Source organism: Pristiophorus japonicus, chromosome 3, assembly GCF_044704955.1.
Source record: "Pristiophorus japonicus isolate sPriJap1 chromosome 3, sPriJap1.hap1, whole genome shotgun sequence".
Classification (NCBI taxonomy): Eukaryota; Metazoa; Chordata; class Chondrichthyes; family Pristiophoridae; genus Pristiophorus; species Pristiophorus japonicus.
In genome coordinates this window covers 178,012,792-178,156,970 of record NC_091979.1, presented here as the reverse complement: position 1 = coordinate 178,156,970, position 144,179 = coordinate 178,012,792, and the positions used below count along the sequence as shown (strand labels likewise).

The following is a 144,179-nucleotide window of genomic DNA, read 5'->3' as shown; positions in this document are numbered from 1 at the left end:
ATAGGGTGGAGTGTAGAATGTTTTAGTATAAGGGGTGTCGCGGTTGTGGTGAGGCAGATTGGTTGGGCTGGGTGCTCTTTGCCTTTCTGTCATTGTTCATAGGTTTATATGTAACCTTTAGGGCTGCTGATCAAGGGCCGTGCAGCTCTTTGTCGGCTGATGTGGACACGATGGGCCGAAATGACCTCCTTCTGCGCTGTAAATTTCTATGTTTCTATGTTTCTATATATTAAATATATTATATAATAACACAGTTGAATAATAACACAGATAAATAGTAAAGATCTTGGGCCCAAATTTGGCTAGGAGTTGCTCTGTTTTTTTGGAGCAACTTGATTTTTCTGGATTATCTTAAAAATCCCCATTTTGCACATTCAATTTGCGCCAGTGTAAGTGAGTTAGTTAGGATTTTTTTAGTTTAGTTTAGTTTTGTTCAAAAGGGGGTGTTACCAGCTACCTATGCCCATTTTGGCCATTTAAGCCAGTTTGGACAGCTAATAGTTGCTCCAAGCTAACTTAGGCCAGCGTATGTGACCACTTGTGGCCGCACAGAAAACCCTTGCGGAGAGTTAAGAAATCAGCGCAGGTAGGTACTTAATGACTTGACTAAAGAATGTGAATAGGATCAAACAGCTATACAGGACATATGACAAGCTTCACAAAGTTAATTTACTATACAACAGAAGCATTCATGGAAGCTTAAACTACAAAAATAAAAGAAGTAAAGAGACAAAATATATTTACATAATTCTTTCAAAATATCCAAATAAAAAATAGAAATACCTCCTGCTCGTAATTCTTATGTTCTTATGTAGGAAAGTATTTTCATCAACAGGGTTAAGGAAAGTCTTGAGTAAGCTCATTAAAATTACTGGCTACATAGTTATCACCCCCTCCCCCCCCGCCCCGATCAAAACTCCCCCCCCACCACATCAAAACTCTCTCCCCCCCCGGATCAAAACTCTTCCCTGCCCCCCCACCCCCTTCAAAACTCCTTCTCCTCCACCCATCAAAACTCTCCTCACTAAACAAAGCACAACCATCAATAATAAATAAAAAATAAAACTTAAGTCCTACCTTCCTAACTCGGCCGGGAAGTCAGGGGGCCGGCCGGTGCGGGAGGCCACTCAGCTGAGGATAGGTGCGGGACTCTCTCTATGATGTGCAGCAGCCCGGCGCATGTCGTGAGGCCACTCGGCCTGGGATGGGGTGGGACATGGGGTCCCACACTACAGAGGAACTACTGCGCATGAGCGAAACCTCCAGTGCGCATGCGTTGAGCTGCTGGCACTCTTTTAAGCGCAGGGCCCTAGCTCCGCCCCTAATTGAATTGCCACGCCGCGTCAAGCCATAGGAGAGGCCACAGAGCGGCCAGAATCCGGGGACATCTTTTTGGTGCCGTTTTTATCCTTGGAAATCGTCGCATCTCACTTGAGTGTGCCAAAAACATGGGTGAGCCAAATTTGGCACATGGTCTCTGCAAAAATAGGTATGTATACGTTAGGCCAATAAACAATATTTTCCTCGGACTTGTTTCTCCTCTCTTATTGTCGATTCTATTCAGCCTATTTGGGAGGCCTTATATTTTTTTCCTATATTTATTTAGTGGGCCTATGTTCTTTGGTGGACCTGGGGCTGCAGCCTCATCTGCCCCATGGTTAGTCCGCACCAGGGAGGGAGGGAATGTTTAAGGTGGTGGATAGGGTGCCAATCAAGCGGGCTGCTTTGTCCTGGATGGTTAAACGGGGATGTGTATTGTCACTAAATCCAAATTATTATGGAAGATATATGCAAGCTTAGCAGGGCCTCTGCTGTTTCCTTCTTAGGATATTTTATATGTTTTAAGATAAAAAGATCATTGGTAAGTTGAACCTGTCGTTTTGTGTACCGCCTCTGCTGCGATACAATGATGTCACACTCTGAGGACATGATCAAGGGGAGATGCTGCCTATATCCCCACACTCATTATTCATGATGGTATCACAGCAAGGGCAGCTCGACACAACTTGTCTGCTCCCAGTCTGTCTGCAATTTTAAATAATAAACACTGTAACAGCGAACATCGAAGACACAGGTCACTGTCTGGGTAAACTGGTTTGATGGAGCGGGACATTTGTTATCACTCAGGCACTGCCATTTTCAAAGCCTCTGGGATTTTTTGTGTAAATGCAGGGAACTTGAGTGGCAAGTCGAACTACACAGTAAAAACAGAGACATGCACTTGGTATGTTGCAGGGTGTCATGCCAAATTAAACAATCTACCCCAATCATTAGAACGTGTTGTCTATCTTCTTGGCCCCTCTCGGGCTCTTTTCTCCTTTCCTATCCCAGATATGCCTCCTATAATTTCTCTCCTCTGGAGTATTTACTCCCACCCTCACCCCCAATCCCTACCTCAACCCATCACTACTCCTCAGCCTTTCTATACTCCTGCTACCATCCAGGCTTAAATTCCCCTTTGATGTGCACATGGATATCAAATTGTGGGGTATAGATAACACTGAGGAAGACTGCTACAAAATATAAGAAAGTAATAAACTTGCAAATGGGCATGTAATTGACAAATGAATTTCAATATAAATAAGTGTGATGTAGTGCATTTTGGTCAGAAGAATAAGGAGGCCACAGACTGTTTGGAACATACATGTCTAAATGGGGTACAGGAAAAGAGGGACACATAGAATCATAGAATGGTTAGAGCACGGAAGAAGACAAGAGCACTGCAGCTAGTCTCACTCCCCCGCCCTTTCCCTGTAGCCCTGCATTTTTTTTCCTTCAGTTACTTATCCAATTCCTCTTTTGAAAGCCACGATTGAATCTGCCTTCACCACCCTTTCAGGGAGTGCATTCCAGATCATAACCACTTTCTGCGTAAAACAGATTTTCTCATGTCACCTTTAGTTCTTCTGTCAATCGCCTTAAATCTGTGTCCTCTGATTCTCGACCTTCCTGCCAATGGGAATAGTTTCTCCCTAACTGTCCAGACCATCATAATCTTGAACACCTCTAACAAATCTCCTCTTGACCTTCTCTGCTCGAAGGAGATCTGCTCTACCACATATCCTTGGCATTACCAAAACCACCTATTTCCACCTCCGTAACATTGCCCGTCTCCGCCCCTGCCTCAGCTCATCTGCTGCTAAAACCCCCATTCATGCCTTTGTTACCTCTAGACTTGACTACTCCAATGCAGTCCTGGCTGGCCTTCCACATTCTACTCTCCGTAAACTTGATGTCATCCAAAACTCAGAAGTCCGTGTCCTAACTCATACCAAGTCCCGCTCACCCATCACCCCTGTGCTCGCTGACCTACATTGGCTCTCGGTTAAGAAACGCCTCGAATTAAAAATTTTCATCCTTGTTTACAAATCCCTCCATGGCATCGCCCCTCCCTATCTCTGTAATCTCCTCCAGTCTCACAAGCCCCGCTTCCTCCCCCCTCAAGCCCCCGCCCCCATACCCCCTCCCCCCCTGCCCCCACCCCCCCCCCCCCCCCCGCGAGATGTCTGCGCTCCTCAAATTCTGCCCTCTTGAGCATCCCTGATTATAACTGCTCAACCATTGGTGGCCGGGCCTCCAGCTGCCTAGGCCCCAAGCTCTGGAACTCTGTGCCTAAACATCTCCACCTCATACCTCGCTTTCTTCCTTTAAGTCGCTCCTTAAGATCTACTTCTTTGACCAAGCTTTCGGTCATCTGCTGTAATTTCTTCTTACGTGGCTCAGTGTCAAATTTATTTGTTTTGTCTTAAAACACTCCTGTGAAGCCCCTGAGGATGTTTTACTACGTTAAAGGCGCTATATGAATGCAAGTTGTTATTGTTGTTATTGTAAGGAGAACAACCTCGGTTTCTCCAGTCTATCCATGTAATTGAAGTTGCTCATCCCTAGAACCATTCTTGAAAATCTTTTCGACGCTCTTTCTACATCCTTTACATCATTCCTAAAGTGCAGTGCCCAGAATTGGACACAATACTCCAGATGAGGTCGGACCAGTGTTTTATAAAGGTTCACCATAACTTCCTTGCTTTTGTACTCTATTCCTCTATTTATAAAGCCCAGGATCCCGTAAGCTTTTTTGACCGCTTTCTCAACCTGCCCTGCCACCTTCACCGATTGGTCTCTCTGTTCATGCACCCTTTTAGGATTGTACCCTTTAGTTTACATTGCCTCCCTACCAAAATGTATCAACTCACACTTTTCTGTGTCAAATTTCATCGGACACATGTCCACCCTTTCCACCAGCCTGTCTATGTTCTCTTGAAGTCTGTTACTATCCTCCACACTGTTCACTACACTTCCAAGTTTTGTGTCATCTGCAAATTTTGCAATTGTGCCCTGTACACCCATGTCCAAGTCATTAATATATATCAAGAAAAGCAGTAGTCTTAGTAACAACCCCCGGGGAACACCACCGTGCACCTTCCTCCAGTCCAAAAAACAACCATACACCGCTACTCTCTATTTCCTGTCATTTAGCCAATTTAGTATCCAAGCTGCCACTGTCCCTTTTAGTGCATGGGCTTCAACTTTGCAGGCAAGTCTTGTTGTTAATGCAACCCTATGTAACCAGCTTCTACTGCCACCAGAGGAAATATCTGTTGGCGTCCCAAGGGATCCCAGCATCCCTTGGGAGCACTGTATATAAGCAGGTCTCCCACTCTGGAGTTAGAATAAAGAGACTAAGGTCACATTACTCACGTCTACAGTACTCAATCACATTAGTTTATTCTGGACATAAAAACTGGCGATGAGATAACAAACCATCACGCAAAAATGCAGAGAACTGTTGGTATCTGTGATATATTCACAGAGCACAGCACACACAGCTCCTATCATGGCAGGCAGCTCTTTCGGAAGCCTCGGGAAATGTCTGGTTCTGTTTATTATTGACCCTGCACTTGCAGTACACAATACGTCTACATCCACAGTGTGGCGCGACAAACATTACAAGCTTACAGACATTACACTTCTCCCTCCTTAATGAAGAAGCCATCATAAAAACCATCATACATAACTTTCATGTTTATACATTACACAGGATATAAACTTATTTTTTTCCATATTTACAAATTTAACTTTACCACTTGTTTTCTGTTTCGAAGAGGATACCTTTGCTCTTGAACAGAACCTTCCAAACATGGTGTCGATTTCACACTCATTCGAGGCTCATCCTGAGGAATGTTTTCCTCCACGGAATTGCCTTGATTTTCATTTGAACTCACTCTAACTTCAGGATCTTTATTTTCCTGACTCGGACTCAGACTTTCATTCTGATTCTCTCCTGGATTTGTTTCCAGTACATTGGATTTAGGATTTGCTACTGGTGTATCAAAACTAACTGATGAGTCAGAAATAATTGAATCATTCCCACCTTCAACTCCTTCCATGTCTGTAGCTAAAATATGATCAATATGAACAAAGCTAACCTGTTCATTATCAAACAACTTTATCAAATATGTAACCACTTTAACCATTTATGGTGATGGTTCTTCACTTTCACCATCTGGTTTAATTTCACACTTCTCTCTTTTACTCTATTTCTATTATGATTCTCTTTCTGTCTTAATTGTGTCTCTTCTACAGACTGTGCCAAATTTGGCTTTAACAACGAGAATCTGGTTCGTGGCTGTCGTTTGAGAAACAACTCTACTGGTGTTCTACCAGTAGTTGTATGAGGAGTATTTCGATATGTAATCAAAAAATTAGCCAATTTGTGATCCAATGACAACTGCCGTTTCCTTGGATTTGGATCTAACATTTGTTTTATGAGGGTACGTTTTACAATTTGTACAGTGCTCTCTGCTGCACCATTCGAAGCAGGATGGTATGGTGGAACCTTGGTATGTTTCACACCATTTTTGCTCGTGAATTGTGCAAATTCCTCTGAATGAAATTGTGGTCTATTATCCGAAACAATCTCTTCAGGGAGGTCAAATGAAGAAAATAATTTTCGTAAAATGTCCAATGTTTTACTTGTTGTTATTTTCCACATTGGAAACACCTCAACCCACTTCGAATGGCTATCAATCACAATGAACAATTGTTGTCCTTCTAACTCAGCAAAATCAATATGTAGCCTTTGCCCTGGGAGGCCATTTCCATGGCTGTAATGGTACTGGTGGTGGTTGCTTGCTTATCAATTGACATGTCGTACACTGACTCAGGATGTACTCTATATCTTTATCAAGACCTGGCCACCATAAATAACTGCGTGCAAAACTCTTGGTCAAGCACATTCCCAGCTGCTGGTCATGGAGGTCTCCTAATAATTTGGACCTGAATTTATTTGGTATAACCACTCTTGCACCCCACATGATACAATCTTTAACGACTGATAATTCATTCCTATGAATGAAGAATGGATGTGTATCTTTGTCTGTTACCTGGTTTGACCATCCATTTGCAATATACTCATACACCTTTGACATCACTGAGTCACGTTTGGTTGCTCTACCAATCTCTTCAGCTGTGACTGGCAGTTCATCAATGTATGAAAAATAAAACACTTCTTCCCTATCAGGTGTAACTTGTGATGGGGAAGGCAATCTAGACATTGCATCAGCATTACTGTGGTCAGCTGATCGTCTGTATTCAATATCATATATATATATGCTGACAAAATCAAAGCCCATCTCTGCATTCGGGCTGCAGCTAATGTTGGAACTGGGGACTTTGGATGGAGGATTGCTGTTCGGGGCTTGTGGTCCGTAACGATGGTAAACTTACAACTATACAAGTATTTGTGAAACTTCTTGACCCCAAAAATTAATGCCAAAGTTTCCCTTTCAATTTGAACATAACTACTCTCACTGGCACTGAGAGTGCGTGAAGCAAAAGCAATTGGTCTCTCCTCCCCACTACTTAATACATGAGAGATTACTGCCCCAACTCCATATGGAGAGGCATCACATGCTAGCTTAATCTCCTTAGATATGTCATAGTGAACTAACATGCTGCTCTCTACCAATTTGCTTTTACACTCCTTGAATGCTGTATCGCATTTGTTTGACCACTTCCAATGGACCTGTTTTTTCAATAGTTCATTCAGTGGATGTAATACAGTAGCCAAATTTGGTAGGAACTTCACATAATAGTTCAAAAGACCCAAGAATGAACAAAGTTCAGTGACATTCCTGGGAGTGGGTGGATTTTTAATTGCAACCAATTTTTCCATGATTGGATGTAAACCATCTTTGTCTACTCTGTACCCTAAGTACTCCACTGAGTTTTTAAATAACTCACACTTACGAGCAGACACTCGTACTCTGTGCTTCTCTAGCCGTTTGAGGACTTCATTCAATATGTTATTATGAATTTGCCTATTTGGTGCTGAAATTAGTATGTCATCCAAATAACATACTGCTCCTTTAATACCTTGCAAAATCTGGTTCATCACCCCTTGGAATATGGCAGGGACGGAAGACACTCCAAACGGTAGCCTATTAACTTGATATAGGCCTAGAGTATTTATAGTCAAACATGACTTGGACTCCTCATCTAGTTCAAGCTGTAAGTAGGCATTCGTAAGATCCAGTTTTAAGTAGATCTGACCACCTGTTAGTGTTGTGAACATATCTTCTATATTCAGCAATGTATTGGAGACATTACCCTTTAGAACCTGGTTTATGGTTACTTTTTAATCACCACACAATCTTTCCTTACCATCGGACTTAGGTACAACAATGGGTGTAGCCCAATTACATCGATCTATCTTACAAATAATGTTCTCAGTCTCTAGTCTTTTGAGTTCTTGCTCAACTTTCTCCTTGAGTGCATATGGTACAGAACGTGGCTTGTAGTAAACCGATCTAGTGTCCTTCTATACCCTGACACTCGCCTTGAAGCCTTGGATCGGACTGCCCATTTCGCAGAACACCTTTGGATACTTCTTGATAACCTCATCCGTTGATGAAAATCTCGCTTCCTCACAGAAAATCTTACTCCAATCCAGCTTCAGTGAGCTCAACCAATTTCTTCCTAGTAAGGCAGACTTGCCTCCTTTCACTACTATTAGAGGCAAGTTCTGAAATTAATCTTTATATTTCACCGGTATGGTGATACGACCTACCACAGGAATTTTCTCTCCCAAGTAGCCTTGCAGCTCTATCTTGGATTTCTCTAGTTGGAAATCACGCAATTTGTCGAGGTACAGTGACTCCGGTACTACACTCACGGATGCACCCGTGTCAATTTCCATTGGTATCTTGAATCCCGCAACATCTATGTGGATTTTGATGATTTCCGAATCGCTGTCCGTTAACCTCATGCTCCTGATGACGTGTAACTCTAACATCTCCTCGTCCTGTTGTTGTTCTTTCATGCTATGTAGTCTCTTGGGATTTCTACTCATAGCTTTGAACGCTGGATTAATAGCTTTGAAAGCTGGTTTACCCTTCAGTTGGCATGCCTTCGCAAGATGCCCAGTCTTCCTGCAGAAGAAACACTCTGCCTTCACGTATGGACAACTTTGAGCAATGTGTTGTCCCAGGCACCTATAGCATGACTTCGACGCTCTGTTAGAATTTCCAGTTTCTGAGACTTTAGGCCCCCACCATCTTTTACTTTGAACCTGCTGGTGATTTACCTCGGTTGACTGATGACCGTAATCATTATTTAATTCTCGGGAATATTGTTCGGCCATGCCCATCAATCTCGCTGTCTGACAAGCAATCTCAAAAGTTAAGTCATCCGTCGTCAATAACTTCCTTCTGATCACATCATTTTTCACCCCACAAACAAAACGATCCCATAATGCTCGGTTTGAAAGTTTCCAAAATTACAGTGCATCGATAGCTTTTTTAATGCTATGGTGTAATCACTGATGCTTACATCAGCCTTTTGATTCCGAATCCCGAAACGATAGCTTTCAGCAATTTCTAACGGTTTGGGGTTATAGTGCTGCTCCAGCTTCATTAAAATCTCTTTAAGTGTTGTGTCCTTTGGCTCGTCAGGCACAAGCAGATTTACAAGGGTTTCGTATAATGTCGGACCTGCCTCCGATAAGAGGATCACTTTCTTACGTTCCAACACAGCCCGGTTCTGGACTGCATTGTCTGGAACTTCATTTATGTTATTTCTAGCTGATCCACATACGCTTTAAAACATTCCCGGTCGTGTCTATATTCATCCAAATGTCCCATTACACCTGCCATTTTAATCTCTAGCTGTTCACACTGTGTGCTCTACTTTACCTCAGATTTTGTAGCTTTTTCCAAAGACAGAAACTTCCAAAGTCTCTCTGTCGGCTGGCTGAATCCTTCACCAACAAAATTTAAGCTTTAAATCATCCGAAAAATCCCATCCTCGTCGCCAAATGTGATATATTCACAGGACACAGCACACACAGCTCCTAACATGGCAGGCAGCTCTCTTGGAAGCCTCCAGAAATCTGCCTGGTTCTGTTTATTATTAACCCTGCAATTGCAGTACACAATACGTCCACATCCACAGTGTGGAGCTACAAACATTACAAGCTTACAGACATTACAGTATCCTGGAGAAATTCTCAGAAGGGGATGATTGGGTGGCCTTCGTGGGGCGACTCGACCAATACTTCATGGCCAATGAGCTGGAAGGGAGTGCAAACGCTGCCAAATGAAGAGTGATCCTCCTCACCGTCTGCGGGGCAACTATCTATGGCCTCATGAAGAATCTTCTTTCTCCGGTGAAACCAACAACCAAATCTTATGAAGAACTGTGTATGCTGGTCCGGGAGCACCTAAACCCAAGGAGAGCATTCTGATGGCAAGGTATCGATTTTACACATGTCAACGGTCTGAAGGCCAGGAAGTGGCGAGCTACATCGCCGAACTAAGGCGCTTGGCAGGACATTGCGAATTTGATGAATTCCTGGAGCAAATGCTAAGAGACTTTTTTGTGCTTGGCATTGGCCATGAGGTTATCCTTCGCAAACTATTGACTGTTGAAACACCGAACCTGAGCAAAGCCATAACGATAGCCCAGGCATTTATGTCCACCAGCGATAACACCAAACAAATCTCACAGTATAAAGATGTTTCGGCAAGTACTGTACACAAAGTAACGTTGTTTTCAGGCAGGAATGCACATGGCAGAACGTACACGCCTGCAGCTGCACGACCTCAGATGACTCAGAGTCCGCCATCAAGCGTTAATGCGAGGCAGTTAACACCTTGTTGGCACTGGGGAGGTGATCATCAAGCCCATCAATGCCGCTTCAAACACTATGCGTGCAAAGGCTGTGGAACAATGGGACACCTCCAGCAAATGTGCAGACGAGCTGCAAACCTGCAAACCACCACATTGCAGAGGAGGATCGATCCATGGTGGATCAAATTGAACTAGAGACTCAAACTGAGGAGGCAGAAGTGTACGGGGTACACACCTTCACCACTAAATGTCCACCGATCATGTTAAAAGTTGAACTGAATGGAATTCCAGTATCCATGGAATTGGACATGGGTACGAGTCAGTCCATCATGAGCAAAAAGGCCTTCGACAGGCTGTGGTGCAACAAGACACACAGGCCCAAGCTGAGCCCCATTCACACCAAGCTAAGGACTTATACCAAAGAACTGATTCCTGTAGTTGGCAGCGCAGCAATAAAAGTCTCCTATGATGGAGCAGCGCACGAACTACCACTATGGATTGTACCAGGAGATGGCCCCAAACTGTTCGGCAGAAGCTGGCTGGGTAAAATCCGCTGGAACTGGGACGACATCCGAGCGCTTTCGTCCGTCGACGACGCATCATGTGTCTAGGTTCTGAGCAAGTTTCCATTGTTGTTTAAGCCAGGCATCAGAAGTTTCTCGGGGGCGAAGGTGCAGATCCACAAGGCAGGGGCAGTGCCATATATGATACGAGAGAAAGTGGAGATCGAGCTAGACAAGAAGAGGGCATCATCACGCCGGTGGAGTTCAACGAGTGGGCCAGTCCGATTGTTCTGGTTCTCAAGGGCAATGGCACGGTCAGAATTTGCAGGGACTATAAATTAACAATTAACCGTTTTTCACTGCAGGACCAGTACCTGCTACCCAAGGCAGACGACCTATTTGCGACGCTGGCAGGAGGAAAGACTTTCACCAAGTTGGACCTGACCTCGGCCTACATGACACAGGAGCTGGCAGAATCTTCGAAAGGCCTCACCTGCATCAACGTGCTCAAAGGTCTGTTCATCTACAATAGATGCCGTTTGGGATTCGATCGGATGTGGCTATTTTTCAAAGGAACATGGAGAGTCTGCTAAAGTCAGTTCTGCGCACTGTGGTTTTCCAGGACGACATACTGGTCACAGGTCGGGACACCATTGAACACTTGCAGAACCTGGAAGAGGTCTAAGTTGGCTAGATCGTGTGGGACTCAGGTTGAAACGTTCGGTTTGTTTTCCTGGTGCCAGGGGTCGAGTTCTTAGGGAGAAGAATCGCAGCAGATGGCATCAGACCCACCGACACCAAGATGGAGGCCATCAAGAACGCGCTGAGACCATAGAATGTGACAGAGCTGCGGTCGTTCCTGGGACTCCTCAATTATTTTGGCAATTTCCTACCTGGGTTAAGCACCTTGCTACATGTGTTGCTACGCAAGGGAGATGACTGGATATGGGGGAAATCACAAGAGACAGCTTTTGAGAAACCCCGAAATCTGTTATGTTCCAACAAACTTCTTGTCCTGTACGATCCTTGTAAATGTTTAGTGCTAGCTTGCGATGCATCTTCATACGGGGTCAGGTGTGTGTTACAACAAACAAACGAATCGCGGACATTGCAACCGGTTGCCTATGCATACAGAAGCTTGTCCAAGGCCAAAAGGGCCTTCAGCATGATTGAAAAGGAAGCTCTGGCATATGTTTACGGGGTAAAAAAAATGCATCAGTATCTGTTTAGGCTTAAGTTCGAGTTAGAAACTGACCATAAGCCGCTCATATCGCGATTCTCAGACAGCAAAGGTATCAATATTAATGCTTCTGCTCGCATCCAAAGATGGGTGCTCACGCTGTCTGCATATAACTATGTAATTCACCACAGGCCAGACACAGAGAACTGTGCTCATGCCCTCAGTCGGCTACCATTGCCCACCACCGGGGTGGAAATGGCACAGCCTGCAGACTTGCTCTTGGTGAGGATGCATTTGAAAATGAAAAGTCACTCGTTACAGCCCGCCAGATCAGGACCTGGACCAGCCAGGATCCTTTACTGTGCCTTGTAAAAAACTGTATCCTCCATGGAAGCTGGTCCAGCGTCCCAGCGGAGATGCATGAAGAGATCAAACCGTTCCAGCGGCATAAAGACTAAATGTCCATTCAGGCGGACTATCTTTTATGGGGCAATCGCGTGGTTTTGCCCAAGAAAGGCAGGGAAACGTTCATACGCGACCTACACAGTACCCATCCAGGCATAGTAATGATGAAAGCTATAGCCAGATCCCATGTGTGGTGGCCCGGCATTGACTCAGATTTGGAGTCTTGCGTGCGTCAATGTAACACTTGTTCTCAACTGAGCAATGCACCCAGGGAGGCACCGCTAAGTTTGTGGTCATGGCCCTCCAAACCGTGGTCTAGGATCCACGTTGACTTCACTGGCCCGTTTCTAGGCAAAATGTTCTTGGTTGTTGTGGATGCTTATTCAAAGTGGATTGAGTGTGTAATAATGTCTGAAAGCACATCCACTGCCACCATCGAAAACCTACGAGCCATGTTTGCCATGCACGGCCTGTTTGCAAGAGCTGTGGAACAATGGGACATCTTCAACGAGCTTGCAGATGAGCTGCAAGCTCTGCAAAATCTGCTAACCACCACGTGGCAGAGGAAGATCGGTTCATGGTGGATCAAAACAATTCCGAGCCTCAGAGAGAGGAGGCAGATGCTGAAGTACATGGGGTGCACACATTTTCGACAAAATGTCCACCTATAATGCTATATGTAAAATTGAATGGCTTACCCGTAGCCATGGAACTGGACACTGGTGCTAGCCAATCCAACATGAGCAAAAAGAAGTTTGAGAGACTGTGGTGCAACAAGGCACTCAGACCAGCCCTGAGCCCCATCCACACGAAACTGAGAACGTACACCAAAGAGCTCATCACTGTCCTGGGCAGCGCCATGGTCAAGGTCGCCTACGAGGGCACGGTGCACGAACTGCCACTCTGGATTATCCCGGGCAATGGCCCCACACTGCTTGGAAGGAGCTGGCTGGGCAAAAGCCGCTGGAACAGCGATGGCATCCAAGCACTATCACATGTCGATGAGGCCTCATGTACCCGGGTTCTTAACAAACCCCGCCTGTCCCGAGTACTGCTCTGCTACCGCACGAGACCCCACTCGCTCACAGGGGTGCCTCCGGCTGAGCTACTCATGAAAAGGACACTTAAAACCAGACTCTCGCTGGTTCACCCCAACCTGCATGATCAGGTAGAGAGCAGGCGGCAGCAACAAAATGTAAACGATGGTCGCGCCACTGTGTCACGGGAAATTAATCTGAATGACCCTGTGTATGTGCTAAACTATGGACATGGTCCCAAGTGGATCGCGGGCACGGTGATAGCTAAAGAAGGGAGTGAGGTGTTTGTAGTCAAACTAGACAATGGACAAATTTGCAGAAAGCACCTGGACCAAACGAGGCTGCGGTTCACAGACTGCCCTGAACAACCGACAGCAGACACCACCTCTTTTGAGCCCACAACACACACCCAAAGGATCAAAGACACCATCCCGGACCAGGAAATTGAACCCATCATGCCCAACAGCCCAGCAAGGTCAGGCTCACCCAGCAGCCTTGCAGGGTCAACAACACGCCAGCCCAGCGAGGGCACAGCCAACACACCAGAACAGACATTTGTACCGAGGTGGTCCACCAGGGAAAGAAAGGCTCCCGACCGCCTCACCTTGTAAATAGTTTTCACTTTGACTTTGCAGGGGGAGAGTGATGTTGTGTATCTGTAAAGCATGCACTCCCATGTTCCGCCACCAGGGAGTGCACCTCCTGAAGTCCCAAGGGATCCCAGCATCCCTTGGGAGCACTGTATATAAACCGGCCCCTAAGGCCTGTTCCTCACTCTGGAGTGTCTTAATAAAGACTGAGGTCATTGTTACTTTAACCTCCCTGTGTGCAGTCTCATCTGTGTTAGGAACACAATAATTATAGCCAACACCTCTGCAATTTCCACCTTTAATTCACTCAGCATCCTACAGATACACAAATTACTAAAGTAACGACGCAGGTTAATAAGCCCATTAAAAAAAGGAAACAAAGCCCTGGGGTTCATTTCTAAAGGGATATAATTGAAAAGTTATGTTAAACTTGTACAGAACCTTGGTTAGAGTGCTGTTCAGTTATTAGGGGAGAAATTCGGGGAATTTGCGCCTCCCATTAATGGAGCGCAAACAACTCTTTGCCCAGGTACGGCGCCGCTACCGACTCCCACGAAATTCTGTGGGAGTTTATGGTGGCGGTAACTGCTCTGACGCCATCACCCATTTTCGCACCCATTTTTGCCGTGGGCGATGCCTGCAACAGCTTCAGGGGATGCATGCCAGGCTGTAGGCCGCTCGTGGGGTGATAATTAAAGAGGAGGTGGGGAACGTAAAATATAATGACCGACTTACTGGTCGCAGCACCTTGCTCGTCAATCGCGAGGGTTTGTCTGCGATCTTGCAGCTGGGCACTTCGCTTGTGTGTCGGGCTGCTGGCATGGCACCCCACTCCCTGGTGGTCCAGGAATGGCCCCGTTTCCCACCTGCAGAGTCGGCAGCTTGGCTCTCCCCTTTAATGAAAGGAAGGGCCCTGTCTACGCAACAGCGCTACACATCCCACCGCATAGCGCTGTGCACTTCACAGAGTTTTTCCGACCCGCTCCCGCTCCACTGAGCAAGTGGAGTGCGATATTTTGTGCTCCACATCGTCTCGGGAGCGGTGAGCAGAATATAGGTTGCAGAGCGGAACTTCGCGCCTGGCGCAGGAACTCCCACCTCTCGACTGTCACCGCCCTCGAACGGAGTGATATGAAATTTTGAGGCCAATGTCTCCATATCAGTGATATCAAGAAATGGCTGAGCGCACTGGATACAGCAAAGGCCATGGGCCCAGACAACATCCCGGCTGTCATGCTGAAGACTTGTGCTCCATAACTAGCCACACCTCTAACCAAATTGTTCCAGTACAGCTATAACACTGGCATCTACCCGACTATGTGGAAAACTGCCCAGGTATGTCCTGCCCACAGAAAGCAGGACAAATCCAATCCAGCCAATTACCGCCCCATCAGTCTACTCTCAATCATCAGCAAAGTGATGGAAGGTATTGTCGACAGTGCCAACAAGTGGCATTTACTCACTAATAATCTGCTCACCCAGTTTGGGTTCAGCCAGGACCACTCGGCTCCAGACCTCACTGCAGCCTTGGTCCAAATATGGACAAAAGAGCTGAATTCCAGAGGTAAGGTGAGAGTGACTGCCCTTGACATCAAGGCAGCATTTGACCGAGTGTGGCTTCAAGGAGCTGATGTAAAACTGAAGTCAATGGGAATCAGGGGGAAAACTCTCCAGTGGCTGGAGGCATACCTAGCACAAAGGAAAATGGTTGTGGTTGTTGGAGGTCAATCATCCCAGCCCCAGGACATCGCTGCAAGAGTTCCTCAGGGCAGTGTCCTTGGCCCAACCATCTTCAGCTGCTTCATCAATGACCTTCCCTCCATCATAAGGTCAGAAGTGGGGATGTTCGCCGATGATTGCACAGTGTTCAGTTCCATTCGCAACTCCTCAGAAAATGATGCAGTCCATGCCAGCATGCAACAAGACCTGGATGACATTCAGGCTTGGGTTGATAAGTGGCAAGTATAATTCACGTCACACAAGTGGCAGGCAATGACCATCTCCAACAAGCGAGAATCTAATCACCGCCCCTTGATATTCAACGGCATTACTATCGGCGAATACCACACCATCAACATCCTGGGGGGGTTACCATTGACAAGAAGCCTAACTGGACCAGGCACACAAATACTGTGGCAACAAGAGGAGGTCAGAGGCTGGATATTCTGCAGCGAGTGTCTGACCTCCTGACTCCCTAAAGCCTCTCCACCGTCTACAAGGCACAAGTCAGGAGTGTGATGGAATACTCTCCACTTGCCTGGATGAGTGCAGCTCCAACAACACTCAAGAAGCTTGACACCATCCAGGACAAAACAGCCCACTTAGTTGGCACCCCATCCACAACCTTCAACGTTCACTCCCTCCATCACCAGCGCACCGTGGCTGCAGTGTGTACCATCTACAAGAATCACTGCAGCAACTTGCCATGGCTTCTTCGACAGCATCTCAAAAACTGTGACCTCTACCACCTAGAAGAACAAGCTGCATGGGAACACCATCACCTCCAAGTTCCCCTCTAAGTCACACATCATGCTGATGTGGAAATATATTGTCATTCCTATATCGTCACTGGCTCAAAATCCTGGAACTCCCTCCCTAACAACACTGTGGGAGTACCTTCACCACACGGACTGCAGCGGTTCAAGAAGGCGGCTCACCACCACCTTTTCAAGGACAATTAAGGATGGACAATAAATGCTGGGCTTGCCAGTGATGCCCACATCCTGGAACAAATAAAAAAAACATATAAAAAAGGATATAGAGGCACTGGAGAAGGTGCAAAAAAGATTTACAAGGATGATAACAGAACTGAGAGGTTATAATTATCAGGAATGATTGAACAGGCTGAGACAATTTTCTCTGTAAAAAAAGGTCACCTGATAGAGGTCTTTACGATTATGAAAGAGTTTGACTGGGTTGACGTAGAGAAGATATTTCCACTTGTGGGGAGACCAAAACTTGGAGCCATCAATATAAGATGGTCACTAATAAATCAAGAGGGAATTCAGGAGAAATCTTTGTCCAGAGAGTGGTTAGAATGTGGAACTTGCTACCACAAGGAGTAGTGAATAGTATAGATGCATTTAAGGGGAAGCTAGATAAACATATGAAGAGGAGTAGAAGTAGAAGGAAGATAGATTTAGATGAAGGTGGACAGGGGCTCATGTGGAGCATAAATACCGGCAGAGCAGTTGGGCTGATTGGCCAGTTCCTGTGCTGTACCTTCGATGTAATGTAAGCTACCCATTATGCCTCTCTTAGCATTCTTCGAGGAGGCCATTGAGACACCCATCACTGCTCCTTACGAACAGCAATCCTCCTCTCTCGCTGAACTTAGCACCAGTGCACCCATTGGAAGATAACCTCACCAAGTTCCTTCACATTGTTCAGCCCATTCACCACTGCCTGCTTAGACACTGTCAACAATCACCTCCAATCTCTGTCCTTGCAATCCACAACCTTATTGTCTATGACTGCATTGACATCCTGAGCTTTGACTGAAATGTGGCTCATGGTTGGCGATTCCTTGCTCCGTACTGAAGCCTCTCAGCCTGGATATAGTTTCCACCACCAATTCCTCCCAAGGAGTGGGTATGTGCCCTTTCTCACCAAGCCATAAAACAATCCTACCCATATTCAGTCATCCCCTTAACCTTGCCATCTCACGTGGCCTCTCTACTCCATGCAGTCTTAATCAGAGACAAGGCGATCTCTAGCCACTCCTTTGTAAAGAAAGACATGCATTTATATCTTCATCTTAGGTGGTCCCTTGTATCGAGAATGACTTGCTTCCACACGAAAAGGGGATGAGTTCACAAGTGTATCGATAAAGGACCTGATATTCCAAATCCCGAACTACATGTTGAAGGGTGGAAGATGCCTGTGCGTGGATTTTTCTAACATGTGGTGGCCGTTGCACACCAGCCACCACACGGGCTTGACAGAGCTAGGTCTGGTCCAGTGGCAAAGATTAACCGAGACGACTGGAGACCAGCTCTTCTGCACGGACCTAGTGCACACGCATATCGCAGTGTGGGCTGGCCCGTGCTGCCCCAAGGGCCCTCGCCTCTGTTGGCCCCGAACTCATGCCTCTCCTGGGTCCTGATTACATCGCTCCACGATCACTTGCCGCTCCTTTGGTACCTGCCCACGCTCCAATCACCGACCTGGATCTTGGTGACGTCCAATCCAGTTGCCCCCTTCAGTGTCGTCGCCCTCTTTCACCAGCTCACACTGCTCCCTGAAGTGGTACACCACCATGCTGCTCCAGGGACCGCTCGCCGCTCGCCTTTTATGGCCCCGACCTGCTGCTGGTGTTTCCTTGCAGGTCAGGGCCGCCATTTATATAATGCATTTATATAGTGCCTTTCACGACCACCGGATGTCCCAAAGTGCTTTACAGCCAATTAAGTACTTTTTGAAGTGTAGTCACTGTGGTAATGTAGGAAATGCAGCAGCCAATTTACGCACAGCAAGCTCTCGCAAACAACAATGTGATGACCAGATAATCTGTTTTACATGTTGATTGAGGGACAAATATTGGCTAGAAAACAACTTCTTTGAAAGAGTGCCATGAGAGAGCAGGCGTCGGTTTACCGTGACATCCGAAAGACGGCACCACCGACAGTGCAGCGCACCCTCAGTACTGCACTGGATTGTCAGCCTAGATTGGAGTCTCTGGAGTGAGACTTGAACCCACAACCTTCTGACTCAGAGGCGAGAGTGTTACCAACTGAGCCACAGCTGACACTGTGTATATCCCTCACCACCCATATACCCCTACCACCTTCCAACCCCATTTCTTTCTGTATCCATTCCTGGAAAAAACTCTTCCTCAAATCATTTACAACTGCAATTTCAAATTCCCAATTGTCTAGCATTTGGCCCTCCATTTGCCACAATATTTCTGCAGCTGTCAGTCAACTCCACCACTTCACCTGTACCTTTGATGCCCTTGTCCCAGAAAAATCTTCACCCTGTCCCCAGAAAAATCTTCACTCTCTCCCATCCTGGTCATTCAACCTGGTGTGGACCCCTACCTCGATCCCTCAAGTCCATGGAATGCAGACTTGCACATCTGACGCACAACTGGTTTAACCATCCATCACCAGATCTGGCTGAACCATCTCTGATACAATCAGGCCTCACTCTCCTCTGCCAAAACCACCGTAAAAAGCAAAGATAATCCCGGGCTTCTTTTCTCTACTACCAAACTGCTCCCGAAAAACCCCTCTCCTGCCCTCTCCAGCCTCAAATCCAGCAACTGCGAGGACCTTGTGGACTTCTTCCTCACTTAGATTGAGACTATACAGTCAGCTGCCTCTGCTCCTGTCTTAACTTCTCATTGCCTATCAAATCAAACGCCCCTCCCCCACCCTAGCTCTGAAACCACATCTTTCTCTAGTTTCCCAGTTACTCTCTGTCCTTGCAAACTATTACCTATCTCCAACCTAAAACCCTGAATGTGTTGTTGCCTCCTAAATGTTTGTCCACCTTTCTTGCAACTTCTTGCTTCGATCTCTCTCAAACAGTTTCCATTGATGCTACAGAATCAAAATGACTTCTTTTGTGATTATGACCATGATGTATTATCCCTTCTCGGTCTTTGACACCATTAACCACATCCTCCTTCTCCAAGGACTCTCTTGCACTGTCCAGTTAAATTTGGCTGCTATTGTTTTCTTCCAGTCTGATCTATCTGACCATAGGTAGAGGATCTCTAGCAATGGCTGCTCTTCCTATCTCCTCACCATTACTTTCGGAGTCCCCCAGGATCCATCCTTGACCCCTTCCTCATATCATTGCTACCCTTTGGCAACATTGTCCACAGCTTCCACAAATACACTGATAACATCCAGCTTTACTGCTCCACTACCTGCTTTGCCCCCTCCCCTCCCTCTTTACTTTCATATATTTTGTCTGATATCCAGTCTTGAATAAGCCACAATTTCCTCACATTGGGAAAGCCGAGGCAATCATCTTCAGTCGCACTGCAAACTCTACTTTTGCCACCATTGCATAGCCTGCTTCAGACAGGAGTAAAGGATGCCTTGTTTGTCCTTTCCCAATATGGCAGAGGGCATATTTCCTGTCGGAAGTGTGTGCGCGCTTCCTGCTCACCATTTTGGGGCCTTAGGAGGCCACATGGCACCTGAAAAACAGGTGCTATGTGGCCCAATTTAACCTTCCCATGACTCTTGCAAAGATAGTGCGACAGGTACTAGCTATGTGAGCCTAAAATGTCAGCAGGTTATTTGATTGGTTGAGGGAGAAAGCATGGCGGTCCTTGGTTAGGTTCTTTGAGAGTCTACTTCAAGGACTGATTTTTATGTCTAAATTAAGGTTAGCCTTGCTTGCACAAGCAAATCATTGTGAAAGAAACCCAACACTGCAATTGCTTTCCTTACAATCTCTAGATGCTCTCTTTCAATGTGAACCCTAAATTGTTCCATATCTGTTGTTTCACGAACTTGACTTGCAAAGTATTGCGTACAACAATATTAATCACTCCTATTAGAATAACACATGGGATGTTTTGCAACCATCTCAATAGATAGACAGGGGGCTTCAGTTTAACAAAGGATCGCACCTTCAAAAATGCAGCACCCTCTCAATACTGCACCGAGTGTCTCTGTCCTGCAGGGGGCTTGATCGTCAATCGCCCACAATCAATACAAGTTGATACACATTCTGGCATCACATCAAGTTTCAAGTTCCACTCTGTCTCTCTAAAACCTCACTAGATGCTATTTTCAAGGTTTATAATCTCAATTTAGTTCCAATGTTTTTATTAAAAGTGAAAATCTACATTCAACTAAAATCTTTACAAGCAAGCTTTACTCAATAACTTAATGAATAAAACACAGGAACATTAGGCCATTTAACCCCTCAAGCTTGTTTCACCATTCAATGAGATCATGGCTGATTTGCGACCTAACTCTATTTACTCGCCTTTGCCTCGTATCCCTTAATACCTTTGGTTAACAGAAATCTATCAATCTCAGATTTAAAATTAACAATTGAGCCAGCATCAACTGCCATTTGCAGAAAAGAGTTCCAAACGTCTACCATCCTTTGTGTGTAGGAATGTTTTCTAGCTTCACTCCTGAAGGGTCTGACTCTAATTTTTAGACTATGCCTCCGGTCCTAGAAACCCCAACCAGCAGAAATAGTTCAAAAGCAAAGTACTGCGAATGCTGCAAATCTGAATTAAAAACAGAAAATGCAGGAAATACTCAGCAGGTCAGGCAGCATCTGTGGAGAGAGAAACAGAGTTAATGCTTCAGGTTGATGACCTTTTGTTGGAACTGGGATGTTGTGTATGGAGAAAGAGTCAGACTGAACACTGCGAGCTCAAAGTAAAGTGTGACCTTAGACTTTTATTGCAGGTCTCCAGAGTGCCTCTCCAACCTGTAAAGCCTCCTTAAATACCTGTGCTCCCAAGGGATTATGGGATCCCTTGGGACTCCAGCTGGCTGTACAGAGTAAATACAAGTCCACATATATAACAACACTCCCCCCCAAAGTCAATAGTGTAACTATTTACAATGTGAGTCGATCTGGGGCCCTTCTTGCCCTGTTGATCGTCTCGGCGTGAAAGTTGGTGTTGTTGAATCATTTGTTGGGCCCTCGCTAGGCTGCTGTGCAGCTGGCCTTGCTGGGCTGCCTGGTGTGTTGGGTCCTGCTGGGCTGCTGTGGATGATGGGTTCTGCTTCGTGGTCAACTGTGGTGCCGGTTGCCACTGGTGTGTATGTTGGGGGATCAAAAAAGGTAGGGTCCAAGGTGGGTTGCTTAGGATAGTCCGCGAATCTGAGTTTGATTTGGTCCAAGTGTTTCCGGTGAATGAGTCCATTTGAAAGTTTGACCCGAAACACCCTACTCCCCTCTTTGGCCATGACAGTGCCGGGAAGCCACTTGGGACCTTGTCCATAATTTAATACAAATACAGGATCATTGATTTCAATCTCGTGTGACACATTTGCGCTATCATGGTATGCACTTTGTTGAAGCCCCCTGCTCTCTACCTGTTCATGTAGATCAGGGTGAACTAACGAGAGCCTTGTCTTAAATGCTCTTTTCATGAGCAGTTCAGCAGGTGGGATCCCAGTGAGTGAGTGGGGTCTCGTGTGGTAGCTAAGCAGGACTCGGGATAGGCAAGTCTGCAAAGAGTCTTCAGTTACCCTCTTCAAGCCTTGCTTGATGGTTTGCACTGCTCTCTCTACCTGACCATTGGATGCTGGTTTAAACGGGGTAGATGTGACATGTTTGATCCCGTTACGGGGCATGAATTCTTTGAACTCAGCACTGGTAAAACATGGCCCGTTGTCACTCACCAGGACATCGGGTAAGCCATGTGTGGCAAACATGGCCTGCAGGCTTTCAGCAATGGCAGCGGACATGCTAGCCGACATTATCTCACATTCAATTCACTTGGAGTATGCATCTACAACCACAAGGAACATTTTACTCAACAACGGGCCTGCATAGTCGACGTGTACCCTAGACCACAGTTTGGAGGGCCAAGACCATAAACTTAGCGGTGCCTCCCTGGGTACATTGCTTAACTGCGAGCATGTGTTACATCTGTGAAGGCAGGACTCGGGATAGGCGATTCTGCATCGATACCGGGCCACCACACGTGGGATCTGGCTATCGCTTTCATCATTACGATGCCGAGGTGGGTACTGTGGAGGTCATTGATGAAAGTGTCTCTGCCCTTCTTGGGGACCACTATTCAATTGCCCCACAGAAGGCACTCTGCCTGGATAGACATTTCATCTTTGCGCTGCTGGAACGGCTTTATCTGTTACTGCATTTCCACTGGGACACATACCAGCTCCCGTGAAACACACAGCTTTTGACTAGGGATAATAAGGGGTCCTGGCACATCCAGGTTTTGATCTGCCGGGCAGTGACGGGTGATTGCTCACTCTCAAATGCTTCCATAACCATGGCTAGATCTGCGGGCTGCACCATTTCCACCCCTGTGGTGGCAATGGCAGCCTACTGAGAGCATCGGCACAGTTTTCTGTGCCTGGCCTGTGGCGGACGGCATAGTTGTATGCGGACAACGTGAGCGTCCATCTCTGGATGCGGGCCGATGCATTGGTATTTATCACTTTACTCTCGGAAAACAGGGATATAAGTGGCTTATGGTCAGTTCCCAAATTCGAATTTTAGCCCAAACAGATATTGATGCATTCTCTTTACCCCATATACACACGCTAACGCTTCTTTTTCAATCAGGCTCTCTCAGCCTTAGACAGGCTCCTGGATGCATAAGCAACCGGTTGCAGTTTCCCAAAATCATTAGCTTGTGGCAATACACACTCGACGCCATATGACCAAACGCTTACATGGATCATACAACGCAAGCAATTTGTTTGAGCATAACAATTTTCTAACTTTTACAAAGGCATTTTCTTGGCTTTTGCCCCAAACCCTCTTTTCGTAGTAAGACATGTAGTGGTTCTAGCAGGGTGCTGAGACCCGGTAAGAAGTTACCAAATTAGTTCAAGAGGCCCAGAAACGACCGCAGCTCCCTCACATTCTGTGGCCTTGGTGTGTTCTCAATTGCCTCCGTCTTCACGTTGGTGGGCCTGATGCTGTCTGCCGCAATCCTCCTTCCCAAGAACTCCACTTCAGGCGCCAAGAAAACGCACTTCGAGCGTTTTAACCTGAGCCGCATGCGGTTGAGTCGACTGAGAACCTCCTCCAGGTTCTGCAGGTGTTCAACTCTATTCCGACCTGTGACCAAGATGTCATCCTGGAAGACCACGGTGTGCGGGACCGACTTCAGTAAACTTTCCATGTTTCTCTGGAATATCGCCGCCGCTGATCGGATTCCAAATGGGCAAATGTTATAAACAAAATGACCTTTGTGCAGGTGAGGGCCTTCGATGATTCCTCCAGTTCCTGCAGGCTGAAGTCAGATCCAGCTTCATGAACATCTTTCCTCCCGCCAGCGTTGCAAAGAGGTCGTCGGCCTTTGGTAGTGGGTATTGGTCCTGCAGGGAGAAACGATTGATCGTTACTTTGTAATCGCCACAGATTCTGACAGTGCCGTCTCCCTTGAGGACTGGGACAATAGGACTGGCCCACTCGCTGAACTCGATCGGTGAAGTGAAGCCCGTTTGTTGCAGCCGGTCTAGCTCGATCTCTACTCTTTCTCTCATCATGTATGGTACTGCTCTCGCCTAGTGATGGATGGGTCGCGCCCCCGGAATTAGGTGGATCTGCACTTTTGCTCCTTGGAATTTCCCGATTCGAACAGCGAAGGAAATTTGTTTAAGACTTGGGCACACGAATTGTCGTCAGTGGGCGATAGCGCTCGGATGTCGTCCCAATTCCTGCGTAACTTTCCCAGCCAGCTCCTGCCGAACAGCGTGGGACCATCACCCGGTACCACCCAGAGTAGTAGCTTGTGCACCGCTCCATCGTTGGAGACCTTTACGGTAGCACTGCCGATTACAGGAATCAGTTCTTTTGTGTAAGTTCCTAGTTTCGTACGAACTGGAGTTAAGGCTGGCCTTGACAACTTTCGAAAGTCTTTTTGCCCATGACGGACTGGCTCACACCTGTGTCCAGATCCATTGACACCGGGAGTCCATTTAGTTCAACATTCAGCATTATCGGGGGACAATTCGTGGTGAATGTGTGCACCCCATGTACCTCTGCTTCCTTTATCTGAGGCTCTAGTTCATCGTGATCCTCCGTGGATCTGTTCTCCTCTGCAACATAGTGGTTTGCAGGTTTAACAGGCTTTGCAGCTTGCCTGCACACTCGTTGGAGGTGTCCCATTGTTCCACAGCCCTTGCAAACGTACTCTTTGAATCTGCATGAATGGAAATGATGATCACCCCCGCAGCGCCAACAAGTGTTAATGGCCTAGCATTCATCACCGTTGATGGTGGACTCTGAGTCATCTGTGGATGTACAGCTGCAGGTATGTGTGACATGCCCTGTATGTTACGATTCGAAAACAACATCATTTTGCTCACAGTACTTGTAGCAGCACTTGTGTGCTGAGAGATTTGCTTTGTATTGTCACTAGTGGCAATAAATGCATGGGCTATCACTATGGCCTTACTCAAGGTTGGGGTCTCTATAGTCAAAAGTTTGCGAAGTATGGTTTCATGGCCAATGCCAAGTACAAAAAAGTCTCTGAGCATGTATGCCAAATGTCCTTCAAATTCATAATGTCCTGCAAGGCACCTTAGCTCGGCGACATAACTCACCACTTCCTGCCCTTTTGTAGGTGTAGAACCGGTACCTCGCCATCAGAACGTTTTCCTTCGGGTTCAAATGCTCTCGGACCAGTGTGCACAAATCGTCGTATGATTTCTCTGTGGGTTTCGCTGGAGTGAGCAGATTCTTCATGAGGCCATACGTTGGTGCCCCACAGACGGTGAGGAGGATCGCCCTTCGTTTGGCAGTGCTCTCTTCCCCATCTAGCTCGTTGGCCACAAAGTATTGGTCGAGTCGCTCCGCAAAATTTTCCCAATCATTTCCCTCTGAGAATTTCTCAAGGACGCCCACTGTTCTCTGCATCTTTGGGTCCACTATCTGAATCTCGTCGCCAGTTGTTGTGTATGGAGAAAGAGTCAGACTGAACACTGTGAGCTCAAAGTAAAGTGTGACAGTCTTTTATTGCAGGTCTCCAGAGTGCCTCTCCAACCTGTGAAGCCTCCTTAAATACCTGTGCTCCCAAGGGATTATCGGATCCCTTGGGACTCCAGGGGATGAGCCCTCTGGTAGCTGTACAGAGTAAATACAAGTCCACAAATACAACATGGGAAAAGTTAGAGATGTCACAGATTTTATGCAAATGCAGGAGCAGGGAAAGGGGAGGAAAGATCAAAAGGGAGGGTCTGTGATAGGATGGAAGGCAGGAGTGTTTAAAAGACAAAAGAAATGATGGTGCAAAGCAAAAGGTAATGGGGCAAGTTGAGAAACAAAAGATGAGTCGAGATGAGGTGTAAAAGGAATGGCAGAATCATCAACAGCTGTCATGTGAAAAATAGGGGCAGAGGTTATGGTCTGAAATTGTTGAACTCGATGTTGAATCCAGAAGGCTGTAAAGTGCCTAATCAAATGCTGTTCCTCATGCTTACTTTGAGCTTCGTTGGAACAGTTTAAGAGTCCAGAGGTCAGAGTGGAAGTGGCGCAGAAAATTAAAATGACAAGCGGCCAAAAGCTCAGGGTCACGCAATCGGACTGAACGGGGATGTTCCTCAAAACGGTCACCCAATCTGCATTTGGTCTCCCCAATGTAGAGACCATCGCATCATGAGCAGTGAATACAAAATACTAAATTGCAAGTACAAGTCGCTGTGTCACCTGGAAGGAGTGTTTGGGGCCCTGGATCTCCTTGCAGGGGAAAGTGCCGTGGCAGGGGGTGTTGGGGGTAATTGAGGAGTGAACCAGGGTGTCACGGAGCGAGTGGTCCCTTCGGAATGCTGACAGTGGAGGGGAGGGGATGATGTGTTTGGTGGTGGGATCACACTGGAGGTGCCGGAAATGGTGGAGATTGAATGTGGAGGCTGATGGGGTGAAAGATGAGGTCAAGGGGAACCTTATCGTGGTTCTGGGAGGAAGGAGTGAGAGTATAAGTGCAGAAAATAGAACTGGCATGGTCAATGGCCATGTCAAACACGTTAGAGGGGAATCCTTGGTTGAGGAAAAAGGAAGACATATCGGAAGCAATAGTATGGAAGCATCGTCAGAGCAGATGTGACGGAAACAGAGCAACTGGGAGAATGGAATTGAGTCCTTACAGGAAGCAGGGTGGAAGTTTAGACAAGGTAGCTGTGGGAGTCAGTGGGCTGAGTGGATGTTTGTCGATAGTCTGTGACATCTAACTTTTTTCAGTTCTGATGAAAGGTCATCGACCTGAAATGTTAACTCTGTATCTCTCCACAGATGCAGCAGAAATAGTTTGTAAACTTCAATCTAATTACCCCTTAAACTTCTAAATTCCAGAAATACAACCCTAGTTTGTACAATCACTCCTCGTAATTTAACCCTTGGAGTCCACCTAACATTCAAGTAAATCTACATGGTACTCCCTCCAGTATATCCTTACTAAGGTGTGGTGCCCTGAACTGAACATAGTACTCCAGGTGTGGTCTAACCAGTGCTTTGTACAGTTGCAGCATGACTTCTAACCCCTTGTATTCAAGTCCTCTAGATATATAGGCCAGTATTCCATTAGCCTTTTTGATTATTTTTGTACCTGTCCATAACATTTTAATGATCTACGTGCATGGAACCTGTTATGTATGTAAACTTGTAAATATCATGTCTAACCGTCAGAGGGCTTATCCCCTGGAGTCTCAAGGGATCCCACAATCCCTTGGGAGCACTTGTATATAAGTAGGCTTCCCCGGCTGGAGAGGCACTTTAAGATCTGTAATAAAGGACTATGGTCATACTTACTTTGAGCTTGCAGTATCTAGTCTGACTCTTTATTCAAGACATAGCAACTGCCGATGAGATACAAATGATGAACCCCACCGCAACAATACAGAGAACCGTGGGCATTCTGGAGAAATTTTTGGAGGGAGATGATTGGGAAACCTTCGTGGAACGACTCGACCAATACTTCATGGCCAACAAGCTGGAAGGAGAAGCGAACGCTGCCAAACGAATTGTGAGCATTCTCACTATTTGCGGGGCATCAACGTATGGCCTCATGAAAAAACTGCTCGCTCTAGCGAAACCCACATACAAGTCATATGATGAGTTGTGCACACTGGTCCGGGAGCATGTAAACCCGAAGGAAAGTGTTCTGATGACGAGGTATCGGTTCTACACGTACAAGAGGTCTGAAGGCCAGAAAGTGGTGAGCTACGTTGCCTAGCTAAGGTGCCTTGCAGGACATTGCGAATTTGAAGGACACTTGGAGCACATGCTCAAGGACTTCTTTGTACTTGGCATTGGTCATGAAGTAATACTTTGCAAACTTTTGACTGTAGAGACCCCAACCTTGAGTAAAGCCATAGCGATAGCTCAGACGTTTATTGCCACCAGTGACAATACCAAACAAATTTCTCAGCACACGAGTGCTACTGCAAGTACTGTGACCAAGTAACGTTGTTTTCGAATCAAAATGTACAGGGCAGGACTTACATGCCTGCAGCTGCACGTTCGCAGATGATCCAGAGTCCACCATCAAGGGTGGTGGATACAAGGCCATTAACACCTTGTTGGTACTACGGGGGTGATCATCATTTCCATTCATGCCGCTTCAAAGGATACGTTTGCAAGGGCTGTGGAACAATGGGACATCTCCAACGTATGTGCAGGCGAACTGCAAACCCTGCTAATCCTGCAAACCACCATGTTGCAGAGGAGGGCAGATCCACAATGGATCACAACGAACCAGAGCCTCAGACCGAGGAGGCAGAGGTATATGGGGTGCACACATTTACCACAAAGTGTCCCCCGATAATGCTGAAGGTTGAATTAAATGGACTCTAGGTGTCCATGGAGCTGGACACGGGCACAAGCCAGTCCATAATGAGCAAAAAGACTCGATAAATTATGGTGCAGCAAGGGCTCAAGGCCAGTCCTGACTCCCATTTGTACTAAACTGAGAACGTACACAAAGGAACTGATTCCCGTAATCAGCAGTGCTACCGTAAAGGTCTCCTACGATGGAGCGGTGCACGAGTTACCACTCTAGATGGTACCGGGCGATGGCCTCATGCTGTTCGGCAGGAGCTGGCTGGGAAAGATACGCTGGAACTGAGACGACGTCCCAGCACTTCCGTCTGTCGATGATACCTCATGTGCCCAGGTCCTAAACAAGTTCCCCTCGCTGTTCGAACCAGGCATTGGGAAGTTCCAAGGAGCAAAAGTGCAGATCCATTTGATTCCGGGGGCGCGACCCATCCATCACAAGGCGAGAGCAGTACCGTACATGATGAGAGAGAGAGTGGAGATCGAACTGGACAGGCTGCAATGAGAAGGCATCATTTCGCTGATCGAATTCAACGATTGTTCCAGTCCTCAAGGGAGATGGCACCGTCAGAATCTGTGGTGAATATAAAGTAACTATCAATCGTTTCTCACTGCAGGATCAATACCCGCTACCGAAGGCAGACGACCTATTTGCGACGCTGGCAGGAGGGAAAACATTCACGAAGCTGGACTTGACCTCGGTCAACATGACACAGGAGCTGGAGGAATCATCGAAGGGCCTCACCTGCATCAACACGCACAAAGGTCTCTTCATTTACAACAGATGCCCGTTTGGAATTCGATCGGCCGTGGTGATATTCCAAAGGAACATGGAAAGCTTGCTGAAGTCGGCCTCGCGCACCATGATCTTCCAGGATGACATCTTGGTTACAGGTCGGGACACCGTCGAGCACCTGCAGAACTTGGAGGAGGTTCTTAGTCGGCTTAATCGTGTGGGGCTCAGGCTAAAATGCTCGAAGTGTGTTTTCCTGGCGCCTGAAGTGGAGTTCCTGGAGAGAAGAATCGTGGCGGACAGCATCAGGCCCACCGATTCAACGACGGAGGCAATCAAGAACGCACCGAGACCACAGAATGTGACGGAGCTGCGGTCGTTTCTAGGACTCCTGAACTATTTTGGTAACTTCTTACCCGGTTTTAGCACATTGTTACTGCGTAAAGGAGATGAATGGGTATGGGGTAAAAGCCAAGAAAATGCCTTTGAAAAAGCTTGGAACCTGTTTCCCGGGATGGCAGGACTGACATATGAGGAGAGACTGGATCGACTGGGCCTGTATTCACTGGAGTTTAGAAGAATGAGAGGGGATCTCTCAGAAATCCTGACAGGACTGGACAGGTTAGATGCAGGAAGAATGTTCCCGATGTTGGGTCACAGTCTAAGGATAAGGAGTAAGCCATTTATGACCGAGATGAGGAGAAACTTCTTCACTCAGAGAGTTGTTAGCCTGTGGAATTCTCCACCGCAGAGTTGTTGATGCCAGTTCAAGAGGGAGTTAGATATGGCCCTTACGACTAAAGGGATCAAGGGGTATAGAGAGAAAGCAGAAAAGGGGTACTGAGGTGAATGATCAGCCATGATCTTATTGAATGGTGGTGCAGTCTCGAAGAGCTGAATGGCCTACTCCTGCACCTATTTTCTATGTTATGTTCAAACAAATTGCTTGTGTTGTACGATCCATGTAAACGTTTGGTACTAGCATGTGATGTGTCGTCGTATGGGGTTGGGTGAAGTATTGCAACAAGCTAATGAATTTGGGAAATTGCAACCGGTTGCTTATGCATCCAGAAGTCTATCTCAGGCCGAGAGAGCCTACAGTATGATCCAAAAAGAAGCGTTAGCGTGTGTTTATGGGGTAAAGAAAATGCATCAATGTCTGTTCGGGCTCAAATTTGAATTGGAAACCGACCATAAGCCGCTTATATCCCTCCTTTCTGAAAGCAAGGGGATAAATACGAATTCATCGGCCCGCATCCAGAGATGGGCGCTCACGTTGTCTGCATACAACTACGCCATTCACCACAGGCCAGGCAGAGAAAACTGTGCCGATGCTCTCAGTAGGCTGCCATTGTCCACCACAGGGGTGGAGATGGTACAGCCCGCAGATTTAGTCATGGTAATGGAAGCATTCGAGAGTGAGCAATCACCTGTTACCGCCCGACAGATTAGAACCTGGACGAGCCAGGCCCCCTTACTGTCCTTAGTAAAAAAAAACTGTGTGCTGCACGGGAGTTGCTCTAGTGTCCCATTAGAGATGCAGGAGGAAATAAAGCCGTACCAGCGGCGCAAAGATGAAATGTCTATACAGACAGACTGCCTCCTATGGGGTAATCAGGTACCAGTGCCAAAAAAGGACAGGGACACTTTCATCAGTGACCTCCACAGTACCCACCCAGGCATCGTAATGATGAAAGCAATAGCCAGATCCCACCTGTGGTGGCCCGGTATCGATGCAGACTTAGAGTCCTGCATGCACAAATGTAATACATGCTTGCAGTTAAGCAATGCACCCAGGGAGGCGTCACTAAGTTTATGGTCCTGACCCTCCAAACCGTGGTCCAGGGTCCATGTCGACAATGCAGGCCCATTCTTGGGAAAAATGTTCTTAGTGGTTGTAGATGCGTACTCCAAATGGATTGAATGTGTGATAATGTCGGCAAGCATGACTGCTGCCATGTCCTTGTAAGTGACAATGGGCCGTGCTTTACCAGTGCCGAGTTCAAAGAGTTCATGACCCGCAATGGAATCAAACATGTCACACCTGCCCCGTTTAAACCAGCGTCCAACAGTCAGGCAGAACAAGCAGTTCAAACAATCAAGCAGAGCTTGAAAAGGGTAACTGAAGGCTCACTGTAGACTCGCTTATCCTGAGTCCTTCTTAAGTTACCGCACAAGACCCCACTCGCTCACTGGGGTCCCTCCCACTGAACTGCTCATGAAAAGGGCACTTAAGGCAAGGCTCTTGTTAGTCCACCCTGATCCACATGAACAGGTAGAGAGCAGGCGGCTTCAACAGAATACATATGATCGCGCAAATGTGTCACGTGAAATTGAGATAAATGATCCTGTATTTGTGTTGAACTATGGACAAGGTCCCCCAAGTGGCTTCCTGGCTCTGTTTTGGCCAAAGAGGGGAATAGGGTGTTTGTGGTCAAACTCTCAAATGGACTCACCTGCAGGAAACACTTGGACCAAACCAAACTCAGATTTACAGACTATCCAGAACAACCCACAATAGACTCCACCTTTTTCGACCCAGCGGTTGACCATGAAGCAGAACCCATCACCCACAGCAACCCAGCAGGATTCGCCACCCCCAGCAGCCCAGCGAGGGCCCAATAAACGGCTCACCAAAACCAGCATTTGCACCGAGACGATCAAGCAGGGAAAGGAAGGCCCCAGATCGACTCACATTGTAAATAGTTACACTATTTGACCTTGGGTTGGGGGGGGGGGGGGGGGAGAAGGGGCAGGGGAGTGTTGTTATGTATGTAAACCTGTAAATACCATGTCTAACCACCAGTGGGCTTATCCCCTGGAGTCGCAAGGGATCCCACAATCCCTTGGGAGCACCTGTATATGTAAAGAGGCCTCACAGACTGGAGAGGCACTCTGAAATCTGTAATAAAGGACTACGGTCAGACTTACTTTGAGCTTGCAGTATCTAGTCTGACTCTTTAGTCAAGACTTAACAAAACCCAGTCTCCTTGGACTTCGATACTGCTTCTAGCTTTTCACCATTCTCCGATTTATCCTTTTTAGGTCCAAAGTGGATGACTCCACACTTACCCATATTGAAATCCATTTCCCATTCACTTAATCTATTAATATCTCTTTGATACTTTATTTTAAAACCATTACCCAGTGTGACACTAAATCAGATTGACCAAAGTCCCAGTGTTTGATCGATCTCTAATGTGGGCTCTGAAAAAGCGAGAAAATAGGGAGAAAGAACATTAAAAATTTGACATAAGTGACCATTCCTTAGAACAGCAGATCAAAGGAACAGGAGTGCCCTGGAGAGTTACCTTTTATCCACATCATCAACACTACCTACCATCAGAAGCCTACCCAATTGAGCAAAACTAATTTCTGTATTTGCCATTCGCACTTCTTCCCTGGTCTTCAACTGACTATAAACAAAAATGTCCATATCCACATTGTGTTCATATTTTGTGGTTCGAGAATTTTGAATTTAATAGTGAAATTAATATCCTACAAAAGTGGTGGCAGGCTATAATTTCCTGTATTTTGTTGCCTGAAGGGATGCATTATTGTACAGTGAACCTTTTTTTCCAACTTCAATAAAATAAATTTGAATCACAAAGAAAGAATCTCTTTTACAGGTCTTTTTCAGGGAAGGGAGAATTTTTGGATTGGTGAAAAACACACCGATCGAATGCTCACGTTTCCAGGACCTGGAGTGACTGACCAGCAATTCAAATATTTATATCTCCAGTTCCTTTCACAGGGATTTCAGCTGTATGGCGAATCTTTATTAAACTTGCAGGTGCCAGATTTGATCCTTGGACTGTGATGATTTGGCTGGGCAGCAGTTGGGAGACTACAATTGGCCTCAAAACCCCTTTGCTTGGGTGGTTGAAGAAAATTAGATTTTTTTCTCTTCACTGCTGTTCACTGTATTTATATAGCATCTTTAACATAGTAAAATGCCACAAGGCGCTTCACAAGAGTGTTGACAAACAAAAATTGACACCGAGCCAAAGGAGACATTAGGACAGGTGACCAAAAACTTGGTCAAAGAGGTAGGTTTTAAGCAGCATCTTAAAAGGAGAGGCAAAGAGGCTTAGGGAAGGAATTCCAGAGCTTAGGACGCAAGACAACTGAAGATATGGCCGCCAACGGTGGGGCGCAGGAAGTGGGGAGATGCACAAGTGGTCAGAGTTTGGGAACATGGAAATCTGGAAAATTCCTCTCCCACCCACTTAGGTGATCAAAACTAGTCCAGGAGACTACACTGGCCCCAATTAATGTTATATAGTACCGACCTTTTATACAAGGTGATCTCCGCCCCAGCCAGAGAGATCCAGCTCTCGCATTAAGGAATTTAGCAAATCAGCATCCACTATCCTCTGGGGAACGAACCAGCTCCTGACATCCAACCTAGTTCTCGACCTACGTAACTTGAGTTTCCCCTCATACCCCCCAGCCTATTTAATTAAAACAAACTGTCTACACAAACGCAATCTATTTCCTGCATTATCTCCTCAACCAAATCTCACGTCTCTCAAGTGTAGTTTCCCAGCTCTTTAAGCCTATCTCAGTAACTAAGATGCTTTAAACTAGCAAATCATTTTATGGCCCTCTGCTGCACCCTTTCCAAGCCTCAATTTCACCCACCATATGAGGAGACCAAAACTGGACACGGTATTCTAAAGGAGGCCTAAACATAGTCAAGTCTGGAAGTAACAAATGCATGGATGAGGGTTGCAGCAGTAGATTAGCTGAGACGGGCAGAGATCGGTAATATTCCGGAAGTGGGCGTTTTAGAGGACCGAGAGGATATGGGGTCGGAAGATCAGCTCAGGGTCAAATATGACGGCGACATTGTGAACAGTCTGATTCAGCCCGAGACAGTGGCCAGGGAAGCGGATGGAATTGTTGGCTAGGTAACAGAGTTTGTGGTAGGAACTGAAGACAATGGCTTTAGTCTTTCCAGTGTTCAATTAGAGGAAATTTTAGCTTATGCTGAACTAGATGTCAGACAAGCAGCCTGACAACAGAAGCAGTGGAGGGGTCGTGGAGGTGGTGGTGGTGAGGTAGAGCTGGGTGTTGTCAATGTACATGTGTTTTTGGATGATGATACCTGCTAGATAGTACAAGTGTGTGAATGTCTGGTGAGGACAGGATCAGGTAGCAGAGGCATGTCCCCCTGGGGAAAGGGAAGACTGCAAGGAGTCAAGTCATTGCTGGACTACCACTGAATTCAATCCAAGCTCAGCATTCAGTAAAGTGCTGGTGTAACGACCATCCATATTTGGAATGTTTGCCTAAGTCTGCAACATGTCATCACACTTTATTTCATTTAAATCACCAGGACACAGTGAGTTCAATGTCAAGTTTTATTAGATACCTACTGTCAATTAATAAGGTGCTCAAAATTCTGCACAAGCTAAGGGTAACTGCAGATAGATTGCTGTGCTGAGCTCAGCGGGATGCCAGCCATTTCACCTCTCCTCACCACATTCGTTTCCTCTCAAATTAATTTCAGTTGTTCTTCTGGAAGCCACACAGTTATTTTAACCAGATCCACTTATCCCCAACGTCGGCATTGAAACCTTTCTCATACTTTCGACCCGGGAGCTGAAATGAGAGAGAAAACACAGAGCCACGATGAAAATGTTTTGTACAGGTTGCAAGAAAACCACTCTTTTATGTTGCTTGGCATCAGCACACAGTAAAGTTCCAGTTAACGAGCACACAGATAATTGATATTCGTTAACGACTGTACACATCATATGGTTTTCGTTAGAACAGTTTTTTAAAAATTGAATCTTGTAAAGATCTTCCACTAAGATATAATACATTGAATCGTAATTTTGAAATCGGATTACCAATTTACATTTACATTGTGTTTTGCACATAACTATAAGTCCCAAGGAATTTTGTAGGATAGGACCATGGAAACTGAGCAGGAAATGGTGGGAAAAGATCAGCGAAGGTGACTGGAAGCATGACCACACAGATAAGTTTTAAGGATGCTTAAGCAGGGAGAGGTAGTGAGGCGAAGAGGTTTAGGAAGGGAGTGGAGCAGGATGCAGCAAAAGAAGCTGATGTCTACTTCGTCATAGCCAATACGTCCCCCAAAGCGTTACCTCCTCAATGGTCAACTTTGTTCTGTTGTCCACAATCTTTATAAGTTGTCAAGTTTTGTCCCTCAGAGCACCACTAATCGGCCACCAGGCCCATCAGATAATCCAGACAGCTCTTCCCCTCCATCTTTTTGCAAAGGATGCCAGTGCTAGGAAAAGGTTTATTTTCCATTTTGGGCACCAAATATTAGCACCCAGGTCCAGTATAACATGCTTATCTGTAAAGCGAAGCTCCCTTTACTATTCTCCAATAAGGTGTCTCGGTCCAAACTTCAAAAGTACAACTATTCTCTCTCATTACCCTCACCAGCCATCAGATAGCCTATAAACAAAATCACGTATCACAATGTGCAGTGCTCCGTGCCCACCAGAACTAGTCTGAGACTGCAAATACATTTCATATAGCACCTTTAGTCATCAGGGACATTAAAAACTTATTTTGCACAAAGTTTTATTATGATGGAGTCCTGATAATAATACCACAAGGTGGGAGGGAGAAAAGAGTGAGAAGAAAGCGAGTTCTTCAAGCATATGTTGAAAGCAGTGGGATCAGAGCACCCTTTATTAACTTGCCAAGTTTTTAGTAGAACAAGTATTGATTTTCCCAGACTAAGAGTCTTGTGCACATCTGAGGTATGTCTCATCATTATTCAATGGGACAGTTGAGAGGTAAGCCCCATTTGCTGTCATGACACATCAGATGACAGGAGCTTACAAAATGCAACAAGTCCCTCTGCTGTTTTACTTTACAACAGCCATCTTCTGTTAATCCCAGTTCCGTCTCCCAAAGTAGAGACTTTAGCCAAGTCAGGTCACAAGCTGGAGAAACCAAATCCATACAAGACAGTTCAAGCCAAAGCCAGGTATGGCTGGATTTGAACTGTAACAATGTCTAAATAATCAGGCGTCCTTTACATAGCCTTTATCTTCTTTAACAAAAAACACCCAGACCCAAACATCTTACTTCAATATTAAGAGCAGGACACAGATAAATATAATGCCTCTTCAAAATGTAAATAAAGGAAGCATGACGAGACTTCCTGATGAAGTGCATTTTGTGGCTTTTGCTTCATCTTTATATTTGATTGCTCAGTCCTGCATTGCTTTCCACGGACTCATTAACCCCAAACAATCTCCTAGCATTATATTTTCCTCTTTCTTCCACTGAAACTACTCAGCTTGTGGTCGAGACTAAAAATAGCAGGCTTTGAACCATGCTGCCAAAATGCCTTGCTTGAACATGAGAGGCTGCATGAAACAGTTCTGGTTTGCTGCCACAATTGAAAGGTGCACAGATTACGCACTGGACACTGTGATCAGCTTGTATCATTTTTCCCACAGCAGGTTTTTCATGACACCCATCCTGAAAACTCATAAGAACATAAGAAATAGGAGCAGGAGTAGGCCATTTGTCCCTCGAGTCTGCTCTGCCATTCAATAAGATCATGGCTGATCTGATCATGGACTCAGCTCCACTTCCCTGCCCGCTCCCCATAACCGTTTATTCCCTTATTGCTCAAAAAACTGTCTATCTCCGCCTTAAATATATTCAATGACCCAGCCTCCACAGCTCTCTGGGGCAGAGAATTCCATAGATTTACAGCCCCGAGAATAAATTTCCCCTCATCTCAGTTTTAAATGGGCGGCCCCTTATTCTGAGACTATGTCCCCTAGTTTTAGTTTCCCCCAAGAATGGAAATATCCTCTCTGCATCCATCTTGTCGAGCCCCCTCATTATCTTATATGTTTCAATAAGATCACCCCTCATTCTTCTGAACTCCAATATGTATAGGCCCAACCTACTCAACCTATCTTCATAAGTCAACCCCTCATCTCCAGAATCACCCTAGTGAACCTTCTCTGAACAGCCTCCAATGCAAGTATATCCTTCCTTAAATACGGAGACTAATACTGTGCGTAGTACTCTAGGTGTGGCCTTACCAATACCCTGTACAATTGTAGCAGAACTTCTCTGCTTCTCAGTTTTGATCGAACCTGCTGGGTCACCACTCATTGCGCTGACCCAATATATTTTTGACAGTGAATCTTTCAGCTGAAGGGTGTATAGCAGGTTCAGGATACATTTTTACTTGAGAGCAATTTATATCTGTAATTTGAACAATTTATCTTTTAATGATAATTTTGCATGTGGCAAAGGGCAGGTGATGCATCAAGCAATGTCCTTTTAGCTCTGGGACCTGTTGTTAAACCCAGCCCAGACTGATAATCAGAAAGAGAGAGAACCTTCATTCTGTCATTATTCTAAGAAGGACAGTTTTAATCCAGTTTGCTGATGGCCACCAGCCCACAACACAAAAGTGTCAATGGCCAAGCACTAATTTGGCAATATTACTCGAAATTAAATGGCTGGATTGGGAATTGGAAGTGTTACATTAACGTTGGTGGTCTGCATGGAATGGTCTTAAATGGAGTGCTTCTAAAGAGGGTGTTAAAGTTGGGAATTTGGAGACATTGGGAATTCGGAGTACAGGGAGAAGGAGGTGTTGCTTTTTGCTTCCAATACTTGTGGTTTGTGTTACAGATAAATATTTAATTTAGTCTATCTATAATTTAAACTAGATCAAGTAATTAGTTAAAAAACTAAACTATACACCAAGTTAATTAAATACACAAACACTAATTAATTAAATAAATAAAACAAGGTTATATAGGGATGTCAATACAGGTGATGTGCTGCAACTGCAGCATGTGGGAGTTTGTGGAGAGCATCGCGATCCTGGACAACCATGTCTGCAAGTGTATGTCTGCATCTCAAGGAACTTCAGCTCAAAGTTGACCGAGGTGCAAACATTGCCGGGCATCGGGAGAGGGAGTGTTACCTGGACACGTTGATCCAGTAGGCAGTCACACCCCTTAGGTTAGGTAGTAGTACAGGTCTGGTTAGTGGTCAGGACAGGAGAGTGTGATTGCATATTAGGCAGGTAAGGGGATCCCAGGTGCAGTGCTGGAAGAGAGACAGCTTTTTCCCTTATCCAACAGGTATGAGTTTCTTGCTGCCTGTTTGGATGAGTACAGAGTCTGCAGGATGGATGAGAAAACTGACCACGACACTCTGGGATAGGAAGCCATCGAAGTGGGGGGAGTGAAAAAGAATGAGGTAGTGGTATGTGACAGTATAGTCAGGGGACAGATACTGTTCTCTGCAGCCACAACCAGGGGTTCAGAAGGCTTTGTTGTCTGCCCAGTGCCAGAATTAAGGATATCTCCTCGCGGCTGGAGAAGAGTGGGAGTGGGAGGATCCAGTTGTAGTGGTCCACGTAGGAACCAACAACATAGGTAGAGCAAGAAATGAGGTTCTGCTGAGAGAGTTTGAGGAATTAGGGTCCAAATTAAAATGCAGAATCTCAAAAGGTAATAATCTTGGGATTGTTACCTGAATCACATGCAAATTGGCATAAATTAGAGCGTTAAATGCGTGACTCAAAGAGAGGTGGGGGAGGAAATGGTTTTGATTCATGGGGCACTGGCACCACTACTGGGGAAACAGGCAGCCGTTCCGTTGCGATGGGCTCCACTTAAATCCTAAACACAGAGTTAGCATGTTAATATATAGTAAGCAATAGGAAGACAAATAGAATGTTGATCTTTATTGCAAGGGGGTTGGAGTATAAGAGTAAGGAAGTCTTGCTATAAATGGTACAGGGCTTTGGTGAGACCACACCTGAAGTACTGTGCACAGTTTTGGTCTCCTTATCTGAGGAAGGATATACTTGGCTAGAGGTTGTGCAACAAAGGTTCACTAGATTGATACCTGGGATGAGGAGCGATCGAGTAGATTAGGCCTATACTCTCTGGAGTTTAGAAGAATGAGAGGTGATCTCATTGAAACTTAGAGTAGATGCTGGAGAGTCCAGAACTAGGGGGCATATTGTCAGGATAAGGGGTCGGCCATTTAAGACTGAGACGAGGAGGAATTTCTTCATTCAGGGTTGTGAATCTTTGGAATTCTCTATCCCAAAGAGATGTGGTGCCCAATAGTTGAGTATATTTAAGGCTGAAATCGTAGATTTTTGGACTTCAGGGGGATTCACGGATATGGGAATAGGGCAGGAAAGTGGAGATTAGGTCGAAGATCAGCCATGATCTTATTGAATGGCAGAGCAAGCTCGAGGGACTGTATGGCCTACTCCTGCTCCTAAGAATGTAAGAAATAAGAGGAGTATGCAATTTGGTCCCTCGAGCCTGCTCCGTCATTCAGCAAGATCATGGCTGATCTTATCATAGACTCAGGTCTACTTCCCTGCCCGCTCCCCATAACCCTTTACTCCCTTATCGTTCAAAAATCTGTCTATCGCCGCCTTAAATATACTCAATGACCCAGCCTCCACAGTTCTCTGGAGCAAAGAATTCCACAGATTTACAATCCTCAAAGAAGAAATTCCTCCTCATCTCAGTTTTAAATGGGCGACCCCTTATTCTGAAAGTATGCCCCCTAGTACTAGATTACCCCACGAGTGGAAACATCCTCTCTGCAACTACCTTGTCGAGTCCCCTCATTATCTTATATGTTGCTGGAGTTCTTTGAGGATGTAATGAGCAGAGTGGATAAGGGGGAACCAGTGGATGTGGTGTATTTGGATTTCCTGAAGGCATTTGATAAGATGCCACATAAAGCCATTTTGGAGTGTGGGCAGGATCATCGGCGGAGCCCAGGTACAGAGGAGCGGCGAGAGATCCTGGCGCAGGAGCGGTGAGAGATCGTGGCGCAGGAGCGGCGAGAGATCGTGGTGGAGGTGCGGCGAATGAGGGTACGGGGCCCAGAACAGCAGAGGGACCAGGGGCAGCACGGGCCAGCCTATACTGCTATATGTGTGCGCGCTAGGTCCGTGCAGCAGAGCAGGTCTCCGGTCGTCCTGGTTAACCCTTGCCACTGGATAAAGGCAGAGCTCTGTCAAGCCCGTGTGATGGTTGGTGTGCAACGGTCACCACACGTTAAAAAAATTCACGCACAAGCATCTTCCACACCATCAATTGGAGTTCAGGACTGGAATATTGGGTCTTTCATTGAAACACCTGTGAACTCGTGGAAGCAAGTCACCCTCGTTCAAGGGACTGCCTATGATGATGATGACATTATATGTTTCAATAAGGTCACCTCTCATTCTTCTGAACTCCAATGACTCAATCTTTCTTCATAAGTCAACCACTTCATTTCGGGAATTAACTGAGTAAACCTTCTCTGAACTGCCTCCAATGCAATTATATCTCTCCTTAAATAAGGAGACCAAAACTGTACACAGTACTCTAGGTGTGGTCTCACCAATACCCTGTACAGTTGTAGTAGGACTTCCCTGTTTTTATACTCCATTCTCCATGCAATAAATGCCAACATTCCATTTGCCTTCCTGATTACTTGCTGTATCTGCATACTAATCTTGTGTTTTTCATGCACAAGGACCCCCAGAGGTCCCCTCTGTACTGCAGCATTTTGTAATTTTTCTCCATTTAAATAATAATTTGCTTTTTTATTTTTACTGCCAAAGTGGATAACCTCACACTTTCCCACATTATACTCATCTGCCAAATTTTTGCCCACTCACTTAGCCTGTCTATATCCCTTTGCAGATTTTTTGTGTCCTCCTCACAACTTGCTTTCCCATCCATCTTTGTATCATCAGCAAACTTGGCTACATTACATTCGGTCCCTTTATCCAAATTATTAATATAGATTGTAAATAGTTGAGGCCCCAGCACCGATCACGGTGTCACTCCACTAGTTACTGTTTGCCAACAGGAAAATTATCCATTTATCCCATATGTTGGGAGGTCTGGCACACTGGCATGAAAGTGATTTACTCTCCTTTTAACCAATGCTTGTTACTAACTTGAGGTGCTTGTTGTAGAAACTGAGCATCACAATTTAAAGAAATATATAAATTAACAGTAAATCCCCAGGGGAACAAAAACCCCTCTTTTGAGGTTCAAAATCTACCGTCAAAATCTTAAATGCTCAAAAATTTGAATTGTCGTTCATAAAACGTTCTTATTAAGCCATGTTTCTAAAATGCAGAAAGATGCTGTGATAGCAGTGTGGAGTAGAAACCACACCTCTGTTCTCCTCCCCACATCCCCAACGCCTGGTGTTGGCAGCATTACTGCAAAGAATAACCAAGTGGAAGCATCACACAGTCCAGTTTTTGCTGATCTGACCAAGGCGTTGGACACAGCCAACCAATCAACAACAACTTGTATTTATATAGCGCCTTTAACGTAGTAAAACATCCCAAGGTGCTTCACAGGAGTATTATAAGACAAAAAATTTGACACCGAGTCACATAAGGAGAAATTAGGGCAGATGACCAAAAGCTTGGTCAAAGAGGTAGGTTTTAAGGAGTGTCTTAAAGGAGGAAAGATGTAGAGAGGCGGAGAGTTTTAGGCAGGGAATTCCAGAGCTTAGGGCCTAGGCAACAGAAGGAACGGCCACCAATGGTTGAGAGATTATAATCAGGGATGCTCAAGGGGGCAGAAATAGAGGAGCGCAGATATTTCAGGGGGTTGTGGGGCTGGAGGAAATTACAGAAATAGGAAGGGGTGTGGCCATGGAAGGATTTGAAAACAAAGGTGAAAATTTTGAAATCAAGGCATTGCTTAACCGGGAGCCAATGTAGGTTAGCGAGCATAGAGGTGACTGGGACTTGGTGTGAGTTAGGACACGGGCAATCAAATTTTGGATCACTTTTAATGAGGCAAGGGCAGAGACAGGCGATGTTATGGAGGTGGATATAGGCGGTCTTAGTTATGCCATGGATATGTGGTTGGAAGCTCATTGCAGAGTCAAATATGACACCAAGGTTGCGAACTGTGTAGTTCAGCCTCAGACAGGAGTTGGGGAGAGGGATGGAGTCAGTGGCTAGGGAACGGAGGTTGTTGCGGGGACCAAAAACAATGGCTTCGGTCTTCCCAATTGGAGCAAATTTTTGCTCATCCAGAACTGAATGTCGGACAAGCAGTTTGACAATTTAGCAACCGTGGAGGGGTCAAGAGAAGTGGTAGTGAGATCGAGCTGGGTGTAGTCAGCATTCATGTGGAAATTGACTGTGTTTTCGGATCATGTCACCAAGGTGCAACATGTAGATGAGAAATAGGAGATGGCCAAAGAGAGATCCTTGGGGGACACCAGAGGTAACGATGCAGAAGTGGGAAGAGAAGCCATTGCAGGTGATTCTCTGTCTATGATTAGATAGATAAGAATGGCACTAGGCGAGTGCAGTTCCACCCAACTGGATGACAGTGGAGAGGCATTGGAGAAGGATGGAGTGGTCAACAGCTGCACACAAGTCAAGGATGACGAGGAAGGATAGTTTATCTTTGTCACAGTCATAAAGGATGTCAGTTGTGACTTTAATGAGAGCCGTTTTGGTACTGTGGCCGGGGATGAAACCTGATTGGAGGGATTCAAACATGGAGTTGCGGGAATGATGGGCACAGATTTGGGAGGCTACAACATGTTCAAGGACTTCAGAGAAAAGGGAGGTTTGAGATGGGGCAGTAGTTTGCAAGTTCGGAGGGGGTCAAGGGTTGTTTTTTTGAGGAGAGGAGTGATGACAACAGATGTGTGTACGAGAGGGACAGTGCCTGAGGAGAGAGAACTGCTAACAATGTCAGCTAATATGGTAGACAAGAGCAGGACTTGATAATGCTTTATGTGGTCCACAGCTAGATCTGGCGGTGAATGGCTAAACCAGTTGTCTGCCATATACATTCAAGCCTGCATCCCTTGGACTGAAGGGACCAATGATGAGAGCAGTACCGGGGGAACGGCCAGGGTGAGAGAGAGCAACTGGTTTAATAGGGATTAGGGCATCAAAGGTGGTGATGAGGATGTGATTGAGCAAATTGGTAGCTGCAGCATTGTTGTGGTGGAGGACCAAAGATTGGGCAGTTGGAATTTCCTAAGTGCAGTTGTAAGAGAGTTGGGAGAACTTTTTTTTCCAGGGGTGGACACAAAGGAAGTAGGGTTGGTTAGGGTTAGGGCTGGTAGAAGGGGGGTGTGGGTGGAGAGCGATAGGAAGAGGTGGTCTGAGATGGCCTTATCTGCGATTGACACAAACAGATCTGTGGAAATTGCTGTTCAAGGCTGAGTGCACAGAGAGATTAGTCTGGACAATGAGTTAACTCCATGGCGGAATGCTTGATGAAGTGGATGTTGTTGAAGTACTGTGAGACCGCTGGCATTAAAGCCATGCTGGTAAGAGCATAAGTTGCACTGGTCAGGAGAATCAGAATGTCAAAAATAGTCCTACAAGGCAAGATGGAACGCCTGAGCAGATCGGGGTTCGGAGAGGAGCAAGAGAAATAAAAGGATGTGCTGAAGAACAGCTTCAATATTAATAGCTGGAAAATCTTGCTTCAGATTGTGTGAACGGATGAGCTACAATAGCCAGTTGAAGCACCATTGCATAAATATCCTGAAGAGGAAATGGCAGCAGTGGACGTGTCAAAAGCAGCTGCCCAATAACCCTAAAGGAACTGTTTGGATCTGCAAAACGTGTGGGAGAGCTGCCTCTTTAATACTGGCCAGCCATACACTCACAGACCAACTTTCTTTGTAACAAGGGTTGCCATATTTCCATATGAAGGATGACGACCACCACCAGCTCTGCATTTGACTGCATTGTAGCTAACCTGGGAGCACTTGATACGATAGCGTAGATCTGCTCATCAACTCTATTGAGGGACACGGTCTCTCTCAAGATGGCAGGATAGAAATTGATGTCCAACATGGAGCAGCAAGTCTTGAGGAACTCAAGTGAAGGGGCAACAAATGGTCTCAGGGCCACATTATGACAAGTGCAAGGGACGTTTTACTCTGCATCATACTATGCTGACCCTGACCTGCAGATATTTGATTCAGCAGCATAGAAAAGAACTTTACTCTGCATATGATCTCTGCTGACCCTGATCTGGGAGTGCTTGAAACTGCCTGTATGAGCAAAAACATACCAATTCATAAACAGAAATTACAATTCTATTTCTGCCTGCAAACGGTTTCCAAATCCAGAAATATTTAAAAACACAAATCCCGGTTTCTGTCGAGTTGCTTACCTGTTTATAGGCATGATACATTTCATCAAACTCGTGAGCTCCAACTGTGACTTCTGGAAGGAACCTGGGGATCGATGTCAGGTCAGCCACACTCTGTTTATCCTCAACCCTACTCAAGGAGAAAAGTTAATGTTAGTTGTTTTTTGTTCCTGTGACAGATGAATAGATGCACCTTGTAAAAATGCACTGAACGTGTGTTACTTTCACAGCTGACAACTTGGTACTAGTCAGAACCATGTTAAGGAGGAACCGTTGGATTAGAAACCATTGCAGGACTTTTTATGTTTTGCCTTAATACCACATCTATTAGTTTCCACAACAACAACGTATCTTTGCATTACTAATAACGACACACACACACAACGTGCGTGATTGACTGTGGGGCAACTTTGCTTGCACAAAAGAACTTATTCAATGTAACAATAGCATCCCCTACTGGTTTTCTGTGGTGCAGCCCACAACTCAATGTCTGATTACAGCATATATCAATTTTTTACAATTCATTATGATGAATGATTTTTCAAATGATTTATTTTGACAGCTAGTGCCTTCTCAATCAAAGCCTACAGTTGAAAGTTTCAATTTCCTTAATACATTCCTCACATTTTGCTGCCAAACTCATGCATCTGTCCTGCTTTCAAATGAAACTGTTCCACTGGCTGAGATAAGGAGACAATTCAAGACTGACAGCACTAATGTTAACAGAAGATCAAAAGAAATGACCAGGATTACAAGGGCATTTTTAATTTTCAGGTGAAACTCAAGTGCACAGCAAAACTTCAGGTTGTGTTGACTTGGTCTCTACTCCAAGGCTCACTTGAAACAAATTCCACAACAGACTACAGAAGGAGCAGAAGACTTGACAAGTTTTTGCCGTATCCCAGAGCCTATGATTGCAAATTTTATGGTATTATATATTCAGAATTAGCTGCTCACATCAAATTCCTCTCTCTTCTATTTTAACAGCGGCATTAAGCCATTTACTTTCACGTGTCCGTTAAAATAAAGATACGTGTTAAGAATTTGTACAACATAAATTTCTAACCTTATAGTTTATATAGTTTAATAATGGATTCATTTAGCTTTTTAAGCTCTGCATTACTAATAGATCTGGGCTGATTTGAGTTTATTTAGCTTTTTGTCTCCTTAAACCCCGGTTTCTGTAAATCAACTCTAACGACACTGCTTCAATACAACTACTTCTCAAGATACAGGTTGGCTCCTGAAGTTAGCCATCCCGATGCAGTCCTACAATCGGACTATCAATTGACAATGATTTTGTGGAAGAAGTCTAAAAAACTTGCTTGAAGACATTTGTTTTGAAGTTAGGAAAAGCAGTAACTGATGTAAACCTCTGCACTGTCCCCTCCAAAATGAGCAATACTATTGTATTTTAATATAAGTGCCCTTTTGTATTTCAGGCTGCAAAGCCTTTCATGCTTTTGTCCATTAAAGCTGCGTCCAGTCTTTCAAATCAGAAAGATCACATGGAACAATGGCAACATTTAGCATGGAGCAGACAGTGACTCAAGCCAAGGACATATTGGTGCCATTTAGAATGAGCCCACATGACATTATTACTAACAGATTACCCCAGTACAAGGCAAAAATGTCTGATGACGTGAGAACACATACCCAGAAGTTGATCCATTTTATAATCAAATGGGCCAGAATTTGCTGGCAAAATAACGGCGAGTTCACAGTATACACCATTATCACGTAAAAAGAAAGTCACAAAAACGGGATCTCGCCTTCAACCTCCCGCTGCATTTCAAGAAATTGCTGGATTTGCACCATAAATACAAATTAAACTCGCCACAGAAAGTTAGGTATTTAACAATGCAAAAACCCTTTTAATTATGAGATTTATGTTCCTGCAATGCCACTTAACCATTGAGGCCCAGAAAGGGAACAACTGAAACTGTGGAGTCTCATTCCAGCAGGCAATAAACTGTTCTTAAATTATTTTTTTTCTGTCTCTTTTTACTCTCTTAATCCAATCATGCTTTCCCTCTCTTTGGGCCCAAGTTTCCACAAGAAAAAAAACGGGCGCCCCTCCAAGCTGGGCGCCCGTTTTTCGCGCCTAAAACGGCACCTAAAAAAATCTTCGGTATTCTCCACCTACTTACAGGTCCTCTGGCCCTCGGCGCAGTCAGCACGAGCTGTGGGGGGGGCGGAGCCAGGTCCCTGCGCTGAAAACAGTGCCGGGACCTCTGCACATGCGCGCTACAGTCGGCACGCAAGTGCAGTAGCTCCAGGCGCCGAACTGTGTGGGAGGGGCCCGAAGCACGCAGCCCCTAGCCCTGGCTGAATGGCCTCACTGGGGCTGTGTCAATGAGGCTCCTCCCACGGCCAGCTCCTGCTCCCCCCCAACCAGACCCGACACTCGATCCCCCCCCCACCACCCCCGCCGACCAGACCCGACCCCCACCCCCCCCACGCCGACCAGACCCGACACCCGCGCGCCCCCCCCCCCCCGCCGACCAGACCCGATCCGACACCCGCTCCCCCCCCCGCCAACCAGACACCCACTCCCCCCCCGCCGACCAGACCCGACCCAACACCCGCTCCCCCCCCCGCCCCGACCCGACACCCGCCTCGACCCGACACCCGCTCTCCCCCCGACTGACCCGACCCGCCCCCCCTTCTCTCTCTCCCCCCCCTTCCCCCCCCGCTCTCCCTCCCTCCGCCCGCTCTCCCTCCCTCCCCCTCCCCCCTCTTTTCCTCCCTCCCCCCCTCTCTCTCTCCCTCCCCCCCCTCTCTCTCTCTCCCTCCCCCTCCCTCCCACCCCCCCCTCTCTCCCTCCCTCCCCCCTCTCTCCCCCCCCTCTCTCCCTCCCTCCCCCCCTCTCTCCCTCCCTCCCCCCTCTCTCTCTCTCTCTCTCTCTCTCTCCCTCCCCCCCCTCTCTCTCTCTCTCTCTCTCCCTCCCCCCTCTCTCTCTCTCTCCCTCCCCCCCCCCCTCTCTCTCTCTCCCTCTCTCCCTCCCTCCTCCCTCTCTCTCCCCCTCCTCCCCGCTCTCTCTCCCCCCCCCCGCTCTCTCCCTCCCTCCCGCTCTCTCCCTCCCTCCCCCCGCTCTCTCCCTCCCTCCCCCGCTCTCTCCCTCCCTCCCCCGCTCTCTCCCTCCCTCCCCCGCTCTCTCCCTCCCTCCCCCGCTCTCTCCCTCCCTCCCCCGCTCTCTCCCTCCCTCCCCCGCTCTCTCCCTCCCTCCCCCGCTCTCTCCCTCCCTCCCCCGCTCTCTCCCTCCCTCCCCCGCTCTCTCCCTCCCTCCCCCGCTCTCTCCCTCCCTCCCCCGCTCTCTCCCTCCCTCCCCCGCTCTCTCCCTCCCTCCCCCGCTCTCTCCCTCCCTCCCCCGCTCTCTCCCTCCCTCCCCCGCTCTCTCCCTCCCTCCCCCGCTCTCTCCCTCCCTCCCCCTCCCGCTCAGCGGCACGAATGGCTGCAGAATTCTCCCTGGCTGAAGCACTTTCACACAGGTAGGAAGATGGTTTATTTAATCTTTTCTTGGCTTATAAATGTTTATTCAGGTTGGATTTATTTGTATAATATTTGTAGAATTATAAATAAGGATTTATTGTCGAATTTAATGAGTTCCCTTCCCCCCCCCCTCCCCCACCTCGTTCTGGACGCCTAATTTGTAACCTGCGCCAGATTTTTTAATGTGTAGAACAGGTTTTTTCAGTTCTACAAAAATCTTCACTGGCTCCATTCTACTTTAGTTTGGAGTACATTTTCACTGTGGAAACTTTCAAATCAGGCGTCAGTGGCCGGACACGTCCCCTTTTGAAGAAAAAATTCTGTTCTAAACTCGAACTGTTCTACCTGACTAGAACTGCAGAAAAAAAAATGTGGAGAATTGCGATTTCTAAAATAGTCCGTTCTCCACCAGTTGCTCCTAAAAATCAGGCGCGAATCATGTGGAAACTTGGGCCCTTTATTACACTATCTAATTTGACTCGAATTCACCCTATTTACTACTCAGTCATTCTTCTATCTTTCTCTATCCATAAATCTCATTGGTTAACGAGATTGACTGTTATAGTTCGTCAACTGAGGTCCCAGATGCCCTGTTGCCCTTGCCGCACCATCAGCTTGCACTTCCAGTAATTTGAGGCGCTAAAAATTTAGAGCTGAAGGGTGCAGAAAACCCCCCCAATATTCAGGGGAACAGAAACAGGCCTTTGGGCCCAACAGGTCTATGACGGTGTTATGCTCCATGTGGTAGCAAGTTGCAGATTCTAACCACACTCCAAATAGAGAGATATCCTATGGAACTATTTTGAAGACGACCACCTGGCGTCCTGGCCAATATTTATAGCTCAACCAACTTCACTAAAACAGAGATTATCTGATTATCATTAGTGAGATCTTACCGTGCACAAATTGGCGGCTGCATTTTTACATTACAATGGGCTAGAATTTGCTGGAGTGAAGCCTAATGAGTTCAGACAACTAGAAAACCTACAGACAAGATGGTGCTCTTTAGACCACTCCACGATATTGGTTATTTTAATATAGTCTAAATATTACAGGTTGGTTTTACTTTTTCTGTTCTGCCATTGATGTGGGATGATGTTACCACGCACAGATTAAATGACGATGATGTCATTACTGCAATTTTATTAACTGGATTTCGATTCAATTTTAATTTAAGGCTAGTGCAAATTAAATTATAACTGGTGAAAGGCAGCAAGCAAGGGTCTCACACTTGCAACGGACAGCACAATGTTAATTCCAATGACAACAAGCAAAGTCAGACCTCTCACAACTTCAAAAACTCAGGACACAGCAGACATCAGAAATCCATATTGGTCACATAGGGCTTGTAAAACTCTTTGCAAATTGAGCACGACCATAAAATAGGAAACAGTGAACCTCTGAACTCAGATTTGTCAACAAATCATGGGGAATGGGGAAAGGAAATGGTCACTTTAATTTTTTTTGAAACTTCAGAAATATTCAGCTCATCCTTTCTTTAGAATGTGAAAGTGCAGCTTGAGACAGACTTTTGCTCTAATATTCCCCCTCTGTCGGTAAGCACCAAAATCAGTGATCACACCTGCCAAGAGGTCACAGACACAAACTCTCAACTCCATAGCTTTCTATGCTAACCTGTGTTTCTTTAGGTAATACTGGAAATACGGTGCAGCATTCCGATTAAATGTAGTTTTGAACCAAGGCAAATTTGGCAGGTTGCAGTTATCGTGTTTAAGCGGCAAGCATTTTATGCAAGGACTGTGGCAGGTATTGATACACATATGCTGACCCAACTATGGGACATTTAGTTTACTTGTAAAGTTTGCAACATATCATGGATCAGTGCTAAAGTGTGAATCTACAGGCTACCTGGGGACTAGTCTCTTACGTCAAGTGTAAAAGTCCTTAGCTCCTTGAACTCTAATTCATATGTTTTTGCTGGCCTCATTTGCTCTCTACATGTTCAGCTAGAGAGCATATGATTGGTTACTGCCATTGCTATATAACCTACAGCACAGCTTGCTGTTTGTATACTTGTCCCGAAGGACAACCTATGATGATAATATTCCGGAAGTTTGTCATCTAGTGCCAGTGCCTTAATCGCTTCAGAAACCTGAAAAAGAAAGAGAAGCCCAGACAAGTTCACAGAATGATCAATCTAACCCATTGCTACTGAGAGGCAATCCTTGGTAGCAAGAGTTTAACGCAGGCAGCAGAGCATCTAAGGGGGGGGGGGGGGGAGGAGGGGGGGGCGGAAATGGAAGCAAAAGAACTTGCACAGTGATGTAATTCCTAACACTTCATATAATATGGGAGTGAGAAACTACATACGCTACTGCCGGTCTGCAATGTTATAATATTTTCATCTGCCCACAGCCTGTCAAACTAATGCTCCAGTGTTCGAATGGTGCAGAATGAATAATATTTCCCCAGGTGGAACTGGTTAGTGGTCACAAATAGCGATTCATGTGGTGCTTACACCTCACTCCAAATCTCATCTGGTTTGCTGATACTGTAAACTAGATTTGATCTTTAGAGGGCCCCACTGCACAGCAGTTGACCTTATCCTTGGAAAACGTACTCCTTAATATGAATATGGAATTTAAAAGTCATGGTTTTTGTTGGAACGATAAAATGCTGCAAAAGCCAACAACGAATTCCAGACAGACATTTATGTTATTGTGGATTTACTATTTTCTAAGCTGCACTTTAGATATAAAAGAAAATAAACACAGTTTCTGTAAAGCCAAGGACCATTTCCAATCTAAAAGGGCAAAGCAATCTGATGCTTGGCCTTTAGACAATGGCAGCCTGCACTCAGACAGAAACAGGAACAGCACTCCTCTTAACCACACAGCCAAAATCAATTTCCTTAGTACAGAACGGAGAGGGACAGTAATTACTGGAATATACAAATATATGAAAGGACAGATGGGAAAAGTCAGCATGGATTTATGAAGGGGAAGACATGTTTGGCAAATTTGCTAGACTTCTTTGAGGTTGTAACAAACAGGATGGATAAAGGGGAACCAGTGGATGTGGTATATTTGGACTTCCAGAAGGCATGTGACAAGGTGCCACATAAAAGGTTACAGCACAAGATAAAAGTTCACGGGGTTCAGGGTAATATATTAGCATGGATAGAGGATTGGCTAAGAAACAGAGATCAAGAGTCGGGATAAATGGTTCATTCTCTGGTTGGCAACCAGTAACTAGTGGGGTGCCGCAGGGACCAGTGCTGGGACCCCAACTATTTACAATCTATATTAATGACTTGGAAGAAGGGACCAAGTGTAATGTAGCCAAGTTTGCTGATGATACAAAGATGGGAGGAAAAGCAATGCATGAGGAGGACACAAAAAAATCTGCAAACGGACATAGACAGGCTAAGTGAGTGGGCAAAAATTTGGCAGGTGGAGTTCAATGTCGGAAAGTGTGAGGTCATGCACTTTGGCAGAAAACAATCAAAGAGCAAGTTATTATTTAAATGGAGAAAGATTGCAAAGTGCCGCAGTACAGTGGGACCTGGGGGTACTTGTGCATGAAACACAAAAGGACAGTATGCAGGTACAGCAAGTGATCAGGAAGCCCAATGGTTTCTTGGCCTTTATTGCAAAGGGGATGGAGTATAAAAGCAGGGAAGTCTTGCTACAGCTATATAAGGTATTGGTGAGGCCACACCTGGAATACTGCATGCAGTTTTGGTTTCCATATTTACGAAAGGATATACTTGCTTTGGAGGCAGTTCAGAGAAGGTTCACTAGGTTGATTCCGGGGATGAGGGGGTTGATTTATGAGGAAAGGTCAAGTAGGTTGGGCCTCTACTCATTGGAATTCAGAAGAATGAGAGGTGATCTTATCGAGACATATAAGATTATGAGGGGGCTTGACAAGGTGGATGCAGAGAGGATGTTTCCACTGATGGGGGGGGGGGGGGGGAGACTAGAACTAGAGGGCATGATCTTAGAATAAGGGGCCGCCCATTTAAAACAGAGATGAGGAGAAATTTCTTCTCTGAGGGTTGTAAATCTGTGGAATTCACCGCCTCGGAGAGCTGTGGAAGCTGGGACATTGAATAAATTTAAGACAGAAATAGACAGTTTCTTAAACGATAAGGGGATAAGGGGATATGGGGAGCGGGTGGGGAAGTGGAGCTGAGTCTATGATCAGTTCAGCCATGATCTTATTGAATGGCGCAGCAGGCTCGCGGGACCGTATGGCCGACTCTTGCTCCTATTTCTTATGTAAAAGACCAGCTGGTCGAACAAGCCTGCCTCCAACAGTCACAATGCATCTAAGCATCATGATCTTCAATATACAAAACCTGCCAAGATGCCTAGTGTAGTAGTAAGAAGGCAAGAACAATGAACCATAAGAGTTTATAAGGGATAATTGAAGGCTTGGATGAAGAGATGGGTTTTGATAGGCTGCTTTTAAAAGCAGAGAAAGTGACCAGAATGGGTTTAGGCATGGAGTTCCAGAGCAGGGACTAGGCACCTGAAAACTCTGCCACCGGTGGTAGGACAGAGAGAGGGGAAAGCACAGAGGACCAAAGTGGGAAGACCTAAATGCATGGGAGCGAAAGCAAGACCTGGTTTCTCAACCACGTTCCTTTTCTCAGCACCTGTTCTCCAGCTCTAACTCATTCCACATGGATTCCAGCTTAAATTTCACCCTGCCAACCCATGATCACTGCTATCTCAGTGATATTCTAAATTCCTCTAACCACTGTTCTCGCCGCTTCATAAAATCCACCTTCTCCCCCCATGTGCCACTATATACATGCTCCTGACCTTTGTCTTCAGTAGCACTAACGTTATTTCAGAGTTGTCTTGGTTCAGTTCCATTTCATCTTTCGCCTCACCTACCGTTTAAACAAAAAACTTTTTTTCCTTCCTTATAAGTGGCAAAGACCACAACCTTTAACAGCTCTTGAACGTCAGCCCATTTCCTGACCCCTCCACTTACTTCCCATCCTCCCTCACCTTTCAATCTGATCCCTTGCCGTATTTTCACTATCCCCACTGACCTAGCCCTCTCTGACCATCTTTCCCAAGGGCCTTAACTTTATTCGTCTACCTCACTGAAATCCAAGCTAGACATGATGCTGAGCTCCTCCTCTTCTGCCTTTGCCTCTTTTTCTTAGCCAGGATGCTTCCCCTACACATTTTATCATTTCTCATGTCTTCAGCCTAGACTTCCCTCTCTAGCCTCCTACCCTTTTGATGGTTTGATTTAGAACTGCCGGTGTGATATCGGCTGCGTCAGTTTCTTCACTCCCCTCACTCACTGTAATCCATCTCCCTCTGGACTTGTAGCAATCAGTTCTATCGGGTCCAAACCGGACATCATCAAACCCATTGCCAAAGGGTGCACTGTTGTTGTATGGCAAAAGGACCTCAACCTCGCTGAGGCTGAACACCAACTCTAACAAGTCTTCCTACTTCCCCCGAAATATGACCCCGCTGCTGTTCTTTGCAAGCTCCTTGCCCGGATCTTTAAAATCACTGGGATTATTTCCATGGATTGGAAGGATGCTCATGTAATTCTGATGTCCAGGAAACTATAGACCCATTAGTCAGACATCAAGTTATAGGTAAGATGTGGAGGAGTTTATAAAGAGATGCTCTTTATGATCACTTAGAACAGAAGGAGCCATCAGTGGCACTCAACATGAGTCTGGGAAAAAAGGTTGTATCTTACTAATTTGCTAGAAATATTTTGAAGTTACTGGATTAGTGAATGAGGGTATCCCAGTAGAAATTATCTACTTGGATTTCAGAAAGCCTTTGATATGGTACCGCACAATAGGATACTCTACAAGACAGGTTCTTGTGGAATCAGTGGGAAGTTGCTGCTTTGGATTAAGAATTGGCTAGTCTCATTGGCAGAAAGTTGTAACTAATGGCCATGGATCTGATTGACAGCCGGTAACCTGCGGTGTCCTGCATGGATTGGTGTTGGAGCTAATGCTTTAACTATTTTCATCAATGACCTGCATAGAGGTTTGGGGGAATGCTCCGCAAGTTTGTGAATAATTCAAAAATGAGAGTGGGTTAGGACATTGGGGAACAAATCTCCATAAGCAGATTTGGATTCACTGGGGGAATGGGCCAAAATCTGAAAAATAGTTAACCTATTAATAAGTGGAGTGAAGAAAAAGAGATTTCATTCATATAGCACCATTCACGACCTCAGGACGTCTCAAATCATTTTACAGCTAATGAAGTACTTTTGAAGTGTAGTCACTGTTGTAATGTAGGAAACACGGCAGCCAATTTGCACACAGCAAGCTCCCAAAAAGAGCAATGATCAGATATTCTGTTTCAGTGATGTTGATTGAAGGATATGATGATGAAGAATCTTTGGTCAAGATACCGGGGATAACTCCCCTACTCTTCAAAATAGTGTCATAGGATCTTTTATGTCCACCCAAGAGAGCAGACGGAGCTTTGGTTTAACATCTCATCTGAAATCAAGCACCTCCGACTGTATAACACTCCATCCATCCCCCCCACAGCCTCCAACCTCGCACAGTCCGCTTTGACCTCCTCCCCAAGATCCACAAAATAGGTATTATAATCCATAATTCACTAAAAGCTCATGATCAATGCCAAGAAGCCTTAGCCAAATCAAATAAGAGTATTAGATAGTAGTAAAAGGACTATTCAATATAAAACAAAGCACACCATCTTATCCTTGTACAATACCTTGGTTAGATCACATTTATTGTGCCCAGTTTTGGTCCCCACATACAGTTTCTGATATGGAGACAATGAAAAAGGTTCCGAAGACGACCGTGAATAAACTCTTAGGTACTCAGAGATTTTAAAAACCTGGTTTATTGACTTTAGAGATATGTAGATTTAGAGGGGATTTGGTAGAGGTATATAAAAATAGTTAATTAATTTGATTATTTCTCTTTAATCTCAATTTAATAGATCAGGGTAGACTTTTGGAAAAAGTTGCCAGCTTGTGAGGTGAGTGCTGACGCTCAAACCTTCAAGACCATATTTTTTTATTAAAAGGTAGGTGAAATACCAGACAACACAAGTATGGCTAATGTGATTGCCAAGACTTGTTTTTAATCACCTAAGGGTCAGAGATAAATTTTCCAGATCCATATTCTAATTAGGCATAACTTTTTTTTGCCTCTTTCAAGAGGTTTCATGGCTTCTGGTGGGTAGGGTGTATATAATCGTAATGCTTTACCGATCATGACTGTGTGGGACAAGTTTGATATACAGGTACAGTGTCCCGAATCCGGCAACCACAGGACCGAGGCCGTGCCGGTTTCCGTATTTTTCCGGATTTCGGAGAAGAAAATTTCATGCCCTGAATCCGGCAACCATAGGGGCCGATTTGCATTATTTTTCCTGATTTCAGAGAAGAAAATCCCACATCCCGAATCCGGCAACCTTGGGGCAGAGGCCGTGCCGGTTTTCGTATTTTTCCAGATTTCGGGTCAGACATTAAAACAACATGTGAGTCAGATCGGGCCAAGGGGAGCACGAATCAGGTCACACGTGGGTCGGGATCGAAGGTCATTCGGCAAGGTTCAGACCAATCGCATGTCGGAAGACTCTATCTGCAATGTACATTTCCTACATCTTTATTTTTCTTCAAATCTCCAATTTTATCTACATCTTTGACTGGAATTTAGGTTATCTTCACAGTATTGTGAATATAACATAAGAAATAGGATCAGGAGTAGGCCAACTAGCCCCTCAAGCCTGCTCCGCCATTTAATAAGATCATGGCTGACCTGGAACTCCTCAGGACAACTGTGAATGCTATTAATAGCCCCCATCCCACACCAATTAAGTGTGACCCATATACTCACAGCAGTCTGAGCTTATGGAAGGAAACATTACTTTGCTCCAGCCACGGTCCTTTATCCCATTTCAAGAGCTCGATGTCTTCAGCAACCTGCAATTACAGCAGTAGTAGTTTGGTCAGAGACTGCATATCAATGTTTATTATCCTAATGGCATATAGGGAAAGGACTGGGAAAACATAAGAAATAAGAGCAGGAGTCGGCCATTTGCCCCATCGAGCCTGCTCCGCCATTTAATATGATGGCTGATCTGATCATGGACGCAGCTCCACTTCCCTGCCCGCTCCCCATAACCCTTTGTTCCCCTATCGCTCAAAAATCTGTCTATCTCCGCCTTAATATATTCAGTGACCCAGCCTCCACAACTCTCTGGGTCAGAGAATTCCACAGATTTACAACCCTGACAAGAGTCGAAATTCCACCTCATCTCAGTTTTAAATGGGTGGTCCCTTATTCTGAGACTATGTCCCCGGGTTTTAGTTTCCCCTATGAGTGGAAATATCCTCTCTGCATCCACCTTGTCGATCCCCCTCATTATCTTATATATTTCGATAAGATCCCCGCTCATTCTTCTGAACTCCAATGAGAATAGGCCCAACCTACTCAACCTATCTTCATAAGTTAACCCCCTCATCTTCGGAATCAACCTAGTGAACCTTCTCTGAACTGCCTCCAAAGCAAGTATATCCTTTCTTAAATACGGAGACCATAACTGTACGCGGTACTCTAAGTGTGGCCTCACCAATACCCTGTGCAGTTGTGACAGGACTTCTCTGCTTTGATCAGATTAGATAGCTCCAGTAGAACAACTAGCATTGGCACAAACATATGAACTGAATGGCTTCCTTTAAGGGGTTAGCCTGGACTCAACAAGAACTTCCATTTATATAGAATCTTTAATCCAGTAAAACGTCCCAAGGCGCTTCACAGGAGTGATATCAAACAAAACTTGACACTGAGCCGTGAAAGGAGATATTAGGAATGGTGATCAGAGGTAGATTTTAAGGAGCATTTTAAAAAGGAGAGTCAGTCGGTTTAGGGAGGCAAATCCAGAGCCTAGAGCCCAGACAGCTGAAGGCACGGCCACCAATAGTGGAGTGATTAAAAAATTCAGTAGTAGCGTTCTCACCCAAGTCAGAAGTTCATGGGTTCAAGAGTTCCCAATGTCCTGGCTGATATTTATTCCTCAGCCAACATCACAAACAGATCTGGCTATTCATCACATTGATACTTGTGGGATCGTACTGTGCATAAACTGTCTGCCATGTTTGTTTACACAACAGTGACTACACCTCAAAAGTAAGCCATTGGCTGTAAAGCACTTTGGAGTGTTCAGAGGATGTAAATGATGCTGTATAAGTGCAAGTTTTTTCTTTCTTCTGTATTGTTGGCCCCAAGTTTCCACACGCGGCGAAAAAGGCGCACCTCAGAGCTGGGCGCCTGTTTTTCGCGCCGAAAACGGCGCCAGAAACGCTTAAAATCTGAGCAAAACAAATTAGCCATGTTAAAAAACAAGTCAATCTCTTGGGTCTAACCCACCCTATTAAGACTGGAACTGCATTGTGGCTCAGATCTTTGACTCGTCATTATAAGAATTATGTACTTTATGCATCCAATCACCTAGGCACCAAACCAGCTAATATATACAGAGAGCTGCTGGAACCACAAAAGTTTACTTGCAAGTGCCATTTAACATCCAAGTATAAACCATGCTGGTTGGGCATTACAAGCTCAAGGTTTGAGGAGAACAGGTTATTTTCAGTGATTAGCACCGAAGAGACTGTCCATACATCTTGAACAAAGAGAGAGATGCCCTTCAGCACTAGTGCAGTTTTAGGTTTGCAAAACAAAGTTTAATATCCAACTATTAATCACATGTTAAAATGTTTCTGAAAGATTAAAGCGGTTCAACATTCTTATTGCTACCCTTGGATTATAGGGTCAAAATCTTGCTCGTTACATATTTAAACTAGACAGCAAATTATTATTTTATAGCACGTGTGCAATTATTGAATTGCTACAGTGGTCCACAGATCATTCTTGTATTAAGTGGTGGGGTTGAAACGAGGAGAAAAAAAAAGTGTTCACTAACAGCTTGCAGATGATATCGGAGCTGGCTGCTACTGCAAACAGTGAAGTAAAGCATTAGAGGACACGCAATTCACAGCTTGGCTCTGCTTAGAAGTGGATCTGTCAACGCTCTAGATTCAGAATGGAAACTATGATATCCACATTACGCTTAACACGCAAACCTGGATCCTGACAGGGGATCTGAATACAGTGGGGAAACTAAATGAAGAGTTGAGAGCACAAGTGTATACAGTAGGATTTCAATGAAGTACACCTATGAAAACTTGAATGGCAACTCCATCCAATCTAAACTTATACCTATTATTAGAAAAATGGTACAGCGACAACTACAACTATATACAATCTGGCTGGGGAGTCTAGAACTAGGGCGCATAGTCTCAGGATAAGGGGTCGGCCAGTTAAGACTGAGATGAGGAGGAATTTTGTCACAAAGGGTTGAGAATCTTTGGAATTCTCTACCCTAGACGGCTGTGGATACTGAGTCACTGAGTATATTCAAGGCGGAGATAGATCATGGGATCTGGGCGTTGCTCTTAAGTCCAACATTTATTGCCCATCCCCAAATTCCCCTTGAGAAGGTGGTGGTGAGTCGCCTTCTTGAACCGCTGCAGTCCGTGTGATAAAGGTACTCGCACAGTGCTGTTAGGGAGAGAGTTCCAGGATTTAGACTCACGACGACGAAGGGACGGCGATATACTTCCAAGTCAGGATGGTGTGTGACTTGGAGGGGAAATTGCAGGTGCTGGTGCTCCCATGCGCCTGCTGCCCTTGTCCTTCTAGGTGGTAGAGGTCGTGAGTTTGGGAGGTGCTGTCGAAGAAGCCTGTAGTGCATCTTGTAGATGGTACACACTGCAGCCATGGTGCGCCGGTGATGGAGTGAGTGAATGTTTAAGGTGGTGGATGGGCTGCCAATCAAGCAGGCTGTTTTGTCCTGGATGGTTAAACGGGAATGTGTATCGTCACTAAATCCGAATTATTATGGAAGATATATGCACGCTCAGCAGGGCCTCTGCTGTTTCCTTCTTAGGATATTTTATATGCTTTAAAATAAAAAGGTCATTGGCAACATGGGATTATTTTAAAAATGTTTCAGGGATGTGGGCATCGCTGGCAAGGCCGGCATTTGTTGCCCATCCCTAATTGCGCCCATCCCTAATTGCCCTTGAGAAAGGGGTGGTGGTGAGCCGCCTACTTGAACCGCTGCAGTCCATATGGTAAAGGTACTCCCAACAGTGTTGTTAGGGAGGGAGTTCCAGGATTTTGACCCAGTGACGATGAAGGAACGGCGATATACTTCCAAGTCAGGAAGGCTGTAGCTTGGAGGGGAACTTGGAGGTGAGGAGGTGATGGTGTTCCCATGCGCCTGCTGCTCTTGTGGTAGAGGTCGTGGGTTTGAGACCAGTTGCCGAAGAAGCCTTGGTGAGTTGCTGCAGTGCATCTTATAAATGGTACACATTGCAGCCACGGTATGCCGGTGGTGGATGGACTAAATGTTTAAGGTGGTGGATGGGGTGCCATTCAAGTGGGCTGCCTTGTCCTGGATGGTATCAAGCTTCTTGAGTGTTGTTGGAGCTGCACTCATCCAGGCAAGTGGAGAGTATTCCATCACACTCCTGACTTGTGTCTTGTAGATGGTGGAAAGGCTTTGGGGAGTCAGAAGGTGAGGCACGCACCACAGAATACACAGCCTCTGACCTGCTCTTGTTGCCACAGTATTTATGTGGCTGGTCCAGTTAAGTTTCTGGTCAATGGTGACCCCCAGGATGTTGATGGTGAGGGATTCAGCGATGCTAATGCCATTGAATATCTAAGGGAAGTGATTAGACTCTCGCTTGTTGGAGATAGCCGTTGCACTTGTGTGGCGTGAATGTCACTTGCCACTTATCAACCCAAGCCTGAATGTCGCCCAGGTCTTGCTGTAAGTGGGCATGACTGCTTCATTGTGAGGAGTTGCGAATGGCACTGAACACTGTGCCATCATCAGCGAACATCCCCAGGTCTTTCTGCATTCAGGCATGGACTGCTTCATTATCTGAGGAGATTCAAATGGCACTGAACCATCATAGGCAGTCTCTCGGAATCGAGGAAGACTTGCTTCCACTCCTGAAGTGAGTTCTTTGGTGGCTGAACAGTTCAATACGAGAGCCATAGACTCTGTCACAGGTGAGACAGACATTCGTCGAGGGAAGGGGTGGGTGGGGCTGGTTTGCCGCGCGCTCCTTAAGCTGCCTGCACTTGACCTCTTCATGCTCTAACCCTAATACTGTGCAGTCATCAGCGAACATCTCCACTTCTGACCTTATGATGGAGGGAAGGTCATTTATGAAGCAGCTGAAGATGGTTGAGCCCAGGACATTACCCTAAGGAACTCCTGCAGTGATGTCCTGGGGCTGTGATGATTGATCTCCAACCACCACAGCCATCTTCCTTTCTGCTAGGTATGACTCCAGCCAGTGGAGAGTTTTCCCCGATTCCCATTGACTTCAGTTTTACTAGGGCTCCTTGATGCCACACTCTGTCAAATGCTGCCTTGATGTCAAGGGCAGTCACGCTCACCTCACCTCTGAAATTCAGCTCTTTTGTCCATGCTTGGACCAAGGCTATAATGAGGTCTGGAGCAGAGTGGCCCTGACGGAACCCAAACTGGGCATTGATGAGCTGGTTATTGGTGAGTAAGTGCTGCTTGATCTTCGACGAGACCTTCCATCACTTTGCTAATGTTTGAGAATAGATTGATGGGGCGGTAATTTTCCGGATTGGATTTGTTCTCCTTTTTGTGGAAAGGACATACCTGGGCAGTTTACCACATTGTCGGATAGATGCCAGTGTTGTAGCTGTACAGGAACAGCTTGGCTAGAGGCGCAGCTAGTTCTGGAGCACAAGTCTTCAGCATGACAGCCGAGATGTTGTTGGGGCCCTTTGCTATATCCAGTGCACTGAGCCGTTTCTTGATATCACGTGAAGGGAATCGAAGTGGCTGAAGACTGGCTTCTGTGATGATGAGGACCTCAGGAGGAGGTCGAGATGGATCATCGACTCTGCACTTGCGTCTTGCGCATTCAGAGACTGAACTCCAAGTCACAGTCAACATCTTCACTGAGGCGTACGAAAGCATGGGTCTTACACGAAACATCCGTAAGACAAAGGTCCTCCACCAACCTGACCCCACCATACAACACTGCCCCCCAGTCATCAAGATCCACGGCGGGCCCTAGACAATGTGGACCACTTTCCATATCTCAGGAGTATATTATCAGCAAGGGCAGACATCGACGGTGAGGTTCAACACCGCCTCCAGTGCGCCAGCGCAGCCTTTGGCCACCTGAGAAAGAGAGTGTTCGAAGATCAGGCCCTCAAATCTGGCACCAAGCTCATGGTCTACAGGGCTGTAGTGATACCCACCCTCCTGTATGGCTCAGAGACGTGGACCATATACAGTAGACACCTCAAATTGCTGGAGAAATACCACCAACGATGTCTCCACAAGATCCTGCAAATCCCCTGGGTTAATGTCCTCGATCAGGCCAATATCCCCAGCATCGAAGCACTGACCACACTTGACCAGCTCCATTGGGTGGGTCGCATTGTTCGCATGCCTGACACAAGACTCCCAATGAAAGCGCTCTACTCAGAACTCCTACACGGCAAGCGAACCCCAGGTGAGCAGAGGAAACATTTTAAGGACACCCTCAAAGCCTCCTTGATAAAATGCAACATCCCCACCGACACCTGGGAGTCCCTCGCCAAAGACCGCCCTAAGTGGAGGAAGAGCACCTTGAGTCTCATTGCTGAGAGCGTGCAGAAATCAAGTGCAGGCAGCGGAAGGAACGTGCAGCAAACCAGACTCCCCATCCACCCTTTCTTTCAACGACTGTCTGACCCACCTGTGACAAAGACTGTAATTCCCGTATTAGACTGTTGAGTCACCTAAGAACTCACTTTTAGAGTGGAAGCAAGTCTTCCTCGATTTTGAGGGAGGGACTGCCTATGATAATGACTTCTAGCTGAAGATGGTTGCAAACTTTTTAGAGTTGTCTTTTGCATTCATGTGCTGGGCTCCGCCATCATCGAGGATAGAGATATTCATGGAGCCCCCTCCTCCAGTTAGTTGTTTAATGGTCCCCCACCATTCACAATTGGATGTGGCAGGACCGCAGAGGTTTGATCTGATCCGTTGATTATGGGATCGCTTAGCTCTGTCTATAGCATGCAGCTTCCGCTGCTTAGCATGCATGTAGTCTTGTATTGCAGTTTCCCAGGTTGGTACCTCATTTTTAAGTACGCCTGGTGGAGCGGCTCTTCTGCACTCTCATTGAACCAGGGTTGATGGTAACAGTGAGGGTCATGCCGGGCAATGAAGTTGTGGGGGAATACAATTCTGCTGCTGTTGATGACCCACAGCGCCTCATGGATGCCCAGTTTGGAGCTGCTATATCTGTTCTGAATCTGTCCCATTTAGCACAATGGTACTGCCACAGAACACAATGGACGGTGTCCTCAGTGTGAAGATGGGATTTTGTCAGTGGGACAGGACATACCCAGGTATGTTGATGGGGAGTTTGGGACATTGGCTGAAAGCTATGAGTCTGTTGCTTGACTAGTCTGTGGAACAGCTCTCCCAATTTTGGCACAAGTCCCCAGATGTTGGTGTTTGCAGGGTTGACGTGACTGAGTGTGCCATTGTCGTGTCCATAGCTGGTGCCGAGGTCAATGCTGGGTGGTCCTTCCAGTTTTATTCTTATTATTGCTTTTTGCATGGTTGTGTACTCGGTCATTAGCTTGCTAGGGCAGAGGGCAGTTAAGAGTCAACCACATTGCTGTGGGTCTGAAGTCACATATAGGCCAGACCGGGTAAGGACGGCAGATTTCCTTCTCTCAGTGACATTAGTGAACCAGTTAGTTTCACAGTCATCATTACTGATACAAGCTTTTTCTTACAGATTTTTATTTAATTAACTGAATTTAAATCCCAGTTGCCGTGGTGGGATTTGAACTCACATCTCTGGATCATTAGCTCAGGCCTCTGGATTACTAGTCCCATAACTTAATCACTATGCTATCGTTCCCTACGGCTGTTTTGTTCTTATGTTTTTATATAAAACAAAAAAATGTTAAACACTAGAATAACAGACTATTGTGGCTTTTAATAGTTGAACTCCAGCAAATTTCAAAACAGAGTATTTCTAAAATGAACAGAATTATTTTTTGGGGGCTGGCTTGGGTGGTTATTTGCATCACTATTGAACTTAGCACAACACTGAGAAATCGGTATAGGAACTGCCTTTTCATCCCTGGATCCTGGATTCAAATCCAGCCCAAATTGACAAAACAAAAATTTCCTCTCCATCAACTGTAAAGGTTATACACAAGATGAATTTGGACAATCTTGGCCTAGTTCTTATTACAATTGACCAAAATTGACCAAAACTGAGGAAAAACTGGCAGCTTCATTTCCAGGGCTTAAGTTTGGCTGGTGAGAGAAATGGCAGCATCATACTGATGTAATAGAGGGCCACTTCTGAGACTGGGATTAAGCTGAGGGATCTTCAGTCTGCATCTGGCCTGTTCTAGTGAGATCCAGGAGGCTTCATGCCAGACAGCATTTAAATAGCGCAATAGTGACAAAAAAGACTTAAACCCGTCCAGTTTCAAAATACAAACTCTTACATAGATGTAATTGCACAATCCATTTAAGATTGCTCAAGCAATATATCATTAATACTTTGGTAAAGGAGGTTAAAAAGTGCAAAGAGGGAGGAAAGTTTCCGTTGCATTGTGATAATAAAGTTAATACTTTCTGGTGGAGGTTTTAACAACGTCAAATTCACTTAAAATGAAATAAACAGGGCTCAAGCAGGCTCTTTCAGCTTGTTTATTCTGGCGAGTATAGTTTCAGCAGTGTAACGTATACCGCTGAAATAGTTTCCTGGGTAAATGCAATATCCAGAACAAAAAATGTTGAAAGGTTTTGCTCCGTGTGGTTTGTTTTATTTTAACTGAAATAACCAAGACAAAATGTAGAAGTTAATGGCCTTTGATATTTGGATCAAAAAAAATCTTAGATCAATCTGGATTAGTTGAGGGTCAGTAACACACTTTGCACAAACAGTCTCAATACTGAGGCCTGGTTTATAGTACTATTTTCAAGTTTTCTCAATTCAAAATGAATTCTAAAAACCACAATCATGTTTTGATTTAAAAATTTTTAAAGTATTAAATGTATTTTGTAGCCTCAAAAGGAAACAGGTGCTCCAATAGTGGTTATTGCAGTTACTGAAAACAATTCCTTTGCAAAAGCTGACTGAGCATTTCATTCAAAGTAAAATTTGAACCTGCCAAAGCACTGCAGCAGCCCTTATTACATAGAATTACGAAGAGTTGTTTCAGTGCTGTGGCAGGTGCATCCCCAATTTCCTTCACCCCATCATTGGCAGCCGTACCTTCAGTTGGCTCGACCCTAAGCTATGAAATTCCCTCCAAAATGCAGTTGTTGTTGCTGACAAATGCCATTGACATTTTTAAATGACACACCACTAGATCGATCCCATCAAGAAAAATTGCTTGCCAAATTAGTTTGGGATTTATCCCAATGCCTTGATCCACGTTCATAGCTAGACGTCAGTTTTCATTCACAAATTGAGTCTCTTTTGAACTGAAACCTGCTGCCATGAATGGATTTATGTCCAGGTTCAACAATAACATAACCATGATAAATTGTTTACTGGCGAATATGTAGGATGTCCATCTGTCAACCCAGAAATGAAAAACATCAATCCAATGCATACAAGTGAGAATTAATGGGTCAGATTTATTTATAGATGGAATAATGTCATCATCATCATCATCATAGGCAGTCCCTCGGAATCGAGGAAGACTTTATTCATATACAACAGGGAGTGGAAGCAAGAGTCTAACTGGATAGTGTGAGCTCAAAGTAAAGTGTGACCTTAGTCTTTTATTGCAGGTCTCCAGAGTGCCTCTCCAGCCTGTGAGGCCTCCTTGAGTACCTGTGCTCCCAAGGGATTGTGGGATCCCTTGGGACTCCAGGGGATGAGCCCTCTGGTGGCTGTACAAGGTATATACAAGTTTACATACATAACACTCCCAAAGTGAGTTCTCTGGTGGCTGAACAGTCCAATACGAGAGCCACAGACTCTGTCACAGGTGGGACAGATATTCGTCGAGGGAAAGGGTGGGTGGGACTGGTTTGCCGCGCGCTACTTACGCTGTCTGCGCCTGACCTCTTCACGCTCTTTGCGCTGAGACTCAAAGAACTCAACGCCCTCCCAGATGCACTTTCTCCACCTCGGGCGCTGTTCGGCCAGGGTCTCTCAGGTGTCAGTGGTGACGTCGCACTTTACTAGGGAGGCTTTGAGGGTGTTCTTGTAATGCTTCCGCTGCCCACCTTTGGCTCATTTACCATGAAGGAGCTCCGCATAAAGCTTTTGCTGAGGGAGTCTCGTATCTGGCATGCGAACTATGTGGCGTGCCCAGCGAAGCTGATTGAGTGTGGTCAGTGCTTCAATACTGGGGATGTCAGCCTGGACGAGGACATTGATTTTGGTGCACCTGTCCTCCCAGAGGATTTGCAGGATCTTGCGGAGACATTGTTGGTGATGTATCTCCAGCGACTTGAGGTGCCTTCTATACATAGTCCATCGTACAATGTACAGAAGCAAAAGGACACAAAAGATATAGTACAATTACCAACTTTACACAAATGCCAGGCAAGGACTATCTAAAACAAGAGAGTCCAACCACCTCCCCATAACTGTCAACAGCATTACCATCGTCGAATCTGCCACCATCAAAATCCTGGGGTCACCATTGACCAGAAACTTAACTGGTCCAAACACTTAAATACTGTGGCTACAAGAGCAGGTCAAAGGCTGGGTATTCTGCGGCAGGTAACTCAACTACTGGCTCCCCAAAGCCTTTCCACCATCAGCAGTGTGATGGAATACTCTCCACTTGCTTGGATGACTGCAGCTTCAACAAATCAAGAAGCTCGACACCATCCAGGACAAAGCAGCTCACTTGATTGACACCCCATCCATTACCTTAAACATTCACTCCCTCCATCACCGGCGCACCATGGCTGCAGTGTGTACCATCTACAAGATGCACTGCAGCAACTCTCCAAAGCTTCTTCGAAAACACTTCCAAATTCTCAACCTCTACCACCTAAAAGGATCAGCAGCAGGCGCATGGGAACACCACCAACTGCAAGTTCCCCTCTAAGTCACAGCATTCTGACTTGAAACTATAATCACTTCCTTCATCGTCGCTGGGCCCAAACCCTGGAGCTCCCCCCCACCAGCACTGTGGGAGAACCTTCACCACGCGGACTGCAGCGGTTCAAGAAGATGGCTCACCACCAGCTTCTCAAGGGTAACTGGGGATGGGTAATAAATTTAGGTCTCGACAGCGATGTCCACATCCTGGGAATAAAAACAAAAATGAACTGTTCTGTCCATTTAATCAAAGTCTGAAATCTTTACAGCTTTCCTTAGCAAACACAATGCCAAAGAAACAATAGTCTTTTGGTGGTTAGCGTTGTGGGAACAATTGCTCTATTGACACGAGTTAGTGGCGAAGCAAATAAGGAACTAAAATTCACAATAGTGCTATGTCTTTTCTTTTGAAGATCAAACAAATTTCTTCTCAACAGTCAGAATCAAAATTTTAAACATTTTAAACACTTGGGTGGACAAGATAGAAATGGCATGATCTGAAGCTCCAGAGCAGTCTGATGGCCTATTTTTGACATTAAGTGGAATAGAATTCTATTAAACAGTGCACAGTAAAATTTCAACGCCATTCCATCTATCAAAGTAACTGACGTGATTGATCAATCAACACAAGGCATGTGTCCCTTTTCCACAGAATGACCATTTTCTATTTTCCATTCTAGAACCATAATGAAGGGTTTAGACTTTATTTTACCTCTAGCTTTAAAAAAAAGCCATGCAATATGTTTATTTCTTTGTATATTAAGACTTTTCTACTAAATTTGAAAATATTAATAATTTCAGGTATTTCAATTCATCACAGGTGCAAAACAAATGAAAATATTATATTGATGCAAGTAAAACATTTATAGCCTCCTGTTGTTGGCCATTTCAGTTTTCGGTTACTACAAGTTGACCTAAAAATTGAACAAATGGATATGATAAAGGGGCTGTGCCATATAACTTTGCACATCAGAAACATAAATTTGGGTCTTTGTTTTTTTTTTTAAAAAGCAAGGATTAAAACGGAGGTTGCCGCTTTCACTGATAGAAAAAAAACACAAGACAGTAGACTTTGAAGGGAGAACCTGACGCAATGACTTTTCTTTAAGCAGCCAATTGATTTTATATTATTTCAAGCACAGTGGTTCCTCCCAACCAGTTAACAACCACCTCTGCTGACATGAAACAAACAAATATGCACCGTCAGATCCAGTAATGCCTCCCAGCCAAAACCCCTTCAAGATGCCTTGGGAACCTACGGCAACTAAATAAATGACCAGAGGCTCCAACCATTAGCTGAGAAGCATTCATAGTATTTAAAATGGACAGTAATGAAAAATGGACAGAAGGAATTCCTTGACCGATGCAGAGTAGAGTTTACCTCTGCCTTTAAACTAGACATAGAAACACAGAAAATAGGTGCAGGAGTAGGACATTCGGCCCTTCGAGCCTGCACCACCATTCATTAAGATCATGGCTGATCATTCTCTTTACCCTTTTCCTGCCTTCTCTCCATACCCCTTGATCCCTTTAGCCATAAGGGCCATATCTAACTCCCTCTTGAATATATCCAATGAACTGGCATCAACAACTCTCTGCGGCAGGGAATTCCACAAGTTAACAACTCTCTGAGTGAAGAAGTTTCTCCTCATCTCAGTCCTAAATGGCCTACCCCTTATCCTAAGACTGTGTCCCCTGGTTCTGGACTTCCCCAACATCAGGAACATTCTTCTCACATCTAACCTGTCCAGTTCCGTCAGAATCAGAATGTTTGAATAAGATCCCCTCGCATCCTTCTAAACTCCAGTGTATAAAGGCCCAGTTGATCCAGTCTCTCCTATGTCAGTTCAGCCATCCCTGGAATCATTCTGGTGAACCTTCACTGCACTCCCTCAATAGCAACAACATTCTTTCTCAGATTAGGAGACCAAAACTGAACACAATACTCCAGGTGAGGTCTCACCAAGGCCCTGTACAACTGCAGTAAGATTTCCCTGCTCCTATATTCAAATCCCCTAGCTATGAAGGCCAATATACCATTTGTTTTTTCACCGCCTGCTGTACCTGCATGTCAACCTTCAATGAATGATGAACCATGACACCCAGGTCTCGTTGCACCTCCTCTTTTCCTAATCTGCCGCCATTCAGATAATATTCTGCCTTTGTGTTTTTGCCCCCAAAGTGGATAACCTCACATTTATCCACATTATATTGCATCTGCCATGCTTTTGCCCACTCACCTAACATGTCCAAGTCAGCCTGCAGCCTCTTAGCATCCTCCTCACGGCTCACACCGCCACCCAGTTTAGTGTCATCTGCAAACTTGGAAATATTACACTCAATTCCTTCATCTAAATCATTAATGTATATTGTAAAGAGTTGGGGTCCCAGCACTGAGCCCTGTGGCACTCCACTAGTCACTGCCTGCCATTCTGAAAAGGACCCGTTTATCCCGACTCTCTGCTTCCTGTCTGCCAACCAGTTCTCTATCCACGTCAGTACATTACCCCAAATACCATGATTTTAATTTTGCACATCAATCTCTTACTTGGGACCTTGTCAAAAGCCTTTTGAAAGTCCAAATACACCACATCCATTGGTTCTCCCTTGTCCACTCTGCTAGTTACATCCTCAAAAAATTCCAGAAGATTCGTCAAGCATGATTTCCCTTTCATAAATCCATGCTGACTTGGACCAATCCTGTCACTGCTGTCCAAATGTGCTGCTATTTCATCCTTAATGATTGATTCCAACATTTTCCCCACTACTGATGTCAGGCTAACCAGTCTATAATTACCCGTTTCCTCTCTCCCTCCTTTTTTAAAAAGTGGTATTACATTAGCTACCCTCCAGTCCATAGGAACTGATCCAGAGTCGATAGACTGTTGGAAAATGATCACCAATGTATCCACTATTTCTAGGGCCACTTCCTTAAGTACTCTGGGATGCAGACCATCAGGCCTTGGGGATTTATCGGCCTTCAATCCCATCAATTTCCCACCTAATAAGGGTATCCTTCAGTTCCTCCTTCTCACTAGACCCTCTGTACCCTAGTATATCCGGAAGGTTATTTGTGTCTTCCTTCGTGAAGACTGAACCAAAGTATTTGTTCAATTGGTCTGCCATTTCTTTGTTCCCCATTATAAATTCACCTGAATCCGACTGCAAGGTACCTACGTTTGTCTTCACTAATCTTTTTCTCTTCACATATCTATAGAAGCTTTTGCAGTCAGTTTTTATGTTCCCAGCAAGCTTCTTCTTGTACTCTATTGCCCCCTCTTAATTAAACCTTCAGTCCTCCTCTGCTGAATTCTAAATTTCTCCCAGTCCTCAGGTTTGCTGCTTTTTCTGGCCAATTTATATGTTTCTTCCTTGGATTTAACACTATCCTTAATTTCCCTTGTTAGCCACGGTTGTGCCACCTTCCCTGTTTTACTTTTACTCCAGACAGGGATGTACAATTGTTGAAGTTCATTGATGTGATCCTTAAATGTTTGCCATTGTCTATCCACCGTCAACCCTTTAAGTATCATTTGCCAGTCTATTCTAGCCAATTCACGCCTCATACTGTCGAAGTTATCTTTCCTTAAGTTCAGGACCCTAGTTTCTGAATTAACTGTTTCACTCACCATCTTAATTAAGAATTCTACCATATTATGGCCACTCCTCCCCAAGGGGCCTCGCACAACACGATTGCTAATTAGTCCCTTCTCATTACACATCACCCAGTCTAGGATAGCCAGCTCTCTAGTTGGTTCCTCGACATATTGGTCTAGAAAACCATCCCTAATACACTCCAGAAAATCCTCCTCCACCGCATTGCTACCAGTTTGGTTAGCCCAATCAATGTGTAGATTAAAGTCGCCCATGATAACTGCTGTACCTTTATTGCACACATCCCTTATTTCTTGTTTGATGCTGTCCCCAACCTCACTATTACTGTTTGGTGGTCTGTACACAACTTCCACTAGTGTTTTCTGCCCTTTGGTATTCCGCAGCTCCACCCAAACCGATTCCACATTATCCAAGCTAATGTCCTTCCTTACTATTGCATTCATTTCCTCTTTAACCAGCAATGTCACCGTGACTCCTTTTCCTTTCTGTCTATCCTTCCTAAATGTTGAATACCCCTGGATGTTGAGTTCACAGCCTTGGTCACCCTGGAGCCATGTCTCCGTGATGCCAATTACATCATATCCGTTAACTGCTATCTGCGCAGTTAATTCGTCCAACTTATTCCGAATACTGCTCGCATTGAGGCATAGAACTTTCAGGCTTGACTTTTTAAACACACTTTGCCCCTTTAGAATTTTGCTGTAATGTGGCCCTTTTTGTTTTTTGCCTTGGATTTCTCTGCCCTCCACTTTTACTTTTTTCCTTTCTATCTTTTGCTTCTGCCTCCATTTTATTTCCCTCTGTCTCCCTGCATAGGTTCCCATCCCCCTGCCATATTAGTTTAACTCCTCTCCAAGCCTAGTATAATACCAGGGAAACCAAAATAGATTAGGATGATACAGTGCAGTGGCCAGTATGCTGTATCACAATGTTACAATGTGTTGTACCTACAATCCAACATTCTGGATTGAAGACTTCAGCCCTGCTGTAAGGGGAAGGACAGAGCAGTGACCAGATTGCATTAAAAGAGGCGAGTTGGTAGAACAAAAAAAACACACACCAATTCAGTGAGGCGGTCACATTCTCTTATCTAAATCTTCATTCCCAATTTCAGAGCTCACCTGGAAGGAGGGGATGGTACCAGGAGACACAAGATAGGAACTTAAGGAGCAGACTTGTCCATAATAAGCTGGTGGGAAGGGAGGAAGAGCAATGAATATCTGCCGAGAACTTGGGTCACAATTGTAAATGTTGCTGCAGCTGTAACCTCTTCTTGTACTTCTTTGCACAGAAGCATATTCCACTAACCAGAGAAGCAGGATGGGGGATGCTTTGCTTAAGAACATTTTGAGTAGCTGACCAATATAGGACAAAGTAGTTTGCAGAAAAGTTGAACAATTCTTCTAACTATTCTTACCTGTTCTACATCAGGAACCTGGGTTGTACTGTACTGCAGCACTTCAGTCGTTTCACTACAAGAAAAAGCAAAAACGATTATTGTCACATCTGGAGCATCCATGGTACAGACCATCCAGTGTTTTAGAGATGGATATTTTCAAAAGACATAACTCTGCATGCAACAGATTAGCAGCTTCTAGAGAATAGCGTGGTACGTACTCAGGGTGAGAAAAGGCCGTCAGACCCATACACACCCATTTCACGACTTATTGTGGGGATTCAGTCCTGTGTCCCACCCTTCCTTCCTCCACCACCAGCTCCTGAGAGAAGCAAAAATCAGATACTGGTAACCAATTTAGGAATCGTCCAATATTTGTGCTTAAGAGGAAAACTAGTAGAAAAAGAATAATTCAGAAAACATTAACTTCGATCTCCAGTATTTTAGCACAATGTTACATTTATACACAGGACTACTGTAATACAGAGAAACTGAAACCCTCTCCTTGATAGTCCTCTAACCTCTGGAACCCATGATCCAATAAAAGGCTATGAAAAAAGTGTTTATTCTCTTGCTGGCTATCCTAAATAACACAGCTCCTAGTGGGTAAAGACCCCTTCCATAAAACAGCACACAATTTGGTACAGAATTCTGCAGTTGCTGGCAATTCGCTCACACTGGTCTCGGAAATAGAAATACAACAATGATGGGATAGATGGTGATTTTCTATGGCACAACTATCAGGGCAGAGTAGATGACGCTTTATTCTGCATTTGGTCTAAATGACAACTTCTCCATTCTCTCGTACTGCTATTCTCGCAAGTGTCCAAAAAGTTAAAAAAAACATTTCTGTTCTATCTAACCCCATCTTAATCTGTTTTCACCTGTTGATCTTTCAAAATATACCTCCATATCCCATCATGCTAGAAAACAAAAACTTTCACCAGAAACAAAAGGTATAAATTCCAACAGTAACCATCAGGACGAGTTTGCATATCATTCAAAATTAAAGCACCAGGGTTATATAGGACCTCATCACATCCTTGAAGTAGTGTCATGGAATCTTTTATGTTCACATTAACAGGCAGATGCGGCCTCAGTACAACATCATCCGAAAGATGGCACCTCCGATAATGCAGCCCTGCCTCAGTACCAAATTGAAGTGTTAGCCTCGAGGATGTCATCAACTCATGGAATGGATTTTGAATTCACAGCCTTCACGCTCAAGAGGCGAGAGTGCAGGCCAGTTTTGGTCTGCTAGATCAGTCCTTTGTCCCACTTAGCACGGTAGTAGTGCAACACTACACGTTGGAGGATGTCTTCACAGTGGAGAGGAGAGTTTGACTTCGCAACGATTGTGTGGTGACTAGTTCTACCAATGCGACTGTTGAGTACGAGGTAAAGTAGTTCACTTCCTCGTGTTGATTCCGTCACCACTTTATGTAACCCCAGTTTGGCAGCTATGTCCTTCAGGTCTTGGCCAACTCAGTTGTGGTGGTGGCAATGGTAATGGTACTACCAGGATACTCTTGGTGCTAGATACTGAAGTCCCTCACTCAGAACACATTCTGTACCCTTGCTTCCTTGAGAGCTTCCTCAGTGATGTTCAACACACAGGGGCACTGATTCATCAAGTTGAGGGTTGGGGGGGGGGGGGGGGGGGGAAGATAGGTGATGATCGACAGCACATTTCCTTGACCTGAAGCTACGAGACTTTATGGAGTGAGGAGTCAATGTTGAAAACACCTAGAGTCACTCTTACTTGTTCTGTATATCACTGTCCCCCCTCCTCTGGTGGGTCTATCTTGCCAGTGGAACAGGCCATACCTAAGAATGGTGAGTCTGGGATATAGGTTGATAAATATGCTTCTGAGTGTCAAGATTGTTGCCCGACTAGTCTGTGGGACATTTCTACCATCTTAGGTACCACCCCTCAGCTGTTTTAAGGAAGCTGTGGAACACAATGTCTATGTATGGGAACTGATGTAAATGGGTTGAGAGAGAAAAACATTATTTATAAAATATCTGAAGTTGTAACAGCCCTTAGGAATCCACCAGCCTTCTTGCCTCCAGAGGCACCTGGACTGTTGCCTTTGTATTACAGCATTGCCTCAGGAGGCACTATTGAAGTATAAACAGGATCCTCCTCACCCCAAAAGAATCTAATTGTTCCAGATAGGAAAGATTTCCCAACACATTGGTTTGGAAATGCAGCATACTATATTTGCCAGAGACTCTTGATAAATGCAGAATCCGTTTGCAGAAGTCAATCACAGAAGTGCACTGTAGCTGAGTGAGGTGAAAATTGAGTTCGGTATTGCAAGATTATGAACAGTACCTACACATGAGCAAACCTTTGCAGCAAGTACATCAATGCATCAACATCTGACTACCTCTTCAATAGTCAACTTCATTTTAAGGTAATTACTGGAGGCTATTTCCCTTAAGCTAGCTTTGCCAGGACTCAAGATCGTACACTAACTTGTTTACACTGGCGCCATAAAGGAGACTTAATGGCCTGGGGTTTCCGCCTGAATGCAGAATTTTCAGCATGTGAGTTTCGCCCATAACTATATTACGCTGGAGTATCCGCGATCTTTTACACTAGTTTGCCCAAAGCCCGCCCACAATGCTGGCAACGCCCACAGGTCAGAAAGGCGAGTTTCTGACGATTGCGCTTGTTCGTGAGTGTCCATCACCTTGCGCCCAGATTCTCGGGCAGCTGTGGTCACATGAATCCAGTGTGAATCACCTGACCCAGCAGTCAACTGAAGCCACTGACCAGGTGCTGCAATTAGTTTAAAAAAAACAAGAGCATTAAATCAGTCAATTGATCTGCCCTTCTGCTGCATAAATATCAATTAGTTAATTGCAGATCAGTGACCAGAAGTCAACTGAAGCCACAGGCTGAGGCCTGCTGCAGTAATCAGCAATTAGTTTAAAAAGTTGGCAATCGCAATCCTCTTTTGACTCTACTACTCATTACGTTGTTTAATTGCACTGATTCGTGGGCGATTTTACGTTCCAGCTTATGCTAATGAGTTTGCATGGAAACTTGAGCATGACTTCACCTCGGCAAAACCAACGAGGCGTCCAGTGCATTCCGGCCGTAATTTGCCAATTGCACCCCTGTGGAAACTCCAGGCAGAGTCTTCTCCTGTCTTACTCCAGGGCAGCTGTGCAGTAGTTGCATGGGTTCCGGACACTGAATTGTATGGTCCTGCACACTGAATTTCTATGTGCTAAAATTGTGATTATTTTTTCATCCTAGAAAAGATTTAAATTGGGCGAAGCAGCAGCATGAACTGTAGCTGCATACAGTCAACTAAGTGGGGGGGGGGTGCGGAGAGAAGGAAGTTAAAAGTCCCAGATCTGCAGCCAGTTTGTACCATTAATACACATGGCCTACTGTCAAGAAGTCTATATGCCTGTGCCAATCTGAAAATCCAATTTCTATTGCCACTAAATTAAAAATAAAAACTTCTCATTGAAATATTTAACTGGCTTCCAATCAAAACAGCCAAGCAGCAATGATTGACCCCACTTGCTCAGAGTCCATCGTTTTCAGGAAAAAAAACACTAAAAAGAAAAAAAAGGGCCTTGTAAATGTCTGGTGTGTCATCCAGGTCGGGTGGCACGGATTAATGTTTTATGTTTTCAGATAAACTCCAAAAAGAGTTTCAGGACTTTAGCTTGAAAGTTCCGATGGTACAAACAGCATCGTACCCTTCTAGGCTTATCGTCAAACTGTCTAGGAATTTCTACATTCCCGGATGCTTGACACACCTGCAGCCCGCAGCATGCAAGGCCCTTCGTAACACAGCACAGATGAATTCTATCATCCGTATAAATGCATGTGACTACAGTAACATGGTGCTTCAAGTCACTTGTTTGTAATAATTAGCCTAGAAATCACAGGTGTTAACTTGTTCTCCTTTCAATGTTTAATGTTTCCAATTTTGTGAGGGTTTAATTCAAATCAAACCAGAGGAATTAGCGAAGGAGCACAGTGCTTTGAAGCTCGACATTTTACCCATATTCTTCCCTGTGTGCATTCGGCAATATCAGCTGCCTAGGCATGAAGGACCAAGTGTAGAAATGACACAGGGAGAGTTCCTAACATCTTAGCTGCACATAGTGCATCTAAACCAGGAAAACAAGAAAAATTAAAAAAATGTCCAATGTTAATTTGGGGAAAAAGCAAAATTATCCTTTCCTCTTCCTCGAGCTCCCATCCCACCCCCATGCAATGCCTCACTTCTTCCACTAGCATAGAGGAAAACTGACAGATGACAGTGAGTGCAATAGCAATCCTGGCAGTTAAACTCACGATCTTATATAGGAATCAAGAGCTCCATCACTGGAATTGCTGAACCTATTTGTAGCAGGTTAAATATTATGTTCCCTTAGGTTTGAGCAGTGTGCTACAGAAACCAATAGTCAGTATTACTGGCTAGGGTCTGGGATAATCCAATAGTCAACGACTCATTAACTAGATCAGTAACTTTCTCTCAAGGTAAGTAACTTAACCCATTATTCAATTGACTGTACTTCCATGCACCTATGGGGGGCAGCAGGCGCCCTGCTCCCAAAACTCTGCTAGCATCATCTTTGCATGTCCACTTGGAAGTGGGTTGTCATTCAGGCTGAACTAACCCATCCAATTATTACCCCCTTTTGTTGGAAATGCTGTAACTACTCACGATCCTCCAGCTTAGCTTGACTCAGACTGGAACAGAGCAGAGAGTGAGGATGTCTAAGGTGGTGGGACTAAGGTATTGTTGGGACAGAGTATCGGAAGCTTTGCACTGTTCTGCCCTCTACGCCGCTTAAGAGTAATGGACACCAACACTGGAAAGTCAAGGTGGAAACTTCTATTCCCCGGTCCTGATACCTTTCACCTTGACAATCACACACAGACATGCAAAATAGTTATGAAGCAAGTGCTAAAATTATCCATCACTTTTGTGGCAAAAATCACAAGCTCACTCAAAATCTCTGTTTTCCCATTATTCTAACAGGCTGCAATTTATGGAAAAGGGAAAGGAAAAATTCATCTGAAACGAAAGGGATACAGGTAGAACGTCCGAAATCCGTAAACCTCAGGACCGAGGCCGTGACGGGTTTTGGGTATTTCCGGATTTCGGAACATCTTTCCGACGTCCCCAATCTGGAAACGCCTGGGCCGAGGTAAAAAGGGGGTTGGGGGGGGGGGGGGGGGTGTCGGGGGGCTCGGTAGCATCGGCTGCAGGTCAGGGGTCGGTGGCTGGGTAAAACCTGCGTTGAAGACCTGCAAAAAAGATAAGTTAAAGTTTTTATTTTTTTATTCTTCATCAGCAATTTCGTAGGCAAGGGTGTTGTGAATGTTTTGTGAATTTTTACTTTTTGGAATTTTGTTTATTGGAGTTTTTCAACCTCCCTCGGCCCAACTCGCAGTGGTAATCAGTTTAAAAAAAATGTCCAGATTTCAGAACATTTTCTGGATTCCGGACGACCCCGCCACGGATCGGCCCGGTGTCTGGATTCTGGAACATTCCGAATTTCAGAACTCCGGATTTCGGACACTCATCCTGTAGTACAGTTAGGTGTGTATTACACGGGAGCAACACAGCAAAGGGTTCAAATAATATCTGAACTACAAGAACCCCATGGCTACTTAGGAAAAATCCCTGCCTGATTCTTTATAAAACAAACATGAGTATATAAAGCAATTTCACCTGGCTATGATCCCTTTCATCTTCGCCTTCTCCAGCACCATTCTCCATCCTTCCCCCCACCACCCCAACAATTTGATCCTCCAATCTGATACTACGCTTCAGTCCACCATCCCAGGCTTAACTCCTCCTTAAAACAATCCCACAGCCCCACTAATTATTCACTGTGCCCACCATGGTTCCCGTTGCTGGCTCTCCTTGACCAGCATCCCCAACTTGCCCCATCCTCCGCTCCTAACGGCCAATTTGCCCACCACACTCAATAACAACTTGCATTTATATAGCACCTTTAACAGAAAAATGTACCACGGTGCTTCACAGAAGCGTAATCAAACAATAATTAAAACCAAGCCAAATAAGGCGTTATTAGAAGTGACCAGAAGCTTGGTCAAAGAGGTAAGTTTTAAGGGAGGTCTTAAGATAGAGTAGTGGAGAGGACGAGGGGGTTTGGGAGAGAATTCCAGAGCTTAGGGCCTATATGGGTAAAGGCATGGCCACCAATGGTGGGGTGAAGGGAGAGGGGCGGCAGAAATGAACAAGAGATCAGTTACTGGAACACAGAATTCTTGGAGGTTGCAGAGCAGAAAGGGGTTAGAGATAGGAGGGACAAGACTGTGAAGGGATTTGGACACAAGGTTGAAAATTTTACATTGGAGGCTTTGGCAGAGTAGGAGTAAAGGAGTAAAGTAAGCACTGGGATGATGTGAGCAGGCTTGTTGCAGGTTAGGATACCTGCAGCAGAGTTTTAGATAAGTTGAGGTTTATGGAGGGTGGAGGCTGGGAGCCCTATGCTAGCTGGCATTGTAAATAGTTCCATCCACCTGGGTAATGTCACCTTTTTCCTTTCAAAAATGCAATCGACCCCCCCGCCCCCTCCTCAAAAAAACCCCCATAAACTCCAACTCGGCCAAAATTCTGCAGTCATATCCTGTCAACACTTAATTTCAGTTGCTCATCACTTGTAGCCTTACTGCTCTACACTGGCACCCCATCCACTAACACAATGGGCCGAAAATTGCGGCTTAGCCGGGTGTGTATGAAGTGCGCACGAACCTGACGAGGCTTTGCAAATACCGGTTCTCGGTGTGTAATGCGTGTGCGCCGAGAACCAGCTTTTCCGAAATGTCAAGATCCAACGCATGCGCAGGACCAACTCTTGCCCAGCGAATGTCCTTCAAACTCTTACGCCTGGTAAAAGCAGGCATATAACTTACTTTTACCTGTGCAAGAGTTTTAAACCATAAAAAAATTTAATCATCCATTTTTATATTAAAAATCCTGTCCATTAAGGCAAGTTTATGTTTAACCCTATTAAAACACTTGCAAAAAAATTCGAAAAAATATTTTTTTTTCTAAAACATTTAATTACATTCAATTTCAATTAATTTTAAATATGCAAGGTGTTATTTTTCCATTTATTGTGCTGTGATTCTTGTTTTAGGGGGGTTATTCTCATTGATAGTAATGGGAGCTCGTAAAAATGGAGTTCCCATTATTATCAATGAGACTACGACACAGTGATTGATGATCCACGTGATTCCACGATACAAATACGATCCTGGAAGACATGTTCCCGTACGCTGCACGGAATCGGAATCCTACGTTCCTCCGGGAGCACCAGGTATTTTCGTAGATTTTATTTGGGTTGGAGGCGTTTGTCTGAAGGAAGCCTCCGCCCGCAATCCCCCCTCCCCACCCCCCGCATTATATTTAAACTCCTCATCCCCGACCATAAATCTCCCCACTCTACCTCTGTAATATCCTGTATCTCTATTTTCCCCTCCTCTTTCCCCAAACACATCATTCTTCGGATTCCAGCCTCTTGTTCATCCCTGCGCTCCACCACTAGTGGCAACACCTTCAGCTACATTGGTCCTACTCGCTAGAGCTCTCTCCCTAAACACTTCCTCTTCTCTACACCTTCAAAAATCTTCTCAAAAAACCATCTCTGACCAAGCCTGCATTTACTCCTCCAAATCTCTCTTCCCCCTTTCTGGTCCCATGTCTATTTCCTTATGCACATTTGTGAAGCACCTTGGATTGGTCTTTTACAGTGAAAGTGCTATATTTTCAAGTTGTTGCTGTAAAGTTCAGCGAGTTCCTGATGGTAAACATCCGTAATGTATCAAGTGCTTTTATTTCACATTGCTACAGGACAGAAATGCATTGTAAGAATTTTTGACAATTTCATCCACCAGAAGAGGTTAATTATGGGCTGACAACGTTAAAAAAAGCATTGCGAAAACTGGCTCAACGCAAAACCCAGCTCATAATGAAACTGCTTTGGCAAAATGTGCACATAAACATTGCTTAAAAAGCAACTTACAAGCACAATCATTAAATGTTAAGAATTATGTATATAGGAGCCAAACATTTTTTTTTAAAAAAGGTCAGTGGTGGGATTTTATTTAAAACAGCCCTTTCTCTGCAGACTCTCAGCGGTGCATATTACGTACAGAATTATTGTTGCCATTTTTGAAATCCTCGTCATTTTTTCCCCCAGAACAAAAGCACCAATGTCTGGAGTTTTTGGCTTTGTTACAGGAGCAAATTTCTGTGAAGTATCCTGTTTGACATTTAATTTAAATGTCACAAAAACAAACATAACCGATGTTATCTTAATGGGTTTTTATATCTGGAAAGATCGCGTTCACACTGATTAATCAAAAACTGAACAATTTTAGAAACATCATACTTCAAAACTGATAAATTAATAATAAATTTGAAAGGGATCAGAATTGTACATTAATTCAAGAAAATTGATTTGAAAACATATTTTCTTTTTTGTTTTGGGTGCTGAGTCACATCGATGAGTCAGTTGAAAGGGTAAGGAAGGCCAACTGTTCTCAGATCTGTACCAACACAGCCTCTCTTTCCTATACAGGACACCTATACTCAGACCCTACTGACTGCAGTCAAGATCAGGGACTCGATACATTTGTTTTGATGGAGGAGCGAGAAAGAGCCTTTGGTAAGGTACCGCATAGTAGATTCGTGACTGCGATCAGAACATGTGGAGTCAGGAGACAAGTAGCAGAATGGATAGTAAGCTGGCTACAAAACAGAAAACAAAAGTGTAGGGGGCCGAAATTTAGTCCCGCCATTTTGGAAGAGAGACCCTCTTTCGCGAAATTTGCCACTTTGTTTTTTTTTCTTATCGGCCAGGAAGTTAGTCATAAAGGGGACAGAAGTGTGGCGGTAAGTGCTGGTGAGGGGCGGAAGTGGAGGCAGGACGGATTCTCCACCGCTGACACTCAGCGGCGGAGCAGTGATGACATCATTGTGCGTCTGCGTCACCACATATCTCACCTCCGTTAAAGGGGAGAGAATCAGCCATCAGTCGCGATCGAACACTGGACCACCAGGGAGAGTTTCGGCCGGGCCAGCGGTCTGGCACCCAAGAGACCCGGCCGAATCCGGGGGCAAATTAGTCCAGCCGTATTGGAAGTCGGCCAGCAAAAAAATAAAATGGCAGCCACAGTATTGGGTCCTCGCCTTTAATGGCCTCCACACAGCCAGGGCAGAGAGAGAGCATACAAGATGCACCGACAGAAAAGGCTGTCGGGTGCACCGCTCGGCGGCGGCAATAAGATTTTGCTTGCTAAATTTCGCAGGAGGTGTGGGTCCCCGCACTGATGATGCACGCACAGCCGGTCGGCAGCGGCGGGGCAGAAGTGGGGACCGCCAGAACCGCCCCCCCCCCCCCCCCAGCTGAATTTAGCTTGTGGCGGCCACTTGTCTCTGCTGCATGGCTGCCGCAAACGGGTGGTAACGGGTCTTATTGGGAACTGAATTTCAGCCCCTAGGGGATCAAAGATAGTTATTCAGATTGTCAAGTGGTGGTCCACAAGGATCGGTGCTTGGACCAATGTTGTTCATCATTTACATAAACAATTTGGATTCGGAAATCAGAAGTACAATTTTAAAATTTGCAGATGACACCAAATTGTGGGGTGTTGTTAATGGAGGAGGACTATGACAAAATACAGGAAGGCATTAATAAACTCCAGAATGGGCATGTAATTGGCAAATTAACTTCAATATAGGCAAGTGTGAGGTGGTACATTTTGGTAGAAAGAATAAGGCGGCCACATACTCTTTGGCAAATAAGTGTCAAATGGCGTAGAGGAACAGGGGGACCTGGGGGTACACACACAAATCACTAAAAGTAGCGACGCAGATTAATAAAGCCATAAAAAAAAAAGCAAACAAAGCACTGGGATTCATTTCTAGAGGGGTAGGATTGAAAAGCAGAAAAGTTATGTTAACCTTGGTTAGACCAAAATTGGAGTGCTGTGAAAAGTTTTGATCTCCATGTTATGAAAAGGATATCGAGGCACTGGTGAAAAGAAAGATTTACGAGGATGATACCAGAACTGAGAGGTGATACCCATCAGGAAAGAATAGGCTGGACACCTGAACAGGCGAGAGCTTTTTTCTCCAGAAAAGGGAAGACTGAGCAGTGACCTGATGGAGGTCTTCAAGATTATGGAAGGGTTTGATAGGGTAGAGGTAGAGAAAATATTTCTACATGCGGGCCAGACCAGAACTCGGATCCATAAATAAATCCAATAGGGAATTCAGGAAAAAGTTCTTTACCCAGAGAGTAGTTAGAATGTGGAGTTCGCTACCACGGGGAATAGTTGAGGCGAATAGCATAAATGCATTCAAGGATAAGCTAGATAAGCACACGACAGAGAAAAGAATAGGATATGTTGACGGGATTAGATGAAGAGGAGTAGGAGGAAGCTCATGTGGAGCATCAACACTGGCATGGACCTGTTGGGCTGAATGGCCTGTTTCTGTGCTGTAAATACTTTGTGAAGACTAATGTGCAGTCACACCAAATTTGTTGAAAACTCATTACTGTTTGTATCACAACAAAAGCTACTAAGGGATATCAGTACACCTACCGGATCTCTGGAAGGAAAGACTTCTTGTACGCCTCCTCAACACTTTGCAGATAATCTGTGGAAATGTTCTGCTCATAGGCCTAGAAAACAACAGACAGTTCATTTAGTTGGTACAACTGAAAAATACTACTATATAGACCATTTAAATAAAAATGATTTTATTTAGGGGGGAATTAACGGAGGGCGCAATCACTAGGATATCAAGTAAGGGACAAGTTTGATCCAATCACCTCCCCAAAGTGAAATCAATTGTCCTTCAAGAAACCTCAAAAATCAGGCCATTGGTGAAAAAGCAAAAAAAAGAAAACCTGCATTTATAGAACATCTCATCATCTTTCAAAAATGTCATGTTAAATGAATTTCTTTGAAATACGATGACTACCCTTATGTAGGAAACACAATAGCCATTTTGCACAGACCAAGCAAGATCCCATAGCCAACAGTGAAATGAAGTAACTATTGATCTGTTTTTGTTGATGTTAACTGAGGAATGAATATTGGCCAGGACACTAGGAGAAGGTCCTGTTCTTCTTCAAACAGTGCCACATTTAACATCCACTCAAACCACCAGAAGTGGTAGGCAGACCCCTGTTTAATACCTCATCTGAAGAATGGCACATCCGATAATGCAACACTCTCTAAATACTGCACTGGAGTGTCAGCCTAATTTACATACTCAAGAACTGGAGTGGGGCTTCAACCTGCACCAAGTGCCGCTCTCACCCATCACTCCTGTGCTTACTGGCCTTCACTGGCTCCCGGTCCGGCAACACCTCGACTTTAAAATTATCATCCTTGTTTTCAAATATCTCCAAGGCTTTTTCCCTCCCCATCTCTGTAACCTCATTCAGCCCTACAACACTCTGCGTTATCTGCGCTCCTCCAATTCTAGCCTCTTGCGTACCCCCATTTTCATCGCTCCACCACTGGCAGCGAACCATGAGTGGGGGCAGAGGGGAATTCCCCCCCTAAACTTCTCCGCCTCTCTCCTCCTTTAAGATGCTCTTTAAAAACTGCCCTAATATCTCCTTATATGTCTCATTGTTAAATTGTTTGCTAACGCTCCTGTGAAACATTCTTGGGATGCTTTACTACATTAAAGGCACTATATAAAAGAAAGTTGTTGTTGTAGCTGCTTTTACATTGCGATACCTGCACCAGTGGGATATGCCCGACATCGTGCAAGCTACCTAAAAGTAAACTTGCCAGGATTCAACACCAATCTTAGGCAATTCAGCAAGACCTGGGCATCAGAGCCAGAACCACTCGTGTGGATCTTAGTGAAATATTCAAGCAGCTCTTGACTCAGGGGTGAGAGCGCTACCAAGTAAGCCAATCCAATGGGACTGAAGGGTATCCAACCTCCAGTGAAAGGCAAGAAGCAACCAATCCTCCACAAACCTACCACCACTTCATAAATCCATCCAGGCTGCTGGCAGCAACAGGATTAGCAAATAACTTGCTCCTAAATCATCTATGTCACTCTTTGATGTCTGCCTGCACAGGGCAACTCAGATCAAAAATTATGCAGAGGTTGGGGGTGAATTGGAAGAGTAGACGAGTGTCAACCCTGCATGGTCCTGCACCATTACAGTATATAGTGGTGCCACTGAATTGCAAGCCAATATTCAGCTCGTGCAAGTTATGATGGGTGTTTCCCAAAGATAGGCGACACTCAACATTGATGTTTCAAAGATGGTGAACTACCTAGATAGTGATGTTACAATCTGGGTTTATAAAAGAAAAATACCTTAAACTGTAATTATCATATCACTACCATTGAGGATTGAAATCAGTGTGTGATAATAATCAGCGCATTAACATGCTTCTATGAAGTTTATGTTGGCCATTTTAAATATAACTGACTGGTTTACTTAATATGAGTAAATGACATTGTTAAGATAGTAGGCAGAAGAATTTTATACAAACGCGTTCATTACTAAGACCACACAGTACAAATTCATACCATCGTGAACAGTTTTGAAACAAAAAGCACTGTACATTTAATTCCTACACTTTGTGTCTGCTTTCTTCCAAAATCCCATATTGAATTGTTCCCTTAGTAACTGCAACCCCAATAAACACAAGATCTAAACCATGTACAAATATGACAGGACAAGCCATTCTTTCTTCCTACATTGAAAAGTAATTATTTCTTCTTCACCTTAATATACAACTAATCCATCTTATTTTAGAGTTTCTTTTCTGAAACAATGAAATATGTATTTGTCTCATTCATGGTATAAACAGAGAACATGCCAAGGACCCATCACTACAGTATTTTCCAATGGATAGACCAGACAACATGCTTTATTTACATTAAAGGCATTGCTTATGGATAAACTGTCACACACAATGCAGCCTAAATTTAAGTAAAGGATCACTACAGAAACACTGAACAAGTGCTTGGCACGAGTCAGAGCAATCAAAATTGTTGCGTGGCAGCTCTCCACTAACATAATCCAGAAGGTCGAGTTTGATTCTGTCCTGGGGCTGACTGTGTGTCAGTTCTTAGCCAGATTGCCATAACAGAATGCACAACAAGGAGTGCCATCTTCTGCAAAGTAGGTGGTTGGGTAGGAAGGAAGAAGAAAAAAACCAGTCGATCAGGTGATTCAAGATTCCTTTTGTCTTCTCAATGTTCAATCAGCGGCTGATTCAAAAGAAAACTTGAGCTAATTTCAGTTTTTTATTTTTTTTAAGTTCTCAAGCCTTCTGTCAAGGCTATACTGTAATCAGTCTTTTAGAAATGTCCAAGAGTGGGATATTACATAGAATGACTTGATTATACAGCCTTTCGGCCCAACTAATCCATGCCAGTGTTTATGCTCCACTCGAGTCTCCTCCCATCCTTCCTCATCGAATGATCAACATAACCCTCTATTCCTTCTCCCTGACATGCTTATCTAGCTTCATCTTAAATGCATCTATTCCATTCGCCTCAACTACTCCCCATGGTAGCGAGTTCCACATAAACACCGCTCTCTGGGTAAAGAAGTTTCTTCTGAATTCCCTATTTGATTTCTTGGTGACTATCTGCCTATCATATTTCCTCTCTATTGTTCACTTCCTGAGGAAATTGGGCTGTCAACTCTGTAGTACTAATATCCCGCACCTTCCAGACTGGGAACATTTAATACTGGTATCCTGTGCCTATTCTTCCATTAGTTCTGCTGATGAAAGCAATAAGAATGAATAGGAAATTGTGCCCTGATCAAGACAAAGGTTCAACTACTGAAAAGAACTCATACTAAAAAATAACATTTATCTTTCCAACTGATGGTGGGTATGTAAAGCTTTTTCTATATAGAAATTATTGGTCAATAATTCCCTTTCTGTGTGAACAGACTAGCCACTCTTCAGGAATTGTACACTCCAATCCCGGACCAAAGTAACAATGGGCACTCCCTATGGTCAGTCGCTCATTAAGAGTTGTCGGTGCACAACTTCAACCGTTGGTTATACAAGAAGTGGGTGTGGGTACACAGGCACATACCACATCAGAAAAACTTGCCTTTTGGCATTATTGAGCCAGGCTATGGAGCATTTTTACAATTAAAAAGCTCCCAGCTTACTAGGGCTCTTTGAACTTCTTCAGAAAGCCAGCAAATGCTCAATATCTGAGGGAATCACTGATAAAATGGGCTTGAGTTGCCATTCAAGCTACCAATATTCAGTTTTTTAATAATATGGGACTAAAAAACTAAATTTGACTGATCACTTCTGAGTACCATGTCAATAGTCAGAATATAAACCTAGAAGTATTATGATTTTTACAACTTTTTTTTTATAACGCAAAGTGGTACTGAAAGCCATTGAGTTTCCTGAACTTTTATTTATCCTCAAATTTTCCAAATGTGCCTCACTGAGCCAGCTACAAAGGCAAAATAAGAGTTCCATTCTTTTTAAGTGTCTTCCTGAAAGTTGCAGGAAATTAGATTTGCTTAACACAACTGTTCAAAACCCGCGGTAGTGTGTCACTACTTGGCCAACGATCATCAACTAAAAACAATCCAAACCATATTCAAAATGCTATAATCTGCCTGTCAATCATCAACAGACCAAACTGGTACAAGTATGTGGTTAAATTCTGTTGTTAAAGCAGAATGGTCTGTTTATTTGACCTGCATGCGTCACATTTTGATTCATTCAATAACCATCATTGCTGAGCCATTTACAACATGCTAGGCACAGTAGTTTAGATTGCACAATACCAAATCTTGAAGAAAACAAATCTGTGGCCTGCAATTAGCCAAACAAAAAATGCCTACAGCAATATTGTGCCTCTAACATAGTAAAACATTCTAAGGAACTTCACAGAGGCTAAAACGGACAACAATAAGAGTAAGAGGGTTAGGGGAGCCCATCAAAGGCATGGTCAAAGAGGTAGACTTTGAGAATGGAGAGGGGTAGCAAGGTGGAGAGCATTCCAGAGTCCAGGGTCAAGGCATCTGGAGGCTTTGCCACCCAATGTGGAGTAGGGAAGAATGATATAGAGGTAGAAAGAGGGCAATATTGTAATAAATTGATTTTGAATTCAATCCATTGAGAACAGGGAGCTAATTGAGGTTGGCAAGGACAAAGGTGATGGGGTCAAATTTTGTTTGATAATGTTCCTGTGAGGCTCCTTGGGACATTTTTCTGTATATATCTCACACACACACACACACACACACAAAGTTGAAGCTGGACTTTGTGCAGTATAGAAAGCAGGCAGCAGAGTATTAAGTGAGCTGGAGTTTATGTAGAATGGAAGTCAGGGGGCCAGTGAGGAATGGTGGAGAAAGCGAGCTTTGTCAAAAGATGAAAATGAGGGTTTCAGCTGTGAAGGAGGGGACTGGATGACAGATGAGCGACTATGTTGCAGAGATAAAAAAATAGGTGGTGCTGGTATGAACAAAATATGGAGTTTGAAGATCAACTTAGGCTTAAAGGGGACATAAAGGTTGGGCTCAGGCTAAACTAGCAGCCAAAGAGGGTGATAGAATCGGGATGGAGGGGAGGGGGTGGATTGCACCAATTTTGGTGGGAGCTGAATATGATCAAAATGTGATGTCAGGGAGGCAGAGCTGGGTGTTGTCAGCATACATAAGCTAACCAGATATCTGTGAACGCTGTCGCTGAGGGGTATCATGTAGATGAGGAAGAGGAAAGGGAGCCCAAGGGTGCCTCACTGTATTCCCAAAGTGCCACGGTAGAGGTGGGAGGAGAGGCCATTGCCAGCTATGTTGGGAAAGGTAGACGTGCAACCAAATGAGGAGTGCCGTGAAGGTGGATCATAGAGCATAGACAACAACGAAGGATAGAGGGGTTGATCATGTTTAATGGCAGAGAGAGGTTGAGGTGAACAATGAGGAATGGCATGTCAAGGTACAATTAAAAAGGATGTCACTGTTGATGGCGACTGGGCAGCCGAGACCAGACTGAAGGAATTAAAATAGGGAGTGATGGGAAAAGTATCATCAGCGCATTCAAGAACCATAGAGAGGAAAGGGAGCTAGTTGGGAGGGGGCAGATGGATTGAGGGTGGCTTTTTTGAAGGAGGGCTTAAGAAGTTTTCTTTTAAAAAAGTATTGTTTGAATTGGACTATCGACTTAATCCATCCTGGATCAGCAATGTGTCTAATGAATGCAAACAATTACATCACTGTAGGCAAGTGGCTAGACAGATAGCAGCCCTAGAAACATGCTATCTCTGGACAATTTGGGATTTAATGTTCCTCCCCCAGTATTATGACAGGAAGTATGGACCAGAAATTTCCGGGTGTCGGAGGTCAATAAGACAAGTTGGGAAGGGAGGATCAGAATTTAGTGCAAAAACTGTTTCCATGTCCTTTTTTTGCCCATGCTCAAAAAATCCAGGGGTGGGGAGGGGAGATGAGCAATTTTTCCATTTGTCTTTTGCGTCCTGACATCACTGGAAAAGGTGGGACTCTCTGGATGATGTTCCCTGCCAGAAATCCTGCCAGTTCCATCTTTTCTGCAGTCAGGGAAAAGTACACCTGGATGATGTTTTTTGTTTTATTTAAGTCTGAATCGATGTCGGTTTGTCTGAAAGCTTGTGTTAATAGTGAGCATCTTTCTCGGATCCCATTGATCTATTTCTCTCAAGATCTTAAATGCCTCAATAAGATCACCATCCCCCATTCCCCTGCAAACATTTCTGGTCTTTTCTCATAGCACAGGTGCCCAATCTTGTCAATTTCAAGAACTTGCATTCAATTAGCATCTCTCATGACCTCAAGATGATCTAAAGTACTTCAGTACCACTGTTGAACTCCTTCCCTAAACTAATCTACCTTGTTTCATTACAACAGTGACTACATTTCAAACGCACTTCATTGGTTGTAAAGGGCTTTGGGAAATCCTGAGGTCATGAAAGGCGACATATAAATGCAAGTCTTTCTTGTTATTTCTCTCCCTGACCTGAAAATCGACCAAGCTTTCAGTCATTTCCATAATCATCATCATAGGCGATCCTCGAACGAGGATGACTTGCTTCCACAAGTTCACAGATGTTTCAGTGAAGGATCCAATGTTCCAGTCCTGAACTCCAATTGAAGAGGTGGAAGATGCCTGTGTGTGGATTTTATTAATGTGTGGTGACCGTTGCACATCAGCCACCACACGGGCTTGGCAGAACTAGGCCTTTATCCAGTGGCAAGGGTTAACCAAGACGACTGGAGACCTGCTCTGCTGCACGGACCGAGTGCGCACACATATCACAGTGGGCAGGCCCGTGCTGCCTCAGGGCCCTCGGCTCTTCTGGGCCATGTACTCTCATTCGCCGCACCTCCGCCACAATCTCTCACCGCTCCTCTGCCACAAAAACACTCATCGCACCTCCGCCCCGATCTCCCGCCTCACCTCCGCACCAAACATTCGTTCAACCTCCGTCTCGATCACCCACCAAATCGTCGCAAGTCCGCCACGACCTATCCGCTCCTCTGCTTTACCAGGGCCCTGCTGATGCTCCTGCCTATGCTCAAAACAGCATAGGTCCTGATTACGTCACCCAGTCGCCCACCTCAAAGCCATCGCACGTTTGTGTCAGCTCGTGCTGGAAGCTGCATTGGCATGCTCCAGCTCTTTTTATTGAAGTCAAGAGTTAAGTTGGTGGAGTGGTTACCTGTTTCCAGGTTTATTTGGCCCACTTTAAGGCGCATTACAGTATTTAGTCATTTTGTTTTTAATATTAAGTGTCCAATATGGACAGCATTGCATCTTTGTGGGTGTGGGTAGTTCCAATTCCTGTTGCACAATTAGGCACATGTCTAGTTTTTGCCCTGCTTCCAATCAGAATGTTGTGAATTTGTAGTCCATTTGCGACTTGCGATTCCGATTCACTTTACTATTTGGGCCAGTTTCTCATTATTATAGCAGTTTGGTAATGCCCAGTGAGAGGGATGGTGTGGGATGAAAAAAATTACTGCTTATTTGATTAACTGTACATCATTGTCTTTCATAACCACCAGCCACACAGTAAACCTGTAATGGTCTCTATATACTCTCATTTGTGCAAATTGGAGGGGAGACACACTGCTCTGTTCCAATTAGATGTAAAGAAATGTAAGTTAATTGTACTTCTTGGTGCATTGGGTATTATTATACTTAGCATGTTAGGTTTCCATGCTATCTTCTGTGCTGCAGGAAATTTCTTCCAATGCATTTGAAGTGAATGCTTCAAATCTTCCTCGGCTTCAAACTGGGTTTTCCATTAACTCGTACTCAATGTCCATATTCTCTTCAGTGAAGTGCTAGACATCACGGAGAGTTTAAGGATTAACAGTCGAACTTCTTCGTATCATGGAGCAATAGACTTTCCAATATAAACAGGATGGCTTTGAAGTGTCATGAGGGGAAGACGTAGCGTGTCTTCTGAAAGGTAAAGTGCTTGTGCAAAGAAATAAATGACAGTAATGATGTCAGCTATGAGTGATTAAAGTATAACTTTAGGGCTTGGGTAATAAACACAGGTAGAGGTATCCATTATCTATATTATAGAAAGATAACTGTTGGTGAAGCCGATTCTTTGAAGATGTTGGGAACAGTTACATCAGGAAGTTGCATTTAAGGGATGTAGCTTTGGAGTAAACAACTACAAGTGTTTACATGTGCCCATCCCTAATTGCCCTCGAGAAGGTGGTGGTGAGCCGCCTTCTTGAACCACTGCAGTCCATACGGTGACAGTACTCCCAGTGAAGCTATACTTCTTCGTAGCGGTTTGGTACAACTGAGTGGCTTGCTAGGCCATTTCAGAGGGCAGTTAATAGTTAACCACATTACTGTAAGTCTGGAGTTACATATAGGACAGACCAGATAAGGACAGCAGGTTTCTTTCCCTAAAGGACATTAGTGAACCAGATGGGTTTTATAACAATTGAATAGTTTCATGGTCACCATTACTGACACTAGCTTTTTTATTCCAGATTTATTTAATTAACTGAATTTAAATACCCCAGCTGGCGAGGTGGGATTTGAACTCACATCTCTGGATTATTAGTCCAGGCCTCTGGATTATTAGTCTAGTAACCTAACCACAATGCTACCATACCCCAAATACAGCATGTGATCTTATCTGTGACATGCACCTTTGATGTAGGCAAAATCTGGTGTATAAAGGAGCACGGTTTTCAACAGGCTTTGAGAGCTCAAAAGATACAAAAAAAACAAAAATCCACTCACTGATTTGAATTTAGTTGATCCCTCAACCAAGGTATCAATAAAGTCTGTTCCGTATACTTTAAAGTGTCTCGTGCTTACTCAAATCGTGTTGTGAACCATAGAAGTAAGGAGGTTGAATGCTAGCATGAAGCAGTGAGATGTTTGCACTGTTAAACGCACTATATAAACCAAGTTATTTTGGGGGACACTTTGGACTGCTGATGTAAAGAAAGGCAGCTGCTTCCCCTGTCCAAGCACTGGGAGACACAGCAATTTATTTCTAACAATTATAGCTCAGAAAAACAGAATGTGCAGTCACAGTATTAGCATTAAAGTGATGATTTTAAAAAAACCTACAACAGCGTGTCATTGTTGCTGTACTATACACACTGCATCACTGTTAAATCTGCAGCACTGCAAGTCATGTTACTTTTTGCCTGTAGGCTTTAAAATGTAAGCAAAACCAGTTGCTTCTCTCTCACCCCACACACCAACCAAATTGTTCCAGATAATGTAATCTTTTAGGTCTAGATTACCTCGAGCACCTTCCACAAGGATGGAAGCGAGCAGCCTAACATAACTAATTACTGAAATAATTATTGAGTATTAGCCACAGATCTTCCTGCTCGTTAAACTGCAGATTACTTCAATAAAAGTGAGGTGATGTTACAATCATTCTTTTCAATTTCAGCATTAGGAATGTACGTGTTGTCGACCTTAGTGCTTGCATTCCTTTAAATGGAGTTCCAATTCATTTGATTTGCATCTTTCAGTAAAAGCAAATCTAAGCAATGTTGCCTCCTGCATTTCAGTAAATATTAATAGTGGGTTTGTGAAAATGTTGTTCTACTTCTACCTTGTCTAGGAAAAACATTCAGCAGTACAACTGTATATCTTGTACTGCGGATTTTGAATTGTACAACACTCGGCTGAAGTATTGGTGGTGGGAACAATTTGTTGTAATTAATTGGCATGCAGGTACAGCAGGCGGTTAAGAAAGCAAATGGCATGTTGGCCTTCATAGCGAGGGGATTTGAGTACAGGGGCAGGGAGGTGTTACTACAGTTGTACAGGGCCTTGGTGAGGCCACACCTGGAGTAGTGTGTACAGTTTTGGTCTCCTAACTTGAGGAAGGACATTCTTGCTATTGAGGGAGTGCAGCGAAGGTTCACCAGACTGATTCCTGGGATGGCGGGACTGACATATCAAGAAAGACTGGATCAACTGGGCTTGTATTCACTGGAGTTCAGAAGAATGAGAGGGAATCTCATAGAAACATTTAAAATTTGACGGGTTTAGACAGGTTAGATGCAGGAAGAATGTTCCCAATGTTGGGCAAGTCCAGAACCAGGGGTCACAGTGTAAGGATAAGGGATAAGCCATTTAGGACCGAGATGAGGAGAAACTTCTTCACCCATAGAGTGGTGAACCTGTGGAATTCTCTACCACAGAAAGTTGTTGAGGCCAATTCACTAAATATATTCAAAAAAGAGTTAGATGTAGTCCTTAACTACTAGGGGGATCAAGGGGTATGGCGAGAAAGCAGGAATGGGATACTGAAGTTGGATGTTCATCCATGAACTCATTGAATGGCGGTGCAGACTCGAAGGGCCGAATGGCCTACTCCTGCACCTATTTTCGATGTTTCTATGTTGTAAGCATCACCCAAGCAGCACATTGGCTCAAATGAATTTTTTTTTCTCCAATGGTACAATTCCAATTTGGCTCTCTCTCAACCATTCTAATTTGACTTCCAGCGAGGAACCAACTAGAGGGCTGGCCATCCTCGACTGGGATGTGTAATGAGAAAGGACTAATTAGCAATCTTGTTGTGCAAGGCCCCTTGGGAAAGAGTGACCATAATATGGTAGAATTCTTTATGAAAATGGAGAGTGACACAGTTAATTCAGAGACTAGGGTCCTGAACTTAGGGAAAGGTAACTTCGATGGTATGAGACGTGAATTGGCTAGAATAGACAGGCGAATGATACTTAAAGGGTTGATGGTGGATAGGCAATGGCAAACATTTAAAGATCACATGGATGAACTTCAACAATTGTACATCCCAGTCTGGAGTAAAAATAAAACGGGGAAGGTGGCTCAACCGTGGCTAACAAGGGAAATTAAGGATAGTGTTAAGTCCAAGGAAGAGGCATATAAATTGGCCAGAAAAAGCAGCAAACCTGAGGACTGGGAGAAATTTAGAATTCAGCAAAGGAGGGCAAAGGGTTTAATTAGGAGGGGGAAAATGGAATATGAGAGGAAGCTTGCTGGGAACATAAAAACTGACTGCAAAAGCTTCTATAGATATGTGAAGAGAAAAAGATTAGTGAAGACAAACGGAGGTCCCTTGTGTTATATATGTGGACTTATATTTACTCTGTACAGCCACCAGAGGGCTCATCCCCTGGAGTCCCGAGGGATCCCATAATCCCTTGGGATCACAGGTATTTAAGGAGGCTTCACAGTCTGGAGACCTGCAATAAAAGACTACGGTCACATTTCACTTTGAGCTCTCAGTGTTCAGTCTGACTCTTTCTCCATACACAACACCTTTCAGTCAGAATCAGGTGAATTTATAATGGGGAACAAAGAAATGGCAGACCAATTGAACAAATACTTTGGTTCTGAGTTCACGAAGGATGACACAAATAACCTTCCGGAAATACTAGGGGACAGTGGATCTAGGGAGGAGGAGGAACTGAAGGAAATCCTTATTAGTCAGGAAATTATGTTAGGGAAATTGATGGGATTGAAGGCCGATAAATCCCCAGGGTGTGATCGTCTGCATCACAGAGTACTTAGGAAGTGGCCCGAGAAATATTGGATGCATTGGTGATCATTTTCCAGCAGTCTATCAACTCTGGATCAGTTACTATGGACTAATATAACACCATTTTTTAAGAAAGGAGGGAGGGAGAAAACGGGGAATTATAGACTGGTCGGCCTGGCATCAGTAGTGAGGAAAATGTTGGAATCAATTATTAAGAATGAAATAGCAGCGTATTTGGAAAGCAGTGACAGGATCGGTCCAAGTCAGCATGGATTTATGAAAGGGAAATCATGCTTGACAAGTCTTCTAGAATTTTTTGACGATGTAACTAGTAGAGTGGACAGGGGAGACCCAGTGGATGTGGTGTATTTGGACTTTCAAAAGGCTTTTGACAAGGTCCCACACAAGTGATTGGTGTGCAAAATTAAAGCACATGGTATTGGGGGTAATGTATTGACGTGGATAGAGAACTCGTTGGCAGACAGGAAGCAGATAGTCGGGATAAATGGGTCCTTTTCAGAATGGCAGGCAGTGACTAGTGGGGTGCCGCAGGGCTCAGTGCTGGGACGCCAGCTATTTACAATATACATCAATGATTTAGATGAAGGAATTGAGTGTAATATCTCCAAGTTTGCAGATGGCACTAAGCTGGGTGGCGGTGTGAGCTGTGAGGAGGATGCTAAGATGCTGCAGGGTGACTTGGATAAGTTGGGTGAGTGGGAAAATGCATGGCAGATGCAGTATAATGTGGATAAATGTGAGGTTATCCACTTTGGTGGCAAAAACACAAAGCCAGATTATCTGAATGGCAGCATATTAGGAAAAGGAGAGGTGCAACGAGACCTGGGTGTCATGGTACACCAGTCGTTGAAAGATGGCATGCAGGTACAGCAGGCGGTGAAGAAGGCAAATGGTATATTGGCCTTCATAGCTAGAGGATTTGAGTATAGGAGCAGGGAGGTCTTACTGCAGTTGTACAGGGCCTTGGTGAGGCCTCACCTGGAATATTGTGCTCAGTTTTGGTCTCCTAATCTGAGGAAGGACATTCTTGCTATTGAGGGAGTGCAGCGAAGGTTCACCAGACTGATTCCCAGGATGGCAGGACTGACATATGAGGAGAGACTGGATCAACTGGGCCTGTATTCACTGGAGTTTAGAAGAATGAGAGGGGATCTCATAGAAACATATAAAATACTGATTGGACTGGACAGGTTAGATGCAGGAAGAATGTTCCCGATGTTGGGGAAGTCCAGAACCAGGGGACACAGTCTAAGGATAAAGGGTAAGCCATTTAGGACTGAGATGAGGAGAAACTTTTTCACTCAGAGTTGTTAACCTGTGGAATTCTCTGCCGCAGAGAGTTGTTGATGCCAGTTCGTTGGATATGTTCAAGAGGGAGTTAGATATGACCCTTATAGCTAAAGGGATCAAGGGGTATGGAGAGAAAGCAGGGAAGGGGTACTGAGGTGATGATCAGCCATGATCTTATTGAATGGTGGTGCAGGCTCAAAGGGCCTACTCTTGCACCTATTTTCTATGTTTCTATGTTTCCATTGTGACAGCACAAAGAGGCAGGATTGTCTGGATTTTGTTCCCTGCCAGTTCCACCTTTCCTACTGTCAGGAGAAAGTATGACGCTTTTTTTAAAATTTAAGTTTAAATACATGGCTCTTCGTCCCAGAGCGTGATAATATTGAAAATTTATTGTAAATCTTAAATGCCTCAATAAGATCACCTTCAAGTCACCTTTCGCCCCCAATGTAAACATATCTAGTCTTTTCCCATAGCACAGTTGCCCAAATTTTAGATACTAAATTAACAGCTCGTTTGCAACTGACGGAAATTGAGGAAATTTATGTGAGCTGCACTTTTGCATGGAGGGAGGGGGGGCAGAGCTATGTTAATGAGCATCAGGGGGTTTCATTGGAGGTTTTGCAGCATCTACATAAAAGATCAAGGATATTCAGGCATGGCGTAAAAATGAGCGCAAGTGACTTACGGCCAAAATGGTCATTCGGCCGTACTTAGGCCTTTGTTTCAGCGCAGGTTTTCAGGAAATTCCAGGCTAATCACAAAATCAAGCCCCACTCTAAGTACTTCAGCACATAATCTAGGCTGACAGTGCAGTACTGAGGAACCACTATACCATGGGCAATGTTCCCTGTAATTATGTTTGGGTCCATGGGCCCCTTTAATTGGCTGCACAACCCATTCAAAATACCAGGCACGTGCATTTTTCTATTTAAAAGCCAGCAAGCCGGCTGCATGGGGCTCCTGGAGTGCTGCACGGCTTACAGGGAACATCGAATATATTTATCGACTGAGCATCCACAGCCCTCAGGGGTAGAGAATTCCAAAGATTCACAACCCTCTGAGTGAAGAATTTTTTCCTCATCTCAGTCTCAATGGCCGACCCCTTATTGTGAGACTATGACCCCAAAGTATAAGTGGAGTGTAGATGTGCACAAAAGGGCTCAGGGATGATGACAGTCGGCTTTTTTCCACCCTCTCCCTCCTAGCCTGTGGCGAAGCACCCGACTTTGATCGGTCTCTTTCCACTGTACTGCAGCTTAAATGAGAAAATCTGTTCATGAGGAATGGGGAAGGAGATCATGCAGACAAACCCACATTCCATCACACCATGAAGTTATACATCATGCTTTAAATGGAGAAAAATTACAAAGTGCTGCAGTACAGAGAGACCTGTGCATGAAGCACAAAAAGTTAGTGTGCAGGTACAGCAAGTAATCAGGAAGGCAAATGGAATGTTGGCCTTTATTGCAAGGGGGATAGAGTATAAAAGTAGAGAAGTCGTGCTACAACTGTACAAGGTATTGGTGAGGCCACACCTTGAGTACTGCATACAGTTTTGGTCTCTGTATTTAAGGAAGGATATACTTGCAATGGAGGCTGTTCAGCGAAGGTTCACTCGGTTGATTCCGGAGATGAGGGGGTTGACTTATGAGGATAGGTTGAGTAGGTTGGACCAATACACATTGGAGTTCAGAAGAATGAGAGGTGATCTTATTGAAACTTATCAGATAATGAGGGGGCTCAACAAGGTGGATACAGAGAGGATATTTCCACAAATAGAGGAGACTAAAACTAGGGGGCATAGTCTTAGAATAAGGGGCCGCCCCATCTTCTCTCAGAGGGTTGTAAATCTATGGAATTCTCTACCCCAGAGAGCTGTGGAGGTTGGGACATTGAATATATTTAAGGCGAAGATAGATTTTTGACTGCTATGGGAGTAAAGGGTTATGGGGAGCGGGTAGGGAAGTGGAGCTGAGTCCATGATCAGATCAGCCATGATCTTATTGAATGGCGGAGCAGACTCGAGGGGCCAAATGGCCTATTCCTGTTCCTATTTCTTATGTTCTTATGTTCTTAACACACAGCACCAATGTCAGCAAGCGTTAAACAATTAAATCATTTATATTACTTTTGCCTTCAATCTACACTAAGCGAGATGAGATGAAGCTGCATTTGTAAAGGGCTGCCCAGGTGCAGGTATTTCTGGGAATTACTCACAACAGCCCTGCACTGCTGAGCAAAGTATCTCATAGCTTCTGCACTACTGTACACAAGTTTCATTGTACATTCAAATGCTAGCCTCCAAACTGATGGCTTCGGTTTTAAACATAAAATGAAAGAACTGAGATTTGTTCTTCTGATTGCACTCTACCCAAATACAAACCTATTATTAGTTCACCAAAGTATGGCAAACTGTGAGGTACCGATAAAAGACATCCACAACGAAAGGAGTTTGGAAAAGCCTTACCTTGCCATGCTGCTTCAATCGCTTCTGTATTTCCCCAACAGGTACATCCAGGTAGATAACCAGGTGAGGAGGTAGGAATTCACAAATGCTGATCCCTTTTATTTCATTGTAATGGTCGACACCTGAAAATTGAGCAGGGAATGAGTGAGCACAATAACTGGAAAAGGGTCCGATAAAGACTGGACCTGATGGAAACTGGCAGTTAGTGAACAGTAAACTTTAGTTCAAAACCGAGTAAAATGTTGCACTTAATTCTTGTCAATTTAAAATAAAAATTATCCAAAAATACACATCAAATCACTGACAGAAATGTAATGCATTAATTGGCTTCTCGATGTTAAGTGAGATTTTAAAATTTACAAATATACCCAGGTAAAATGAGTAACTTCTAGCTGCAGATATTGTGAAAATGACATTACCGTCGTTGTGGATTTCACATTCACTGGATTGTACCAAACGTTAGTCAGTGATGAGGGAGACAGCTACAGAAACTAACAGACCCAAAACAGCACAACAGTGAGATCTTGAGGAGCCCACAATCAGCTTGGTTCTGAAAAATATTAAATGGGATTGGCCAAGACACAGAAGGGCGATGATCCAACCTTTTAAGAAATAAAAAGGAATATACATAGCCAAGGTACATCTATCCTGGTGCGACATGCACGACCTGAATAGATCCGCCAGATCATTTGATTATAAGCTACACAATTCATAAGCCTAACTTTTTCCCCGTGGAGGCTGTGGGGAGGGGGGGGGTAACATTGCATACAAGCATCAAATTCTTCCATTTTATACCTATGCTACGAACTTCCTGTGGCCAAGAGAATAAATGATCTTCTCCCAGGCTTGTACCAATGCCAGTTTGAGCTGGAGGTTGGGAGGCACACAAAAGCCGGCCCGCAAATTACTCCTCTCTTCGCTCCCACCTCATTGTCGCTATTTCCACACAGCAACATTATTGAGACCCGGGATCAAGGTTGCCTACTGCACGGACATATCACAACAGGCTGACCTTCCGACTGATCACCAAAAGAGCTAAAACTTAACATCTTCTCATTCAGAGACTGCCACCTAGTGCAGTAAATATGGAGAGATCTTCTTCAGACTAAAGAATGCAATTCTAACAACTTTCCATACAAATGGGAAATGGGAAAAGAGACACGAGGAAAAAAAAAACTCCCAGTGGGTAAATCAATCATATTGTTTGTTAATCTTTTTTGCACCTACTCCAGTGCCTCGGAGTCCTTTTTATAATATGGAGACCAGAACTGTTGTTCAGCAGCTCCTCCCAAATCCACAGGCTCAACCACCTAGAGGGACCATCTCCAAGTTCCCCTCCAAGTCACACACTTGGAAATACGGCCTGGAACTCGCAAGCTAACAGCACTGTGGGAGTACATTCACCACACGAACTGCAGTAGCTCAAAAAGGTGGTGCACCACCATCTTTTCAAGGACAATAAGGGATGGGCAATAAATGCTGGCCTTGCCAGCAATGTTCAGATCCTGTGAATGATTTTAATAAAGTACAAGTGTGATCTAACCAAGGTTCTGTGCAAGTAGGGGTAGTTACTCAGATTGGCAAATGGTGGATGTGGTGTTCCACAAAGATTGGTGCTGGGACCACTGTTGTTCATCATTTATATAAACAATTTGGACTTGGGAATCGGAAGTACAATTACAAAATTTGGGGTTTATATAAAATTGGGGAGTACAATTAATACAGAAGATGACTGCATCAAAATACAGGAAATACATGAATAAACTTGCAGAAAGGGCATGAAATTGGCAAATGAACTTCAACGTAGATAAGTGCGAGATAATACATTTTGGTAGGAGGAATAATGAGGCCAGAAAATTATTCCTTGCAAAATAAGTGTCTAAATGGGGTAGAGGAGCAGAGAGATCCAGTGATACAGATACACAACTCATTAAAAGTAGAGATGCAGGTTAATACACCCATTAAAAAAAAACAAAGCACTGGGATTCATTTCGAGAGGAGATAATTGAAAAGCAGAGAAGTTATGTTAAACTTGTACTGAACCTTGGTTAGACCACACTGGGAGGACTGTGAACAGTTCTGGTCTCCATATTTTGAAAAGGACATAGAGACACTGGAGAGGTGCAAAAAAGATTTACTAGAATGATACCAGAACTGAGAGGGTATATCTATCAGGAAAGAATGAATAGGCTGGAGCTCTTTTCTCTAGATAGAGAATTCTCTGATAGGTCTTTAAGATAGGGTAGATTTAGAGATGATGTTTCCACTTGCAGCAAGACCAGAGCTAGGGGCCAAAAATATAAGATGTGGTAGGAGTAACTATGACTGCCCTAACCTAGAGTTACCACAGGGCTTTTGAGGAGGTCTCTCAAGCCTGTAAGTCTTCCGTCTTAATGTTGAGGAGTCTAGAGTTGCAAAGTAGCTGTGGCCATATTTTGTGTTCTAAGTCACAGTGAGTCGTACCTCCACGTGGTCCCGCCAGGCAACATGCTGAAACAACTGGCTGAGTAACTCAAAGTATGATCGGCGGCAATCATGCTTCCCGTATGAGGGGATAGCAAACCAAAGAAAACTGATCCGTTTTAATAGGCATTGGGTGTTCAAAATGGGATGGATCCAGACAAAAGTCCTCTGTCAGACTCGTTCCTACAGGGCTGACTATACCAGACTCTACCAATCAAGATCTTGACCAGGCAAGAGTAAAGACGAATCGAACGCACCCAACAGCAGTCAATCAACTCAGGTTACCCTGGATAGGAAAGTCGCTGCCATTTCCAAGGAAATGGGGGCCATAAAAAGATTTTCCAAGTTGGAGATGACAAAAAAGGACACTGAGGAGCAGCATCTCTAGAGACAGTCCGAGACTTTGCTATCCGAAAATTGTCCGAGATTGTGCTACCAGAGCCCCAGTTTGTGGGTATGGAAACCAGGTCGGATTCAACATGGGGTGAGAGTGTAAATAGCTGTTGTTGTACCTGGTTGGTTATTTGTTTGTTATCGTTGATGTGATGTTTGTTATAACGTGACACTATTGCAAAAAAGATTCATACACATCAGATGATGAACAAAGGGCAATTAACCTTAACCTCATGACGGTGACTCAAGTTTCACCTCGACCTTGGTGTTGGCTTCCATGCTTGGTGAGACCCGTGCTGGCTGCCCGTATTCACACAAGATCTACCGCTCCACCCTAACATCTGAGTACCTGCAGTCCTCCTTAGCCTGTGATGATTCGCTGGATTTGACTCCGTGGACAAGCCATTTAAATACTCAAAATCGGCACTCATTTAATGGAACGTCATCCGATGTGACCACAAGTGTACTCAAATACAGAATAAATCCAATAGGGAAATCAGGAGAAAATTCTCGACCCAGAAAGTGGTTAGAATGTGGAACTCGTTACCACAGCGAGTAGTTGAGGCGAATAGCATAGATGCATTTAAGGGGAAGCTAGATAAGCACGAGGGAGAAAGGAATAGAAGGATATGTCGATGGGGTTAGATAAAGGAGGCTCGAGTGGGGCATAAACACTGACATGGGTCTATTGGACCAAATGGCCTGTTTCTGTCCTGTAAATACTTTGTCATACTTTATAGAATCATAGAATAGTGCAGCACAGAAGAAGGAAATTCAGCCCATCGAGTCTGTGCCGGCCCTTGAGAGCAATCCAGCTGGTCCCACTCTTTTCCCATATACCTGCAACTTTTTCTCCTTCGTGTATTTATCCACTTCCCTTTTGAAGGCTGCTATTGAATATACAAATTTACAATCACAAATACTTCGATACACAGGCCAGAAAGACTAGTCAGCCATAGTTTTTGCTTCTGATCATTATTCAATGACTCTCGTCTTTGACCCTCTTCTCCACCACAGTAAAATATAGTTATGAGGAAATACTCAGTCCCAGCATTGAGTGGTTGAGTAACCTGCTGATGCCGATTGTCTAGACTCATATACGAAGAATGGCCACTTGGGTAATGCTGCAGGTGCTTGTAGAATCATAGCCCAACAGTGATCATTACCTTCAGGAAAAAAAAGCGGCGATAAAAGGAGCCAAGCTACATCTAATTTCAAGACATTGTGTCAGCAATGACAAAGTTGGTGGCACCCTCGCCTCGAAGTCAGAAGGTTGTGGGTTCAAGACCTACTCCAAACACTTGAGCACAAAAATCGAGGCTGAAACTTCAGTGCAATACTGAGGGAATGCTACAATGTCAGAAGCGCCTCCTTTCGGATGAGACGTGAAACCACGGCCCCATCTGCTCTCTCAGGTGGTCGTAAAAGATTCCATGGTTCCATTTCGAAGAGCAGGGGAATTATCCCCGATGTCCTGGCCAATATTTATTCCTCAATCACCAAAACAGATTGTCTGGTCATTATTGTAACTGCTGTTTGTAGGAGCTTTCTGTGCGCAATTTGGCTGCCATGTTTCCTACATTACAATAGTGGCTACAGTTCAAAGAGTACTTCATTGGCTGTTGTGATATATTCACAGAACACAACACACACAGCTTTCTAACATGGCAGGCAGCTCTCTCGGAAGTCTCTGGAAATCTGCCTGGGCTGTTTATTATTAACCCTGCACTTGCAGTACACAAAACGTCCACATCCACAGTGTGGAGCTACAAACATTACAAGCTTACAGACATTACACTTCTCCCTCCTTAATGAAGAAGCCATCATAACAAACATCATACATAACTTTCATGTTTATACATAACACAGGATATAAACTTTTTTTTTTCCATATTTCCAAATTTAACTTTACCACTTGTTTTCTGTTTCGAAGAGGATACCTTCAATCTCGAACAGAACCTTCCAAACATGGTGTCGATTTCACACTCATTCGAGGCTCATCCTGAGGAACGTTTTCCTCCACAGAATTTCCTTGATTTTCATTTGAACTCAATCTAACTTCAGGCTCTTTGTTTTCCTGACTCAGACTCAGACTTTCATTCTGATTCTCTACTGGATTTGTTTCCAATACATTGGATTTAGGATTTGCTACTGGTGTATCAAAACTATCTGATGAGTCAGAAATAATTGAATCATTCCCACCTTCAACTCCTTCCACGTCTGTAGCTAAAATATCAATATGAACAAACCTAACCTGTCCATTATCAAACATCTTCACCACTCTTCTTGGTAACCACTTTAACCATTTATGATGATGGTTCTTCACTCTTAGCTTCTGGTTTAATTTCAGACTTCTCTCTTTTACTCTCCCACTATCCTGAATCTCTTTCTGTCTTAATTGTGTCTCTTCTACAGACTGTGCCAAATTTGGCTTTAACAACGAGAATCTGGTTCGTGGCTGTCGTTTGAGAAACAACTCTACTGGTGTTCTACCAGTAGTTGTATGAGGAGTATTTCGATATGTAATCAAAAAATTAGCCAATTTGTGATCCAATGACAATTGTCGTTTCCTTGGATTTGGATCTAACTCAGCAAAATCAATATGTAGCCTTTGCCACACCCTAGGAGGCTATTTCCATGGCTGTAATGGTACTGGTGGTGGTTGCTTGATTACCGATTGACATGTCGTACACTGACTCACGATATACTCTATATCTTTATCAAGACATGGCCACCATAAATAACTGTGTGCAAAACTCTTGGTCAAGCACATTCCCAGGTGCTGGTCATGAGGTCTCCTAATAATTTGGACCTGAATTTATTTGGTATAACCACTCTTGCACCCCACATGATACAATCTTTATCGACTGATAATTCATTCCTACGAATGAAGAACGGATGTGTGTCTTTGTCTGTTACCTGGTATGCCCATCCATTTGCAATATACTCATACACCTTTGACATCACTGGGTCACGTTTGATTGCTCTACCAATCTCTTCAGCTGTGACTGGCAGTTCATCAATGTATGAAAAATAAAACACTTCTTCCCTATCGTGTGTAACTTGTGATGGGGAAGGCAATCGAGACATTGCATCAGCATTACTGTGATCAGCTGATCGTCTGCATTCAATATCATATGTATGTGCTGACAAAATCAAAGCCCATCTCTGCATTCAGGCTGCAGCTAATGTTGGAACTGGGGACTTTGGATGGAGGATTGCTGTTAGGGGCTTATGGTCTGTAACGATGGTAAACTTATGACCATACAAGTATTTGTGAAACTTCTTGGCCCCAAAAATTAATGCCAAAGCTTCCCTTGCAATTTGCACATAATTACCCTCACTGGCACTGAGAGTGCGTGAAGCAAAAGCAATTGGTCTCCCCTCCCCACTACTTAATACATGAGGGATTACTGCCCCAACTCCATATGGAGAGGCATCACATGCTAGCTTAATCTCCTTAGATATGTCAGTGAACTAACATGGTGCTCTCCCAATTTGCTTTTACACTCCTTGAATGCTGTATCGCATTCTTTTGACCATTTCCAATGGACCTGTTTTTTCAATAGTTCATTCAGTGGATGTAATACTGGAGCCAAATTTGGTAGGAACTTCCCATAATAGTTCAAAAGCCCAAGAATGAACGAAGTTCAGGGATATTCCTGGGAGTGGGTGCATTTCTAATTGCATCCAATTTTTCCTTGGTTGGATGTAAACCATCTTTGTCTACTCTGTACTCTAAGTACTCCACTGAGTTTTTAAATAAATCACACTTACGAACAGACACTCGTACTCTGTGCTTCTCTAGCCGTTTGAGGACTTCATTCAATATGTTATTATGAATTTGCCTATTTGGTGCTGAAATTAGTATGTCATCCAAATAACATACTACCCTTTCAATACTTTGCAAAATCTGGTTCATCACCCCTTGGAATATGACAGGGGCGGAAGACACTCCAAACGGTAGCCTATTAAATTGATATAGGCCTTGATGAGTATTTATAGTCAAACATGACTTGGACTCCTCATCTAGTTCAAGCTGTAAGTAGGCATTCGTAAGTTCCAGTTTTGAGAAGATCTGACAAGTGTTGTGAACAAATCTTCTATAATCAGCAATGTATTCGGGACATTACCTTCTCGAACCTGGTTTACGGTTACCTTATAATCACCACGCAATCTTATCTTACCATCGGACTTAGGTACAACAACAATGGGTGTAGCCCAATTACATCGATCTATCTTACAAATAATGTTCTCAGTCTCTAGTCTTTTGAGTTCTTGCTCAACTTTCTCCTTGAGTGCATATGGGACGGAACATGGCTTGGAGTAAACATAGAAACATAGAAAATAGGTGCAGGAGTAGGCCATTCAGCCCTTCCAGCCTGCACTGCCATTCAATGAGTTCATGGATGAACATCCAACTTCAGTATCCTATTCCTGCTTTCTCGCCATACCCCTTGATTCCCCCTAGTAGTAAGGATTTCATCTAACTCCCTTTTGATATATTTAGTGAATTGGCCTCAACAACTTTCTGTGTCAGAGAATTCCACAGGTTCACCACTCTCTGGGTGAAGAAGTTTCGCCTCATCTCGGTCCTAAATGGCTTACCCTTTATCCTTAGACTGTGACCCCTGGTTCTGGACTTCCCCAACATTGGGAACAGTCTTCCTGCATCTAACCTGTCTAAACCCGTCAGAATTTTAAATGTTTCTATGAGGTCCCCTCTCATTCTTCTGAACGCCAGTGAATACAAGCCCAGTTGATCCAGTCCTTCTTGATAGGTCAGTCCCACCATCCCGGGAATCAGTCTGATGAAGCTTCGCTGCACTCCCTCAATAGCAAGAATGTCCTTCCTCAAGTTAGGAGACCAAAACTGTACACAATACTCCAAGTGTGGCCTCACCAAGGCCCTGTACAACTGTAGCAACACTTCCCTGCCCTGTACTCAAATCCCCTCGCTATGAAAGCCAACATGCCATTTGCTTTCTTAACCGCCTGCTGTACCTGCATGCTAACCTTCAATGACTGATGTACCATGACACCCAGGTCTCGTTGCACCTCCCCTTTTCCTAATCTGTCACCATTCAGATAATAGTCTGTCTCTCTGTTTTTACCACCAAAGTGGATAACCTCTCATTTATCCACATTATACTTCATCTGCCATGCGTTTGCCCACTCACCTAACCTATCCAAGTCACTCTGCAGCCTATCATCCTCCTCGCAGCTCACACTGCCACCCAACTTAGTGTTATCCGCAAATTAGGAGATACTACATTTAATCCCCTCGTCTAAATCATTAATGTACAGTGTAAACAGCTGGGGCCCCAGCACAGAACCTTGCGGCACCCCACTAATCACTGCCTGCCATTCTGAAAAGTACCCATTTACTCCTACCCTTTGCTTCCTGTCTGACAACCAGTTCTCAATCCACGTCAGCACATTACCCCCAATCCCATGTGCTTTAACTTTGCACATTAATCTCGTGTGGGACCTTGTCGAAAGCCTTCTGAAAGTCCAAATATACCACATCAACTGGTTCTCCCTTGTCCACTCTACTGGAAACATCCTCAAAAAATTCCAGAAGATTTGTCAAGCATGATTTCCCTTTCACAAATCCATGCTGACTTGGACCTATCATGTCACCTCTTTCCAAATGCGCTGCTATGACATCCTTAATAATTGATTCCATCATTTTACCCACTACTGAGGTCAGGCTGACCGGTCTACAATTCCCTGTTTGCTCTCTCCCTCCTTTTTTAAAAAGTGGGGTTACATTGACTACCCTCCACTCGATAGGAACTGATCCAGAGTCAATGGAATGTTGGAAAATGACTGTCAATGCATCCACTATTTCCAAGGCCACCTCCTTAAGTACTCTGGGATGCAGTCCATCAGGCCCTGGGGATTTATCGCCCTTCAATCCCATCAATTTCCCCAACACAATTTCCCGACGAATAAAGATTTCCCTCAGTTCCTCCTCCTTACTAGACCCTCTGACCCCTTTTATATCGGGAAGGTTGTTTGTTTCCTCCTTAGTGAATACCGAACCAAAGTACTTGTTCAATTGGTCCGCCATTTCTTTGTTCCTCGTTATGACTTCCCCTGATTCTGACTGCAGGGGACCGACGTTTGTCTTCACCAACCTTTTTCTCTTTACATACCTATAGAAACTTTTGCAATCCGTCTTAATGTTCCCTGCAAGCTTCTTCTCGTACTCCATTTTCCCTGCCCTAATCAAACCCTTTGTCCTCCTCTGCTGAGTTCTAAATTTCTCCCAGTCCCCGGGTTCGCTGCTATTTCTGGCCAATTTGTATGCCACTTCCTTGGCTTTAATATTATCCCTGATTTCCCTTGATAGCCACGGTTGAGCCACCTTCCCTTTATTTTTACGCCAGACAGGAATGTACAATTGTTGTAGTTCATCCATGCGGTCTCTAAATGTCTGCCATTGCCCATCCACAGTCAACCCCTTAAGTATCATTCGCCAATCTATCCTAGCCAATTCACACCTCATACCTTCAAAGTTACCCTTCTTTAAGTTCTGGACCATGGTCTCTGAATTAACTGTTTCATTCTCCATCCTAATGCAGAATTCCACCATATTATGGTCACTCTTCCCCAAGGGGCCTCGCACAGCGAGATTGCTAATTAATCCTCTCTCATTACACAACACCCAGTCTAAGATGGCCTCCCCCCTAGTTGGTTCCTCGACATATTGGTCTAGAAAACCATCCCGTATGCACTCTAGGAAATCCTCCTCCACCGTATTGCTTCCAGTTTGGCTAGCCCAATCTATGTGCATATTAAAGTCACCCATTATAACTGCTGCACCTTTATTACATGCACGCCTAATTTCCTGTTTGATGCCCTCCCCAACATTACTGCTACTGTTTGGAGGTCTGTACACAACTCCCACTAACGTTTATTGCCCTTTGGTGTTCTGCAGCTCTACCCATATAGATTCCACATCATCCAAGCTAATGTCTTTCCTAACTATTGCATTAATCTCCTCTTTATCTAGCAATGCTACCCCATATCCTTTTCCTTTTATTCTATCCTTCCTGAATGTTGAATACCCCTGGATGTTGAGTTCCCAGCCCTGATCATCCTGGAGCCACGTCTCTGTAATCCCAATCACATCATATTTGTTAACATCTATTTGCACAGTTAATTCATCCACCTTATTACGGATACTCCTTGCATTAAGACACAAAGCCTTCAGGCTTGTTTTTTTAAACACCCTTTGTCCTTTTAGAATTTTGCTGTACAGTGGCCCGTTTTGTTCTTTTTCTTGGGTTGCCCTCCACTTTTCCTCATCTCCTTTGTCTTCTGCTTTTGTCTCCTTTTTGTTTCCCTCTGTCTCCCTACATTGGTTCCCATCCCCCTGCCATATTAGTTTAACTCCTCCCCAACAGCACTAGCAAACACTCCCCCTAGGACATTGGTTCCAGTCCTGTCCAGGTGCAGACCGTCCGGTTTGTGCTGGTCCCACCTCCCCCAGAACCGGTTCCAATGCCCCAGGAATTTGAATCCCTCCCTGCTGCACCACTGCTCAAGCCACGTATTCATCTGCGCTATCCTGCGATTCCTACTCTGACTATCACGTGGCACTGGTAGCAATCCCGAGATTACTACTTTTGAGGTCCTACTTTTTAATTTAGCTCCTAGCTCCTTAAATTCGTTTCGTAGGACCTCATTCCTTTTTTTAACCGATGTCATTGGTACCAATGTGCACCACGACAACTGGCTGTTCTCCCTCCCTTTTTAGAATGTCCTGCACCCGCTCCGAGACATCCTTGACCCTTGCACCAGGGAGGCAACTACCATCCTGGAGTCTCGGTTGCGGCCACAGAAACGCCTATCTATTCCCCTCACAATTGAATCCCCTATCACTATCGCTCTCCCACTCTTTTTCCTGCCCTCCTGTGCAACAGAGCCAGCCACGGTGCCATGAACTTGGCTGCTGCTGCTCTCCCTTGATGAGTCATCCCCCTCAACAGCACTCAAAGCAATGTATCTGTTTTGCAGGGGGATGACCACAGGGGACCCCTGCACTACCTTCCTTGCACTACTCTTCCTGCTGGTCTTCCATTCCCTAGCTGGCTGTGGATCCTTCTCCTGCAGTAAGAGCAACTCGCTACACGTGCTACTCACGTCGTTCTCAGCATCGTGGATGCTCCAGAGTGAATCCACCCTCAGCTCCAATTCCGCAACGCTGGAGGCGGATACATTTCCCGCACACGTAGTCATCAGGGACACCGGAAGTGTCCCGGAGTTCCCACATGGTACAGGAGGAGCATATCATGTGACCGAGCTCCCCTGCCATGACTTAACCCTTAGATACACTTAAACCGATCTAGTGTCCTTCTGTACCCTGACACTTGCCTTGAAGCTTTGGATCGGACTGCCCGTTTCGCAGAACACCTTCGGATACTTCTTGATAACCTCATCCATTGATGAAAATCTGGCTTCCACATAGAAAATCTTACTCCAATCCAGCTTCAGTGAGCTCAACCAATTTCTTCCTAGTAAGGCCGGCTTGTCTCCTTTCACTACTATTGGAGGCAAGTTCTGAAATTGATCATTATATTTCACCAGTACGGTGATACGACCTACCAGAAAAATTTTCTCTCCCGAGTAGCCTCGCAGCTCTATCTTGGATTTCTCCAGTTGGAAATCACGCAATTTGTCGCGATATAGTGATTCCGGTACTACACTCACAGATGCACCCGTGTCGATTTCCATTGGTATCTTGAATCCCCGCAATATCTATGTGGATTTTGATGCTTTCCAAATCACTGTCCGTTAACCTCGTGCTCCTGATGACATGTAACTCTAACATCTCCTCGTCCTGTTGTTGTTCTTCCATGCTATGTAGTCTCTTGGGATTTCTACTCATAGCTTGGAACGCTGGTTTCATAGCTTTAAAAACTGGTTTACTCTTCAGTCGGCCTGCCTTCGCAAGATGCCCAGTCTTCCTGCAGAAGAAACACTCTGCCTTCACATGTGGACAACTTTGAGCAATGTGTTGTCCCAGGCACCTATAGCACGACTTTGATGCTCTGTTAGAATTTCCAGTTTCTGAGACTTTGGGCCCTCATCGTCTTTTACTTTGAACCTGCAGGTGATTTACCTCGGTTGACTGACGACCGGAATCATTATTTAATTCTCAGGAATATTGTTCGGCCATGCTCATTGACCTCGCTGTCTGACAAGCAATCTCAAAAGTCAAGTCACCAGCGTCAATAACTTCCTTCTGATCACATCATTTTTCACCCCACAAACAAAACGATCCCGTAATGCTCGGGTTTGAAAGTTTCCAAAATTACAGTGCATCGATAGCTTTTTTAATGTAATGATGTATTCACTGATACTTTCATCAGTCGTTTGATTCCGAATCCCGAAACGATAGCTTTCAGCAATTTCTAATGGTTTGGGGTTATAGTGCTGCTCCAGCTTCGTTAAAATCTCTTTAAGCGTCGTGTCCTTTGGCTCATCAGACACAAGCAGATTTACAAGGGTTTCATATAATGTCGGACCTGCCTCCGATAAGAGGATCGCTTTCTTACGTTCCAACACAGCCCGGTTCTGGATTGCATTGTCTGGAACTTCGATTATGTTATTTGCAGTGAAATACATTTCTAGCCGATCCACATATGATTTAAAACGTTCCCGGTCGTGTCTATATTCACCCAAATATCCCAATACACCTGCCATTTTAATCTCTAGCTGTTCACACCGTGTGCTGTATTTTACCTCAGATTTTTGTCGCTTTTTTCAAAGACAGAAACTTCCAAAGTCTCTCTGTCGGCTGGCTGAATCTTTCACCAACAAAATTTCAGCTTTAAATCATCCAAAAAAATCCCATCTCAATCGCCAAATGTGATATATTCAGAACACAGCACACACAGCTTCCCAATATGGCAGGCAGCTCTCTCGGAAGTCTCCAGAAATCTGCCTGGGCTGCTTATTATTCACCCTGCACTTGCAGTACACAATACGTCCACATCCACAATGTGGAGCTACAAACATTACAAGCTTACAGACATTACAGCTGTAAAGCTCTTTGGGATCTTCGGTGATCGTGAAAGGCACTATGTAAATGAAAGTCTGTCTTTCCTTTACTTCATTTTTCTCAGCAATTGGGAACACAGAGTGCAAAGACCTTCCTGCTATAAGGTGCTACTTACACTGCTTCCGGATATAGCCTTGTTTGTACATCGCTTCGAGGAAAACGTAGTCACTGTAGGGCGACCGTTCCAACACTACACCTTGCCCTACAGGTGCACAAACATAAATAGATCAACTGTTAACAATTTCTATCCTGTTAATTGGCTGCACCATGATATAACTGATAGAACACTTTTGATTTATGTTACTGTAGCTTCTACTTGGATAAACTATTTATATCCCTTTTAATTGTCATGACCCTTGCATCTGGCATCAAAACTTCAGTTTGTTGGTCTGCCCTCAACAACAAGGGTATACATTTGGTTAGGGTGCGGCAAAAATGGCCAGGTTTCCTGCTGCTGATTGCCATCTAGCCAACACCACTGAAAATTCTGATCTGCGGATATCAGTGGATGATAGGAACAGGGTAGGCTGTTTTGCCCTCTATTGCTGAATTGTGGTAGACATGCACTGTCTAGGCTCACACACTTCAGCGAGCTACCTGAAGGCCAGCAGCAGCCTTGGAACAACACCCCAGCAAGTCAGTAATTTATGCTAAAATAGTGAAAATGTCCTAATTTACAATGTCAGGCATTGTTTGCTTTAAGCCGTGTGACCGCGCTGTGCTCTGAAGCACCCAACTCACCAGCTTTTAAATAGCAAAAAACATGCATGCGCGGTATTATGAAGGGGTCGCGCACCCAAATTAAGTGTTTGTAGAAGCACTGGCAGCCTTGGGTTGCACAAAATATTCTTTACACCAAGACCTCCCAATTTACAGTAGCAAAGTGGAACATGGGAATAGGCCATTTTCGCCATTCAAGGAGATTGTGGCTGATCTGCATCATAACTCCATCCACCTGCCTTGACTCCATATCCTTTTAATCCTTTTCTATCCTTGGCAAGCAAAAATCTATCGATCTCAGATTTGAAGTTATTAATTGAGCTAGCTTCTACTGCTTTTTGTTAGGAGACACTTCCACACTTCTACGACCCTTTGTGTGAAGAAGTGTTTCCCAACTTCTCCCCTGGCTCTGATTTTAAGGTTATGACCCCTTATCCTAGACTCCCACACCAGTGAAAAAAGTTTCTCCCTATCAATTCCTTTCAAAATCCTAAAAACTACAATCAAATCACGCCTTAACCTTCTATATTCCAGGGAATACAAGCCTAATTTATGTAATTTATCCTCAGATTCTAACCCTTGGAGCCCTGGTAACATTCTGGTGAATCTGTGCTGCACTCCTTCCAAGGTCAATATATCCTTTATATTGTGGCCAGAACTGTACATAAGAACATAAGAAAATGAGAATCTGTATCACTGTAGCTACCAACTTTATATGTATTATCCGTACTAATTTCAAATGTATTAACTCTTTCTAAAATGGCCGCTCATGGTTATTGCTGACTCTTGAGATCTCACTGCAGGGGAGAACAATGAGTGATTTGTTCTTGTAAAACAACCTTGAGGGACCGTGAATGTGAATGTAGCAACAGATGTAGGAATAGTCAGAGAAGCAGAACTATGTGTGCTTTCCTTGTCTGCAAAACAAGGATAAGCTGGAGATGACTTAATCTTCTCTCATGATTAGGGGCATTGCTTAATTAACTGTGTAAATGACTAATTTAGCTTGTATCTATGCCACGGTAGCTGATGTGATAGGACAATGAAAAGGGGTTGTACCATTCACGAACTGTATAAATGTATTGATTTTGTAATGATTTTTGCTTGCTCTGATGGATTCGACAGACTCATTAAGTCGGTGCCCCTTTATCAGAGCAATACCTCATCGATGAAGCCTGAATAAAGTTAGTCTGAACTAAACTTTAAAGTGTTCGAATCAGTGTATTCGCTGAAACAGATTGAGGGAAAAGAATCCGTATCAACATTAGGAGCAGGAGTAGGCTAAACAGCCCTTTGAGCCTCCTCTGCCATTTAGTACGATCTTGGCTGATCCGATCATGGACTCGGGTCCACTTCCCTGCCTGCTCCCCATAACCCCTTATTCCCTTATCGGTTAAGAAACTGTCTAATTCTGTTTTAAATTTATTCAATGTCCCCGCTTCCACAGCTCTACGAGGCAGCGAATTCCACAGATTTCTAACCCTCTGAGAAAAGAAATGTCTCCTTATCTCAGTTTTAAATGGGCGGCCCCTTATTCTAAGATTATGCCCTCTAGTTCTAGTCTCCCCCATCAGTGGAAACATTCACCTTGTCGAGCCCCCTCATAATCTTATACGTTTCGATAAGAGTACACTGTCCTCCAGATGTGGCCTAACCAGGGCTTTGTATGCCTGCAGTAAAACTCCCTTCCTTTTGTATGCTAACCCTCTAGTTATAAAGGTTAACATCCCATTAGCTTTTTTGATTATGTTTTGTACCTGACTACTAAATTTTAGTGCTCTGTATACATGGACCCCTAACATTTTTTTGAATCTCTACTGTCCCTAGCTTGTCACCATTTAAATACTCAGATCTATCCTTTATGGTCCAAAATGGACGGCCTCACATTTACTTGCGTTGAAATCTGTCTGCCACAGTTTCGCCCATTCACTTAATCTATCAATGGCTCTTGATAATTTAATGCTCCAATCTACACTACTTGCTATACCACCAATTTCTGTGTCTTCAACAAATTTGGATATATGGCTCTCTATTGCGTTATGTAAGTCGTTAATAAATATAGTGAATAGTGGAGACCCCCATACAGATCCCTGGGGACACCACTAGTCACATACTACCAATTCGAGTACATACCCATTACCCCTACTCACGGACTTCCGCCCCCTCACCAATCTTCGAACCAAGTCAATAATTTGCCTTCAATTCCACGAGCTTTAATTTTAGCTAACAGTCTCTTATGTGGAACTTTATTGAATGCCTTCTGGAAGTGCATATAAACAGACATTCCCCTATCTACTACTTCCTCAAAAAATTCAATTAGCTTCATTAGACATGGCCTACCCGTTACAAATTATTGTTGACTCTCTCAAATCAGCTCAAATTTCTTTGTGCTCAGTCACTCTGTCCTTAAGAGATTCCAATAACTTCTCCACAACAGATGTTAGACTAACAGGTCTATAATTTCCTGGTTTCTCTCTCTCGCCTTTCTTAAGTAACATTTGCAATTTTCCAATCTAATGGGAACATTCCTGAATCGAGAGAGCTTTGAAAGCATCTGTAATTTACTTACCTACTTCCTTTAAAACCCTGGGGTGGAAACCATCAATCCTGGGAATGTCAGTCTTGAGCACCATTATTTTTTTCTAATACTAAATTTAATGTAAGCCAGAAAACGGCGAGTTCCAGTTCTTGACTCATTATTAATTTCCCTACAATATCAGGTATATTATCCTCTTACATGAAGACTGACACAAAGTAATTATTTAATAAGTCTGCCATTTCCTTATTTTCATTTGCAATATTACCTCCATCTGTTTTTAAAGGGCCCCTATTACCTTTGACTACCCTGTATCTTCCAATATATTGTAAAACTGTGTGTTAATCTTCATATCCCTCACAAGTTTCTTTTTGTAGTACTTTTTACCAGCTCTTACTATCTTTTTTTGTCTTCCTTTGCTGTTCTTTATATCCCAGTCGCCTGGATCTACACTATTCTTTGTACTTTTGTATGCTCTTTCCTTTAGTTTTCAGTTCTCTCTCACCTCTTTTGTCAACAATGGTGGTTTTATTTGGTAAGTAGAGCACTTGCTCCTTAGGAGTATATATTACAGGTCCTGTAGTTTTACCCGGTAACAGTTTTGACCAGTTTGCTGTTGTCAGTCTCTGTCTCATCCCATTAAAGTTAGCCGTACCAAAATCTAGAATCTTAGTAACTGTGCTAAGTTTCTCCTTTTCAAACATAACATAATATTCGATCATATTATGATCACTGTTAGATAAATGTCCCCTTACTGTTAGTATTAAGACAGATTTAATTAATCTAAGTCTAGTATGGCCTGCCCTCTTGTTGGTTCTGGAACATGTTGCTCCAGAAAACTATCTTGAATGCATTCTAGAAAAATTCACTCGCTTTCTGACTTGAACTATTCTGCTCTTCCCAATCTATAGGAAAATTAAAGTCTCACATTAAAACAACTCTTTTTAATCTCTGAAATAATACATTCTGCCACTTCATTGCTGCTATCAGGAGTGCCAATACATTCCACCAACCTATATGGGGACTGAAGACTCAGCCACATGATCCACAGCACATAACACTTTGACAAATAACCTAGTTTTACTCAACCAAGACAACCAAAAATCAAATTTCCATAGTGAAATAATACATTTCATTTCCAAATTACAAGATGATGAATGAAGAAAGTAAAAGTCTCGAGAGATAAAACTCAGAACATCTATAAATACTAATCAGTAACCAGAGAAAGGTAAATTCATAACTGTTCTTCGGTATTTTACTCGACTAATTAGGCTCACCTTTAATGGAATCTAATCTGGAATATTTAGGTTTAAACTACTAGAATTTGCAAGAAAAGTGAGCAATTTTTTTCAAATTCTCACCTGTTTGGAGAAGGTGTTCCAGCGCGTCAGAGTATTGCAGTGTGCGAAGATGATACATCCAGGCCTGCAGCCGGTAGGAATTGCCATCCGAGCATTTGGGATCAGTATAGAACTTTTCCACGCTGCAGTTACCATTGAATTGGGCACTTAACTGCTGGCCATCGCCTGTCTTCCAGTCCCAGTAATGGACATCAACCTCAGGGATGTATAACATGCCTCAAGAAAGCAAAGTGATAAATTGCAGTGAAAACTCAGTATTTAAAGAAATAAGGAAAGATCTTGCATTTATATAGCATATTTCACATCTTTAAGACATCTCAAAGTACTTCAGAGCCAAGTACAGGTTGAACCTCCCTTATCCATAACTCCCTTATCCAGAACCATTCCCGGCCACCGAGTGGCACATGCGCAGAACTCCGATATGAACAAATTCAAGTCCTTCCTCACTGCCCACTCCCGCAATCGCTGGCCTGACCCCGTGATTCACCACACCCCCACCACCTCCCACCATCCCATGATCTCTCTGCAGCACTCCCAACCCCAAAGCCAGCCAGCCCCAATATCCCCTTGCTCAGCACCTGCACCATCCAATTTAACGTGACCACCCCTCATCTTTTGGATGAGAGGTTAAACAGATGCCCTGTCTGCCCTCTCTGGTGGATGGAAAAGAACCCATGGCACTATCCAAGGAAGAGCAGGGATGTTCTCCCCAGTGTCTTGGCCAATATTTATCCCTTAACTATCACTAAAACAGATTATCTGCTCATTATCTCATTGCTGTTTGTGGGACCTTGCTGTGCACCATTGACTGACACCATCCCCTACATTACAAGTAACTATACTTTAAAAGTATTTAATTGGCTGTAAAGCCCATGGACACAGTGCCCCCTCCCATTACACTCCTGTCATTGCTGAGCTCACTAGCAGTCCTGATTCTCCCCCCGCCCACCCCGGGGGACCTCCATTGAGTCAAATAAACCGCCTACCTCCCCTCAGGCGCCGAATGCAACAGCCCGTGGCTGGGGCCCTTCCTGGAGATTGTACGCGAGATGTTTGGTGTCAAGCATTAGTTACTAAACACGATGTTATTAAATATTGTCTCTAAACATAGATGTTATAACCATGCATCCATTGTGGATACAAACCATATTAGCATATAACGTTAGAATCTGTTGTCTTTCTGTAATAGTACTTAGTCAATTAGCTTATGCCATGATCTGGTCACGTTTGCAGAGAAAGATATCTAAAAATCAATCTGAGCAGAGGCACACCGGAGGAAGCCCTGCTTAGCTACAGCTGCTCAGTGACTTGAAGGAAGGTGCTGCAGCACTGTGGACAGCCATAGTTGCTCTGCCACCTGTGGTGGTGCAGATCCCGTTGTTGCACCACGTGAGTAATGTGTAAAGCAGTGGTAAACCAGTGGTAAATCAAAGTAATGTAACGGCATTTCATTATAATATATGAATGATGTTGTGTTATGCATGAAGTTTCTGTACTACTCTCAGGTTAACAACATAAGAACATAAGAAATAAGAGCAGGAGCAGGAGGAGGTCATTTGGCCCTTCGAGCCTGCTCCGTCATTTAATAAGATCATGGCTGATCTGATCATGGACTCAGCTCCACTTCCCTGTCCGCTCCCTATAACCCTTGACTCCCTTATTATTCAAAAATCTGTCCATCTCCACCTTCAATATATTCAATGATCCAACCTCCACAGCTCTCTAGGGCAATGAATTCCATAGATGTATAACCATATGATGTAATCATATATGTAACATCTCTCATTCACATTTATTGCAGTAGTGTTGCTCCGCCTACGTATGCCAGCGCAGAGCAAGCATTCCCATGTCTACCCTTCTGTTCAAATAAGCTCAATTATGTTTTGCAGGTCCCCAGACTTCCGAGGCGCCAAGGGAGGCCGCACCTTTCCCATTGCAGGTGGTCATCACCACGGGTGAGGAGGAGAAAGAGAAAGAGAAAGAGAAAGAGAAAGAGAAAGAGAAAGAGAAAGAGAAAGAGAAAGAGAAAGAGGAGGAGGACAAAGAAAGAGGAGGAGGAGGCCAAAGAAAGAGGAGGAGGAGGAGGACAAAGAGGAGGAGGACAAAGAGGTCAAGGAGGAGCCAATGTCATCTGTTGTCCCTGCGGCCACGTCTTCATCAACAGATGAAGTAGCGGGGCTAAGCGGCTTGCAGCAGGCGACTCCAAGGCGGACAGTGCCCACACTGACCCCACGGAGGTTAAGTCGGTGAGGTAGGCACGCGCTGCGGGGCAGATCCTAACAAGGACATGGCCGCACTGTCAAGGGCGAGCGTCGGCATCGGTCGAGAGCTCCTCCAGGCGATTGGTAGTTTGACCGGAAACATTGCCGCAATGTCCGCTCGAATAACGGCGGTCATGGAACGCATAGTTGTGGCAATGGGCCAAACGACCGACGCTGTCCATGCCTTGCAGCATGCGATAGTGTCGGGAGACGGCACTGCACTGTAAGGTGCCGTCCCACCAACCACCCGAACAGATGTGAGTCAGGAGGAAGAACTTCCTTCTGGCTTGGAAGAGGTTTCTTCCGAAACGTCTTCTCCTCCAGCCACTGAGGGGATTCTGCCAACGCCACTCCACCCCCACAGCAGCAGGCCTTGAGGTCCGCTGCTGCAAGACATATTGGTGTCATTACTCAGGGATTAAAACAGGGGATTATGACGGTGGGGGGGGGGGGCCAAGGGTTCGAAGGGAAGCGTGGCCACAGGTTTTGCGGGGGGGGGGGGGTTAATATTGTTAGTTCTTGTTAATAAATGTTCACGTTATTGTTGTGTTGTGTTGTGTTAAAAATGTTGTTGAATGTTCGGGGTGGAGGTGGGGGGGTGGTGTTATATATTTCAGTTAAAAATTTTTGCATTTGTCTTTCATTATTAAATTATTTTATTTAACTTTACAATTATCCTGAAGTGTCTTCTAATAACGTAAGCTAAAACATGAATACAATGGTTGGAAACAATGGCCATGGCCAGGCCAGACGAGGCAAGCATTAATGCATTACAGGAAGGACGTGATTGCACTGGAGAGGGTATAGAGGAGATTTACGAGGATGTTGCCACGAGTGGAGAATCTAAGCTATGAGGACAGATTGGATAGGCTGGATTTGTTTTCAATGGAACAGAGGAGGCTGAGGGGAGACCTCATTGATGTGTATAAAATTATGAGGGGGCCTAGATATAATGGATAGAAAGGGCCTATTTCCCTTTGCAGAGGGGTCAACAACCAGGGGGCATAAATTTAAAGTAATTGGTAGAAGGTTTAGAGGGGAGTTGAGGGGAAATTTCTTCACAGAGGGTTGTTGGGGTCTGGAACTCACTGCCTGATAGAGTAGTAGAGGCAGAAACCCTCACATTTAAAAAGTACTTAGATGTGCACCTGAAGTGCTGTAATCTGCAGGGTTACGGACCTAGAGCTGGAAAGTGGGATGAGGCTGGATAGCCTCTTGTTGGCCGACACGGACATGATGGGCCGAAATGGCCTCCTTCCGTGCTGTATGCTTTTATGATTCTATGAATGATGAAACTACCGCAACTGTAACCGTCACCAATGTAAGTTCACGCAAAGCATTCATTTATGAGTTGCTGGCGCAAGACTTTTGCAGCTGCGTAACTACCACGGGGCCTTTCTAGTCTTGCGGGAGAGGGGGCATGGGGGCATGGGTTCATCGTCAGGCTGATTGTCCTCTCCGAGGTCCTCGTCATCCTCCTCCTCCCCTCTCTCCTGAGGTGGACCAGCAGTCCCATCTGGCAATTGTTGTCCTCTCTTCATAGCTAGGTTATGCAACATGCAGCACACCACAATAAACTCAGCGACCTGAGTGGTCCAGGCATCTGCAGCACTCCTTAAGAACTCCAATTGTCTTTCCCATGACATTGCGTGTAGCTTTATAGCTTTCATTGTAGCGCTTCTCCGGCTTCTGTCTGGGGATTACCTGGGGGGGGGGGTGGGGGTCATGAGCCAGCTAGCAAGGCTATATCCTTTATCTCCCAGCATCCAACCACAACCTTGTGGCTGATTCTTAAACAGGTCAGAAACAGTGCTCTCACGCAAGATGTGCACATCAAGGATGCTGCCTAGAAACTTAGCATTTACTGCCATGATTATTTGGTTGTGGTCGACAACGAGCTGCACATTCAGGGAGTGGAATCCTTTTTGGTTCTGAAACACCTCCGCATCTTGTAAAGTTGCTCGCAGGGCGATGTGCGTACTGTCTATTGCTCCCTGCACCTTGGGGAAGTTTGCTCTTCGCGAGAAACCCAAAGCCCTCTCAGTCTGTGCCTCCCTGGTCATCGGGGAGTTGATAAAGTCCATCCTGCGTGCGTAAAAAGCCTCAGTCACCTGTCGAATGGAGCAATGTGTGGCAGGCTTAGAGATACCGCAAATGTTGCCAGCTGAGGCCTGAAAGGAGCCCGATGCGTAGAAGGAATGTGCCGCAATCACCTTAACCTCAACGGGCAATGCAGTCCTGATGGTGCTGGTAGACTGCAGATCTCCCTTAATTAGCTGGCATATCTCACCGAAGACCTCTTTTCGGAAGCGCAGCCTCCTAACACACGTGTTATCAGACAAGTTCAGATATGATTGCTTTTCCCTGCAAATGCGTTGGGTGTAAGGTCTCCTCCTCCGCAGCAGTCTGCCATCTCTTTGATTGGACACATAATGCTCTTCAATATACCTTCTCCCATCTTCAGTCTGCAGCATGTGATTAGTGACCAATACTGATAGAGAAATTACAGACCCCATCACCATAAATCGCTATAAATGCCCTTAATTTGTTCTCAATAGATACAAATGTGATTAGATGATTGGCAAGAGTCAAAAAGGCCCTTAAATATCACTCACAAATTGATTCTCATTAGAACTTGAAGCAGCCTTTCAGTATTAGATCCTCTGACATTCAAAATGGCGTCCGTAGTGCCGAGTACTGCCGACTTAAGGTCAGGTGAGTGCAGCTTTTCTCCAGCGATCTTTTCGGTGAGCGATCAGCTCGGTGAAGTGTGGACGATATGGCGAAAGTTGTGGTCGGCAATCACCTTAGGCCCTACTTTCCACTTTTCAGTAAAAATGGGCAATAGTCTGCTTATATGGGCGATGATGTGCCCAAAGTCTAACCCCATATTTTTCTGCACTGAACTGCATCTGCCAACTTATGCTTTCCTTCAATCTCGAATTCTTCCTTACTTTTCCATGCCCCCTTAATTTAATCAACGAACTTCAGGATGATCCTTCGTGTGTCGAGGTCATTTATTATTTATATTTATATTTATATTTATATTTATATTTATAAAGAGGTCTCCGGACGGATCCCTGGGACATACTATAACACACGTCCAGCAAAGCTGAAAACATCTATATACCCCTATTCTTAGCTTTCTATCCTCGACCCCTTCTATCCATTCATGTAGCTACATTCCGTTAATACCTTGCATCTTAATTTTGGCAACACATCTTGTGACAGCTTTTAAAATGTTTTCTAAACCATATATAGACCATTTATTGCATTCTGTCTATATCGGTGATTTCATCAGCAGATGCAATTATGTAACCTAATGGCCCGGCATATTCCTCACTCTACCATCATCAAGCCAGGCGACCAAAGCTGGTTCAATGAGGATTGTAGAAGAGCATGCAGGAGCAGCAACAGGCATACTTGAAAATGGGGTGCAAACCTGCTGAAGCTGCAACACAGGATTATATGCATGTGGAAGCAGCATGCTATAGCCAGAGTTAAGCACTCCCACAACCAATGGATCAGATCGAAACTCTGCAGTCCTGCCAGAGTCATGAATGGTGTTGGACAATTAAACAACTAACAGGAGGAGGTTCCATGAACATCCCCATCCTCAATGATCTTCCTCCATCTTCAGCCAGAAGTGCCAAGTGGCCTCCTCCTACAGTCCCCCAGTATCACAGATGCCAAACTTCAACCAATTCGATTCACTCCACATTATACCAAGAAACGGCTGAGCGCACTTGGGTACAGCAAAAGCAATGGGCTCAGACGATATCCCGGCTGTCGTGCTGATGACCTATGCTCCAAAACTAGCTGTGCCTCTAGCCAAGCTGTTCCAGTACAGCTACAACACTGGCATCTACCCAGAAAGGAAAACTGCCCAGGTATGCCCTGTCCACAAAAAGGAGTACAAATCCAATCCGGAAAATTTGTGCCCCATCAGTCTACTGTCAATCATCAACAAAGTGATGGAAGGTGCCGTCGACAGTGCTATCAAGTGGCACTTACTCACCAACAATCTGCTTACCAATGGTCAGTTTGGGTTCCACCAGGACCAGTAGGCTTCAGACCTCATTATCCAAACATGGACAAAAAAGGTGATTTCCATGAGTGTGAGTGACTGCCCTTGATATCAAGGCAGCATTTGACCAAATGTGGCATCAAGGAGCCCTAGCAAAAGTGAATTCACTGGGAATCAGGGGAAAACGCTCCACTGGCTGGAATCATATCTAACACAAAGGAAGATGGTTGTGGTTGTTGGAGGCCAAACATCTCAGCCCCAAAAGATCACTGCAGGAGTGTCAGCTGTGGCTTAGTGGGTAGCACACTCGCCTCCAGGAACTTGAGCACAAAAATGTAGGCTCCCGTGCAGTGCTGAGGGAGTGCTGCACTGTTGGAGTTGCCGTCTTTCAGATGGGACATTATGCCGAGGCCCCGTCTGCCCCCTCAGGTGGACATAAAAGATCCCATGGCACTATTTAGAAGAAGAACAGGGGAGTTATCCTCGGTGTCCTGCCCAATATTTATCCCTCAATCAACACAACAGAAACAGATTATCTGGACATCATCACATTGCTGTTTGTGGGAGTTTGTTGTGCGCAAGTTGGCTGCCGCGTTTCCCACATTACAACAGTAACTATATTCCAAAAGTACTCCATTGGCTGTAAAGCGCTTTGAGACGTCCGGTAGTCACGAAAGGCACTGTATAAATGCAAGTCTTTCTTTTTATTCCTTGGGGCAGTGTCCTCGGCCCAACCATCTTCAGTTGTTTCAATGAACTTTGCAAGGGCAGAGGTGGAGATGTTCGCTGATGATTACACAGTGCTCAATTTCATTCGCAGTCCTCAGATAATAAAGCAGTCTGTGCTCGCATGCAGCAAGACGTGGACAACATTCAGGCTTGGGCTGATAAGCAGCAAGTAACATTTGCGGCACACACGTGCCAGGCAATGACCATCTCCAACAAGAGAGTGTCCAGCAACCTCCCCTTGACATTCAACGAGATTGCCATCACCAAGTCCCCCACCATCAACATCCTGGGGGTCAACATTAACCAGAGACATAGAAAACATAGAAAATAGTTGCAGGAGTAGACCATTCGGCCCTTCGAGCCTGCACCACTGGACCAGCCACATAAATATTGCTGCTACAAGAGTAGGTCAGAGACTGGGTATTCTGCAGAGAATGACTCTCCTCCTGACTCCCCAAAGCCTTTCCACCATCTACAAGGCACAAGTCAGGAGTGTGATTGTGATGAGTAAATTGTGGCTGGCTAGTGCCTTCAACATTTTCCTTCAACAGTGATGATTTTACTGTTGTCCTTGAACTTTTCCATAGTGCTTTGTCCAAGAATATAGGCCCACCAGCCATAGAGCAGCTTTCTGTGGCAACATTCCAGCCCAACATGACTTATTATCCTCCCACTGCACAATAAGGGGGCACAATCTCAGGATAAGGGGTCAGCTATTTAGGACTCAAAAGGTTGTGAATCTTTGGAATTCTTTACCCCAGAGGGCTGTGGATACCCAGTTGTTGGGTATATTCAAGACTGAGATCGATAGATTTTTGAACTCGAAGGGAATCAAGGGATATGGGGATAGTGCGGGAAGGTGGAGCTGAGTACAAAGATCAGCCATGATCTTACTGAATGGTGGAGCAAGCTCGAGAGGCTGTATTGCCTACTCCTGCTCCTATATTCTTATGAATAACAGCCACCATCAATTGACTACATCTGCCTGTGAAGGTATTTCCTGCTGGGTCCAGGGTAGGTGTAAGTTCCTCCCTGCAGAAACCTCCCGCTCCTCGCCGGCCTCTGGGCCTCCCACTCCTCGCCAGCCTCCGGGTCTCCCGCTACCGAGTGCATTGCTCCCTTGCGCCCCGCTGATTTCGGATTCGGCTCCAAACTGCGTTTCCGACCTCTGCCCGCTCACAGCCCTCGTCCGGGCAGGTAAGTGATTGGTGAGTATCTCTCTTTCTCTTTTGTAATCAGATAAGTTCAATTGGAGGGATGGCAGGGAAGCTCAGTCCTGTGGAGTGCATGTCCTGCGGCATGAGGCAAGTCCTGGATGCTTCGCGCAGCCTAGACAACCATGTGTGCAGGAGGTGTCTCCAGCTTCAACTACTCAAGCTCAGCGTTTTGGAGCTTGAGCAGCGGCTGGAGTCACTGCGTTGCATCCTCGAGGCTGAGAGCTACGTGGATAGCACGTTTCAGGTTTAAAAGCATGCAGAGGGGAAATGGGTGAACACCAGATGGAGGAAGAACACGAGGCAGATAGTGCAAGAGTCACCTCCCCCTCCCCGAGATCATTTCACTTTCCAACGAATACTCTCTTTTGAGCACTGGTGAGGGTGATGGTGCTTCTGGGGAGTGCAGCCAGAGCCAAGTCCAAGGCACCACGGGTGGCTCAGCTGCACAGGGTGGGTGGGGAGGACAAAGAATAAAAGAGCTGTAGTGATGAGGGATTCACTAGTTAGGGGAATCGAGAGGAATAGAGAGGTGTTTCTAGACGTGACTCCAAGATGGTATGGTGCCTCCCTGGTGCCGGGGTCAAGGATATCGCACAGCGGATGCAGAACATTCTGAGGTGGAGAGGGTGAACAGCGAGAGACATAGGTAGAAAGAGAGATGAGGTCCTGCAGGCAGAATTTAGGGAACTGGGAGAAAAATTAAAGGGTTGGACCTCAAAGGTAGTAATCTCCGGGTTACTACTAGTGCCACATGCCAATGAGTACAAGAATAGAAGGATAGAGAGGATGAACGCGTGGCTGGAGCATTGGTGCAGGAGGGAGGGCTTTAAATTCCTGAGGCATTGGGACCGCTTCTGGGGAGATGGGAATTGTACAAACCGGACAAGTTGCACTTCAACAGCGCCGGGACCAATATCCTCAAGGGGAGTTTTAGTAGTGCTGTTGGAGAGAGTTTAAACTAGCTTGGTAGGGGGATGGGAACCCGAGAACAAATTCAATAGGGAAAGAAGTAAAGCTGAAATTGCAAAGCAATAATGTAGAAAGTGAATTTGTAAGACAGAGGAAACAAGGGTTCGTAAGTAGTAATCAAGGAGGTCTTCCTGTGCTAAATGGTATATACCTGTACTTCAATGCAAGGCGTATAGTGAATAAGGGGGATGAGCTAAGAGCACAGGTAGACACTTGGGAGTATGACATTCTTGCCATTAGAGAGGCATGGCTGAAGGAAGGGCAGGTTTGGCAGATCAATATTCCTGATTACAGGATTTTTAGACAGGACAGATAGAGGGGTAAAAAAAGGGGGGTGGGGTATTGATTAAATAAACTATTACTGCTGTGAGGAGGGATGGTATGTTCGAGGGGTCATCAAAGGAGGCCATATGGGTCGAACTGAAAAATAAAAAAGGGGCAATCACACTGCTGGGCATGTATTATAGACCCCCAAACAGTGGGAGGAGGGAGATAGAGGAGCAAATATGTAGGCAGATTTCTGTGAAGTCCAAAAACCGTAGGGCAGTAATAGCACGGGATTTCAACTATCCTAATATTGATTGGGACAAATATAGTGTGATGGGTATAAAGGGTGCGGAATTCCTAAAATGCATTCAAGATAACTTTTTTATGCAACAAGTCCAACACGGGAGGGGGCAGTTCTGGATTTAGTTTTGGGGAATGAAGCTGGGCAAAGGGAAGAGGTATCAGTGGTAGAGCACTTGGGCACCAGTGACCATAATTTAGTCAGATTCAAGGTAGTTATGGATAAGGACAAGGATAGACCAGGAATAAAAGTCCCAAATTGGGGAAAAGCTAACTTTGCTAAGTTGAGAAGTGATTTGGCCACAGTGGACAAGAAACAGCTACTTGAAGGTAAATCAGTGTCGGAACAGTGGGAGGCCTTCAAGGAGGAGATCTAGAGGTCTCAGGCCAAACACGTGCCCTTGAAGAAAAAGGGTGGGAATAACAATTCTAGAGCCCCCTGGATGTCTAGGGACTTATAGGGGAGGATAAACAAAAAAAAAGGGAAGTTTATTTCATATACCGATAGCTAAATACTGTAGAATCTCTGGAGGAATATAGGAAGTTCAAAGGTGAAATTAAAAAGGATATTAGGAATGCTAAGAGAGAGCATGAAAAATGATTGGCAAGTAAAATCAAGGAAAACTCAAAGATGTTCTATAAATATATTAAGAGCAAGAGGATAACTAAAGAAAGGGTAGGGCCTATTGGAGACCATGAGGGTAATCTGTGTGTGGAGGCGGAAGATTATGCTTCTGAATGAATACTTTGCGTCTGTTTTCACAAAGGAAAGGGGCAATGTAGATACTGCTATCGAGGAGGAGTGTGAAATTCTAGACGAAATAGACAGTGAGAGAGGAGGTATTGGGGGGGTTTGGCAGCTTTGAAAGTGGTTAAATTCACAGGCCCAGATGAAATGCATCCCAGATGAAATGCTGTTGAGCGAAGCAAGAGAGAAAATAGCTGAGGCTTTGACCATCATTTTCCAGTCCTCTTTGGATTCAGGACTGGAGGACTGCTAATGTGGTACCCTTGTTTAAGAAGGGAGAAAGGGATAGGCCGAGTAATTACAGGCCTGTCAGCCTAACCTCAGTGGTGGGAAAACTATTGGAAAAAATCCTGAAGGATAGGATAAATCTACATTTAGAAAGTCAAGGATTAATCAGGGACAGTCAGCACGGATTTTTTAGGCGAAAATCGTGTTTGACTAACCTGATTGAATTTTTCGATGAGGGTCGATGAGGGTGGCGGGTACGAACACCCTCATCGACCCTCATCGTGCATACGAACTTTAGCAAAGCTTTTGATAAGATCAACATGGCAGATTGGTCACGAAGGTAAAAGCCCATGAGATCCATGACAAAGTGGCAAGTTGGATCCAAAATTGGCTTAGAGGTAAGAAGCAAAGGGTAATGGTTGATGGATGTTTGTGTGACTGGAAGGATGTTTCCAGTGGGGTTCCGCCAGGCTCAGTAGTGGGTCCCTTGCTTTTTGATTTATATTTGAAAAAGGGGATATGATTAAAAAGTTTGCAGATGACACTAAAATTGGCTGTGTGGTTAATAATGAAGAGGAAAATCATGGACTGCAGAAGGATATCAATCTACTGGTCTAGTGGTCAGATCAGTGGCAAATGGAATTTATTTTGGAGAAGTGTGAGGGAATGCACTTGGGAAAGCCTAATATGGAAAGTGTATACACATTAAACGGTAGTGTAGATGAACAAAGAGACCTTGGAGTGCTTGCCCACATAGTCCTGAAAGTAGCAGGCCAGGTGGATAAGGTGGTTAAGAAGACAGACGGAATGCTTGCCTTTATTGGTCGAGGCATAGAATACAAGAGCAGGACGGTTATGCTTAAATTGTATAAAACACTGATTAGGCCACAGCTGGAATACTGCGTGCAGTTCTGGTCGCCGTATTATAGGAAGGACATGACCCCTCCACCAAGGGAAATAGGTCTTTTCCAACCATTATATCTAGTCTCCTCAAAATTTTATACACCACAATGTGGTCTCCCCTCAGCCTCCATGATTGTACTGGAGAGGGTGCAGAGGAGATTTACGAGGATGCTGCCTGGAATGGTGAATCTTAGCTATGAGGACAGATTGGATAGGCTGGGTTTGTTCTCCTTGGAACAGAGGAGGCTGAGGGGAGACCACAGTGAGGTGTATAAAATTGAGGGGACGAGATATAATAGATAGCAAGGACCTATTTCTCTTGGTGGAGGGGTCAATTACGAGGGGGCATAGGTTTAAGGTGGTTGGTGGAAGGTTTAGAGGGAAAGCTTCTTCACTCAGAGAGTTGTGAGGGTCTGGAACTCGCTGCCTGGAAGGGTGGTGTAGGCAGAAACCCTCATTTAAAAAGGTGCTTGGATGTGTACTTGAAGTGCTGTAACCTACAGGGTTACGAACCTAGAGCTGGTAAGTGGGATTAGACTGCATAACCACTTGTTGGCTGGCGCAGACACGATGGTAAGTACATCATGGAATCTAATAGTCAGACTGATCTCCTCGACTAGTTTTGATCGCCTGGCTGATTCGGAGAGGAATTTTTCCAGATTTTTTTTCCCCAACTGGCCTGGGTTTTAAACTGTTTTTTTTCTTTCTCCCAGGAGATCGCATGGCTCCGGGTGGGATGGAGTACAAAATATTGCGATACATGGGGTATCGCAGTTGTGTGGGATGGACTGGTTGGGCCGGATGCTCTTTCCATGTCCACTATTGTTCATTGGTTTATACGTAACCCTCAGGGCTGCTGAACGAGGGCCGTGGCTCTTTGTTGGCCGGCGCGGACACAATGGACCAAAATGGCCTCCTTCTGCATTGCAAATTTCTATATTTCTATGTTGCTATCTGTAAATTGAGCCACCTAACATAGGACTACACAGAGCAAAACAGATAATACAAGCACAAATAATGGAGGAATATCCAACAATAAACTTTGCTGTGTGAATCATAAGAGTCCCAGCAATTTACCTAGTTTTTGAGCTATATTTTTAGCGACGACACCTTTTCCAGAAGCCAGGTTTCCTTCAACAGTGATGATTTTACTGTTGTCCTTGAACTTTTCCATTGTTCTTTCTCCAAGAATATAGGCCCACCAGCCATAGAGCAGCTTTCTGTGGCAACTCACATGGATCCGAGCCTGGAGCACAGAACAGACAAACACAGGTTGAGATATATGCAGGAAAACATTCCCTCTCCTCTCTATACAGTGCTCTTTTAGCAGCTGGCCATTGATACTTGCTCAGTGGTGTACAGCAAATCATAAAACATTCCTTACTACTCCACCACAATTTATGGGATTCACATTGGTATATTAGTGCATTCACCAAGATTGTATCAAGGAAGGGCATTCTTGCCCACCCTGATACTTAAAGGGTTGACGGTGGATAGGCAATGGCGAACATTTAAAGATCACATGGATGAACTTCAACAATTGCACATCCCTGTCTGGAGTAAAAATAAAATGTGGAAGGTGGCTCAACCGTGGCTTACAAGGGAAATTAAGGATCGTGTTAAATCCAAGGAAGAGGCATATAAATTGGCCAGAAAAAGCAGCAAATCTGAGGACTTGGAGAAATTTAGAATTCAGCAGAGGAGGACAAAGGGCTTAATTAAGAGGGGGAAATTAGAGTACGAGAAGAAGCTTGCCAGGAACATAAAAACTGACTGCAAAAGCTTCTATAGATATGTGAAGAGAAAAAGATTAGTGAAGACAAACGTAGGTCCCTTGCAGTCGGATTCAGGTGAATTTATAATGGGGAGCAAATAAATGGCAGACCAGTTGAACAAATACTTTGATTCTGTCTTCACGAAGGAAGACACAAATAACCTTCCGGAAGTACTAGGGGACTGAGGGTCAAGTGAGGAGGAGGAACTGAAGGATATCCTTATTAGGCGGGAAATTGTGTTAGGGAAATTGATGGGGTTGAAGGCCTATAAATCCCCGGGGCCTGATAGTCTGCATTCCAGAGTACTTAAGGAAGTGGCCCTAGAAATAGTGGATGCATTGGTGATCATTTTCTAACAGTGTATCAACTCTGGATCAGTTCCTATGGACTGGGGATAGCTAATGTAACGCCACTTTTTAAAAAGGGAGGGAAGAGAGAAAGCGGGTAATTATAGACGGTTAGCCTGACATCAGTGGTGGGGAAAATGTTGGAATCAATTATTAAGGATGAAATAGCAGCGCATTTGGAAAGCACTGACAGGATAGGTCCAAGTCAGCATGGATTTATGAGGGGGAAATCATGCTTGACAAATCTGCTGGAATTTTTTGAGGATGTAACTAGTAGAGTGGACAAGGGAGAACCAGTGGATATGGTGTATTTGGACTTTCAAAAGGCTTTTGACAAGGTCCCACACAAGAGATCGGTGTGCAAAATCAAAGCACATGGTATTGGGGGTAATATACTGATGTGAATAGAGAACTGGTTGGCAGACAGGAAACAGAGAGTCGGGTTAAACAGGTCCTTTTCAGAATGGCAGGCAGTGACTAGTGGAGTGCCGCAGGGCTCAGTGCTGGGGCCCCAGCTCTTTACAATATACATCAATGATTTAGATAAAGGAATTGAGTGTAATATCTCCAAGTTTGCAGATGACACTAAGCTGGGTGGCGGTGAGAGCTGTGAAGGGGACGCAAAGAGGTTGCAGGGTGACTTGGACAGGTTAGGTGAGTGGGCAAATGCAATGCAGATATGTGAGGTTATCCACTTTGGGGGCAAAAACACGAGGACAGAATATTATCTGAATGGCAGATTAGGAAAAAGGGAGGTGCAACGAGACCTGGGTGTCATAGTTCATCAGTCATTGAAAGTTGGCATACAGGTACAGCAGGCGGTGAAGAAGGCAAATGATATGTTGGCCTTCATAGCTAGGGGATTTGAGTATAGGAGCAGGGAGGTCTTACTGCAGTTGTACAGGGCCTTGGTGAGGCCTCACCTGGAGTATTGTGTTCAGTTTTGGTCTCCTAATCTGAGGAAGGACATTCTCGCTATTGAGGGAGTGCAGCGAAGGTTCACCAGACTGATTCCCAAGATGGCTGGACTGACATATGAGGAGAGACTGGATCAACTGGGCCTTTATACATTGAAATTTAGGAGGATGAGAGGGGATTTCATAGAAACATACAAGATTCTGACGGGCCCGGACAGGTTAGATGTGGGCAGAATGTTCCCGATGTTGGGGAAGTCCAGAGACAGGGGACATAGTCTTAGGATAAGGGGTAGGCCAATTAGGACTGAGATGAGGAGAAACTTCTTCACTCAGAGTGTTAAGCTGTGGAATTCCCTGCCGTAGAGAGTTGTTGATGCCAGTTCATTGGATATATTCAAGAGGGAGTTAGATATGGCCCTTACGGCTAAGGGGATCAACTGGTATGGAGAGAAAGCAGGAAAGGGGTACTGAGAGAATGATCAGCCATGATCTTATTGAATGGTGGTGCAGGCTCGAAGGGCCGAATGGCTTACTCCTGCACCTATTTCCTATGTTTCTAAATCCTGAACAAGAGGATGGATAGGCTCTTTGCACCCAAGCAGTCATCAATGCTATTCTGAAACCAACCATTAGGGGGATATGTTAAACATGGTCAAGTTAATCACTCGACCTTGTTCTCAGCTGTGGCTCAGTGAGTAGCACTCTCACCCGAGTCAGAAAGTTGTGGATTCAAGTCCTGCTCCAAAGACTTGAGCACGTAATCAAGCTGGGACAGCAGACCAAGAACTGAGGGAGTGCCGCACTGTCGGATGTGCTGTCTTTCGGATGAGACATTAAACCGAGGTCCCGTCTGCCCTCTTAAGTGAATATAAAAAATCCGATGGCACTTTTTCGAAGAGCAGAGAAGCAAGAGGCCAGAATTGGAGCACAGATATCTCGGAGGGTTACAGAGATGGAGGAGGCTACATAAATAGGGAGGGGCAAGTCCATGGAGAGGTTTGAAAACAAGGATGAGAATTATAAAAATCGAGGCGTGGCTTAACCAGGAGCCAATGTAAGTCAGCGAGTACAGAGGTGATGGGTGAAGAGACTTGGTACGAGTTAGGATACGGGCAGCAGAGTTTTCGATGAGCTTAAGTTTATGGAGGGTGGAAGATGGGAGCCCAGCCAGGAGTGCGTTGGAATAGTTAAGTCTAGAGGTAACAAAGACATGGATGAGGTATTTAGTTTTATATACTCGAGTGTGGGGACATTCCAGTATTTAGTTGCAAATACATAACTATCACATGCATCCAATCACTAATCACACACTCAAATAGGATGCAGGAAAAAGAATCATAATTAAATTCTTAGTCTTTAAATCACAGGAAAAATTGAACTCGGGGCTCTTAAATCATATAACAGAAGCAAACATCTAACCAATACTTAGCAGAACAGCTAGAAGACCGACTGCATGGTTTACTGGTCTGGGACCAGCACACAGGAATCTACTGATGCCAAAACCATGATTATAAAAGGACATGGTTCCATTCTGGTAACAGAGGTTCTTGATTTTCCATTTTTAACAAGTTTCCAGTTTTTATTGTCTTAGGACAAAAATGCCAAGACCCTAGCTCTGGAATTCCCTCCTTAGATCTCTCCACCTCTCTTTTCTCCTTCAAGATACTCCTTAAAACCTTTATCTATTATTTTCTGATTTGTTTACATAGCACTTTGTTTCGCTAGCTATGTATGCACCAATATAAAACATTGTTTGCAATGATAGAACTTCACGTGGCTGTTACTGTCTTTCAGAAGTTAAGGGGGGGGGCGTTCCCAGGAGGAGTCTGTTAATATTTGCATGGGGTCCCCCACAGAGAAAGATTTATCAATGAGACAGTGGAATGAGGTATCAGTTTGTAAATGAAAATTGAGAACTGTTCGCTCAACACAAATCATGCATCACTACTGTAATTAAACAACTAATTAAATCCAAACTGGAGATGTGAATCAGTCTACATGATGGAGTTTGGAAGAGCAGTAAGCTGATGCATGCAACAGTTGTTTTCAACCATTATAATCCTTTATCATAGGGACAGGAGTCTACCATTCAATCAGAGAATAGATGATCCCTAACTCAGCTCCATTTACCTGCCTTAATCATTGGATGCTGGATTATAACAATACAAGACATAACTTTCAATGTCCGAGTAGGTAAATGGACACGGGCCAGGTTCTAACCCTGGTCTGTGCTGCTCCAGCCAATATCGATTGGGGTGCTGGAACTGGCTTCACCTCCAGTGTTTGTGGGAGGTGAGCAGGAAAGACCAGGCTCCCACTCCAGTGTGCCTGCTGTAAGCACACATGTGGGCACCAACTGAGAGCAGAAGCAGCCCCAACCCCCAGAATCAGGTAACAACTCACTGTACAAAATACAAAACATCTGTGTCTTTCTGTCAGCAAGAGAAGGATACTGAGCACTGGGCGGGCGGGGGAAGAGGAGACTGGAGAGGGCAGCATGAGGAAAAACAGAAGGCACTCAAAGAAGGACGGTGAGGTTTTTGAAAGCAGGCAAAGCTGTGCAAACTGGGTATCGAATTACAGCAGATAACGCACTAGCTGAATGAACAATGCTAGTGAAACAGTGGATGCCAGAAGTCCAGCAGTCAAAAAGCTGGAAAGAGTATGCATGTAGAAGTTACAAGGCAGGAGAACACCAATTTGGTGGCCATGGAGGGGTGAGAGAGAAATTTAAGAATGGCAAGAATTTATTCAGTTTTATACACTGCCAAGGAAGCCAGTGGAGCTTGGGGAGGACCTGGGAGGGAAGGACTCGATGGAGGACTGCGCAGCCCATTCAAAAGTGCACGCATGTGCGTTTTTTTTCTATTTAAAAGCTGACTCACTGGTTACGCAGGATCCGTGGAGCACTGCGCAACCATACAGCTTAAAGGGAATGTTCCTGGGATGACAGCCCGGCCTAGTTACAAAATACGCACTCACCTTAAGATAACAAGAAGGGTGACTAGCAAAACTTGTTAGTCCATTAACACAGGATTACAAGGAAGGGCTTGAAGTTAAGTGAAGTGAGTTTTAACTGTCACTCTGTTCACATGCTGTCTGTAAAATAAAGTGGATTAACAATTTATATCCGGCATCATCTCACGAAAAATGTATTTGGTTTGCTTACTGAAAGGTTCAAGAAGCAAAGGGATACTATTGTTAACACTGGGTTAGATATTGGACAATACAGGAACACTCCTGAACACAAGATCCTCAGGTCGCTTATGAGAGTGACCAGAAGTGTTCATCCGAAGGCAATATTGAAGACAGACCCAAAAGGGAGATATTGGAGCAGAGGCAGGCAAAGTTGCAGAGGTGGAAGAAAGCGATGAAGGATGCAGGCTGTTGTACTCGGGGTCCAAAAGGACACCAATTCCAAAATCAGTTCGAGATGCTGGCCAAGGACAAGGAAGGATGATGGATTGGATGCAAAGGGGTATGTGGTACTGACAGGAGTCAAAGACTGCAACTTCCATTTTTACCAATGTTCATTCAGCTGAACCAAATGATTGCTCTTCCAGGCCTTGATATAGGAGAGCAAATGTAACCTGGGAACACTGAGCTTCGAGCATCAAACACAAGAAGCAGTTACTTGGATCATTGATCGCTGAGCCAGCTGCTCCATTGTGATGCTATTTATACATTATCTGATCTCAGGAAACATTTCTCAGCAGGCTAAAATGTTGCACATTCAGGGGAAGAGCCCCTCTCACCTTCCTCCAGGGACACCCCTCTCTCTCTCTCCCCTTCCCCCAGTGACCCCTCTCCCATTCCCCAGTGACCCCTCTCTCTCCCCTTCCTGCAGTGAGCCCCCCCTCGCCCCTTCCCCCCCAGTGAGCCCCCCCTCGCCCCTTCCCCCCCAGTGAGCCCCCCCTCGCCCCTTCCCCCCCAGTGAGCCCTCTCTCTCTCACCTCTTCCTCCCAGTGACCCTTCGCTCTCTCTCTCTCGCCCCTTCCCCCAATGACCTCGCCCCCACCTCCCCCCAGTGACACCCCTCGCCCCTTTCCCCAGTGATCCCCCTTGCCCCTTCCCCCACTGGCCCCTCACTGTCTCCTTCCTCCAGTGACCCCTCCCTCCCTCCCCCATGACCCACCCTCGCACCTTCCCTAGTGACCCGTCTCTCTCCTTCCCCAGTGACATCTCTCTCTCCCCTTCCCCAGTGACCTCTCTCTCTCTCTCTCCCTCCTTCCCCAGTGACCCCTCTATCTCCCCTTCCCCAGTGACTCCTCTCTCTCCCCTTCCCCAGTGACCCCTCTCTCTCTCTCTCTCTCTCTCTCTCCCCTTCCCCACTCTCTCTCCCCTTCCCCAGTGACCCCTCTCTCTCTCTCTCCCCTTCCCCAGTGACCCCTATCTCTCTCTCCCCTTCCCCAGTGACCCCTCTCTCTCTCCCCTTCCCCAGTGACCCCTATCTCTCTCTCTCCCCTTCCCCAGTGACCCCTCTCTCTCTCTCCCCTTCCCCAGTGACCCCTATCTCTCTCTCTCCCCTTCCCCAGTGACCCCTCTCTCTCTCTCTCCCCTTCCCCAGTGACCCCTCTCTCTCTCTCTCCCCTTCCCCAGTGACCCCTATCTCTCTCTCCCCTTCCCCAGTGACCCCTCTCTCTCTCACCTTCCCCAGTGACCCCCCTCCTTCACCCAGTGACCCCTCTCTCTTCCCCCCAGTGCACCCCCGTTCTCCCCTTCCCCCAGTGACACCTCTCTCCCTCCCCTTCCCCCAGTGACCCATCTCCTCCACACACCCCCGGATCCCCCAGTGACCCATCTCCTCCACCCTCCCCAATCCCCCAGTGACCCATCTCCTCCATCCTCCCCGATCCCCCAGTGACCTCTCTCCTCTCACAGCCTGCCATACTGTGCCATGCACGGCCTGCCCCCAGACCCCCGGTGCTCACCGCCTCTCCCCTCAGGCCCCTCAGGCCCAGCAATCGCCGCGCCGCCATTTCCGGGTCCTCGCTGGCTCGGTGGCAGCGCGCGCAGCTCGACACAGGCGGCCGCTCCGTGCCTGCTCTGCTCGTGCCGCCAGTCACTCGGTGCAATGGGCACCGTGCAGCGAGAGTCAGCACTGCGCCGTGTTCCTGGTCAATGTCATTGATTTGCTCAATCTGCAGTCCTCACAGTTGTCTGATTTTAACAGCTGTGACGGAAATGAAATTCAATGTATCTGGTTTTGAACACATTAAATAACATTACGTGGGGGGAAGTTTGATATTATTCACAGGGAATGATTTCAAACATACTTGGAGAATTGAAAAGTGATCGCACAAAGGGCAGCTGGCTCGGTGTTTGGGACACTTCCCTCAGGGGATGTGTCGGAAGTTCAGCTCAGCACCAATACTTCTAAACCACTATCTGGGCTCGTACTCAATAAAGGAAAAGAGCGCATTCAACCCCCTGTGCAGTGCTTGTTATCCCTTGTGTATCTCTAATGGACGCGTTTATTTGTACTGTCAAAATTGTCAACATGCTCCATCCACTCTTGCTGATTGGTCCCCTTGGAGGATACGCCACACCCTGAAGTTTCACAGGAATGTGTCACTGGAACCGCCGATCCCAAGGTCTCACTGACTTTGCAAATTGTAACTCGATTCACTTTGACATCCTGAAGGGACAGAGGACAGAGCTCCCCAGAAGACAGCAAGGGCCAGCCAAAGTCCTGTACCCCAGTCCAAGTGCGCCCTTCCCTGCCCCGCCATAGCTGGGGCATTCTATACGGATTGTTAACAGGTTTATTGGGTATGAAGTCAATAGCGACAGTGTCGTAACTTCTGGATATCATCCACTCCAATGATGTCCCTTGTAGGGGGTTGGAAGAAAGTGATCCGTCTTCCTTGAGTTCCCTCCAATGCCCCTCCCGCACCCATGTCTCGCTTCTACCACCCCGTCCCCCCCGGCCTCGTCACTCTCTCCTCCCCCCAGTTTCTCTCTCCTCCCCCCAGTTTCTCTCTCCTCCCCCAGCCTCTCTCTCCTCCCCCAGCCTCTCTCTCCCCTCCAGTTTCTCTCTCCCCCCCACCTCCTGCCCCCAGCCTCACACTCCCCCCAATCACTCTCTTGCCCCCCCAACTCTCTCTCCCCCCATCTCTCTTTCTCCCCCCCCCCAAGTCTCTCTCTCTCACCCCCCCCCCCCCCCCCACCCCCGCAAGCTCTCTCTCTCTCTCTTCCCACAGTCTTTCTCCACCCAGGCTCTCTCTCAGGAAATTAGGGGTGCATGCAATAAATGTGCAGCAGTTATCATGGGTGACTTTAATATGTATATAGATTGGGCTAACCAAACTGGAAACAATACCGTGGAGGAGGATTTCCTGGAGTGCATAAGAGATGGTTTTCTAGATCAATATGTTGAGGAACCAACTAGGGGGGAGGCCATCTTAGACCGGGTGTTATGTAATGAGAGATGATTAATGAGCAATCTCGTTGTGCGAGGCCCCTTGGGGAAGAGTGACCATAATATGGTGGAATTCTACATTAGGATGGAGAATGAAACAGTTATTTCAGAGACCATGGTCCAGAACTTAAAGAAGGGTAACTTTGAAGGTATGAGGCGTGAATTGTCTAGGATAGATTGGCGAATGATACTTAAGGGGTTGACAGTGGATGGGCAATGGCAGACATTTAGAGACCGCATGGATGAACTACAACAATTGTACATCCCTGTCAGGCGTAAAAATAAAAAAGGGAAGGTGGCTCAACCGTGGCTAGCAAGGGAAATCAGGGATAGTATTAAAGCCAAGGAAGTGGCATACAAATTGGCCAGAAATAGCAGTGAACCCGGGGACTGAGAGAAATTTAGAACTCTGGAGGACAAAGGGTTTGATTAGGGCAGGGAAAATAGAGTACGAGAGGAAGCTTGCAGGGAACATTAAAATGGACTGCAAAAGCTTCGATAGATTTGTAAAGAGAAAAAGGTTAGTAAAGACAAACGTAGGTCCCCTGCAGTCAGAATCAGGGGAAGTCATAACGGGGAACAAGGAAATGGCAGACCAATTGAACAAGTACTTTGGTTCGGTATTCACTAAGGAGGATACAAACAACCTTCCGGATATAAAAGGGGTCAGAGGGTCTAGTAAGAAGGAGGAACTGAGGGAAATCCTTATGAGTCGGGAAATTGTGTTGGGGAAATTGATGGGATTGAAGGCCGATAAATCCCCAGGGCCTGATGGACTGCATCCCAGAGTACTTAAGGAGGTGGTCTTGGAAATAGCGGATGCATTGACAGTCATTTTCCAACATTCCATAGACTCTGGATCAGTTCCTATGGAGTGGAGGGTAGCCAATGTAACCCCACTTTTTAAAAAAGGAGGGAGAGAGTGTCATGTATCTCACACTACTGCACATAACTGTATCTTACCATGCTATACATGAATGTAACTAGAGATGACCTGTAACCACAAGCTTACCTTACCACTAGGGGTGCACTTGCAGGAGACACTGGATACCTGTCACAGACAGGTATATAAGGACAGGTCTCAGGTAAGGACAGGTCTCAGGCAAGTGTGGCATTCGAGAGCTGTGTAATAAAGGTGCAGGCCCTGAGTGACCTTGACTTCAGTATGTGCATCGTGTGAATCTGTACTGCAGGGACTTTACAGAGAGAAAACAGGGAATTATAGACCGGTCAGCCTGACATCGGTAGTGGGTAAAATGATGGAATCAATTATTAAGGATGTCATAACAGCGCATTTGGAAAGAGGTGACATGATAGGTCCAAGTCAACATGGATTTGTGAAAGGGAAATCATGCTTGACAAATCTTCTGGAATTTTTTGAGAATGTTTCCAGTAGAGTGGACAAGGGAGAACCAGTTGATGTGTTGTATTTGGACTTCAGAAGGCTTTCGACAAGGTCCCACACAAGAGATTAATGTGCAAAGTTAAAGCACATGGGATTGGGGGTAGTGTGCTGACGTGGATTGAGAACTGGTTGGCAGACAGGAAGCAAAGAATAGGAGTAAATGCGCACTTTTCAGAATGGCAGGCAGTGACTAGTGGGGTACCGGAAGGTTCTGTGCTGGGGCCCCAGCTGTTTACATTGCACATTAATGATTTAGACCAGGGGATTAAATGTAGTATCTCCAAATTTGCGAATGACACTAAGTTGGGTGGCAGTGTGAGCTGCGAGGAGGATGCAGATGAGATGCAAATCCTGTTAAACCTGCAAACCACCAAGTTGCAGATGAGAACAGATCCACGGAGGATCACGATGAACCAGAGCCTCAAACCGAGGAGGCAGAGCTTCATGGGGTGCACACATTCACCACGAATTGCCCCGCGATAATACTGAATGTTGAACGAAATGGACTCCAGGTGTCAATGGAGCGGGACATAGGCGCGAGCCAATCCGTCATGGGCAAAAAGACTTTCGAAAGATTGTGGTGCAACGGGATGAGGTCCTATGAGACGAATTTAGGGAGCTAGGAGTTAAATTAAAAAGTAGGACCTCAAAAGTAGTAATCTCAGGATTGCTACCAGTGTCACGTGCTCATCAGAGTAGGAATCGCAGGATAGCTCAGATGAATATGTGGCTTGAGGAGTGGTGCAGAAGGGAGGGATTCAAATTCCTGGGACATTGGAACCGGTTCTGGGGGAGGTGGGACCAGTACAAACCGGATGGTCTGCACGTGGGTGGACCGGAACCAATGTCCTAGGGGGAGTGTTTGCTAGTGCTGTTGGGGAGGAGTTAAACTAATATGGCAGGGGGATGGGAACCTATGCAGGGAGACAGAGGGAAGTAGAATGGGGGCAGAAGCAAAAGATAGAAAGAAGAAAAGTAAAAGTGGAGGGCAGAGAAACCGAAGGCAAAAAGCAAAAAGGGCCACAAAATTCTAAAGGGGCAAAGTGTGTTAGAAAGACCAGCCTGAAGGCTCTGTGCCTCAATGCGAGGAGTATTCGGAATAAGGTGGATGAATTAACTGCGCAAGATAGCAGTTAACGGATATGATGTGATTGGCATCACGGAGACATGGATCCAGGGTGACCAAGGCTCGGAACTCAACATCCAGGGGTATTCAACATTTAGGAAGGATAGACAGAAAGGAAAAGGAGGCGGGGTGGCATTGCTGGTTAAAGTGGAAATTAACGCAATAGTAAGAAAGGACATTAGCTTGGATGATGTGGAATCGGTATGTGTGGAGCGACGGAATAGCAAAAGGCAGAAAACACTAGTGGGATTTGTGTGCAGACCAACAAACAGTAGTAGTGAGATTGGGGACAGCATCAAACAAAAAATTAGGGATGTATGCAATAAAGATACAGCAGTTATCACGGGCGATTTTAATCTACATATAGATTGGGCGAACCAAATTGGTAGCAATACGGTGGAGGAGCATTTCCTAGAGGGATGGTTTTCTGGACCAATATGTCGAGGAACCAACGAGGGAGCTGGCCATCCTCGACTGAGTGATGTGTAATGAGAAAGGACTAATTAGCAATCTTGTTGTGCGAGGCCCCTTGGGGAAGAGTGACCATAACATGGTAGAATTCTTTATTAAGGTGAAGAGTGAAGCAGTTAATTCAGAAACTATGGTCCTGAACTTAAGGAAAGGTAACTTCGATGGTTTGAGGCATGAATTGGCTAGAACAGACTGGCAAATGATACTTAAAGGGTTGATGGTGGATAGGCAATGGCAAACATTTAAAGAGCACATGGATGAACTTCAGCAATTGTACATCCCTGTCTGGAGTAAAAATAAAACGAGGGAGGTGGCTCAGCCGTGGCTAACAAGGGAAATTAAGGATCGTGTTAAATCCAAGGAAGAGGCATATAAATTGGCAAGAAAAAGCAGCAAACCCGAGGACTGGGAGAAATTTAGAATTCAGCAGCGGAGGACAAAGGGTTTAATTAAGGGGGAGGAAATAGAGTATGAGAAGAACCTTGCCGAGAACATAAAAACTGACTGCAAAAGCTTCTATAGATATGTGAAGAGAAAAAGATTAATGAAGACAAATGTAGGTCCCTTGCAGTCGGATTCAGGTGAATTTATAATGGGGAACAAAGAAATGGCAGACCAATTGAACAAATACTTTGGTTCTGTCTTCATGAAGGAAGACACAAATAACCTTCCGGAAGTACTAGGGGACCGAGGGTCTAGTGAGAAGGAGGAACTGAAGGATATCTGTATTAGGTGGGAAATTGTGTTAAGGAAATTGATGGGATTGAAGGCCAATAAATTCCCGGGGCCTGATAGTCTGCATCCCAGAGTACTTAAGGAAGTGGCCCTAGAAATAGTGGATGCATTAGTGATCATTTTCCAACAGTCTATCGACTCTGGATCAGTTCCTATGGACTGGAGGGTAACTAATGTAACACCACTGTTTAAAAAAGGAAGGGAGAGAGCAAACAGGTAATTATAGACCGGTTAGCCTGACATCAGTAGTGGGGAAAATGTTGGAATCAATTATTAAAGATGAAATAGCAGCGCATTTGGAAAGCAGTGACAGGATCGGTCCAAATCAGCATGGGTTTATGAAAGGGAAATCATGCTTGACAAATCTTCTGGAATTTTTTGAGGATGTAACAAATAGAGTGGACTTCCAAAAGGCTTTTGACACAGGAGAATGGTGTGCAAAATCAAAGCACATGGTATTGGGGTTAATATACTGACGTGGATAGAGAACTGGTTGGCAGACAGGATGCAGAGAGTCGGGATAAACGGCAGAATGACAGGCAGTGACGAGTGGAGTGCCACAGGGCTCAGTGCTGGGACCGCAGCTCTTTATAATATACATCAATGATTTAGATGAAGGAATTGAGTGTAATATCTCCAAGTGTGCAGAGGACACTAAACTGGGTGGCGGTGTGAGCTGTGAGGGGGATGTTAAGAGGCTGCAGGATGACTTGAACAGGTTAGGTGAGTGGGCAAATGCATGGCAGATGCAGTATAATGTGGATAAATGTGAGGTTATCCACTTTGGGGGCATAACGCGAAGACAGAATATGATCTGAATGGCGGCAGATTAGGAAAAGAGGAGGTGCAACGAGACCTGGGTGTCATGGTTCGTCAGTCATTGAAAGTTGGCATACAGGTACAGCAGGCGGTGAAGAAGGCAAATGGTATGTTGGCCTTCATAGCTAGGGGATTTGAGTATAGGAGCAGGGAGGTCTTACCGCAGTTTACAGGGCCTTGGTGAGGCCTCACCTGGAATATTGTGTTGAGTTTTGGTCTCCAAATCTGAGGAAGGACATTCTTGCTATTGAGGGAGTGCAGCGGAGGTTCACTAGACTGATTCCCAGAATGGCTGGACTGACATATGAGGAGAGACTGGATCAACTGGGCCTTTATACATTGGAGTTTAGAAGAATGAGCGGGGATCTCATAGAAACATATAAGATTCTGATGGGACTGGACAGGTTAGATGCGGGTAGAATATTCCCGATGTTGGGAAAGTCCAGAAACAGGGGACACAGTCTTAGGATAAGTGGTAAGCCATTTAGGATTGAGATGAGGAGAAACTTCTTTACTCAGAGAGTTGTTAACCTGTGGAATTCCCTGCCGCAGAGAGTTGTTGATGCCAGTTCATTGGATATATTCAAGAGGGAGTTAGATATGGCCCTTACGGCTAAGGGGATCAAGGGGTATGGAGAGAAAGCAGGAAAGGGGTACTGAGGGAATGATCAGCCATGATCTTATTGAATGGTGGTGCAGGCTCGAAGGGCCGAATGGCCTACTCCTGCAACTATTTTCTATGTTTCTATGTTTCTATGTTAAGCTTTTGTCTGTCGTCATGCATGATTGGGCAATCGTGATGGCCTTGCTCAAATCCAGCTTTTCCACCGCCAGTAGCTTGCACAGGATCACCTCGTGGTTGATGCCAATTACAAAGATGTCCCGCAGCATGTCTGCCAATGCAGTTTCAAACTTACACGGTCCAGCTAGACGTCTTAGGTCGGCAACGAATTCTGATACATCCTGGCCCTCAGAACGAACATTCGTATAGAATCGATATCTTGAGATGATGATGCCTTCATCTGGTTTGAGATGGTCAGGTACGATAGCACAGAATGTTTCATAGTCCTTGTCCTTTTGACTTAAGGACAAGAGTCTTTATGAGTCCATAGATTTTCGGACCGCAAACCATGAGGAGGACTGCCCAGCGCCGAACTGCGGCTGCCTCGTTCTCCATTTTGTTGGCCACGAAGTACTGGTTCAAGCAGACTACAAAGTCTGCCCAATCTTCTCCCTCCACGAATCGCTCCAGAATTCCAATTGTGTTCATTTTTGCATGCAAAGGTTATTGTTACCTCGTCACCAAATGTTGTGTATGCAATGACTCAAATAACTGAATACTGTAAACTCCGAACAGGTACAAACCTGGCTCTGCTTTATTAGGGCCCAAAGTGATTACATTACAAGATGGCTGGCTTTTTATATCTGGGTCGCACACACAACCCAATAACCTCCAACAGTGGCACCACCTGGTGGCTAGTAAACCCAAGCATACATACATGGCAGAGAGGAGCACATTGGAGGCTGCAAAAGAGCCAGGAGGTTCTCAAATGATGAAAATGCCTCCCTCCTGCAGGAGGTCGAGTTACGCTGGGATGATTTGACACAGGGAGGTTAGGGAAGCCCACCCCAAAGGCCTACCCGAAGATATAGACCGAGATAGCGAGGTGCGTGAGGGCAACCAATGCCGCAAACGATGGAACGATCTTGTGGGATCCGCGAGAGTAAGTATTACATTGATTTACATGTACTGATTGGGATTACGGAGACGTGGCTCCAGGATGATCAGGGCTGGGAACTCAACATCCAGGGGTATTCAACATTCAGGAAAGATAGAATAAAAGGAAAAGGAGGTGGGGTAGCATTGCTGGTTAAGGAGGAAATTAAGGCAATAATTCGGGAGGACATTAGCTTGGATGATGTGGAATCTATATGGGTAGAGCTGCAGAATACCAAAGGGCAAAAAACGTTAGTGGGAGTTGTGTACAGACCTCCAACCAGTAGTAGTGATGTTGGGGAGGGCATCAAACATGAAATTAGGGGTGCGTGCAATAAAGGTGCAGCAGTTATAATGGGTGACTTTAATATGCACATAGATTGGGTTAACCAAACTGGAAGCAATACGGTGGAGGAGGATTTCCTGGAGTGCATAAGGGATGGTTTTTTAGACCAATATGTCGAGGAACCAACTAGGGGGGAGGCCATCTTAGACTGGGTGTTGTGTAATGAGAGAGGATTAATTAGCAATCTCGTTGTGCGAGACCCCTTGGGGAAGAGTGACCATAATATGGTAGAATTCTGCATTAGGATGGAGAATGAAACAGTTAATTCAGAGACCATGGTCCAGAACTTAAAGAAGGGTACCTTTGAAGGTATGAGGTGTGAATTGGCTAGGATAGATTGGCGAATGATACTGAAGGGGTTGACTGTGGATGGACAATGGCAGACATTTAGAGACCGCATGGATGAACTACAACAATTGTACATTCCTGTCTGGCGTAAAAATAAAAAAGGGAAGGTGGCTCAACCGTGGCTATCAAGGGAAATCAGGGATAGTATTAAAGCCAAGGAAGTGGCATACAAATTGGCCAGAAATAGCAGCGAACCCGGGGACTGGGAGAAATTTAGAACTCAGCAGAGGAGGACAAAGGGTTTGATTAGGGCAGGGAAAATGGAGTACGAGAAGAAGCTTGCAGGGAACATTAAGACGGATTGCAAAAGTTTCTACAGATATGTAAAGAGAAAAAGGTTAGTAAAGACAAACGTAGGTCCCCTGCAATCAGAATCAGGGGAAGTCATAACGGAGAACAAAGAAATGGCGGACCAATTGAACAAGTACTTTGGTTCGGTATTCACTGAGGAGGACACAAACAACCTTCCGGATATAAAAGGGGTCGGAGGGTCTAGTAAGGAGGAGGAACTGAGGGAAATCCTTATTAGTCGGGAAATTGTGTTGGGGAAATTGATGGGATTGAAGGGCGATAAATCCCCAGGGCCTGATGGACTGCATCCCAGAGTACTTAAGGAGATGGCCTTGGAAATAGTGGATGCATTGACAGTCATTTTCCAACATTCCATTGACTCTGGATCAGTTCCTATGGAGTGGAGGGTAGCCAATGTAACCCCACTTTTTAAAAAAGGAGGGAGAGAGATAACAGGGAATTATAGACCGGTCAGCCTGACATCGGTAGTGGGTAAAATGATGGAATCAATTATTAAGGATGTCATAGCAGTGCATTTGGAAAGAGGTGATATGATAGGCCCAAGTCAGCATGGATTTGTGAAAGGGAAATCATGCTTGACAAATCTTCTGGAATTTTTTGAGGATGTTTCCAGTAGAGTGGACAAGGGAGAACCAGTTGATGTGGTATATTTGGACTTTCAGAAGGCTTTCGACAAGGTCCCACACAAGAGATTAATGTGCAAAGTTAAAGCACATGGGATTGGGGGTAGTGTGCTGACATGGATTGAGAACTGGTTGTCAGACAGGAAGCAAAGAGTAGGAGTAAATAGGGACTTTTCAGAATGGCAGGCAGTGACTAGTGGGGTACCGCAAGGTTCTGTGCTGGGGCCCCAGCTGTTTACACTGTATATTAATGATTTAGACGAGGGGATTAAATGTAGTATCTCCAAATTTGCGGATGACACTAAGTTGGGTGGCAGTGTGAGCTGCGAGGAGGATGCTATGAGGCTGCAGAGCAACTTGGATAGGTTAGGTGAGTGGGCAAATGCATGTTCAGCCATGAACTCATTGAATGGCGGTGCAGGCTAGAAGGGCCGAATGGCCTACTCCTGCACCTATTTTTTATGTGATGTAAAGTCAATAGATGCTACACCAACTCATATCAGAACAAACATATATGATAGATGATTTCTAAAAGTGTCATAGAAATTATGCTGGCCTAATGAAAATCATTGCAATACACATTGTGTTGAAAGTCATGAAATGTGATGTCTGCGATGATTTTGATAGCGGTGGTGCTTTTGTTGTGCATATGCTGTGTGTAGCGCTGGACTCATAAGAACATAAGAACATAAGAATTAGCAACAGGAGTAGGCCATCTAGCCCCTCGAGCCTGCTCTTCCATTCAACAAGATCATGGCTGATCTGGCCGTGGACTCAGCTCCACTTACCCACCCGCTCCCCGTGACCCTTAATTCCCTTATTGATTAAAAATCTATCTATCTGTGACTTGAATGCATTCAATGAGCTAGCCTCAACTGCTTCCTTGGGCAGAGAATTCCACAGATTCACA

The 144,179-nt window shown here is 44.9% G+C and overlaps 1 protein-coding gene across 2 annotated transcripts; it reads right to left on the bottom strand.

The window, feature by feature from the left end:
- Positions 1-34,391: 34,391 nt before the first annotated feature.
- ndufa10 (NADH:ubiquinone oxidoreductase subunit A10) lies at positions 34,392-133,986 on the bottom strand. 2 transcript variants are annotated; one of them, XM_070874880.1, is made up of 10 exons: positions 133,878-133,986; positions 126,985-127,153; positions 114,259-114,474; positions 109,757-109,843; positions 96,711-96,832; positions 81,493-81,572; positions 70,887-70,941; positions 55,536-55,621; positions 44,222-44,330; positions 34,392-34,646 (listed from the first exon to the last, which is right to left on the bottom strand). In XM_070874880.1, exons 1-10 carry the CDS (start codon positions 133,923-133,925, stop codon positions 34,578-34,580), a joined length of 1,041 nt encoding a protein of 346 aa, XP_070730981.1. In that variant the 5' UTR covers positions 133,926-133,986; the 3' UTR covers positions 34,392-34,577. The 2 variants fall into 2 exon arrangements, with proteins under 2 accessions (XP_070730981.1, XP_070730982.1); XM_070874881.1 differs by lacking the exon at positions 133,878-133,986 and adding an exon at positions 131,929-132,035.
- Between the last annotated feature and the right edge of the window lie 10,193 nt (positions 133,987-144,179).

Bases quoted from the DNA above. Each gene is read 5' to 3' on its own strand.
- ndufa10 (XM_070874880.1), bottom strand. From the start codon at position 133,925: ATGGCGGCGCGGCGATTGCTGGGCCTGAGGGGCCTGAGGGGAGAGGCG. The intron at 127,154-133,877 runs GTGAGCACCGGG...TCTGTGCTCCAG, and splicing joins GGGGCCTGAGGGGAGAGGCG to GCTCGGATCCATGTGAGTTG. The intron at 44,331-55,535 runs GTGAGTATATGG...CTCCTTGAGTAG, and splicing joins TTCCATAAGCTCAGACTGCT to GGTTGAGGATAAACAGAGTG.